General features: G+C 34.0%; 9 protein-coding genes across 12 annotated transcripts in view; 5 read left to right on the plus strand and 4 right to left on the minus strand.

The window, feature by feature from the left end:
- The first annotated feature begins 9269 nt into the window (after positions 1-9269).
- On the plus strand, positions 9270-20545 carry LOC133703363 (G-type lectin S-receptor-like serine/threonine-protein kinase At4g27290). Of its 2 annotated transcripts, XM_062127843.1 has the most exons (6): positions 9278-10706; positions 18614-18876; positions 18952-19162; positions 19257-19494; positions 19572-19722; positions 19922-20545. In XM_062127843.1, the coding sequence occupies exons 1-6, from the start codon at positions 9449-9451 to the stop codon at positions 20225-20227; spliced, it is 2427 nt and encodes an 808-aa protein (XP_061983827.1). In that variant the 5' UTR covers positions 9278-9448; the 3' UTR covers positions 20228-20545. The 2 variants fall into 2 exon arrangements, with proteins under 2 accessions (XP_061983828.1, XP_061983827.1); XM_062127844.1 differs by lacking the exons at positions 18614-18876; positions 18952-19162 and having other exon boundaries at positions 9270-10706.
- Positions 20546-55210: 34665 nt separating this feature from the next.
- On the plus strand, positions 55211-64685 carry LOC133703364 (G-type lectin S-receptor-like serine/threonine-protein kinase At4g27290). The gene is made up of 6 exons (XM_062127845.1): positions 55211-56676; positions 62781-63043; positions 63118-63328; positions 63423-63660; positions 63738-63888; positions 64088-64685. Exons 1-6 carry the CDS (start codon positions 55419-55421, stop codon positions 64391-64393), a joined length of 2427 nt encoding a protein of 808 aa, XP_061983829.1. The 5' UTR covers positions 55211-55418; the 3' UTR covers positions 64394-64685.
- A 5297-nt stretch (positions 64686-69982) lies between these two features.
- On the plus strand, positions 69983-73683 carry LOC133703365 (G-type lectin S-receptor-like serine/threonine-protein kinase At4g27290). The gene is made up of 6 exons (XM_062127846.1): positions 69983-71440; positions 71642-71901; positions 71975-72185; positions 72283-72520; positions 72599-72749; positions 72984-73683. Exons 1-6 carry the CDS (start codon positions 70186-70188, stop codon positions 73287-73289), a joined length of 2421 nt encoding a protein of 806 aa, XP_061983830.1. The 5' UTR covers positions 69983-70185; the 3' UTR covers positions 73290-73683.
- A 7073-nt stretch (positions 73684-80756) lies between these two features.
- On the minus strand, positions 80757-85208 carry LOC133703362 (G-type lectin S-receptor-like serine/threonine-protein kinase At4g27290). Its single transcript, XM_062127842.1, has 7 exons — positions 83871-85208; positions 82982-83110; positions 82450-82607; positions 82132-82342; positions 81566-81803; positions 81334-81484; positions 80757-81241 (listed from the first exon to the last, which is right to left on the minus strand). The coding sequence occupies exons 1-7, from the start codon at positions 85129-85131 to the stop codon at positions 80936-80938; spliced, it is 2454 nt and encodes an 817-aa protein (XP_061983826.1). The 5' UTR covers positions 85132-85208; the 3' UTR covers positions 80757-80935.
- Positions 85209-87361: 2153 nt separating this feature from the next.
- LOC133702781 (G-type lectin S-receptor-like serine/threonine-protein kinase At4g27290) lies at positions 87362-104959 on the plus strand. Its single transcript, XM_062127098.1, has 9 exons — positions 87362-87451; positions 87581-87757; positions 101250-102492; positions 102645-102797; positions 102915-103072; positions 103365-103575; positions 103915-104152; positions 104264-104414; positions 104533-104959. Exons 1-9 carry the CDS (start codon positions 87362-87364, stop codon positions 104824-104826), a joined length of 2715 nt encoding a protein of 904 aa, XP_061983082.1. The 3' UTR covers positions 104827-104959.
- Positions 104960-105102: 143 nt separating this feature from the next.
- On the minus strand, positions 105103-106168 carry LOC133703366 (stress-response A/B barrel domain-containing protein UP3). Its single transcript, XM_062127847.1, has one exon. The coding sequence runs from the start codon at positions 106140-106142 to the stop codon at positions 105315-105317; it is 828 nt and encodes a 275-aa protein (XP_061983831.1). The 5' UTR covers positions 106143-106168; the 3' UTR covers positions 105103-105314.
- A 5463-nt stretch (positions 106169-111631) lies between these two features.
- LOC133703360 (G-type lectin S-receptor-like serine/threonine-protein kinase At4g27290) lies at positions 111632-115962 on the minus strand. The gene is made up of 7 exons (XM_062127838.1): positions 114582-115962; positions 114032-114169; positions 113668-113825; positions 113257-113467; positions 112644-112881; positions 112428-112578; positions 111632-112145 (listed from the first exon to the last, which is right to left on the minus strand). Exons 1-7 carry the CDS (start codon positions 115858-115860, stop codon positions 111840-111842), a joined length of 2481 nt encoding a protein of 826 aa, XP_061983822.1. The 5' UTR covers positions 115861-115962; the 3' UTR covers positions 111632-111839.
- A 16047-nt stretch (positions 115963-132009) lies between these two features.
- Positions 132010-135752, minus strand: LOC133703798 (G-type lectin S-receptor-like serine/threonine-protein kinase At4g27290). Its single transcript, XM_062128480.1, has 7 exons — positions 134351-135752; positions 134054-134194; positions 133710-133861; positions 133369-133579; positions 132999-133236; positions 132771-132921; positions 132010-132695 (listed from the first exon to the last, which is right to left on the minus strand). The coding sequence occupies exons 1-7, from the start codon at positions 135627-135629 to the stop codon at positions 132384-132386; spliced, it is 2484 nt and encodes an 827-aa protein (XP_061984464.1). The 5' UTR covers positions 135630-135752; the 3' UTR covers positions 132010-132383.
- A 4220-nt stretch (positions 135753-139972) lies between these two features.
- LOC133703800 (zinc finger BED domain-containing protein DAYSLEEPER-like) overlaps positions 139973-144179 on the plus strand; it is a 7387-nt gene continuing 3180 nt past the window's right edge. For 2 of the 3 annotated variants that reach the window (XM_062128484.1, XM_062128483.1), the window contains exons 1-2: positions 139973-140389; positions 143516-144179. The exon at positions 143516-144179 is cut by the window's right edge and continues 1464 nt beyond it. In XM_062128484.1, coding sequence (XP_061984468.1) covers positions 140270-140389; positions 143516-144179 — 784 coding nt within the window. In that variant the 5' untranslated portion in view covers positions 139973-140269. The remainder of the gene's footprint in view (positions 140390-143515) is intronic. The other variant, XM_062128482.1, reaches the window with a different exon arrangement.

Here is a 144179-nt window from a genome sequence, read left to right on the forward strand (position 1 = left end):
CTACTGTCTTCATGTCTTCTTCTTCTATCTTGTTTTCCCCCAAGGTATTTATGCCCATGTTTGACAGTTCTTGACCAAGGCTTTCGGCTTCTTTATCCTGTTGCATTATGTATGCAGCTTTTGGGAATGACACGCTAAGAAGAGGGATTTCTAGCTTTTCTTCTTGAAGCTCTCTTCCTTTAATTCTAGCCATCCTTCTTACCCTTCTTCGACCAGCAGCCCATCGATAATCCTCTTGGTTAGGTTGATACCCTAACCCAAATCTTTGAGCAACACTTTTTATCCTTGCCTGATTAACCCCTCCTGGTATCCCGATAATAAGGTTATACTGAAATGGGATCCCGCGGTTCAAGAAGCATAGACTTGCCATCCTTGTCGCTTCTGAGATCCTTGGCCTTCTAAGCACTGTGTTCTCCGGCACCCATTCGGTGTTCACAATCTCAAAGGCATGTATATTGTTATCCTTGCAATCATCTGCTTCGATAAAAGGCACAGCCACATTCTTTATCATGGATACTGTTTCCTCGGCCTTGACAGTTACCAACATCCCGTTCATGATATACTTCAGGCATTGGTGCAATGACGAAGCTACTGCCCCCGCTGCGTGAATCCAAGGTCTTCCTAACAACATACTATAGGAAGGGTGGATATCCATAACCTGAAGTGTTACTAGGAACAATTGTGGTCCCACATACAACTCCACTTCTAAAGTCCCAATTATTGGCCTAGGTGAACCATCATACGCTCTGGCCATCATAGTACTCGGCTTTATATGGGATTCATCGATCGGCATTTCTTCCAGAATATGCTTTGGCAACACGTTAAGGGCCGAGCCATTATCAATGAGTGCTTTTCCTATGAGGTAGTCCTTGCACCTAACCGTAATGTATAAGGGCTTGTTATGTCCGGTACCTTCAGCATCAAGTTCATCAGCCGTGAAGTATAGGTAATTAGTTGCATGGATCCTCCCCACTAGATGCTCCATGGTTTTGTGTTCAATGTCTTGGGGTACATATGCCTCATTCAGTACCTTCTGCAAGGCGTTTCGATGCGGCTCCGAGCTGAGTATCAAGGACATCAGGGAGATCCTAGCTGGAGTTTTCTTTAGTTGATCTACTATGCAATATTCACTATGCTTGATCAACTTCAAGAATTCATTCGACTCCTCTTCCGTTACCGGCTTATTAACTTCTAATGCTTGGTCCAGATCTACCACTTCTTTACCCTTCGCCTTCCTCATCTCCTCGGGCGTAAAGCAACGACCACTCCTGGTTAAGCCACTTATCTCAGTCTGGAACAAAGGAAAAGGAGCTCGAACGTTGAAGGTATAACCATAATTATAAGGCATGGCGTTGTGATTCCCTTTTGTGTAGGATGGTTTTAACCAAGATTAGCCTTGGGGGCCCATTAGCCGTTTGCTGGATCCTGCATACTCCTGTCATCTCATCTTGACCTTCCATCATGCTCACCTCAACCCTGCTCTCCATGGGTTCAATTCTCAATTGCCCCATTTTTAACATTTTTGCAATTATTTCCCCAAACTCGATGCAATCTTCAATATGATGTCCATCTTTTCCATGGAACTCACAATAATCACCTCCCGCCGGATGGCTTCCCACATTCGCCTCTAGAAATCCTGATCGTACTAACATGTCGTACATCCTTTCCATAGACACCTTCAACATCTTGCATTGATTTCCAACTTCTATCATGCCTATTCCATTACTACTTGAGGCATGTTTAGGCAACGGGTTTGAATTAATGTTGGGCTTGTCTTCAAATGATACCCATCCTATCTTAATAAGCTCCAACAATCTTTTCTTGAAAGCGTAACAAGTTTCAATCCCATGCCCGGGATTACCCGCATGGTACTCACAAGTCAACTCGGGCTTGTACCAAATTGGGAATGGTGGTTGTAATGGTAGTGTAGGGATAGGAGCGATGTGCCCAATGCTCAATAGTTTGGCGTACAAGTCCTTCAAAGGCATGGGTAGTGGCGGTAGTTGTTCTGAAGGGTATCTTATATAGGGTCTTTGATTTTGGTGGTTTGACTGGTTATTTGTTCGATTAGGGGAAAAAGGTTGGTTAAAGTTCATGTGTGAGAATGGAGAGGTAGGTACTTGTGGATTGTGGGAATATATTTTCTTGCCCTTATACCCGCCTTCCAAATTGTTAACATCGCCTTCTCTCTTTCTTCCAATAAAACCCTTCTTTTCCACTAGCTCAGCTATACGTCCAACTTTAATCCCTTGCTCTATCCTTTCAGCTATGCGTACCGCATCGTAGAAATGCTGAGATGAGCTACCCATTAAATGCTCATAATAAGGTGCCTTGAAGGTATTGGCAAACAAGGTCACCATTTCTGTTTCTATCAGAGGGGGTTGGACATGCATTGCCTCATCCCTCCATCTTTGCGCATAGGCCCTTACCGACTCCTGGCTCTTTTTCTCCATTGCCATTAGACTTGTTCGATCAAGAGCGATTTCCATGTTAAACTTTTACTGTTTGAGGAAAGCCTCCACCAAGTCTCTCCAACTTCTGATCTTGACACTATCTAACCTCATGTACCAACTCAAAGCGGACCCTGAGAGGCTATCCTGAAAGAAATAGATTAGCAGCTTATCAACGCGGATCACTTCTGCCATTTTATTACAGTAGGAACGAAGGTGAGTGTTTGGGCATTCCAAACCAGTGTACTTAATGAACTCTGGTATCCTGAAATCTTTTGGTACCAGACATACTTCGGCTGCTCGCATAGGGTCAAACCAGTCATTACCCTCAACTGCCCTTAATCTTTCTTCCAAAGCAAACAACTTGTCCTGGTCCACCAGACTGGGAGACCTATTATCCGGGGTTCCTTCCGCTGTTAAGTCAACAGTGACTGGAGCATGAGTTGGTAGAATAGGAGTAATAGGCACAAACTGCTGCCCATTGGCCGAGTTTGCCCCCTGGTTTTGAGATGTTTGAGGAATGTGAACTGCTGGTGCTTCTTCAAGCTGTTGTGCTGATGTTCCCTCCCCATTCTTAGCTCTTAGAAGCTGCTCCAGTAAGCCAGTTAGCCGAGAAACTTCATTCTTTACGGACTCCAACTCAGTCTGATAATGTGACTCTAAGTGAGCTCTCTCTTCGTTTTCCATTCTTGCTCGAGACCGGGTGTTGTGGATTTTGGATGTGGGACCTATGTTTCACGATCTGGACGTGCATATGATAATTTATAAACAAATGCGTGATGAAAGTATGATGCATTTAGTCATGATTCCAGCTCAAAAAACCTGGTTTGATGAACTATTAATCTTGATGCAAAGGAAAGTAAGATACATATCCTAAGGACAGGTTCTATGTATTACGTGAGAGCAGGTAGGTTTTCTATCTGGTTTCGAAGGGTCTCATATCTGCCCAGTGACGTTCTTCGTAAAGACAGTATGGGGGCATTGCAAGGAATAGTTAAGGTAAGTATACCCACCATTACCGAGCAGGCACTCAGATATGAGTTGGGTGTTTCACGCATCTGAACCCTGACCAATAGTCATAGGGCAGATCGCTACTCCCCCACCTAACTTAAAGCTTGTGTGTGCTTCTCAAAATTAAAGTATGTGATGCATGTGATAGTTCTATACAAATGCATGAACAATATTGCGTAAAAATATTTAAAGCATATAAGCAGATAACAAAAAGGAAAGGCAAATTAACAATAAACACATGAAAACACAAATAAATCAGACAAAAACAAAGCTTAGTCTACAACGTCCCCAGCGGAGTCGCCATTCTGTCGCGGGTGCGCGGCGTCGCGACGAATATTCCACTTTTAAAACTAGGAAAAGTGTATGGTATCTATTTGGCAAATGTGGGGAGACAAAAAATATTGTCTTTTGTTGGTAGAAAATGGAATGGGAGTCGCCACCTAGTATTTTGGTTACTAGGAACCCTAACTGGTCTCAGAGATTGGGTACGGGGACTGGTTGCGTAAAGGGAAGGTATTAGCACCCCAAATACGCCCTACCTAAGGTAAGCTGCATTGTTTATTTGTCTGATAAAATTTAAGGTCTCGTTGTGTTTCCTAGTTGTTGGTCCGTCTATGGTTCAAGAAAAGTCCTCCTCAATAAGGAGATCCTTATCTTATCGGGTGAAGCCTAACCGTTCTAACGTCTATGCAAAAAAAACATATTTAAACAGGAATACGTTTTACGTATAAATTCGTAATCCCATATACTAAAAGAAGACAAAAAGATTTTTTTTAGAATTTTTGAAATATTGGCCTAGTTCTCATGGCTTAAATAAACCGGTTATAAAAGCCAAAATGCATGTTAATACATATATTGTTTTTTGAATCTTTCTTTGTTGTATGAAAATATGATGTTATAATATTTATATATATATATATATATATATATATATATTGGAGAGACTAGGCCGTATGCATGAAAACAAAATATTTTAAAATTATTTTATTTTTTATGTCTTGACGAAAATCGGGTATTTTAATACCGGATTTGTATCTTTACAGTATAAAAATACAACCAAATATTAATCCACTTTGATAAAAATATTCAGAAAAATCAACAATATTCTTAAAGATATTTAGAAAAATTTTGAAGGCAAAAGACATTTTTTATTTTGAAAATGTTTTGATGTTTTGATGAAAACCGGGTATTTTAATACCGGATTTATATCTTTACAGTATAAAAATACCAACCGATATTAATCAAAAAATAATAATAAAATTACGGAAAATCACATATTTTTTTGAAATAAGTTTTTCGGAATTTCCTTAAATTATATATATATATATATATATATATATCCATACATAAATAAAACAAAAAAACAAAAGAATATATATAATATATAATATTAAATGGGCTGGGCTGGTCCGGCCCAACCAATTGGGCTGGGCTAGACTCAGCCCCAGAGGTGTTGGGCCGATCTCAGCCCAAAATGGATTGGGCCGATTTCGGCCCAAGTACTATTATTCTCTTCTAGGCCAGACCCGACCCAGAAGACAGGACTGGGCCAGGATCCGCCTGGCCCAGACCAAAACAGGCGGGGGGGGGGAATTATTTCCCCCCGCCACCCCTGCATGCAGAACATTATACGTTCTGCATGCAGAGAAGAAGAAAATGAAATTAAATGCCGGAAAAAGGGGAGGCCGAAGGGTTACCTGGCGCGGAGGCGGTGGCTTGTTGCGTTTCTGGCGGGGCTGTGGCGGAGGCTGGTGGCGGCGTCTTGGCTCACGGACGGCGGCTCCCAGCGGCAGCAGCAGTGCTCTGTTTTACAGTGTTTCCGGTGACCCTCCGGTTTGGTTTCCCTCCAGTTTTCAACTTTTCCTTCCTCTTCCAATGTTTCGGTCTTTTTCTTTCTTCCCTTCACTCTCTTCTCTCGGTCTGTTTTCTTTTTTTTTTTGTTTTCTCGCCTCTCTCGGTCCTCTCTCTCGGTCTCCCCCCTCCTCTGGTGTTTTCGGGTCTATTTATAGAGCCAAGGAGCGGGGCTTTTTATGGTTGCACGTGGGGAGCAAAGGCTGCGGCGGTCGGTCGGCCATTTGGGTGCAGCTGGCGTGGTACGGCTTCCCTGTTTTCTGGTAGGCGCGCGGCGGGTGGTCGGCCAGTAACTTCGGCCGGTGGTCCACAGGTGTTGGGCTTCGGGTTGGTGGCCTTGTGGAGAGAGAGGTTGGTCTAAAGAAGAAAAAACCATTCTTCTTCCTTCTTCTGCATCGCGTCCATGGAGGAAGAAGAAAGGGGAACAGTGCCGTTCAAAACGGCACCGTTCTGTCCCTCTTTTTTTTTTTTTTTGTATGAAACGACGTCGTTTTGGATAAAACGCGCCGTTTCATTTAAATGTGGCGCCAAAAACGCGCCAAATTTCAAATCAGCCCTCAATCATCTTTTGTTCATTCAATTGCATCCCTGCCAAAATCGATCCCCGTCCCTATATTTGGCCGCGTTTTTCACTTTGGTCCTTGGCCTCTGAATTATGCAATTGAGCCCTCAATTGATCAATAAACTTCCAATTTCTTCAATTAGGCCCCTGAATCAATTAATTCCAGCCCCTATACTTACGCGCCTTCTTCAATTTGGTCCATGGTTTCGGATTTCTTCAATTAAGTCCCTAATTGGCCCTTAAACTTCAATATTTATGCAATTAAGCCCCTGATTTGACTTAATAAATTCCTAAAAAATATATTTTGGCCCCAGAACTTAAATTTCTTCTAATTAAAGCCCAAATTGACTTAAAAATCAATTTTTCTTGCAATCAAATCCCTTATAAAATCATTTAAAAATCCAATTAAATCCATAAACATCCAAATTTGGGCTTTTCTCCTCAAATTTCAAACTGTCCTTCTCAACAGGGCTCTCCTCCTTCAAGAATATACTGTCAAAAATCCAATCTTTGTATTTTTAACCTCATTGACCAATTTTCCGACCATTTTCTGAGCGCTTCTGCCTCCTGTTATTTTTCTTAACCTCCTTTGGCTGTATATATATTATATATATATATATATATATATATATATATATATATATATATATATTTTGTGGGGGACCCAAAAATGGGTTACAACAACCACAATCACTAACGCCTTCACAAACGGATAAAGTCCGTTGGCATTTTACCAAGAGTTGAGAAATATTTACTAAAAATACCACAATCACTGACACCTTCACAGACGGATAAAGTCTGTTGGCATTTTACCTAGAATTTTAAAATATTTACTGGATATGCCATTATCAGTGACGGAATATATCCGTCGGTATATTTCCAGCGGGAATATTTTTTTTTGGCGTGCATTTTTCATCTGCAAAACCATCAGTGAATTTTTTTCCAACAGACTTAGAGACAGAATGTGGGATGACCGATGAAAGACATGCCTGTAGACACTTGCCGTCAGTGATTTAGTCAGTAAAAAATTTACCGATGAAGTCTGAATCTCACACCGATGGATTCGGTCCGTCCGAAAAACTGTGAATTCTCGTAGTGAATATTATTTAAAATATAACACATTATGATTTTACATTCATAGTAGTATGACTTGTAGAGGATAGAACCATGAACCTACATTCATCTACAAATACATTATGATTTTACACTAATTTTTTTTTTTTTATTATTATTATTATTATTGCTACGTACTACTACCATTTATGATGTGGAGCCATTCCAATTAAATGAAAAGGAGAAGCAAGAATCCTACCTTTAGCGAAAATCAGACTGTAAGGTACAGAGATATACATATTTACAATGCATTATGCCCCACCACGCTTTTAGATGGGATGCATGTAGTTGTACGTCAGTGAGGAGATACTGACCACAAACCAGTAAGAAGGCATCACATAACACTTTTTTTTGTTTTACTACTTTCTATATTTTCATTTTCTCCATTTAAATTACATAACCAAATCTCAAACATTTACAACATCACCGAAGCATCAAAAATCAATGCAATTCAATCCATTTTCTACATTTTACAATTTGAGGATTTTCCTAAGTTCCCCAATAATGATTCGCTTTAAAGTCTTAATCAATGTTATCAAAAACGCGTTTTGACTTGTAAAATCGTATGATTTTACGAGTCAAAACATATAAAACATTTAAAATCGAGTTAAAACTAGCAAAATCAGTTAAACTCGTGTAAAATTAATCCAACTCGTTAAAATTATTAAAACCAGACTGATTTCACGATAAAAATTACAAAAACTATTGAGTCAGTACTCCTCTTTCCCCATGAGTCCCCACTCTCCCGGCTGACACTCTATCCACCATCATTTCCCTTTCCCCTTTTCCCTTTCCAGGGGTTTTAATTTGTTTTAATTTTGGAAAAAAAAAGTCTTTTGTATTTGTTTTTATGCTTATCGTTTTCATGCATGACAAATTTTCATTAAACAATAAAAAGCGACACAATTGCTTTCAAATGCGCAGCGGTTACCGGAGGACTCAGGGCAGCAGCAATTGGTTTTTCTTCATATACCTTTCATGTGACCTGGCTTTATAGATACGTAAAACAAAACAATAAAAGCTAGACGGTTTTAGACGACGCAATTGCTTTCAAGTGCGCGGCGGCTACAGGAGGACTAAGGGCGCGCGGCAGCAATTTTATCATGCTTAGAAGTAACTAAATTTTTAACCCGCGGGTGTGGTTAAATTTTTTTTAACAAAATAAGTTATTTAAATATTGTTAATTTTTTTAGTAGAAAAAAATTTAAATCATGTGGAGGTTAACTCGATATGACCTAATTAATTTTGTAAGTCCAAAAACAACTCGGATGACTCATAAAAACATAGTTTGATTTAAAAAAAATTAAGATGACATTTTTTTATATTACAATAACAATATATTAGAATGACTTGGGTCAACTCGGATTAACATGTCAAATCTATGACCCGGATTATAAGACCATAATAACCCTATAGAAAACAAATAAAACAAATTATAAAGCTTAATTCTAATCAGCAATGTTGAATGTTGAAATTGAAAAAAAAAATCAATTAAAAAAATACCTATAAAAGTGACCCAAGTTAACCTATTAAACTCACAACTCAGATAACCCCATAGAAAAAAAATTAAAATAAATTACGAAGTTCAATTCACAATTAATTCAATGTTGAAGGATGAAACTAAAAAAAATCAATTAAGAAAAAAACATAAACCCAAGTCAATTTGCTGAACTAATGACCTGAGTTATGAGACTGAAATAACCTCATAGAAAAAAATAAAAAAATTATTTGGTTTAACCCAGATTAACTTGTCAAATTCATGACTCTAAATACGACGCTGAGATAACTTCATAAAAAGCAAATGAAAAAAATTATGAAGTTCAATTTTCAATTAATCCTATCGGACTTGATGTTTAACGATGAAATTGTTTTATTAAAAAATGACACAAAAAATGAGCCAAATTAGTATAGGTTAACTCATTACTATTCACAGGTCATAAGGTCAAAATAACTTCATAAAAATCAAACCAAAATAAATTATTAAATCTAATTTTCAATCAAACATATTATTAAATAATAAAATTAAAAAAAAATTATTTTTTTAAAATAACTAAGTCAACTGGATTTATATGCCATGCCATAATTATTGCATACTTTCTCCTTGAATCTATGAATTTTATTGTTTAGTTTATTATAATTTTAATGCAGCTTTAATTAAATTACCTAAGATATTAAATTTAATTAAAATTTTATATTTATGATAAATCATATCTGGTTAAACTAAACGCTAGAACTTTCAACCATCATTTATGACAAAAATATGTGATGGACTTGAGTCTTTGTAATCACGACGGGAGAAAAGTGGGACCCTTGTGTCATTTGACTCATTTCCGTTTCAGAAAAGCTCTGGTGAGAAACTCCGCGGTATCTAAGCTTGTCTCTTACCAATCAACCTGTAAATTAATACCAAAACGTTAGTTATGCTGTAATCAGAAGTGATTAATGTGAAAAGCTCTCTTCAATGGGAAGATTTTTAGTGATCTTTGTATGCTGTTTCTTATTCTTCATCTTAACCAACTCCACCACACCAGCTATTATCAATCCAAGCCACTCCATAAGAGATGGTGAGACTCTACTTTCAGATGGCGGAAGCTTCGAATTAGGATTTTTCAGTCCTGCAAATTCGACAAACCGATACTTGGGTTTATGGTTTACGAAGTCTCCTCAGACGGTTTTTTGGGTAGCAAATAGAGAAATTCCACTTTCCAATAGTTCGGGAGTCCTGAATATCACCAGCGAAGGGATACTTATCATATACAGTAGCACCAAAGATATTGTCTGGTCGTCGAATTCGTCAAGAACTGCAGAGAATCCAGTCGCAGAGCTCTTGGAGACAGGAAATCTTGTTGTAAGAGAAGAAAATGATAACAGCACTGCCAACTTTCTGTGGCAGAGTTTTGACTATCCTTGTGACACCTTGCTGCCAGGAATGAAACTGGGAATCAACTTTGTAACTCGGCTTGAAAGCTTTCTGTCATCCTGGAAGAGCTCAGAAGATCCTGCTCGAGGTGAATTTTCTTTCCTTCTAGATCCTAACGGGTATCCGCAGCTACTTTTGCAGAAGGGGAATAAAACACAAGTTAGAATTGGGTCATGGAATGGCATACGTTTTGCTGCAGAAATAATTCCGAAACCTGATTCAATTTCAACAGATGATTTTGTGCTCAACGAGAAGGAGGGATATTTCGTTTTTGGGATCACAAGCTTAGGTTTTCCGAGGCTTACACTAACTCCATTGGGTATTCCACAGCGCTCAATATGGAATGATCGAACACATAAATGGCAGTTTGTTGAAATTGCCCAACCTGATATATGTGCGCGATATTCTATTTGCGGTCCAAATGCTTACTGCCAGTTCAATAATTCTCCTATATGCGCATGCCTGGATGGATTCATGCCCAAGTCTCCACGAGACTGGAAGTTGTCAAATTGGTCAGGTGGGTGTGTTCGAAGGACTCCTTGCAGTGACAAAGATCGCTTTCAAAATTATTCACGGATGAAATTGCCTGACACATCTTCTTCCTGGTATAATAAAAGCACTGGTCTCGAGGAATGTAAGGGAATATGTTTGAAGAACTGCTCCTGCACTGCATATGCAAATTTAGATGTCAGAGGAGGTGGAAGTGGCTGCCTGATTTGGTTTGGTGGCCTCCTTGATACAAGTAGGTCAAAAGGGGATGGACAAGACCTTTATGTCAGGATTGCGGTTTCAGAATTAGGTATGCCTCTTATTAATGCCAATGAATACTGATTTTTTAATAGTCTCCATTGTTTGTTCATAAGCCAGTGAAAACATTTCATAGGAAGCATTTAAAAAGGTATAGAATTGGTTTCCCTACAGTATTGTGAGCACCTTTAGGTTGATTTTTGGCATATGAATCTTTTCTATACATGCAGAAGCTAAAAGACATAAACAACATAGAACACAAAAATTTGATTGTCTGTTTGACCTCCTCATGAATGCCATGCAAGTAATCTACCATATTTATAGCTTATATACTTAGTTGTCTGATGCACGGAACAAGAATTAACTCCAATACTCGAGAAGGATCCTATCCGTAGATTATCTCAAAGGAAATCAGTTGGCGGTCTAGTTATGAGACCTATTATAAGTGAACTGTGTGATGCCAGCTAAACATTGTTGGCAAAGTCAACAATGTTGGGCACCAATTCGGTGCCATTTACAGCACCAATTGATGCCCTTTGTCCTTTGCTTGGATGCTTACCTATAAATAGGCAATGCATCCAAGTTTATTTTGCACATCACAAGAGAGAAAGAGAAGAGTGAGAGAGGGAAAGTAATCCCATAAAATTATGAGGTATTTGTGAGAGAGTAAGTGAGGTGTTTTCTCCTATTAATAGAGAGATTTCAGTTGTTCTCCTATTAGTAGAGAGAGGTTGTAATTCTCACATTACTTAGTAAAATCCTTCTATACTTGCCCGTAGACGTAGCCAAATTCTTGTGTATCTAATTTCTCATTTTATCCTATTCTTTGCCTTTTATCTTGTCGAGTTTACATGCCAGTATCCTAACAGTGGTATTAGAGCCTTCTGGTTGGTGTTGTTAATACACAAAAGTTATTCGTGTATTCGGTTACTATTCACGTCTACGGCACTATTCACCCATACGGTACTGTTCACATACGTTACTGTTGGCGTATATAGAAAGTCAGTGCGGTGATTAAATACAGTCTAGAAAATTCTGTATAAGGAGATTAGGTTTTAAGCGGGACCTTTGTGACCCCTCCAATCTTTCCTAGGAACTTACTTAGTGAAGTATTATTCACACGATACTATTTCTATATACGTTACAGATCTGTGAAACTGTGATAGCTGAATAGATTACGGTGAATAAAATGGTAGCAAAGTATGAGATTGAGAGGTTCAATGGGAGCAATTTCTCACTCTGGAAAATGAGAATCAAGGCAATCTTAAGGAAAGACAATTACTTAGCAGCAATTGGGGATCAGCCCGTGGAGATCACTGATAATGCAAAATGAAATGAGATGGATGGCACTGCTATTGCTAACATACATTTAGCATTAACCGATGAAGTATTATCAAGTGTGGCGGAGAAGAAAACAGCTAAGGAGATATGGGAGACTCTAACAAAGCTATATGAGTCCAAGTCTTTGCATAATAAATTTTTCTTAAAGCGGAGACTTTATACCCTTCGAATGGTAGAAACCACGGCGGAGACTGACCACATCAACACAATAAGAACTCTATTTTCACAACTCACTACGTTGGGTCAACAAATAGAGGAAAGTGAACGTGCAGAGCTTTTACTTCAAAGTCTTCCAGATTCGTATGATCAGCTCATTATCAACTTGACCAATAATATCCTCACAAACTATTTAGTCTTTGATGATGTTGCAGCCGCCATCTTGGAAGAAGAAAATAGGCGCAAAAATAAAGGAGACAGAAATAGTTCAAACCAAGCAGAGGCATTATTGGTGTCAAGAGGGAGATCAATGGAGCGTGGCTTCAGTGGGAGTCAAAGGCAAGGGAGGTCCAAATCAAGAAGTAAGAAGACTGTGAAATGCTACAACTATGGCAGAAAAGGGCACTTTAAAAAGGATTGTTGGTTTAAAAAGGGTATAAAGAATATTGCAGAGTCATCAAAACCTCAAGGATGTGTTGCAAGCACCTCAGAAGATGGAGAGGTTTTATATAGTGAAGCAGCAACAATCTCTACAAATAGAGAAGAGCTCACTGAGGTCTGGCTAATGGATTCAGGAGCAATATGGCATATGACTCCTAATCGAGATTGGTTCCATACATATGAACCCATCTCTGAAGGCTTAGTGTTCATGGGTGATAATCATGCTTTAGAGATTGCTGGCATTGGCACCATCAAATTGAAGATGTATGATGGCTTAATTCGTACTATTTCAGGAGTGCGACATGTGAAAGACTTGAAGAAGAATCTTTTGTCTGTAGGACAATTTGATAGGCTTGGCTGTAAGATCCGAACAGACAATGGAATAATGAAAATTATCTTAGGAGCTGTGGTGGTTTTAAAGGCAAGAAAGACCGTTGCAAACATGTTTATATTAATAGGAGAAACACATCATGGGGCAGAAGCATCAATTGCATCAGCCAGTCCTGCAGAAGAGAAGACGATGATGTGGCATAAAAAACTAAGCCACACATCAAAGAAAAGTTTAAAGGTTCTCTCTGATCAGAAGTTACTCCCTGGGCTTACAAAGGTTACTTTACCTTTTTGTGAGCACTGTGTTACAAGTAAACAACACAGGTTGAAGTTTGGCACATCAACAATTAAGAGCAAATGCATCTTAGACCTGATTCACTCTGATGTTTGGCAAGCACCGGTTGTATCCTTGGGAGGAGCAAGATACTTTGTATCATTCATAAATGACTTCTCCAGGAGATGTTGGGTGTATCCATTAGAAAGAAGGCAGATGTGCTTGCAGTCTTTAAAATTTTTAAAGCGAGGGTGGAACTTGAATCTGAAAAAAAGATCAAGTGTTTGAGGACTGACAATGGAGAAGAATATACCAGTGATGAATTTGATAAATTCTGTCAATATAAAGGTATCAAAAGGCAGTTCACAACGGCATACACTGCATAACAAAATGGAGTGGTAGAGCGGATGAACAGAACTCTATTAGAAAGAACAAGAGCAATGTTGAAGGCTGCAGATCTAGGAAAGTTATTCTGGGCAGAAGCAGTCAATACCGCCTGTTATGTGATAAATCGATCTCCATCAACTGCAATTGAGCTGAAGACACCGATGGAGATGTGGACTGGAAAACCAGCTGATTATTCTCGATTGCATATATTTAGAAGTCCTGTGTACGTGATGTATAATACACAAGAAGTTAGCAAGCTGGATTCAAAATCCAGAAAATATGTATTCTTGGGATATGCTGATGGAATGAAGAGGTATCGCTTGTGGGATCCCACTGCCCACAAGGTAGTCATCAGTAGAGATGTCATATTTGCAGAAGGTTAAATGCAAATGGAAGAACATAATAGCATTCTAAAGGAGACTACAACAGTCCAGATGGAAAATACTCAGAATCATACTTCTTCTGAAGATGCACCAGAGCATGAAGAACAAGAACAAATAGAGTCTGAAACTTCTGAAGTTCGACGGTCAACTCGTGAAAGAAGACCACCGGCTTGGCACTCAGAATATGTTACTGAGAGCAACATTGCATACTGTCTTCTAACAGAGGATGGAGAGCCATCAACTTTCCATTAAGCTATCAAAAGCATAGATGTATATATGTGGATGACAGCAATGCAAGAGGAGATTGAAGCTCTACATAAGAATAACACTTAGGATCTTGTTCCGCTACCACAAGGAAGAAAGGTCATTGGCAACAAATGGGTTTACAAGATAAAATGTGATGGTAATGATCAAGTGGAGTGGTATCGTGCAAGATTGGTGGTGAAAGGATATGCTCAGAAAGAAGGAATAGACTTCAATGAGATATTTTCTCCAGTAGTACGACTTACTATAATCAGAGTAGTCTTGGCAATGTGTGCTATATTTGATCTTCACTTAGAGTAGTTAGATGTGAAAACTGCATTTCTTCATGGAGAACTTGAAGAAGAAATTTATATGCTCCAACCAGAGGGTTTTGCTGAAACAGGCAAGGAGAACTTGGTTTGCAGGTTGAACAAATCTCTATACGATCTCAAACAAGCGTCGAGGTGTTGGTACAAGAGATTTGATTCCTTCATAATTAGCCTTGGGTACAACAGACTCAGTTCGGACCATTGTACGTATTACAAGAGGTTTGAAGAGAATGATGTTTTCATCATTCTGTTGTTGTACGTGGATGACATGTTGGTAATAAGCACCAACAAAGATTGAGTCCAAGAATTGAAGGCACAGTTGGCTAGGGAGTTTGATATGAAGGACTTGGGACTAGCAAACAAGATTCTAGGGATGCAAATTCACCAAGACAGAAGTAAGAGGAAGATTTGGCTTTCTCAGAAGAATTATTTGAATAAGATCTTAAGACGCTTCAACATGCAAGATTGTAAGCCAATTTCCATCCCACTTCCTGTTAACTTTAAATTATCCTCAAATATGTCTCCTATCAATGAAGCAGAGAGGATGGAGATGTCTCGAGTACCGTATGCATCAACAGTGGGAAGTTTAATGTTTGCCATGATATGTACAAGACCAGACATTGCACAAGTAGTAGGAGCAGCTAGTTGATATATGGCAAATCCTGGTAGAGAGCATTGGAATACTATTAAGAGGATCTTGAGATACATCAAGGGTACCTCAGATGCTGCATTATGTTATGAAGGATCAGAATTTATTGTTAGAGGTTATGTTGATTCAAATTTTACTGGTGACCTTGAGAAAAGAAAATCCACTACAGGCTATGTGTTCATAATTACAGGAGGAGCTGTGAGCTAGGTCTCTAAACTTCAGATTGTTGTAGCATTATCCACAACAGAAGCTGAGTACATGGCAGCTACACAAGCTTGTAAAGAAGCAATATGGATGAAGAAACTTACGGAGGAGCTCGGGCACAAACAAGAGAAGATTCCTTTGTATTGTGATAGTCAGAGTGCCTTGCATATTGCAAGGAATCCCGCGTTTCATTCAAGAACAAAACACATAGATGTTCAGTATCACTTTGTTCGCGAAGTTGTGGAAGATAGAAGTATAGATTTTCAGAAGGTTAACACAAAGGAAAACCCAGCAGATGCTTTGACCAAACCAGTCAACACTGACAAGTATATATGGTGCAGATCCTCTTATGGCTTAGTAGAAACGTAAGCAGCATGAAGATGACAAGTATAGAAAGGATAGAAGAATCACAAATGATCAAGTGTGAAGACTTGATTAAATCATCAAAGTCTTTAAGTGGGAGAATGTGATGTCAGCTAAACATTGTTGGCAAAGTCAATAATGTTGGGCACCAATTCGGTGCCACTTGTAGCACCAATTGGTGCCCTTTGTCCTTTGCTTGGATGCTTGCCAATAAATAGGCAATGCATCCAAGCTTATTTTGCACATCACAAGAGAGGAAGAGAAGAGTGAGAGAGGGAAAGTAATCCTACAAAATTATGAGGTATTTGTGAGAGAGTAAGTGAGGTGTTTTCTCCTATTAATAGAGAGATTTCAATTGTTCTCCTATTAGTAGAGAGAGGTTGTAATTCACACATTACTTAGTAAAATCCTTCTATACTTGCCCGTGGACGTAGCCAAATTGGGTGAACCACGTAAATTCTTGTGTGTCTAATTTCTCATTTTATCCTATTCTTTGTCTTTTATCTTGTCGGGTTTGCATGCCAATATCCTAACAAACTCCACCTGTTGCAATGCAATATCCCACTGTTTCAACGTATCTTCGACTAGGCTTCACAGAAGGTTGTCAAGATCATGATTAACCACCTTTGTTTAACCATCTGTTTGAGGATGATAAACCTACTAAAGTTCAACTTACTGCCCATGTTCCCCACAACCTTTAATAAAATTTACTCATGAACTTTACATTTGTATTCAAAGTGATGGACCTAGAAATGGCATGCAAACAAACCATCTCATTGAAGTTAAAGTTGGGCTACCCAAGATACATCCATGGTATTTCTCTACGACCATTTTTGACAATTTATCAATGACAACAAGAATAGAGTTCATGGCTCATTGAGTATGGGGTAAGTCTAGTACAAAATTCATGCTTATGTTTAGCCATGAAGCATCAAGAATTGGTAATATGGTGTACAATCCATCATTTGATAAGCTCTCTCCTTAGATCTCTCACAAACAACACATTTCTTGACAAAATTAAAAATCTGACTTGGCAATTTAGGCCAATAATAATCTACTAACACTAGAGTCAATGTCTTAACCCATTTGAAATGCCCCTTACAAAGTTATTAATTAATGATATGCTTATGTAAAGAACAAATTGGAATACATAGATGTAAACCATGAAAAGGATAATCATTCACAAGTATAAAGTTATTTTGTTTACCTCCCTTTGATAACTCATCATAAATCTTCCTAAATGAGAAATCACTTAAATACAACTCACATAAAATATTAAATCCTGACACATTTATGCATATAGTGCTAAGCAAGGTAACCCACCTACTGAGAGCATCAACCACGTACTTTATTTAGGTTGCTCAATTGATGTTTTAATGAAAAAGTAATCTCTCGCAGAAACGACACTCACTTTACATGTCAAGAGTTAAGCTTGTATATGTTGCCTATTTATGTACTTTAGAGCTTCATGATTTGTAATTAAAATAAACTCTTGTTGTATAAAGTAGTGCCTCCAATGTTTTAGAATATGAACAATAGCATAAAACTCCAAATCATATCTAGAGTAGTTTTTTTTTCGAGCTGGATAGTTTCTCATGAAAGAAGGCAATTGGGTGTCCATCCTAGCTAAGAACTCCCCTAATACCTACCCTAGAAGCATCACAATTTATTTCAAATAGTTTCTCAAAGTCTGGTAATGCCAACATTATAGCTTTAGTCATTTTCCGTTTTACCATCTAAAAATTAGTTTTAGCTTCATTTGTCCACCGAAAGGTATATCCCTTTAGGCACTCTTTATTGGGTGCAATAAGAGAATTGAAGTTCTTGATAAACCTTCTATAAAAATATGCAAGGTCGTGAAAACTCCAAACATCGTGAATGCTTCTCAATGTTGGTCACTTCACAATTATAAAAATCTTACATTGATCAGCCTGAACACCATCAACAGACACAATAAAGCAAAAAAAAAAAAGAAGCAATAATAAAAGTAAAGAATTTACATTTTTTTTTGTTGACACATAATTGTTCCTTGCATAAACTATTAAAAATATATAGGGCATAGGTGCTCCAAATAAAACTTCAGAGTAGGACTATAAATTAGAATGTCGTCGAAATAAACCATAACAAATCTACCCATAAGTGACCTCAATAAATTATACATGGACCTTATGAACGTGTTGAGAGCATTGTGCAAACCAAATGACCTAATCATGCACTCGTATAACACATTGTGAGTTTTGAAGGTTGTCTTCTATTCATGTCCTAGTTTGATTTTAATATGATGATATCAACACTTGAGGTCAATTTTGGAGCATACTTTAGAACTTGTCAATTAGTTTAACATATCATCTAAAAGCGGTATAGGTATGAGGAACATGTATTTTACTATGATCTAGATGATGGTGTGGTTGTCTACTCACAAACATCATGACTCATCATTCTAAAAATATCTAATTCAATGATTTAATCAAAAGCTATGGTTTTTTTAAGCTATTATTTTAGTTTGGAGCTTCCATAATTCCTCTTAGGCCTAAAAATAATCTGTTAGGTCATTTATATAATCTATCTAAGACAGAGACTCATTTAGTATGGTAGATCCACACCTAACTAATCAGAATCACTTGTTATCTCAAGCCCGACTAGATCACTTTTCATTCATCAAAACTAGAACTAGAAAGCGTCGTTTCTTCGGCTCCATCTTCCTATCTGAACATGCTCTAAAATTTCACTTCTCCTAATTTCCATTTCAAGAATAGCCCTCGTCACTGAAAAAAAAATACAAGATTTTATTCAACTTCTATTTAAGAAGTGATGTTGAACTAAAAGAATGCGTCACTAACAATTCCTATTTGCTTGCAGAAAATGTTGAGAAAAAAAGACCCGTTGATAAGAAGAAGCAAGCAGTAATAATTGCTAGCTCTGTCATATCGGTTCTAGGTTTGCTGATACTAGGAGTTGCCTCCTACACAAGGAAAACATATCTCAGAAATAATGACAACAGCGAAGAGAGGAAAGAAGACATGGAGTTACCTATATATGATTTGAACACGATAGCACGTGCCACTAATAATTTCTCTAGCATGAACAAGCTGGGAGAAGGCGGTTTTGGACCAGTATTCAAGGTGAATAGAACTCTGCTACTTGTGCAAACAATACGGTAATATTAAACTAAGTTCTGTTGATTATTTGTGATTTAGGGTACATTGGTAGATGGACAAGAAATAGCAGTGAAAAGGCTCTCCAAAAGTTCTGGGCAAGGAATGGACGAGTTCAAGAATGAAGTTGTGTTAATTGCAAAACTTCAGCACCGCAACCTTGTGAAGCTTCTCGGTTTTTGCATCCATAAAGATGAAAAAATGTTAATCTATGAATACATGCCAAACAAGAGCTTGGACTCCATTATTTTTGGTTTGAGCCTACACTGATCAATAGATAGCATGTTTTATTATCATTTATCATTTATCAATTAATGCTTCTATAACATGGTAGAGAAATTGAGCAGATTTAACCAGAAGGAAATTACTGAATTGGAGAAGGCGTATTCACATCATTGGAGGAATAGCTCGAGGGCTTGTTTATCTTCACCAAGACTCTAGACTGAGGATCATTCATAGAGACATTAAAGCCAGCAACATTTTACTGGATAATGAGCTAAACCCAAAAATTTCAGATTTTGGCCTTGCTCGAATGTTTGGTGGAGATCAAGTGGAGGCCAATACTAATAGGGTAGTTGGGACATAGTAAGTATTCTTGAACTGGCCACGTTGTATTGCATTTATATGCTTTCAGAACTGATCCAGCCGATATTATTTTGCAGTGGGTATATGTCTCCTGAGTACGCATTAGATGGACACTTCTCTGTGAAATCAGATGTCTTCAGTTTCGGTGTCCTAGTTCTGGAGATTGTGAGTGGAAAGAAAAACAGGGGATTTTGTCACCCAGACCAGAACGTTAACCTTCTTGGACATGTAAGCTTTTGTATAAACATGTTAATATATAATCGTGATGAAGAGTGCTGGTATCAAACTATCCAAAGAGCCACATCCAACAACATGCCATTGCATTTTCCTTCTGGATGCTTCTATAGTTAACTGAATAATTATAAATTCATTGCTGTCATGCAAATCAGAATGATCCATCCACTGATACACTGTGTTGTTTTGGAAGGCATGGATTCTTTGGACCAAAGGAACACCATTGGACCTGATTGATGAAGGTTTGAGTGATTCGCGCAATCTAGCTGAAGTTTTAAGATGCATTCATGTGGCTTTATTATGTGTGCAACAGCGACCAGAAGATAGACCAACCATGTCGACTGTGGTTGTAATGTTAGGCAGTGAGAATCCATTGCCTCAGCCTAAGCAGCCTGGTTTTTTTATGGGAAATAATCCACCTGAAAAGGACAGTTCATCAAACAAGCATGAAGCTCATTCACTCAATGAGGTTAGTCTGACATCATTAGAGGCACGGTAGCCTATCGTCGCTTGACAACGGAGTTGAAGCTAGAAAATTTCATGCTTTCGGATATGCAGTGACATCTGTTCCAGCTTTCTAGCAGTCACACCATTCCACGACAGAGTGATTGGAGCTAAATGATTTCAATATTTGTCCTTTATTTCTATAGTTGTTTCGTTTGACAAGTCTTCCTGTGTAGCAAAGAGGATTGCACACTTGTTTTTTCGTCTATTTTTTTCAGTTCTTGCTTGTCTAGGTAACTGCAATATCAAGTCATTATCTCATAGGATAACAGAAATCTTATTATTATTATTATTATTATTATTATTATTATTACTACTACTCAGCATTTTGGCCTGCCTGTTTATTTTAAGCTTTCCTGTTGACTTGAGTCTTTGCTTTCCTACTCTAAAATCGCACCTCAAAGAAGCATAGTCAAATAAGAAACAGCGGTGAAAGCCAGAAATTGCCCAGTTTTTTTAATTTCTTCTTTGAAGTAGTCTAAATCCCTCGAAATCAGTTTACTATTTATCAGAACGAAATTAGGGCATGGAATACTAGCTCAAAAGACTTCACCGTTGCTTTCGTTTCGTAAAGACTGGAAGAAGAGGATTTTTGTAATTTATGCTTCCAGAAATGTAGTGACATCTGTTCTTGTAATGGTAGCCTAAGCTAGAAATAAATTATTTATTACCTGCCTTTTGGTGTTTATAGTTTAATTACAATGTCGTTTTTAAGGTTTATTCAATCACTTATCATCAACATCATTTAAAATGATAAACAAACAAATATAAACATAACTCTGTCATGAACATACGCAATATTGTCTGATAGTTTTTTATTTAAATTTGAAAATAAATTATTTTATTTCAAATAGACACAACTCTTTGTTTTAATCAAACACGACTTTACTTTAAATTCAATTTCTCTTTCACCCATTTTCTCACCTTCATGTAAATGAAAATTATCAAATCAAAATAAACATTGATCTTTTTACTTTGAATCAAAATAAATTATAGAGAGAATACTAGTAGAAAGTCTCTGCATCACACAGAGTATCTTTTTACTTTGAATCTTACTTCGTGAAAATTATCGGATTCCTTCCAAGGTGAACCCAAACCAAATCTTTTTTCTTGAAAGATATTTGTTTTTTATGTTTGTTAGTTTGATCTTTATAATTCTCATTTTGTTTAATGATTTGGTCACATAATTACCTATGCATCTTCTTTATATTCTCAGCTTGAACTTTCACATCATAACTAAATTGATAGTCAATAGGAATTAGAGCTAAATCCAAAGGGCTAATTGGGTTTCTTCCATGAACCATTTTAAAAAGGTTAGCTCCTATGGTTTGGCTTGTTGAGTGACTGTAAGCAAATTCAGCTTGAGCAAAATAGAAACAGTAAAGGAGACAGAGAAAATAAAGGGATAGGAAATTGTTGGGAAAATAAAGGGAAAATAAAGGGATGAAAATAAAGAGATTGTAAGTGACTGACTAATAATTTTTGCTTTTCAAAAGTAATTAAAAAAAATTTTGAATTTTATTTTTATTTTTTTCTTAGCTTCAAATTATTTTTTTTATGATTTTAGATCGTTTTAATGTACTGATATCAAAAATTAATTTAAAAAAATATATAATTTTAATATATTTTTAAATAAAAAAATATTTTAAAAAACAATCACCACTACCCTATCAAACCCACTTTAAATGATTAGGGAAAGAAGTCCAAACTTGGCTTATTAACATCCTTTCTCTCCTTATTTAGATTTGAAAATAAAGTAATATATTTTAAATATACACAACTTTACTCTAAACACAATTGGAAAGTAATATATTTTAAATATACAGAACTTTACTCTAAACACAATTGGAAACAAATTGAGTCATTTCAATGATTGTGGCCTCATAATGGAAAATTATTTGTCTTCTCATTAGTACTTTTCTTGATTCCCTACTATTCTAAAACCCATACACGATGAGAAAAGATTAGTTAACAGCTAGCATTTGTTAATCAACGACACTTCTCTCATGTGAAACATTTACATTTAACCATCTGATTCAGAGTATAATGCACTTTTAGCCATCAAACTCTGATGTTATATAATCTCTAGCCATTATTGTAAAAAAAACTCAATACAATTTCTTTTCTAAATTAATTAGAAAAGTGAAAAGGAGGAAAGAGAGGTTAAAAGGGAAGCTGGTTTTAATACGAAGAAGAAATAAAAGTAACAAACACAAAAACAAAAATTAGAAAGATCAAAGAAAATAATGGGATATTTTTAGAACAATATCAAAGAAAATAATTGGAAAAATCAAATCAAGAAAAAAAACTAAATTAATTAATTAAAAAATCACAACATATTCCATTTTGGTTCAAATCCAGTTGTAAAAATCTAAAACTGGTTGAACCGAACCAAACCGGTTTAACCAGCAGAAAAAAAAGTATATAAATAAGATATTTTTCTCAACCCCTAAACCTAAATCAGTATTCCCTAAGAGACTAACAGGTGTTTAGAAGTGTAGTTGTAGTTGTTTTTTAAAGTGTTTTTTTATTTGGAAATGCATCAAAATAATATTTTTTTTATTTTTTAAAAATTATTTTTAATATCAGTGTATCAAAATGATATGAAAAAACTAAAAAAAATTATTAATTTGAAGTAAAGAAAAAAATTTAATTTTTTTAAAAATATTTTTAAAATACAAAAATAAACAATAATAAAGACAAAATTTACCCCCCCCCCCTCCATTCTTTATGTCTCCTGTCCCTCTCAGATTTGCCTCCTCCTCATCAATTTTCCACAAGTTGTCAAGCTTTATGCTTGAAAGTCCTCCCAATCAAAGGCATGCTCCTCTTTACTTTTTCTCTTAATTTTTGTATTCTCTTTCTTTCTATTTCTCACAAGACCTCAAGATGTATGGATACGGGGGGACTCTTTCTAAAGTAACAAGATTCACCGGAATGAAGGATAACTACTCCTCTATGCTCACTACGAGCTATACCAAGAGTCAAGCTACCTGCAATAATTATTACAGTGGATAAGAGAAGACCGGAGCTTGCCATTCGTGCACTATTTAGCTTAGTTAGCTTAGATATCCATTTTGAGATGAAATGCGGAAAAGTCCAGTGTTAGCAAAATAATTTTGGTTTGAACTGGTTTGAAAATAAAAAAAATATCTAATCAAACCAAATCAAAACTGATATTTAATTTTGAGAAGTGTAACTCAATTAATCAGGTTTTGAATTTGCTCATCAGAGGTCACGATTCAAATCCTATAAATCTCAGAGCCATTGTAAGTTTATATGGTTATTAATTTCAGGGTCCATGAGATTAATTGAGGTACATGTAAGTTAACCCGGACATCCATATGAATCTAAAAAATAAAAAACTGATCAATTTAAATTAGTTTTTAGTTCCATTAACTTTAAAATATTTTGATCCAAACAGACCAATAAAAAATGTTTAACCCTATCTTTTTTTTATCACTATCAAATGAAAAGTATGATCATCAAGAGTTTGTTGATATCAAATTTGGAAAGAAAAATCGTAGATTATGTACTCAAAAACTAAAAATTTACTTTTTCATAAATTATATAAAGTTAGATGGGAATTTTTATTATTTTTTTAATTACTATTTTTTAACCGATAAATATTAGAGGGAGAGAGAGAGAGCCGATCATGTCCCATTGCAGGTAAGCTGGAGCTGGGACAGGACATAAAGGCTTTCAAATTTCAAACTCCAAGTCGTTGGCTTTGGATTGCGGTGTGCGGCCAATCAAAGGTCCTAATCCTCCAGCTAAAATAACAAATCACAATAAATACAACTCCATCTACAATGAAGCGAAGATACAGTAGTTCATTACTTTATTTAGCTTCACACTGTCGAAATATCTTCCAAAACACTGTTTGGTTTCTTTACCCTTTTTTCTTTTTTTTTTGGACTTGTCTGATGTTTTAATTTCTACTGGGCTTTACCTACCCTTTATAAGCTAGCTATCTATGTTTAATATGACAACTTAGCCACTGTTTCGTTTTGGTTAAAATATAAAAAAAATTAAATTAATTTTTTTTTATAATTTCAATGGTTTTGATGTTTTGATATAAAAATAATTTTTAAAAAATAAAAAATATTATTTTAAATATATTTTTAAATAAAAAATATTTTAAAAAACAAATAATAATGCATTTCGAAACAGCTTATTACCTTGATTTTAGTTCAAACAATAACGTTAATAAACCATGCTATTTATTACAATTAGATTGTGTTTGATTCAAAGTTAAAAATTGAAAGTGTTAAGAGATGAATTGATTCGAGAGGATGATGTTCATGTATGTAGGATGATGTTCATGTATGTTTGGGAGTGTGATTACGATTATTTTTTAAAATGCTTTTCACTCAGAAAAGCATACTAATAATATTTTTTTATTTTAAAAAAATTATTTTTAAGATTAATATATCAAAATAATTTAAAAACATCAAAAATATACTAATTTAAAAAAAAATTATTTTTTTAAAAATACTTTTTAAACTCAATATCAGGTCTGTACTAATATTTTGATCAAAGCTTCGTGGATTGAGCCCACAGACTTTTCTTTTTTTTCTTTTTCTTTTTCTTTTATCATCCATCTGTTATAAAATCGTTAGCTTGTATGTCTACTTGACAAGTTACTATGAATACATCATCTTGAATACGTGCCATATATCTGTTACCAATTAAATCTATTCGGGTGTGTTTGTTTTGCACTTTTTTTTTGTGTTCGTGGTGAAAAAATGTATTTGGTAATTGTAAATCAAAAACATATTTGGAAAAAAATGATAATTTTTTATTTTATTTTTCTTCAAATTAATATTTTTTTAGTGTTTTTAGATTATTTTAATGCGTTGATATCAAAAATAATTTTTTAAAAAATAAAAATACATTATTTTACTGTATTTTCAAGTAAAAAAACACTTTGAAAAGTAACTGCAACTACCAAATATTTTAAACATATTTTTTGCTGCATATAAATCTCAACCATAATTGTTACCAAACACATATTTAAATCCAACTAACCACACATTTATTAAACTTACTTTTTTCAAACAACAACCATAGAAAGTTACCTCAAAAACAAACATACTAAAGCTCTCAGCACTCCCAATACAGTTGAGCGGCATGTGGCATGTGTTCTTAACATGCATCGAGTTTAGTGTTTTTTTTTTCTTTCTCTCTTTTCCATCTTTGAATTTTGTATCACTAGTTTTAAAAAAATCAAATCATCCCTTATAATTTATTTCTCTTTTATATTTAATCTTTATTTTCTTAAATATTATGTTTTTAATAAGTCATGAAATGGTAAATACTTTTTAATTTCATCATCTTTTAATTTTTAATTTTTTAAATTTAATTATTATTATTTTTTAATAAGCTATAAACTTACAATTGTTCTTCGATTTCATCTCATTTTATTTTTTTATCTTTTAAATTTGGACTTCATTCTTTTTATTATTATTTATTTTGTTTGAGATCATTTTTTAGGTTGTATTTTTTTTTTACAATTTCATCCTCTATGGTTTGTTTTCTTTCAGATTTGATACATGTTCTTTTTATTGCTATTTTTTATTCTTCGTAAAGTTTTTAAATTGATTATTTTTCATGATTTTATCCTTTAGAATTAAATTAGTTCGGAATTAAACTTCTTGATTGAACTTGGTTCAAGGATTTCAAGGGTTTTGAGTTTTAGATATTAGATTGGGTGTAAGAGGTTTGCCTGAGTTGGCTTAGTTTTTTTTCTCCTTTTTAAAAGCTAATGTCTTTTTATATTTTATTTTTTACCCAATATTTTTAGATTTCCTTTATTATAATTTATGGTTTGCCTTCTATGAGATTCTCATAACTAGATTCACTGGTTTCAAAAGTTAACATGAATTGACTTTTATTTTTTTGTCTTTTTTTAAAAATTAATTTATTTTAATTTCATCCTTCAACGTTTAATTTATTTGGAATTGATCTTCATGCCCTTTTTTTTTAATTGGGTTATCTTAATTCTATGCCCATTTATAATGAGGTTTGTAATTTAACCCATGCTAACTAAGAGTTTTTTTTTGTTGCTATGAGGTTAATCCTGGGTTCAAGATCAAAGTTACCGGTTTCAAATGTTAACTCGGATTGACTTTTTTTTTTACTTTTTTGAAATGAAATTATTTTAATTTCATCATTTAATATTTGATTTATTGAAAATTGTTCTTCATATTTTGTTTTACATTTTTTTTATTGGATTATCTCAACCATTTTGTTTTTTACAATTTTATTCTCTATTGATTTTTTTCCTATTAAATGTATTCCCCATTTTTTTTATTTCTATCTTTTTTCCTTTGACAAGTTTTTAAATTGATATTTTTTATTTCATCATTTTATCATTTAAAATTAAATTGGTTAGGAATTAAGTTTTTTAATTGAACTCAATTCAAGGATTTCATGATTTCTATAATCACAAGGTTTATGGGTTAACCTAAGTTGACACATATTTTTTTTCATTGTTTTTTTTAAATTAATTTTTTATTTTATTTTTTTCCTTTAACACTAAGTTGTTTGACAATTGTATTTCATGATATTATTCAATTTTCTTTCAAATACGTTCATCCTGTTATCATAACTAGGTAAGAGATTATTATTATTTTTTACCCAGGTAAGCTCGAATCTAGGTTTATTTTACCTTTTTAAAGTATATGTTTTTCCTTAATTTTCATCTTTCAATATTTATTTGCTAAAAATAAGCTTCACCTTTTTCTTTTTAATTTGTTTTTGAATTATCATGTTCTCATTTGATTTACTAGAAATTGATATTAATTTTTTTTTATTGATTTTTTTTCCTATGAGATTATCCCAGTTTTATTTTAATGGTTGTAAAGTTTGTAAGTTAACCCAGTTTAACTGATTTTTTTTAATTTTATTCTTTATTATTGAGTTGTTATGTAATTTGGGTTGGCTTAGGTTGAGTTATTTTTAACCTTTTTTGTTATTATTATTTTTGTTTATTTTTTGTTGTTTTATTTTTTAAATTACCAATTAAACTATTAATTCTAGTTTTAAATATTTTTTCTTTAACATTTTTTTTTATATTGATTTTTTTTTTGTGTGACTCGCGCGGAGGGCGTCTTACAATTATAGTCAGATGCTAATATTTTACAAGCCTTTTGTACTTGCAAGGAGGTCAAATCCAAGTGATTGGAATTTGCAAATTTAGATAGGTGGGTGTGCAAGAGAAATTTCTTTCTCTGAGATGTAAAAATGAGACATTAATTTTATACGATTAACCAAAAAACAATCTCAATTAATAAATAAAGTAATCTAAAAAATACTTTAATAGTCATATCAAATTAAAGGCCAAGGTCGGTTTGGAATAGTGCAATTACTTGAGTAATTATGTTAATGAAAAAATTATTTAAAATAGTTTAATTTATCCTTATAATTTAGTACTATGTATCTATATATTAAATTATTTTTATTATATCCTTAGATTTAAATTAGATCTTCAATCAGTTCATTTCTTAATTATAACGTGGTATATAAATTAATTGCATTATGCTCGTAAATGCAACATGACTCATAGATCAAAAACTTCCCCTCAGACACCTCTAAAGCACATCATTAGGATTAAGGAGCTAGTAGTTTGTGTTAAATACATTTGATTCTCATGTACTATAAATACTCAATTTAAAAAGACAAATATACTCGTCTTACAATTTTAAGGTACTAGGAGGTATTTTTGTGCACAAAACTATATATTTATTTATGTTGTTATATATATATATATATATAAAGATAGAGATGCACTAGTATCACTTGAACTATAACTCATTAGCCAACTATATTCAAGCTGAGATATAACTATACAACAATTGTATTAATTTTCAATTATAAAGATGACTGATTATTATGCAACTCTCTTTCGGGTAAAAAAATATAATCATCGAGAGTCGAGACAACATGTGCAAAAATGAAAATCAGCCCATTGGAAACATGGGTCTTGCCTAGAAACATGGGCCAAAGTGGTCCAGTGGGCTCTATGTCTAGGCCTGCTTACACAGCCATAGGAGCCGAGAAAACAAGTCATAGAAGTCAAAGCACTGAAATGCAGTTAATTAAGGTAAGAATAAATAAATAAATAGAAGGAAGGAAGGAAGATAAAGAGATGCCGTGGACCCAAAATAGGTGTTGTGCCATTTAGGAGTGGGAATTCTTGGGGAAGGAAAGAATTTGGATCCGTAATCTCTTTACATTTATAAAGTCAGAAGTCTATTGATAAAATAGCCTATCATCATTCACTACTTGGGTGTTTTTTTCAAAAGATGGAGGGTAACGAAAGTCAATGTTCTTTTGGAATACGCTCTGTGTGAACTAAGACATGTCCACCTGCTGTGAACATTCAGAAAAAAAGATATCAGGAGGTTGATTTTTCTCGTGGCTAAGGGAGGCAGATCCTTTCGATTATTGTATATCAGGATCGAGTCTAATTTTCTCAATATGTTTATAACGGGACAGGATACACAAGCCCAACCAGCCCAGGGAAAGAAGAGGAGAAGAAAAATGAAAGAGACAATTAGGAGTAGAAAACCAAGGGAGAGAAGGGAAGAAAAATATGTCTTCGAAGCGCCACTAGCGACTTTTGTTTACTGAAAGTGGTTGGATTCTTGACCTAGATTGCAGATTTTGTAAATTAATTTGGGTTAATTTAAATTATTTTAAAATGTTGCGTCTTACTATATAATATCTTAAATTTTTTAATCAAGCAAGTTTTGATTAGTCGTTTGACCTGCTTTTAAAAAGAATATATTTAATTATGTAATGGTCTTGATTTCATGAGTAAGTAGTTTTTGTGTTAAATTCTTTTTAGCATTTATTTATGTATATAATCCTCAAAATGTTTTATTCAATGTATACATTGGATTTTAAGGTTATAGTTAAAAATTTTTTTATCGTTTTTATGTTTTAAAATTTTTTAATCCAACAACTCGTAGCGTCACAAAAGCTACTAATATAGTATATACAAAGCTGACGCTTTGTTATTCTCATTGCGGATGTCTTTGGGGCGAAATTATTGAAACTGCTTGAAATAGGACTTTTCCGGCCGTGATAGATGGATCTTATGGTTAATGAAAAACGGTAGCCAATTTTTACCGAAGCTACATGGAGTCATTATCTTTGGAAACCGTCTTCACATTAGACCAGCAGTTTGTACTAATAACAATACATTTTTCTGCGTGATCAAACCAGAACATCTATGAAAACTCTATTGAATGGGAGCTTTTACAGTGCTGTTTGCATGCTCCTTATTCTCTATTTCAATCAACTCCGCCACATCAAACATCATCTACCCAAGCCAATCCATAAGAGATGGTGCAACTCTCCTTTCAACCGGGGGAAACTTTGAACTAGGATCTTTCAGCCCTGGAAGTTCAGAAAAACGTTACTTGGGAATATGGTATAAGAAGTGGAGTCGTACAGTTATATGGGTAGCAAACGTTACTTGGGAATATGGTATATAGATACTCATGGGTATCCCCAGCTACTTCTGAAGAGGGGAAACATTACTCTGTTTAGAGCGGGGCCATGGAATGGCATAAAATTCATAGCAAATCCTAGACCGATACCTTTTTCCAATGAATTTGTTTTCAACAGCAAAGAGGTTTATTTCCAGTTTGGAATCCAAACATCAGTACTTTCAAGGCTCACACTCAGTCCATTGGGCCAATAGGATGTTCTAGCACACTCAATGCATTCCTTTGAAACTTAACTTCAGATCTATTTTTCAAAACATCAAACATGAGTTGTTTGACCAATTAAAAGTTGAAGGATGAAAATCAAGTTTTGTTCTCGTGGTTGAAGAATTAATATGTGAACCTTTATTATGGATTCTTTAGCTTCTGCAATTTGGTATTTCTATTCTGTTCTGTAATTGTTTTGGTATTTCGTCTTCTCTTCAGTTTCTGTAATTTGGTATTTGCGTTCAGTTTCTGCAATTTTTTTTTGAAGTGATATTTTGTCTTCCGCTTCTGCAAAATCTGGTATTTCAATTTCCTTCAGCTTCTATAATTTGGTATTTTTATTCCGTCTCTGCAATTGTTTTGGTATTTCGTCTTCTCTTCAGTTTCTACAATTTGGTATTTGCACGCGTTCAGTTTCTACAATTTTTTTTAGTGATATTTTGTCTTCCGCTTCTGCAAAATCTAGTATTTCAACTTTCCTTCAGCTTTTGCAATTTGGTATTACTGTTTTGTCTCTGCAATTATTTTGGTATTTCCTCTTCTCTTTATTTTCTGCTATTTGGTATTTGCATTCAGTTCCTGCAAAAAACATTTGAGTGATATTTTGTCTCCCGCTTCTGCAAAATCTGGTATTTTGACTTTTCTTCAGCTTCTGCAATTTGATATTTCTATTCTGTCTCTGTAATTGTTTTGGTATTTCATCTTCTCTTCAGTTTTTGCAATTACGTATTTGCGTTCAGTTTCTGTAAATTTTTTTTGAAGTGATATTTTGTCTTCCGCTTCTGCAAAATCTGGTATTTCGACTTTCCTTCAGCTTCTATAATTTGGTATTTGTGTTTTTTCTCTACAATTGTTTTGGTATTTCATCTTCTCTTCAGTTTCTACAATTTGATATTTGCGTTCAGTTTCTTCAAAAAAAATTTGGAGTGATATTTTGTCTTCCGCTTCTGCAAAATATGATATTTCGACTTTCTTTCAGCTTCTGCCATGACATCTACTACCAAAGAGATTGTCTAATTACGTTAGTTACTTGCTGATATGAGAATTTTCTTTTCTCATCCTACTTTTATGTATTGTGACAATCAGAGTTCTATTCAGATTGCTTACAACTCCGCTTTTCATGAGCAAACTAAGCACATTAAGATCGATTGTCATCTTACTCGTCATCATCTCAAGCATGTCACCATTATTTTGCCTTTTGTTCCTTCTTCCTTGCCGATTTCTTTACCAAGGCACATTCCATCTCTTGTTTTTGTTTTCTAGTTGGCAAACTCTCGATGCTTGTAGCTGCCGCATCATGAGTTTGAGGGGAGATGTTAAATAATATTTATCTAGTCTTATTTACTAAGGGTAGCATAGTATTTTTAGTTTAACCTATATATAATTCTTTTGTATTTTGGTTAACTTAAGTATTCATAATAAACAGATTATTGAGAATTATAACATCCTTTTATGTTTGATCTGAATTACTTTAACACTTTCAAGGCTCACATTCAGTCTATTGGGCCTTCCACAGAGATTCACATGGAATGACCGAACAAATGATTGGGTGATTAATGACGTTGGCCAGTTTGATCAGTGTGAAAATTATGCCTTTTGGTGTCCAAATACTCGCTGTGAGATGAGTAGATCTCCTATATGTGTATGCTTGGATGGATTCATGCCCAAGTCTCTAGCAGATTGGAACTTCTCAGATTGGTCAGATGGGTGTATCCGGAGAACTCCGCTAGAATGCAGCGACAAAGTTGGCTTTTAGAAATATACAGGGATGAAATTTCCCGACACATCGTCTTCCTGGTACGACAAGAGCATCAGTCTCAAGGAATTTCCGGGGACGGTTGTATGGTAGCAAACAAAAAAGTTCCTCTTTCAAATAAATTAGGAGCCCTGAATATCACTAGTCAAGGGATACTTATCATATACAGTAGCACAAACGATATTGTGTTGGGAATTCCGACCGGTGATGTTCTGATAGTTGCTCATCGGAGGCTTAAGCACACTGACACAATATTTTACGTGGTTCGGCAAAACCGCCTACATCCACGGGAGAGGTTCATTTTATTAGAGATAGAGAAAGGATACAATAAATACATGTAGAAGAGGAGGATTACATCCACTCTACTCAACTCTCTTGCTGCATTTGCAGCTGCTGCAATGGCAGCAAGGTTGCTGCCATTGCAGCCCCTCACTTTCTCTCTTCTTCTCTACATTTCTTACAACTCTCTCAACTCTCTCTAAAATCATGCCTCTTTTATAGGCATTTCATGGCAACCTTCTTGCTTTGTTGTCAACATTGATGGCTGCCAACTCCTACTCTTCTTCAACAAAGGTGGCTGCCAACTCCTCTTCTTCTTCAACAAAGGTGGCTGCCAATAGTCAATGGTTGTTGCACATTAATGGCAACCAACCTAACAATCACCCCCTTTGCCATTCATGTGGGGCAACTGTCCTCTTGCTTCTTCAGCACAGGCTTGCATCTTGCAGCTCTTCCAAGCTTACCATTCTGCGAGCATCTGTGGCCGAGTTTACAGGTACTCGCCAAACCTTTCAATCATCAGAGTTACCAAAGCACACCTTTTCTCACACAAAAGGATCACTACAACCAGATAGTCTCCCACATCACATCTGAAGAGTGTTAACGCTTGTCTCTGGAACACAACATTCCCCTTCGAGCGTATCAACCATGCTCGGTCCGGAATGATTCATCAAGCCTTACACCAAGGCTTACAACACCCCCTCAAACGGAAATTTCTTTTTCCAAGTGCGACAGTCATTATCTGAGTATCTCAATATGATCACGAGCTCACCACTCTTCCAAGAGTCTACTCATCCAGGAGTTGCGCCTGCCCTCTGTTCCACCCTAGGAACCACGCCTTACTTCTCCGTGAGTCTCTCGCTCTTAGTCGTAAGAGTCCAGGTAGCTCTCCACCTTCACCTATGGGGGCAGCCCATTAAAGGTTGATCCATATCTGTCTTCATACTCTGAGTATTACAATGCCATTACCGAGCTCACCACCTTGACAAGAGTCAACTCGTTCCCGGAACCTGCGCATGCCCTTCTGCTTCTTCATAGCAGCCGCGTCTTAGTGCTCCACAAGTCACATACTTATTGTCCAAGGCAAATGTCTTCTAGCTCATTGATCTTTAGCATGGGGGCAATATCCATGAAAGTCAATCCTGCATTTATCTCCATACTCATTATAGCCACTTCATTGGCTATACACCTGTCCACTCATATCTAGCCATCACATTGCTCTGGGGTTGTTCTGAACTGGGCCTACATCGTGGCCCACACACCTTCTCCTTAGGTGTCTCCGCTCGTCGTCATGCGGCGGTCTAAACTGGGGCTTCTATCACGACCCTCACACACCTTCCATCTAAGGTGTCTTCACCTTTCATAGGTGGTCGTATCCTCCTTCAGCTAAGATGCTTCAAAGTGGCTCCAGAATTCTCTTCCACCATGTGCACTATGGGAGAGATAGCTGCCACTAATCACATAGAAAGAGAAACTTGCGGTATACTCCTCGCAATCCTCCACCTCGATTTCTATGTTTGGAGCTTCTATGCCTTTCTGCTTGACAGCTCCACCTACACCAACTCTCTCTGGTGTCTTCGCCTTTCGTCATAGGCGGTCGCCTTTTATCACAGGCGTTTGCACCCCCTTAATTAGGTGCCTCTGCAACAGCTCTCTTTCCATCCTTGCATGCATTGGAAAGGTCTTCGCCTGTTGTCTTCATCAAGAGCATAAGAGACTTCCTGTTGTACAAACTTTAACAGTCTCTGCTCTAAGCTTCATCTGGGAACTCTTCTTCTCCTTGCACCTGTTGTCTCATTGCAGTACCCCGTTGGATCCTACGGGTACTCCTGCACAATCTCCGTGTGCCCTCGTGCAATTTCTGTTCTCCAGATTTTCCCTTATTCCTTGCTTATGTTTGACAGCAGCTCATCCTGTCACAACACCTGTCGAAATCAAAATAGGGTGCCAATCTTTATCCCCTTGCTGTATTTCTCTTCCATTATCAGGGTCTTCATCAAGTCTCCCCTCGAGAAATCACAGTCACCGAATCTAACTTCTTTGGAGAAATCACCACTTCATCAGATCCTTGAACCTTCGGAACCCAACTGTTCCCTTGTGCCGTTATCCTGCTAGTCTTCAATCGTTTCATTACAAACTGCTATATATACGAAAATAGTACCGTATGGATAATCCTTCCACTAAGCAAGTTCCCAGGAAAGATTGGAGGGGTCACACTGGTCCCGCTTAAAACCTAATCTCCTAGACATAACTTCTCAGGCCATATCTATCCATCGTACTGTCTTTCTGTATATACAACCATTTGCTAGCTTTGTCCCGGCTTTCCTTTACAAGTGATCTGGAATATACTGGTTTAATACATGATTTCTCAACATCTGGCGAGACTACCAGTTTTTAGATTCGTCAAGATTGGTCTTCGTCAATTTCCACTCTTCACCTCAAATTATCCACATGATCGGGTGTCTAGAGTGTCCCAATTTTGCCTTCCCTCAAGGCAATTAAAATTCTCGCCATTTAACAGTTCAACACATGTAATTGGGTAAACATGTGCACATTTTTCTTGTTCATCTCCATCGACCACCATGATGACCTTCAGATGCCTCCTGATCGGGCAATCTCTTTGTTAATTCACCACCACCACTTTCGGTCTCAAATCTCAATGATCGGACCGTACCATTGCATCCGGAACGATCAAATTAGCTGGAAACAAGTCTGAAATCGTCCAAATCGCACTTCAGACGGCTAAGATTTGATCAAAACAATTCTGGCCTGATCAACGGATCAGATTCAATCTCAGATCCGGTTGCACATAGGATCAGCTACACTGAATCCTGTCCCTCAGCTCGCGGCTCGGCTCCAACTCGGCTCGGCTCAACTCGGCTCGGCTTGGCTCGGCTCGCGGCTAATGACGTGGTCGGTGGGTCCCATGTTGCTGACGTGTCTGCTGACTGGTCGATGATGTGTCTGTTGACCGTCGCTGAAGTGTCTGCTGACTTTCGCTGACGTGTCTGTTGACTGGCGCTGACGTGTCTGTTGACTGGCGCTGACGTGGCACGCTGACTGGGCAGTCTCTTCGCCGGCCCGTGCGGCCGTTTTCTGACGTCCGATTTTGACGCCGTTTTCACCAGTGGCTTCGTCTCGGCCTCCTCTACACAGTGGTATGGTCAAAACACCATTTTGAGAACTTTCATTTTTGAGCAAAAAATCAAACACCACTTAAACCATCAGCTCTGATACCAATTGTTGGGAATTCCGACCGGTGATGTTCTGATAGTTGCTCATCGGAGGCTTAAGCACACTGACACAATATTTTATGTGGTTCGGCAAAACCGCCTACATCCACGGGAGAGGTTCATTTTATTAGAGATAGAGAAAGGATACAATAAATACATGTAGAGGAGGAGGATTACATCCACTCTACTTATGGTCAAAACACAATTTTGACAACTTTTATTTTTGAGCAAAAATCAAACACCACTTTAAACCATGTGCTCTGATACCATTGCACAACTCTCTCTCTTGCTGCACTTGCAGCTGCTGCAATGGCAGCAAGGTTGCTGCCATTGCAGCCCCTCACTTTCTCTCTTCTTCTCTACATTTCTTACAACTCTCTCAACTCTCTCTAAAATCATGCCTCTTTTATAGGCATTTCATGGCAACCTTCTTGCTTTGTTGTCAACATTGATGGCTGTCAACTCCTACTCTTCTTCAACAAAGGTGGCTGCCAACTCCTCTTCTTCTTCAACAAAGGTGGCTGCCAATAGTCAATGGTTATTGCACATTAATGGCAACCAACCTAACATATTGTTTGGTCGTCAAACCCATCAAGAACTGCAGAGATCCATTTGCAGAGCTCCTGGAGTCAGGTAATCTGGTTGTAAGAGAAGGAAATGATAATAACCCCGATAATTTTTTGTGGCAGAGTTTTGATTATCCTTGTGACACATTACTTCCGGGAATGAAATTGGGATTCAACTTGGTAACTCGGCTGGACAGATTTCTGTCATCTTGGAAGAGTGACGAAGATCCTGCTCGAGGAGAATATACTTTTCTTGTAGATCCTAATAATGGGTATCCGCAACTACTTTTGAAGAAAGGGAACCCCCTACTCCAAATATTACGTGCGGTCAAAATTCCACTGATTTTGTGCTCAATAACAATGAGGTCTCTTTCGGCTATGCTATCCAAAGTTCAGGTTTCCAAGGTTTATACTTAGTCCATCAGGCCTTGCAAGCAGCTACAAATGGAATGATCGAACACATTCTTGGTTGCTTTATTCTTTGTTGGAGTCCAATTGGTGTGAAAGTTATGCCGGGTGTGGTGCATATGCTAGCTGTGATATAAATGCATATCCTCCGTGCGAATGATTGGATTAATTGGTACAATATACTATCAAATTTCAAATTTTATATTTTTGAATTTTCTTAATTAATTTTTAAACTATTTTCTAAGCAATCCGTTATCGTTTTTGTCACTACTATTATTCTTTTGGTTTTCTTATATATATATATATGTTTTTTGGTTTTTTTATCTTTTTTTTAAAAAGTAGTGCATTTGGGGAATAACCTGGATTATGACATTACCTATGATTTATGTGTTGGAAAGTCTTAGATGTCTTTTTATTGTATTTTCACATTTTCACCAGCATGGATGACAACACGACAACAATGAATTTATTTTCTTGTCCTTTAAAAAACAAAAAACTTTAGGCTAAAGGTTGCGGATAGATTGTCTTTATATTGTGGCATTTTTATATTTAAATTAATCAAGAGCAGGAAGAGTATTTGTTTTTTTAAATTGTATAGTAAATTATCATAAATACCATTAAAATCAATACATTATTAGGTGTTATTGAAGAGTAGATTAGATTTTTATTTATAAAGTATACAATAAAATAACCAATTTAACCTTATATATATAAATGCTTTGACAGGCTAAGAGGAGTGTTTTATTCTTATCTTTTTTATTTGCACAGTCAAAATACCTCCTTGCCCTTAAGATTTATTTTTTAAGCTTTGAATTTGAAGGTATTTTTGTTATTTTACTATTAATTTTTTTTATTATATTGAATAAAATAAGGGTTGGTTTTGTCTTTTAATAAATTAAAAAGGCTTAAAAAAAATTGTTAATGCATACTAACACGCGTTCGTTCCGCAATTCAGTAAGGAAAATAGGCAGAGGCGGGAGACCATATCATTAATTGATGATTGCAGACGACAACACATTTTGTTGGTTCTACAGCAGCTCTCTAGCTGCCCAGAAGTTAATAACCTACGGTGTAATTCATTAAATGCATCGCCACCGTAAGCTAAACAATAATTTGATTTTCTAGTGATAATAAATTGAAATTAAAAGATTTTTTTTTTTATGATTTTAAGTTTGAACCCTATAATTACTCATATGATGATTACTAAATGCTTATATGGTCGTTAATTTTAGAGCCCGTAAGATTATTCTAAATACATACAAGTTAATCCGGACATCCACATTAAATAAAAAAAAATTGCATGCGATGGGCTAAATGCAAACTTCAGCCGGAATTTAGAAGATACAGATCGACATGGATCCGATCTAGCCTTTTAGTTGTTATGTTTGACATAGGAATTTACGTAGCCTGAACTAATTCAGATTAGGAATAAAAAAAAAAAAACCATAAGTCATGAAAAGGGTCCAAGGAATCCTAATCATACTGTTTATTCTTAATAAAAGTAGTCTGCCATCATTTGTTTTGAAACAAAGAGGCTTATAATGGTTTAAATAGGTCCCTCACTAACCTATACTGAAAAGAGAAAAATAAGAAACCTAATCAGATAGAAAAATGAAGGCAAAATCCATAATTAATTAACTAGGAAAAATAATAAAATTAAAAAACAATAACTTAATTTAGGAACTTCACAGTGAATATATCCATCGTAGAACATATTCGATAAAACAGTAAAATCTCATTATAAAATTTAAACACAATTCAAAAGTTAAATAAAAAATTATACCTATTTTCATTAAAGTGATCATTTGGTGCTTATAAACCTTTTTTTTTCAACTTGAACTTATTTATATGGTTCATAAAAAGGTGTACTGGGCATTTCATGTTATCAAATTAAAATAAATATATGTTTGTTTGTTAGAAAGTAGTTGTTTTTTTAAATGTAATTTTTATAGAAAATAAATTTTTAAAAATTAGAATATTTTTTAATGTTTGATAGTGTTATAAAAATGACTTGGAAAACACATTTCAGTATTTGACTATGTCATAAAAAATGAGTTGGAAAATAGAAACTTTCTAGTATTTTGTTATGCCATGAAAAATAAGCTGAAAAAGAAATTATTAATTTTCTTTTCAAGTTTATTAAAAGAATGTAGATCAAATTTAATAGATGAAAAAGTTGAAGGAGGTTGAAAATGAAAAAAAAAATCTAATTTCATAAATTATTTTAAATAAAACAAATAACAATCAAAATAATGAAGATCAAATCTGATAAATAAAAAATGTTTAATTAAAAAAATAAAAGAAAAAAAATAACAATAAAAAGAATGAAGACCGAAGTGGATATAAAAATTAAATTAAATTCTAAGGGATAAAACCAAAAACAAATATAAAAATAAAAAGATTGAAGACTAAATTTTATATAATCAACAAATAATATGATATTTTTTTTTAATATAATAACTATTTATTGTCGTTGACAATGACTTCTTCTTCTTTTTCTTCTTCTTGTGGAAAGCTTTATGGGTTAGTTGTCAACTTTTCTAGGAGTCTTTTGTGCTCACTATTGGTACTTAAAAATGTATTCAAGTTTTCAAAGTAATAAGGTACAATTTATGATGCATTAACTAGAAAAAAAATTTTAGTTCATAATTTCTTAAAAACGAATTTTTATGACTTAAATAATACTTTTATCTTCTTTATGATAGATAATGGTAAATCCTTCTTTTCAAATTATAGTCTATTATTCATAGTTATCACAGTCAGTACAAGATTTCAACCTACTTATCAATCAACAATTGCTTTTAGGACTAAATATTACAAGTTATGTTTGCCTAAGGTATGCGCGACCATCAATCTTTTCAATATATATATTATTTTGTCAATACAGATAGGGAGATATTCAGGTTGGTAAGGCCTTACAAACATAACTTGTAATATTTAGTCATTGATAAAAAAAAAATAGAGATAATTGAAACGAGAGTGTCAAAGAAACATCTCAACTTAAAAACTTAACCTTTTAGGTGAGGTTTCAAGATATGATTTATATTATTCTCTAACATACCTCCTCAAGTGAAAGCCCTTTGAACTTGAAACTTGCATAGACCCATATTACCTTTTACTTAATTTTTATCAAATAAATGAGGATAATGAGATTCGAACTCGTGACCGCTTGGTCATTAAAGCTATGATACCATATCAAAAAACCATCTCAACCTTAAAACTTAAGTTTTTAGATGAGGTCCTAAGATATAATTTATATTATTCTCTATGTATAAATAGATATATATATCCTTAGCTTTAGTCTCCTATGTAGATATGTCATCCTTTATAGCTTTACCATCTCTATTCATTCCTTGTATAAATAATTTGTCTAACTCCAAGACAAGCATAATTGGACATGGCAATCCATGCCTAATGACCAAACATCCAGCGGATAATTCCCATTGTTCCAAATTTTCATACACATCTTATAGAAAATAATCGAGGTGGAAATATTTAAGCCTATTAGAACACATAGATCGAACCTGAAGACTTTTAAATCACACTAGGTGTGGATCCATGCAAAAAAAAAAAAAAAACCCATCTCATATAAAATTTTTAAATTCATTAATTGAATTACTAGATCTAAAATATTCTATCTGAAAAAATTATGAAATTTAATTTTCAATCAATCAAATATTAAAAGATAAAATTGAAGAAACATTTTTAATTTTACAAAAGGATTGAAAACAAATAATAACAAATAACAGAATGGGGATTAAAATTCAAATTCAAAATAAATTTTATATTTGATTGAAGAATGAAATTGAAAATAAAATAAATTTAACAAAAGAACAAAAAAATAATAAAAAGAATAGTGAACAAAATTAATATAAAAATAAAACCAAATTGTGGACATGGATATTGTGTGTGTATTACAATTCTAAAATGACATGTTAAAATGTTTCCAAATAGAAATATATTGTTACAATTAACAACTTTATTTCTTACCAAAAGCATCTTTGTTGTATTATGGATCGATATTGTATTATTTACCTTTTTAGGATACTCATTAGTCAAACTGTTGTGCTGGCCACTCTTGCTTGCAATGGATCAGACATGATGACTTCGGGTTTGTGTAAGCTTCATTTTCATGGTAGACTTTTCTCATTTTGTTCGTCTTTTCCCTTCGTTGTGACTTGTGCTACATGAATTTTTTATAATAATTAGCCTCTTGGTATTAATTGTTTATTTATTATTATCTTCATCCATTCTCAACATTGAGCACCTTCCTCTAGATTTTGTCGGACGACACATACCGTTGCGTTTTGCAATCGTTATTAAGTTATCATAGACTACAATGAAATTATGATTATTGTTCATCTTTTTGTTGCCTGCCTGTTTATTTTAACCTTCCGTTTTGTCTTTGCTCTGCATTCCACCTCTGCTCTGAACACTACATGAAAATGGTGTTTCAGTGCATTAGCTATTAACAAGAACAGCAAGCAGCATCACTCCCAATACGCAAAGATAGCTTTGATTCATGATAAGTTCACAGGTCATTGGAAAAAAGCCTAACAATCTCTAATGTCGTAGATAAATAGTTTTGGATGATGCCTCCATTTCAACCTCAACAATCAAGTGCATCTACATCTGGAAGTGAATTTTTAGGAATAACCCAGAATTGGGTTATGACAATAAGTTCACAGGTCATTTGAAAAAAACCTAACAATCTCTAATGTCATAGATAGATAGTTTGGATGATGCCTCCATTTCAACCTCAACAATCAAGTGCATCTACTGTTCTAATTGTGTATATATACTAAGCTGAAGCTTTGATATGCTCATTGTGGATGTCTTTGATGCGAAACTATTGAAACTTCTTGAAATTGGACTTTTCTGTCTTCAATAGATGGATCTTATGGTTACTGAAAAAAAGGTGGCCAATTTTTACCGAAGCTACCTGGAGTCAAATATTTTGAGTCTGTAAGGAAGAAAAACATTTCTCATGTCATTTCCTGGAAAAACTCTTCCCATTTGACCTGTAACTTGTTCTAATAATAAAACATCTTTCTGTGTGATCAAACGTGAACATATATGAAAACTCTCTTGAATGGGAACTTTTTCAGTGCTGTTTGCATGATCTTTCTTGTTCTTTATCTTAAAGCATAATCCACCCAAGCCAATCCATAAGAGATGGTGCAGCACTACTTTCAACCGGAGGAAGCTTTGAACTAGGATTTTTCAGCCGTGGAAGTTCAAAAAACCGTCACATGGGAATATGGTATAAAGAGTGTCCTCGTACAGTTATATGGGTAGCAAACAGAGAAGTTCCTCTATCCATTACTTTGGGGGCTCTGAATATTAGCAGCGAAGGGATACTTGTCCTATACTATAGCACATACGATATTGTTTGCGGTGGAAATTTATTTATTTAATTAATGTGAATTTAAATAAATTATGGTTGGATAATAAATTAATCTTAAAAAACTCTTGGTTTTACTACTTAAATAACCCTTTTTTTCTAGATTTAATTTTTTTTTTATTTATGATGGCTAATCAAATATTAATAATGGTGAGAATTAATTTTTATTAATTCTTTAATTTTTTAGCTTTCAAGATTCATTATAAAAAAGGGATGAAAGAAAAGTTTTCAACTTGAACTTTTAAATTTTTTACATACACTTCTTCACCTCACATTTTAATGTTTTCTTCTCACTTTAAGCCTTAGTTTTCCTCTTAAATCTAGACCTTAAGTTTATTTGATTGAGAGATATTTGAGTTTTATATTCTTTAGTTTACATACGTTGTTGAGAAGTGCATTTAAATTAAGATGATAGTATTGGAGTCTTGGAAGATATGTTGTAAACATTCTAGTTGTATAAGTGAGATGTAATAAAACTTTAAGAACAAATGATTAATCCTTGAGAACAACAAAAATTTTATTACTTTAAAGTGTTTTAACAAGTAACTATCCTTTTTTGTATTAATTTAAATATATATATTTCTTCCAGGATAGTCTCATTGAATCTGCCTCAAGTTGGTATATGAGATTGCATAGTACCAAAATTAATAAATGGAAAGATTTGGTAGATGCCTTCTTAAAGCAATATAAATTCAATTTGAAAATTGCTCCTAACAAAACTAGTCTAATGGCTATGAAGAAGGGAAACCAAGAGTTTGTGAAAGCATATGCACAAAGATAGTGAGATAAGGCAACACATTTCCATCCTTCGCTAACAGAAACTAAAATGATAATTTTGTTCACCAACACCTTTAAATCCTTATATTATAAGCAGATAATAAGAAGTTCAGCTTAACAATTATATGATATTATGAGAATTGCTAAAAGAATTGAACAAATTATCAAAATGAGAAAAATTAGAGGTCCTGTCATGGGTTCCAAAACAATGACGAAAGATGAATCAGAAGATGACTCTTAAGTGGGAAATCTTAGTTATGTGGTCCAACTAGATCTCATTGTAGCATTAACTGCTCAAGTGCCTTTGTCAAAGATTGATATACCTTTGTCACTCGAGTTTGTCTACCAACATCTATTAGACTTTGAACTTGTTGCCCCAACTCTATCAAATCTCATACAACCATTGTTTCTTAGTTGGTATAATCCAGATGCGTGATATGAATATCATGATGGACTCATGGGCCATTCAATTGAAAATTGCAGAATTTTCAAGTACTATATCTGAAAGGTGGTGAGCAAGGGACATATTGAGTTTGTGAAGAATGGTGGTACCTCCCATCTAATCACCCCCATCCCCATCTTTAGCAATGACCAGTAGCTTGTAAAATATTGTCAATGCATAGGAAATATGCAATTACCCAGAGAATCAGTATTGTATTTTGCTTCAATATGTTTTTCATGTATCATGACTCCATCATATATTTTCAATCAATTGTGCTTTTTTATTTTTCTTATGATTGTCTTGAAATAAAGATATGCTTCTTTAAAAGGGTATTTTGACAAAATATTTTGATCAAACTCCAATATGTGAAGTTAAGGCTAACCAATCTTGAAAAAATAAAAGAGTTTTGATTGCAAAAATGATTTGATGTTTGTTAAAATTGTATAAGATGGTCACACAAATTTTGAACTCACATACAAAATTGAACCATGCATCATGAAGCTAAGTTTTAATGTTATGCATATTGACATGTAGTGGATTCATTAGTTATCGACTCGCGAATCATGGTTCTTTGCAAGTTCAAATCATTATACTGAACAATGTCAAAATTTATCGGTTCTATCTAGCCTTCCATGAATGAAAAAAAGGTCATCTTTGTTTATTCCTTTCATAATTCTTAAAATATATATCCTTGCAGTGCCAATGACACTCTATGATGATGGAGCATTGAAGAGGGGGGTATATTTGAAACTAAGTAAAGATACATGTCATCTAACCCCAAAGCATTGTATAAATATTTTTAGATTTTTCATGAAAAATCCTCAATGACATCTAGTAAGAATTTGATGAATCTGAGTTGACAAAGAAATAATCTTTGAGCTATGATAGCAAGGAATCTTAGTTAAATTCTGCTATTAGAAAGCACCAAGAAATTTAACCCTATCATCAGGAAAATGCAGTTAACCCTATCAGTAGGAAAGATTGATGTCAACACTACAATTAGAAAACACTAGGAAAGTTCAGGAAGAGCTTAATCAACCCTTATCATCATAAAAGGAGATAAGGAGGAACCCTACCATCAGGAATCCTAGTTGTTAAACCCTGAGATCAGGAAGAAAAGTGAGAAAAACTCTACTATTAGAAAATTCTAAAAAAAAAAGAAAGATCAAACCTTGTCATCAGGAAGAGTCTTCATATTATAAAATATTAGGTTTACATATAAATTAATTTAAATACATATTATAAGATAATAAAATAAAAAATTCTACCTAATACAAAAACTATAGAGTCTCATCAACGAGATCATTACTGTAATGATAGATATTATGGACCTGCAATACATAGTAGTGTAGATAATAAATTTTAGCATGTAATTATACCTTACATATAGTTCACTTCATACGAATTACTTCATGTTGTTTTGTTTTTCTTTACTATAAACTTCATCATTTTGACCAACTCCACCTTACATAGTTAGGTCTTTTCAGCACCACGAACTTTCTTTTATTATAACCTTTCCACTTTTTTTTGTAATCCTTTTCAAACACATTTCAAAAGTATATAAAAATACTAACAAAAATATATTTTTAAATAAAATGATGAGGTGACAAGCACTTACATGACAATTTAATAGTATGTATTCAATCTAATGTTGGTCCAACCTCATATGTCCCTATTAAGTTTCTAGGAAAACATCCCAAATAGCACCTCAAATTATTCTAAGCCATTTTTATTGTATGTCAAGCACAGTATCAGCTATTCCCATTATTCTAATTTGCATTTAAGATACAATTTGACGTTCCTACTATCATTATGCATCCAACCTATTTTTTTTTTCTTTTTACCACTTATCAACTAAAGCACTACATATGCAACCCTTTTAATTTTCACACACCCAGTTAATTTCCTAACATCACAGCATTATTAATAACCCTAAACATTTACACAATCTACCAATTCTTATACTTTCACTTTTTCAAAATAACCCAAGATTCTAAATATTTGTCTTCACATGAATCATATCCATGGTAAACACCATTCATTTATCTTACCAATAACATTTAAGCATAATAATCACTACCAGAAATTTACCTAAAACCAATAGAATTACCGATGAAATAATTCTGTCAGTACATTGCGGTGATAAATACCGACGGATATTATTCCGTCTGTACTTTGGTCGGTATGTACCGACAGAATAATACGGTCTGTATATATTGACAGAATTACAGATGAAATATATAGAATTAAAAAAAAGGCAGTTCACTGATGTGGAAGTTTTTGCGAGCAATTTTACCAATGGAATCACCGAAGGATTCAAACCGAGATCTCTGTATAGTGATATAACCAATTCACCATCAGAATTGCCAACGGAACCACCGATAGGATGAGTCTGTCGATGATTCATTCAACAAAAGTTAATATATCACAACTCTGCCGATTATCTCCTCCCCTATTTCTCCTTCTTCTTTCCCATCCCAACTCTCCCCTCCTAAACTGCAAACAACCACCCCCCCTAAAAAAAAAATCCTCCTATTCTCAACATAAGTCATATTTCTTTAAGTTTTGTGGTCACAACATCCGTGTTCTGATTTATTATGGATTTTATTATTTTTTGTAAGTAAATCTATCTTTTTTTTTTAATTTTAACATTTAAATGTCAATTTTATTGTTTTTTAGTATATGTATTTTGTTAGTGTATCTACATGTTTTATTGTTATTTATCAAACAAACTTGTAGTATGAATGTATAATTTTGTACTTGTTATGGTTTGTTTTAGATTTTGTAAAATTATATTTGTTTGTAAATTATTGAAACTTTTTTTAATTACCGAATTACATGTGTTGTCATGAAATAATTAATAGCTTGTTTAACGGGTCTGTTTTAATTTTTATCAATGTTATTGCGGAGTTGTAATTTCTGTAAATTTATATGTATAAATTTGTATGGACGTTGATAATTGATAATGAATATTTATGAGAAATTTTAATTAGTTTGTTAGATAATCTCGAGGTAAACCAATATTTTTGCAAATTTATTTACCTTACATAGTTAATTAATACATGTTGTCATCACAATTTTATAGGGGTTCGATAGAAGTCATGGATGTATCGAGATTCACCCCAAGAATTGCGGAATTTGTATTATTGTAACGGGGTTTAGGGTCTTATTAATTTCGCAACATTTATTCCTAGAAATTTTACTGGAGGCGGTATTAGGTGTCTATGCAGGAAGTGTCTAAATAAAAAGTATCTATATCTAGATATTGTAATGATGCATCTTCTACACAAAGAGTTCATGGAGGATTACCAGTGTTGGTGTGCACTCGAAGAACTATTTGTTTGTAATAAGAGCATGGGAGAAAGGGTGGTTGGGTCAACTTTTAGTGCTAGTAACATGCTTGGAGTTGCAAATGACAACAATAATCCTTACAGGAATATGGTTATGGATGCAATGAGAAAGAATCAAGGTAATGTCAGTCAATATCCAATCGTAGAAGAAGAACCTAATGCAGATGCAACTAGATTTTTTTATCTGTTAAAAGATTCGGATGAACCATTATAGGATGGTTGCACGAACCATAGTAAATTATCAGTCATAGCATAGATGTCCACCATCATGTTAGATCACAGGTTGAGTGAGGCCAGGTATGACAAAATTATCGAATGGGCCAAAAGCATTTTACCTGAAGGGAACAAGATGAAAGAGAACTTCTATGTTGTAAAGTCCATTATGAAACCCCTCGGTTTAGGATACCAGAAAATTGACATGTGTCTTAACTTTTGCATGTTATACTACCTTGAAAATGCTGAGCTGACTGAGTGCATGACATGTGGGCATTCTTGTTACAAACCCATAACTAGCAGGGGAAAGACTTTCGTGGCATATAAAAAACTTAGATACTTCCCAATCACACCTGGACTACAAAGGTTATTTTTGTCACTCAGGACTGCTTAGCACATGACATGGCACCAATTAGATGATGTGGTTGATGGAGTGATAGTGCATCCTTCTGATAGCAAAGCATGGAAACAGTTTAACAGTGTGCATCCTCACTTTTCAACTAAATTAAGAAATGTGCATCTTGGGTTGTGTACAGACGGATCCAACCCATTCGGGTCATTTGCTGCTCCTTATTCTTATTGGCCGCTCATACTCACGATTTATAACTTGCCACCAGGGATGTGTATGCGGCCAGATTTCATGTTTTTATCCACTGTCATACCCGGTCTGAGCAACCCGGGTCAGAATATAGATGTTTGTCTTTGACCGTTGATTGATGAGTTCACGTAGTTGTGGTCCTCTAGAGCTTTGACTTATGATATATCGAGGAAATAAAATTTTGTTATGAAGGTGGATTTGATGTGGACTATCAATGATTTTCCAGCTTATGAAATGGTTTCTGGTTGGAGCACGCATGGAAAACTAACATGTCCATACTGCATGGAAAACAACAAGGCATTCACACTAACAAATAAAGGTAAAACTTATTTTTTTTACTGTCATCATCATTTCTTGCCACCAAATCACAAGTATAGAAAGAACATAAAGAATTTCTTTGTTGGCAGAGTTGAAAAGGATGTTAGTGAGTTGGTTGGACTATATCGAGTTGCTCCTTCGATTTACTTGGAAGAAAATTCAAATTGTCATGTTTTCGATTATAGTCTTGTTGATGTTTGATGCGAAGGAGTTGAATGTTGTTTTGAGCTCTAACGGATAAGCAAATGTCGATGAAGATGATGATGATGATGATGATGATGATGACTATTCAATTGACAATAAAGAAGAACAAAATTCTGACTAACTATTAGAATCATGGAAAGTGTAAAGCATTTTTTTATATAATATAATATATATTATGGATGATATTTTGTAACATGAAATATGTATTTTATAAGTGTTAATTGTTGTTATTATTTTGTGCAATGGACAGTTACTAATATAAGTGTTTATAGGAAGGTAAATAGGTAATACAAACATAATCTTTCATACACAGTGCACAATCACCGACATCTATACCAACTGATTACACGTGTGTCGACATTTCACAGAGAGTTGCATAAATATTTACTGGAAATGCCACTATCACAGACGTCCATATCAATGAAAACAGTCCATTGGCATTTCACAGAGAGTTGCAAAAATATTTATTGGAAATGCCACTATCACCAACATCTCTACCGACGGATACAATCCGTTAGCATTTCATAGAGAGTTGCAAACATATTTACCGAAAATGTTGTTATCACTGACGTCAATACCAACGGATAAAGGCGCAGTTCACTAACAAAATCACTGATAGATTGTGCGAATTCCAAAGGGCGGGTAATTAATGCTTCTCTGACCAAGTGCACTTGTCGACCGGCTACAAAAATTATGGAGGGTAATTATTGCCAACGGATTTTTAAAAATTCATCGATCGAATAATTAAAAATAATATTATTTAAATTGACCATCAGGAATTCTATCAGTAAAATTATGCTATAAATCCCAGCGACCACCCCTTCAGTTTATTTTTTCACCTGCTTCGTTTCAAAGCTTTCATTTTCATTTTTTTTTTTCTCTCATTTGCTTCAAAACTGTTGTTTGTTGCTTGTAATCTCTAGTTCTATCTTCAGCAAATTAAAAGGTATGTATTTCCATTTAATATGCTTAAAGATTTTATTTTTTATATATTTTATTTGTTTTAGTTATTGTTATTTTTGTTGTGCTTTTTGTTTTGGTGTGTTTTTATAATGTAGATAAAGTCTTGAAATAAACACATTATTAAGGTAAGCATTTTTCATTCCTAAAGTCTATAGTTTTGTTTTTAATTTGTTGGATATATTGTATTGTTTGTATTGCCATAATAATTGAATACTTTGTAGAATTTTAATTGTTATTGTTGAATTTAACTTGTAATTAGTAATTGAATATATAGGAATAAATTTAATTATTTTATCTCAATTTTACTCTATTATTGCATGATATGTGTTTAATTATTTCCATTAATTGTAATTGTTATTTGTATAGATGTTAGGTTATATAAAAGATTTTTGAATGGGATCAATTGGTTGTGGCTATTGTCAATATTTGTAGGTTTGAAAATTTTGGGTAGTCTCTAGTATAAGGGAGGTGCTATCAAATTGTTTTTTAATAATCGAATTTAATTATGTAATTATTCATATAAAATTATGTATATGCGTAGAACAAAATCAAGAGCTCATCACTCACATATGGTTGCAGCTAGTTCTTCTAGTAGTGAGGATGACATATCCATAGGTGCCGATCAAGAAGATGCACCTGTGCCGACTCGCAATGCTACCTCCTCTAGTGCGATTTCACAGTATAGAGGCAGTGTGCCTTCACAACAGGATCAATTCACCCGCAAGTACAAGGCAAATTGGAAAGACGACCTTTCAATGTAAGTTTGTTTTGGTTTTAGTTTTTTTTTATTATAACATAATTTATGAACAACTAATCAATATTTCATTAATTTAATTTATTTTCAGGTTCACAAACATTGAGGCCACCCGAGTAATATCATCGGCGTTTAAATCGTCGATGGAGATTCCATTAATTCAATGGAGTCAGGTTTCTAGACATCATGAATGGAAACCTTATATCGATGCATGGTTTGACAAATTTGAGGTTGGTGTTAATTTCTAATTTCCAGCTTATTTTTAATAGATTATTATTATAATTGTAAATAAATTTTTATTTTTATTTGAAATAAATTATTTATACACAACACAAATTCGACTGGGATAGTGCGCTTGATAATGTTGTGAGGAGGGTGTGGAAAAATCACGCGACAACTAATTAACATCGAAAACAATACAATATTTTTTAAAAAATAATTTTTTTAAAAAAATCTAATTTGTCACTATGGAAGTAGGTTGTGTGATTTTTGGTATGAAGCATAAAAAGAGACAAAAAAAAAACACGAGAAATAACGATCTTCAAGGCTAGAACAACATGGCGGTTTGGAGGGATTTCAAATAGCTATACATCCTGGGAGATATATGGCCGCAATATATTGAGCACATGATGTTTGAGCAGTTTACACGACGCTTACAGCCTGGTGCTGGCAATCAAAACTGGCAAATTCATCATTCAGTGACAACGCACACCGGCGGCTTCATTCTGTTTTTTGTTCATGCGAAACGGATGGTAAGATTAATTTAAATGAAATATATCATTAATTAATTTTTTGTTACTTAATTAATTTTTTTTTCTTACAGGCTACATCTCTTGGATGTGAGCTGAGCCTAATGGAGTTGTTTGTAGAGACGCACGTGTAGAGTGAAGACCGCTAAAAAGGGGTGCAACGGTTCGTTGACAATCGTGCTCAACACTTTATGGTATGTTCGTTCAACCATTTTATTTCATAATTTATTATTTTTATTGAATTGGATATGATGATTTCTTTTTTCATTTTTAGGAGACCTATAATAGCTAGTTGAGGGAGAGATATGGGACGATCCTTCGACCCATCTGGATTTTGATTCGGATTTGTGGATGGAGGTAGGATCGTCCGGTGGACCCGATAAAAATCAGGTGTATGAGCTCTCCAATACTACGACCGATAACTTGCGGGCGGCCTATAGTGTCTCAACCATTGAGAGCTTCAAATTAGTATCGAGCACCCAATCTGAGGGGATTGTGACCTTAAAACAACAAACGACTCATCTCACCAAAAAAATACAAGCAATTATCAGAATTATGAACACACGACTCATCTCACCAAAAAATATGAGCAACTCTTGGCGAATTATGAACAACTCCGTCAAATGGTCATGAATATTACATCAAAGAAGGATGATACATGTGCGCCCCCTTCTTGGCCGTATGATCCTGGGAACAACCAGCCTCCTCCTCCTTCTCCGTCACTGTTTTAGTTTAATATTTTTTTTGGAAACACATTCAATTTGTAATGAATATTATTTAACTTTTTTTATTTTTGATGTTTAATCAAATTTTATTTGTATAATTGTTTTTTTACTAATTTATATAATTTTATATTATTTATTCTAAATAATTTTAAAAAAATCTAAAAAACACCACTGATGGATTTACTGACGAAATGTCTCCATCGGTATTTTACCGAGAGTTGAGAAATATTTACTAAAAATACCACAATCACGAACGCCTTCACAAATGGATAAAGTTTGTTGGCATTTTATCGAGAGTTGAGAAATATTTACTAAAAATACCACAATCACCGACGGATAAAGTCCGTTGGCATTTTACCGAGAATTTTAAAATATTTACTAGATATGTCACTATCACTGATGAAATATATTTGTCGGTATATTTCCAGCGGGAATTTTTTTTGCTTGCATTTTTCGTCTGTAAAACCATCAATGATATTTTTTTTCCAACAAACTGAGCGACAGAATGTAGGATGACCGATGAAAGACATGCCTACATACATTTGCCGTCAGTGATTTAGTCAGTAAAAAATTTACCGACGAAGTCTGAATCTCACACCGATGGATTCGGTCCGTTCGAAAAATCGTGAATTCTCGTAGTGAATATTATTTAAAATACAACACATTATGATTTTACATTCATAATAGTATGACTTGTAGAGGATAGAACCATGAACCTCCATTCATCTACAAACACATTATGATTTTACACTAATTTTATTATTATTATTATTGCTACGTACTACTACTATTTATGATGTGGAGCCATTCCAATTAAATGAAAAAGGAAAGAATATTTATGATGTGGAGTCATTCCAATTAAATGAAAAGGGAAAGCAAGAATCCTACCTTTAGTGAAAATCAGACTGTAATCAGACTGTAAGGTACAGAGATATACATATTTACAATGCATTATGCCCCCACCACGCTTTTAGATGGGATGCATGTAGTTTTACGCCAGTAGAGGAGATACCGAACACAAACCAGTAAGAAGGCATCACATAACACTTTTTTTTGTTTTACTTCTTTCTATATTTTCATTTTCTCCATTTAAATTACATAACCAAAAATCAACCAAATCATTTCACATCGTAATATTTCAACAAATCTCAAACATTTACAACATCACCAAAACATCAAAAATCAATGCAATTCAATCCAATTTGTACCTTTTACAATTTGAGGATTTTCCTAAGTTCCCCAATAATGGTTGGCTTTAAAGTCTTAATTAATGTTATCAAAAACACATTTTGACTCATAAACTCGTACAATTTTATGTGTCAAAATATATAAAATGTGTAAAATCGGGTTAAAAATCAGTAAAATCAGTCAAACTCGTGTAAAATCGGTTCAATTCATTAAAATCATTAAAACTAGACCAATTTCATGATTTCAACTTAAAAATTACAAAAACTGCTAAGTGCTAAATGTTGAGTCAGCACTTCTCTTTCCCCATGAGTCCCTACTCCCCCACTTGACATTCCACCCGCCCTCTTTCCCCTTTCCCAAGGGGTTTTATTTTGTTTTAATTTTGGAAAAAAGTCTCTTGTATTTGTTTTTATTCATGACAAATTTTCATTAAACAAAGAGTTAGAATTACTTTTATTTTTTGCTTTACGTGATTTTCTTGGCACAGAAAGTATTTTAGGCTTAATGCTATGTTTGTTTCCTGGAATTCAGTTTCCAGGAAACCACTTTCCAAATTTTCCTATATTTGTTTAATATTAGAAAAGTTAGTCAACGGAAAACACTTTCCAGTTAAAGGAAAATTTGGCTTGGTTTTCAGGAAAGTGTTTTCCTGAAAAATTTGGGCGGAAAACACTTTCCGGATGTTGTGAAAAATTTAGAAATATCATATTATTTGTTGATTATATCAAATTTGGTCCTCAAACTTTTGATTGCTATATATATTTTGTTTTGAATATTTATTTTTCAATTTCATCTCTTAAAATTTAATTTTTCTTTTAACTTTGGTCCTCATTTTTATAATTGTTATTTGCTTTTTCCTTATCATTTTTTTATTGAAATTTTTTATCTATCAAATTTGGTCCTCATTATTTTGATTGTTATTTTTTTTTGAAATAATTTATGAAATATTAATTATTATTATTTTAATTTCTTCATCTTTTATTTTTTTTATTTTTTAGATTTGATCTCTATTATTTTGATTATTATTTATTTTATTTGAGATAATTTATGAAATTATATTTTTTTTTAATTTCATTCTCATTCAACTTTTTAATTTGTAAAATTTGTTTCTCATTATTTTAATAATCTTGAGAAAAATAAAACATTAATAAGTTATTTTCCATGACATAACCAAACACTGGAAAGTGTTTTCCAACTTATTTTTCATTACACTACTAAACATCAGAAAATAATTCACTTTCCTGGAATTCATTTTCCAAAAGAAAACTACTTTCCAGTAAACAAACAGGGTCTAAAAAAAATTCACCAGTAATAAATTATTTTCATGTACGTCTTGTCGTTGTGAGAGAGGCGTTTGAATTAAAGAAGTAGCTCTTATATTTGCATTGATATGTAGTTTTGATGGAATATTGAAGGAAAAACAAGATCTAAGAGGAAAAAAGAAAAAAACACATTTGAGATCTGAGCCAAATGCTTCACAGAGTCACTTGCATCCTGAGCCACATGCTTCACTTGCTCTCCAGATAATTTTTCATTATAAAGCTCCTATCTGATCGATGCCTAAATGGCATGACTTGGTTTGACAAGAACTAAATGTGGGGTTTTTTTAAAATAAAATAATAAATTAGCACCTTAATTAAAATATTTTTACATAATAATATTATTTAAAAATATTTTGATAAAATATTATATTTTCATCTTATTATGCTTAGTAAATACAACATATAAATATCATTTTTAAAGATAACTATAAAAATTTAATTGATATCGCCACAAACTTTGAATCGACATCAATAAAATTAAATGTCTGGTGCCGACGCAATGTATTTGAGCTTGTTAATGAGTTTTTTTATTTTATTCTTTTTCATTTTTATTTAGGTGAAACATAAATTTATTTTTAAAAAATATTATAAGATCTAATTGAGCTATTGACATGAATCACTGATTTAATAATCCGAGACATAACATGCAATTTAATTAAAATATTTTACTTTTGATTTTACAATTTTACAATTCAAGTTTATATTGTATGTTCCGTGTCGTGTCAAAAAAATTTTTTTTACAACCTTGGTCTTAATTTCCTATAATATAGTTTTTAATTTCTTCAATTAGTTTCTTAATCATGTAATTAAACCCACAATTAACTAATAATTAACATCATTTCGTAATTTCATTTACAAAATACATAAACCCTAAATTTTACAATTTAAGGATTTTCAATCTCCCATCAATAATCAAGAATAAAAATGGATTTAAATGAAAGAGAACCTCTTCCCACAACTAGTTCGTCCAATCAAGGAAGCCTTTAAATTCAATTCTAAAGATTTTCCCTTTTCTTCTAATTTGATCAACTTCTCTCTCTCTCTCTCTCTCTCTCTCTCTCTCTCTCACACACACACACACACACACACAATTCTCTGCCTGTTTTTAGTTTATTTCTAGGATTTCATGTAACTTACAGTCTTCCCATAATTAAATTAAGAGAAAATAGAGGAATTTTAAGACAAGAAGAACAAAATTTTCCCAATTCTTTCTCTTGATTCGCGAAAACACAATATCTTGAAAAGCCAAACTTGTGGTTTGGGTTTTTCTTCATATAGCTTTCATGTGACCTGGCTTCATAAAACAAAACAATAAATGCTAGACGATTTTAGACGAAGCAATTGCTTTCAAGGGCGTAGCGGTTACAGGAGGACTAAGGGCGCGCAGCAGCAATTTTATCAATGCTTAGAAGTAACTAAATTTTTAACCCGCGGGTGGGGTTAAATTTTTTTAATAAAATAAAATATTTAAATATTGCTATTTTTTTTTAGTGAAAAAAAATTTAAATCGTGTGGGGATTAATTCTATGTGATCCAGTTGACTTTGCGGGTTCAAAAATAATCCAGACGACTCGTAAAAACATAGTTTGATTCAAAAAAAATTAAAATGATTTTTTTTAATATTAAAATAACAATATATTAGAATGATTTGGGTCAATTCAAATTAACATGTCAAATCTGTGACCCGGATTATAAGACTATAATAACTCCATAGAAAACAAATAAAAAAATTATAAAGCCTAATTTTCAATTAAAAATGTTGAATGTTGAAATTTTAAAAAAATCAATTAAAAAAAATTTAAGTCAACTGGATTAATCTGTCATGCTCGTACTTATCGCATGCTTTCTCCTTGAATCTATGAATTTTATTGTTTAGTTTATTATTTGGTTATTATAAATTTAATGCAACTTTCATTAAATTACCTTAGATATTAAATTTAATTAAAATTTTATATTTATGATAAATCATATCTAGTTAAATTAACGCTAGAACTTTCAACCATCATGTATGACAAAAATATGTGATGGACTTGGAGTCTTTGGAATCACAACGGGAGAAAAGTGACATCCTTGTGTCATTTCCGTTTCAGAAAAGCTCTGGTGAGAAACTCCGCAGTATCTAAGCTTGTCTCTTACCAATCAACCTGTAAATTAATACCAAAACGTTAGTTATGCTGTAATCAGAAGTGATTAATGTGAAAAGCTCTCTCCAATGGGAAGATTTTTAGAGATCTTTGTATGCTGTTTCTTATTCTTCATCTTAACCAACTCCACCACACCAGCTACTATCAATCCAAGCCACTCCATAAGAGATGGTGAGACTCTACTTTCAGATGGCGGAAGCTTCGAATTAGGATTTTTCAGTCCTGCAAATTCGACAAACCGATACTTGGGTTTATGGTTTAAGAAGTCTCCTCAGGCGGTTTTTTGGGTAGCAAATAGAGAAATTCCACTTTCCAATAGGTTGGGAGTCCTGAATATCACCAGCGAAGGGATACTTATCATATACAGTAGCACCAAAGATATTGTCTGGTCGTCGAATTCGTCAAGAACTGCAGAGAATCCAGTCGCAGAGCTCTTGGAGACAGGAAATCTTGTTGTAAGAGAAGAAAATGATAACAGCAATGCCAACTTTCTGTGGCAGAGTTTTGACTATCCTTGTGACACCTTGCTGCCAGGAATGAAACTGGGAATCAACTTTGTAACTCGGCTTGAAAGCTCTCTGTCATCCTGGAAGAGCTCAGAAGATCCTGCTCGAGGTGAATTTTCTTTCCTTCTAGATCCTAACGGGTATCCGCAGCTACTTTTGACGAAGGGGAATAAAACACAGGTTAGAATTGGGTCATGGAATGGCTTACGTTTTGCTGCAGAAATAATTTCGAAACCTGATTCAATTTCAACGGATGAATTTGTGCTCAACGAGAAGGAGGGATATTTCGTTTTTGGGATCACAAGCTTAGGTTTTCCGAGGCTTACACTAGCTACATCGGGCATTCCACAACGCTCAATATGGAATGATCGAACACATCAATGGCAGTATGTTGAAATTGCCCAGCATGATATATGTGAAAACTATTCTATTTGCGGTCCAAATGCTTACTGCCAGTTCAATAATTCTCCTATATGCGCATGCCTGGATGGATTCATGCCCAAGTCTCCACGAGATTGGAAGTTGTCAAATTGGTCGGGTGGGTGTGTTCGAAGGACTGCTTGCAGTGACAAAGATCGCTTTCAAAATTATTCACGGATGAAATTGCCTGACACATCTTCTTCCTGGTATAATAAAAGCACTGGTCTCGAGGAATGTAAGGGAATATGTTTGAAGAACTGCTCCTGCACTGCATATGCAAATTTAGATATCAGAGGAGGTGGAAGTGGCTGCCTGGTTTGGTTTGGTAGCCTCGTTGATACAAGAAGGTCAAATGGGGATGGACAAGACCTTTATGTCAGAATTGCGGTTTCAGAATTAGGTATGCCTCGTATTAACGCGAATGAATACTGATTTTTTAATAGTCTCCATTGTTTGTTCTTAAGCCAGAGAAAACACTTAACTTTATAGGAAGCATTTAAAAAGGTATAGAATTGGTTTCCCTACAGTATTTTAAGCACCTTTAAGTTGATTTTATTTTGACATATGAATTAGAAGTGTTCATTTTTGGTTCGGTTCGGTTTTTATAAAAAAAAAGTAATCAAACCGAATTTTAAAAAAAAACCAAAACCAGTTCAAACCGACCGGTTTCGGTTCGTTTTTTAGAGCAAAAACCGGTTCAAACCGGTTTGGCTCGGTTTTTTCGGTTTGGATCGGTTTTGGCTCGGTTTTTTCCGGTTTGGCTTGGTTTTTTCGATTTGGCTCGGTTTTTTCAGTTCGGTTTGATTCGATTTTTTCAGTTCCAGGCTTAAAAAACCGAACCAAACCGATCGGTTTTCTCAAAATTTTAATCAGTTTTTTTTCACGGTTCGGTTTTTTCAGTTATTTTTTTTCCAGTTTTCTCGGTTTAATCGGTTTTTCGGTGTTTTTGAACACCCCTAATATGAATCTTTTTTATGCAAGTAGAAGTTAAAGACAATAAATAAACATAGAACACAAAAATTTGATGGGCGAAAGGGGCTGTAGATGTGAACCTTAAATTCTCAGCTTTATTCTCTCTAAAAGTAATACTAACAAAGTCTATGTCCTTATAAAGTTTATAAAACCTTAAATAAGTCAGAAACCCTACCTCAACTACGAAACAAAATAAAGATTTGAAAATACAAAGGAAATAACCATAAAATGTGAAACAATACATGAAATCCGAATAAAACAAGGAAAATAACATAATTGACCCAAATCGGAGCCTCAAGGCAAGGTTTTGGATATCTGAAGATGCATTGGTTTGCGTAGCATTGCAGGGGCTATTATAGAGAAAACGATCTCTGAAAACTCTTGTAAAAATTTGAGACCGATCCAATTGTTGAATTAAAAGTTATAGCTTTTTAAGCCATTATTCTAGTCTGGAGTGACCAAAACTTCTATTGGGCCTAAACCTGTTCCTCTGGTTCGTAAATACATCTTCTAGGCCATCCATATAATTTGTCTAGGGTAGATCCTTATCTAATTGTGGCATATCTACACCTGACTACTCATAATCATTTATTATCTCAAGCATGACTACATCATTCTTCCTATGTTAGAGAGAACTCATCCTCAAGTTTTATTCCTCTTCTAAATAAGATGTCAAGTGTTAGACATTGCAGACATCAAAAGTTTTTAGATGATTAGGAAGACAAATCCTCTAAGTATTATTATTTATCTTCTGCAACACCTCATATGGGCTTATCTTCATTTCCTTCAACTGCAACACCTCACATGAGCTTATCTTTCTTTGCTTCAACTTGTTATACTCACCCACTAGAAACTTGTCACATGTAAGGGCTTCCCATACCAAATCAATGACCTCAAACACCACTCTTCATTGATGAGTATCAGCCAAGGCATTATACTTGGCCTTGTTGTCATTGATTGTCTACTTGACCTCCTCATGTATGCCATGCAAGTAATCTACCATATTTGTAGCTTATACACTTAGTTGTCCGATGCAAGGAATACAAATTAGCTCCAATACTCCAAAAGGATCCTATCCATAGACTATCTCAAAATAAATTAGTTGGGTGATCCAATTCTGAGACCTATTATAAGTGAACCCCGCCTGTTGCAATGTCATATCCTACTGTTTCAACTTATCTCTGACCAAGCTTCGTAGTAAGTTGTTGAGATTATGTTTAACCACCTTTGTTTAACCATCTGTTTGAGGATGATAAACACTGTTAAAGTTCAACTGACTACCCATCCTTCCCCACAAGCTCTTTTAGAAATTACCCGTTAACTTTACATCCCTATTCAAAGTGATGGACCCACAAATGGCATGCAAATGAACCACCTCATTGAAGTAAAGTTAGGCTACCCGAGATAGATCTATGGTCTTTGATGGGTCATCTTCGAGAACTTGTCAACGATAATAAAAATAGAGTTTATGGCTCATTGAGTACGAGGTAAGCCTAATACAAAATTCATGCTCATGTCTAGCCATGGAGCATTAGGAATTGGAAATATCGTGTACAATCTACCATTTGATAAAGTCCTATTAGATCTCTCACAAACAACACACTTTTTAATAAAATTGAAAACCTAACTCGATAATTTAGGCTAACAATAATTTGCTGACACTAGAGCCAGTGTCTTATCCCATCCAAAATGCTCATCACAATATGATTCATGAATGATATGCTCATATAAAGAAAAAAAATGGAATACATAGATGTAAACCATGAAAAAGATAATCATTCATAAGTATGAAGCTTTCTCGTTTACCTCCTTCTAATAACTCAACATAAATCTGCCTAAATGAAGAATCACTTGAATAGAACTCACAGAAAGTATTAAATCCTGGCACATTTATACATATCATTCGTGAACTCTTGCCGAAATGACACCCAATTTGCATGCTAATTGTTGAGCATGGTAACCCTTATACTGAGAGCATCAACCACCTTATTTAAGTTGCTTGATTGGTGTTTTAATGAAAAGGTGAACTCTTGTCGAAATGACACTCAATTTGCATGCCGACGACTTAGCTTTTGTTGCCCATTTATGTACTTTAGAGCTTCATGATCTATAATTAAAATAAACTCCTTTTGTATGAGATAGTGCCTTTAATGCTTTAGAGTCTGAACAATAACATAAAGCTCCAAATCATATATGGAGTAGTTTCTCTTCGAGCTGGATAATTTCTCACTGAAGAAGGCGATTAGGTGCCCATCCTAGCTAAGAACTCCCCCAATACCAACCTCAGAAGCATCACAATTTACTTCAAACAGTTTCTCAAAGTTTGGTAATGTCAATACTGGAGCTTTAATCATTTTCTGTTTTACCACCTAAAAACTGGTTTTAGCTTCATATGTCCACTAAAAGACATGTCCCTTTACACACTTTGTAATATGTGCAATAAAGGAATTGAAGTTCTTGATGAACTTTCTATAAAAATATGCAAGGTCGTGAAAACTCCAAACATCATGAATGCTTTTTGGTGTTAGCCACTCCATAATTGTAAAAATGTTACTTTGATCAGCCTAAACACCGTAAACAGACACAATAAAGCCAAAAACAAAAGCAACAATATTAGTAAGGAATTTACACTTTTTATTATTGATATATAATTGTTCCCTCCATCAAGTATTAAAAATAGCTCGTAGGTGTTCCAAATGAGACTTCAAAGTGGGACTATAAATTAGAATATCGTCGAAATAAACCATAACAAATCTGCCCATGAGTGACCTCAAAATCTGATACATGAACCTTATGAAGGTGCCGGGAGCATTTGACAAAAAAAAAGGCATAATCATCCACTCATATAACCCATAACCCATAGTGAGTTTTAAAGGTTGTTTTCCATTCATCTTCTAGTCTGATTTTGATATGATAATACCACTCTTGAGGTCAATCATGGAGAATACTTTAGAACTTGTCAACTAGTCTAACATGTCATTTAGATGCATTATGGGTTATATGTATTTTACTATGACCCAGATGATGGTGTGGTTATTTACACACAAATGTTATGATTTATCCTTTATGAGGACTAAAAGGGCTAGCACAACACAATAACTCATACTTTCCTAGATATGCCCCTTCTCTACCACCTATTTCTACAACTCTTTAGCTTCTTTAGGGCAAAGTCTATAAGTTGGTTTGTTTGACAGGCTAGAACTCGACATCAAGTTAATATGGTGTTATATCTATCTTATGTGAGGTATGCCTTGGGGAAACTCATTCGGCATCAAATCTTAAAATTCTACTAATACACCTCGTACCCCATCAGGATTATCATCTACTTCTTCCTCTTCCCTGACTGTACTCCTAGGCATTAACACATAGTAGTTAGAGTTTAGGGTGACTTTTAATTGCTAGCTGGAATTTCTTTATTGCCTTTATGAATACCATATTCTTGCAGCTCCTGTTATCTACGATCAAACTATAGACTTTGTCTTTGATAGTGTATATAGATTGAAAAATATTGTTATGACTCAAATTCTCATCTGAATCACTCTTGAGTGTCAACAAACTCTTCCTGATCACAAGGGTTGTTCTATCATCTCTAAACAGGATATCCCTATCACTATCTGAATCATCTTCATTGTTAGCAAAATTCATAGGCTTCTCCTCTATTAGTAGATTCTTTCTTAGACAACTTTTTGGTTTGTTATACTTGCTAATCTGGTGTCTCAACTCACCACATCTGAAATAAAAAAGTTTAAAGACACCTTTACTTATTACTTGTTGATTTTATTGGTTTAACCTAATTTGATTGGTGGTCTGTCTTGGGTCACTACTGCATCCTCTATTATTTTGTTATACCCAGAAGTTTTTGTTATCATCCCTAGCAGCTTGTTGCTTCTCCACCATTAAATCCCTTTGATACTCCTTTGAAATCATCCATAAGATCTGAAGACATAATACATTTTTGATAGATTGACATGCGCCATTGAAGTATCTGGCCACCAGTTGCTCTTTTGTTTCTGTCAGATCATTCCTAGAAACTAGCTAGTAAAACTCATCAATGTACTCATTAACATATTTCCCTCTTTGTTTCAGTGTGTGGAGCCTCTAGTATAAAGTTTGGGAGTAGTTAAAAGGAAGAAAGTGCTCTCTTGATTCTAGCTTTCCCTTGTCTCTATAATTGATTCTAGCTTTCTCCTGTCTCTCTCTTGTCTTCTTTAATTGCTCCCACCAAGCAGATGCCCTGCCCTTTAATCTGATCGTAATCGACTTCACTCGCGTCTATTTAAATATATTTTTTTTAATTAAAAAATCATGTCAGCCTCATTCAACTAAACTATGAACTACTTTTCCTATAAAGTTCCTGAAAACTTAGGGATTTCGATATGAAAGTTGAAATCCCAAAATTTATTCTTTTTTTGCTCAAGAGGTTGTCTCCTTTGAATTCACCTCTGATTGTCAGTATTGGCCAAGGACCCAGGATCACTCTCCTAGTCCTGGTCACACTACCTCTAATCCCATAGGTCCCTTTCCTCTAACCTATGGGTCAATTATGTGATCTGCCTTTGCTTGTCTTCGATGACAAGCTATTAAATGTTCCTCAATCAAGGGAGGGCTCCTCATCCATTTCTTGGCCACACCCTACTCCACGACCTCTTTCCACCATGTTTTGTTAGCGGCACACAGCAAGCAAACAAATTCTTTTCCATGAGATTGTAACACACAACATGCAATAAACCTGAGATTGTTAGGCTTTGATACCAATTCAAGCAAGAGGAAGCTATAGATAGCAAACAAACACAGAAATTTGATTAGCAGAAGAGGTTGTAGATGTGTACCCTAAATTCCTAGCTTTATTCTCTCTAAAAATAATACTCATAAAGTTTATCTCCTGAAAAGGTTTACAAAACCTTAAATAGGTCATAAACCCTTTCTCAACTAGAAATTAAAATAAAAATACAATGAAAATAACCATAAAATCCGAAACAATGCATGAAATCCGAATAAAACAAGGAAAATAACAAAACAGGCCCAAATCAGGGCCTCGAGGTGAGATTTTTTATATTTGAAGATTTGACAGTCTGCATAGTGCGGTAAAGGCTACTCCTATAAAACTTTGAGCCCGATTCAATGGTCAAATAAAAAATTATGACCTTTTTAAGCCATCATTCTGGTTTGGAGCTTTCATAATTTCTTTTGGGCCTAAAAATAATTTGTTAGGTCATCTACATAATCTGTTTGTGGTAGATCCTCATCTAGTTATGGCAGATCCACACCTGACTAATTAGAATCACTTATTATATCAAGTTCTGACTACATCACTTTTCATTCATCAAAACTAGAAACTAGAAAGCGTCGTCTCTTCTGCTCCATCTTCCCATCTGAACATGCTCTAAAATTTCACTTCTAATTTCCATTTTCGAGAATAGTCCTCAGCACTGGAAAAAAAATTACAAGATTTTAAGATTTTATTCAACTTCTATTTAAGAAGTGATGTTGAACTAAAAGAATGCGTCACTAACAATTCCTATTTGCTTGCAGAAAACGTTGAGAAAAAAAGACCCGTTGATAAGAAGAAGCAAGCAGTAATAATTGCTAGCTCTGTCATATCGGTTCTAGGTTTGCTGATACTAGGAGTTGCCTCCTACACAAGGAAAACATATCTCAGAAATAATGACAACAGCGAAGAGAGGAAAGAAGACATGGAGTTACCTATATATGATTTGAACACGATAGCACGTGCCACTAATAATTTCTCTAGCATGAACAAGCTGGGAGAAGGCGGTTTTGGACCAGTATTCAAGGTGAATAGAACTCTGCTACTTGTGCAAAAAATACGTAATATTAAACTAAGTTCTGTTGATTATTTGTGATTTAGGGTACATTGGTAGATGGACAAGAAATAGCAGTGAAAAGGCTCTCCAAAAGTTCTGGGCAAGGAATGGACGAGTTCAAGAATGAAGTTGTGTTAATTGCAAAACTTCAGCACCGCAACCTTGTGAAGCTTCTCGGTTTTTGCATCCATAAAGATGAAAAAATGTTAATCTATGAATACATGCCAAACAAGAGCTTGGACTCCATTATTTTTGGTTTGAGCCTACACTGATCAATAGATAGCATGTTTTATTATCATTTATCATTTATCAATTAATGCTTCTATAACATGGTAGAGAAATTGAGCAGATTTAACCAGAAGGAAATTACTGAATTGGAGAAGGCGTATTCACATCATTGGAGGAATAGCTCGAGGGCTTGTTTATCTTCACCAAGACTCTAGACTGAGGATCATTCATAGAGACATTAAAGCCAGCAACATTTTACTGGATAATGAGCTAAACCCAAAAATTTCAGATTTTGGCCTTGCTCGAATGTTTGGTGGAGATCAAGTGGAGGCCAATACTAATAGGGTAGTTGGGACATAGTAAGTATTCTTGAACTGGCCACGTTGTATTGCATTTATATGCTTTCAGAACTGATCCAGCCGATATTATTTTGCAGTGGGTATATGTCTCCTGAGTACGCATTAGATGGACACTTCTCTGTGAAATCAGATGTCTTCAGTTTCGGTGTCCTAGTTCTGGAGATTGTGAGTGGAAAGAAAAACAGGGGATTTTGTCACCCAGACCAGAACGTTAACCTTCTTGGACATGTAAGCTTTTGTATAAACATGTTAATATATAATCGTGATGAAGAGTGCTGGTATCAAACTATCCAAAGAGGCACATCCAACAACATGCCATTGCATTTTCCTTCTGGATGCTTCTATAGTTAACTGAATAAAGATAGATTCATTGCTGTTATGCAAATCAAAATGATCCATCCACTAATACACTGTGTTGTTTTGGAAGGCATGGATTCTTTGGACCGAAGGAGCACCATTGGACCTGATTGATGAAGGTTTGAGTGATTCGCGCAATCTAGCTGAAGTTTTAAGATGCATTCATGTGGCTTTATTATGTGTGCAACAGCGACCAGAAGATAGACCAACCATGTCGACTGTGGTTGTAATGTTAGGCAGTGAGAATCCATTGCCTCAGCCTAAGCAGCCTGGTTTTTTTATGGGAAAGAATCCATCTGAAAAGGACAGTTCATCAAACAAGCATGAAGCTCATTCATCAAATGAGGTTAGTCTGTCATTATTAGAGGCACGGTAGCCTATCGTCGATTGACAACGGAGTTGAAGCTAGAAAATTTCATGCTTTCGGATATGCAGTGACATCTGTTCTTGCTTTCTAGCAGTCACACCATTCCACGACAGAGTGATTGGAGCTAAATGATTTCAATATTCGTCCTTCATTTCTATAGTTGTTTCGTTTGACAAGTCTCCCTGTGTAGCAAAGAGGATTGCAGACTTGTTTTTTCGTCTATTTTTTTCAGTTCCTGCTTTGTCTAGTTAACTGCAATATCAAGTCATTATCGTATAGGATAACAGAAACCTTATTATTATTATTGTTATTGTTGTTGTTATTATTTATTATTGTTATTATTACATAAAATTAAATTTTTAAAAAAATATTTTTAAAATGCAAAAACAAATTATAACTAAGACAAAATTAAGTAGCCGCCCCATCCCTCTATTCTTTATGTCTCCTGTCCCTCTCAGATTTGCCTCCTCCTCATCAATGCTCCACAACTGTGAAGCTTTATGTGACAGTCCTCCCAATCAATGGCATGCCCCTCTTTACTTTTTCTATTAATTTTTCTATTCTCTTTCTTTCTATTTCTCACATGACCTCAAGATGTGTGGATACGGGGGGACTCTTTCTAAAGTAACAAGATTCACTGGAATGAAGGATAACCACTCCTCTATGCTCACTACGAGCTATACCAAGAGTCAAGCTACCTGCAATAATTATTACAGTGGATAAGAGAAGACCGGAGCTTGCCATTCGTGCACTATTTAGCTTAGTTAGCTTAGATCCATTTTGAGATGAAATGCGGAAAAGTCCAGTGTTAGCAAAAAAAATAATTTTGGTTTGAACGGGTTTGAAAATAAAAAAATACCTAATCAAACCAAATCAAGATTGATATTTAATATTGAGGCGTGTAACTCAACTGATCGGGTCCTGAATTTGCTTCTTAGAGGTTATCAGTTGAAGTTCTATAAATCTCAGAGCCACTGGAGGCTAATATGATCATTAATTTCAGGGCCTGTGAGACTAATCATAGTACAAACAAACTAATCCAGACATCGTGTTAATCTAAAAAAATAAAAAAACTAATGGATTTGAATTAGTTTTTAGTTAGTTAAAAAGCTTTAAAATATTTTGATTCAAACAGACCCAATAAAAAATGTTTAACCCTACCGTTTTTGGATCACTATCAAATGAAAAGTATGATCATCAAGAGTTTGTTGATATCAAATTTGGAAAGAAAACTCGTAGATTTTGTACCCAAAAACGAAAAATTTACTTTTTCATAAATTATATAAAGTTAGATGGGAATTTTTATTTTTATTTTAATTGCTAATTTAACCGATATATATTGGGGAGGGGGGGGAGTGGATCATGTCCCACTTGAATAAGCGTTGCAGGTAAGCTGGAGCTGGGACAGGACATAAAGGCTTTCAAATTTCAAACTCCAAGTTGTTGGCTTTGGATTGCGGTGTGCGGCCAATCAAAGGTCCTAATCCTCCAGCTAAAATAACAAATCACAATAAATACAACTCCACCTACAATGAAGCGAAGATATCTTCCACTATCAAAATATCTGTTATCAAAATATCTTATATTTATCAATATATTAAAATAATATTTTTTTTTATTTTAAAAAATTATTTTTAACATAAACACATTAAAATAATTTAAAAATATTAAAAAAATATTAATTTAAAGTAAAGAAAAAAAATAAAAAATAATTAAAATTTTTAAAATAAATATTTTTAAAATACAAAAATAAAATTTATATTAAATCAATTTAGGATTGAAATTTCGACAAGACAAGAACTAGGACTCTATATTATTACATTAAAATGATGTAGTACCTAATCTATTTCATGACTTTCTAGCTATTTGGGTGGTGTCTCGGCTATTAAACACTGCTTTTCAAGGCTATATTTCAAAGCTCTTGGCGGCCCAATACAATACAGCGGTGTGTGGCGTGTGTTCTTAACACGCATCAAGTTTGGAGTTTTTTTTTTTTTCTTTTTTTTGAATTTTGTGTCGGTCTATTTAAAAAATAAAATCATCTTCTATAATTTAATTCTTATTTATATTTGATTTTTATTCTTGTAATTTTTTTAATAAATCATGAAATGACAAATAATTTTTAATTTCACTATCATTTAATTTTTAATCTTTTAAATTTAATATCTATTATTTTGATTATTAATTTTTTAATAAGCTATAAACTTACAATTATTCTTCAATTTCACCTCCTTTTATTTTTTTACCATTTAAATTTAAATTTTATTCTTTTAATTGCTATTTATTTTATTTTGGATTATTTTTTAAGTTGTATTTTTTTACAATTTCATCCTCCATGGTTTTTTTCTTTCAGATTTGATATCTATTCTTTTTATTGATATTTTTTATTCTTCTTCAAGTTTTTAAATTAATTATTTTTTACAATTTCATCCTTTAGAATTAAATTAGTTAGAAATTAAACTTCTTGATTGAACTCAGTTCAAGAATTTCACGGGTTATGAGTTTTAGATATTAGATCAGGTGTAAGAGGTTTACTTGGGTTAGCTTAGTTTTTTTCTTCTCCTTTTTAAAAGCTAATGTTTTTTCTTATTTTATTTTTTACCCAATTTTTTTAAATTTTCTTTATTATTTTTTATGATTTGTCTTTTATGGAATTATTTTCAGGTTCATGACTAGAGTCACCAGTTTCAAAGGTTAATGTAAGTTAACTGTTTTTGTCCTTTTTTAAAATTGATTTATTTTAATTTTATCCTTCAACATTTAATTTATTTGGAATTGATCTTCCTTTTTTTTCTTTTCTTTTTATTAAGTTATCCTAATTCTATGCCCATTATCATGGATTTTGTGGATTAACTCAGGTTAACTAAGATTTTTTTCATTGCTATGAGGTTAATCCCGGGTTCAAGACCAAAGTCACCGGTTTCAAATGTTAACTCGAATTGATTTTTTTTGGACTTTTTTTAAAATTAAATTATTTTAATTTCATCATTTAACATTTAATTTATTGGAAATTGTTCTTCTTACCTTTTTTTTCATTTCTTTTCTATTGGGTTATCTCAATCATTTGTTTTACAATTTTATCCTCTAAAGGTTTTCTTTCCTATTAAATTTGTTCCTCATTCTTTTTATTTCTATATTTTTTCATTTGACAAGTTTTTTAAATTGATATTTTTTATTTCTTGATTTTATTATTCAAAATTAAATTGATTAAGAATTAAGTTTTTTTATTGAACTCGATTCAAGGATTTCATGATTTTCATGATCATATTTTTTTCCATTGCTTTTTAAATTTTTTTTTTAGTTTTTTCCTTTAACATTAAGTTATTCGATAAATGAATTTCATAATATTATTCAATTTTCTTTCGAATATGTTTATCTTGTTATCATGACTAGGTTAGAGATTATGTTTTTTGACCCAAGTGAGCTTGGATATTGTTTTTTTTACCTTTTTAAAGTATATATATTTTTTAATTTTCATCCTTTCATATTTTATTTACTAGAGATTGAGTTTCATCTTTTTGTTTTTAATTTACTTTTGAGTTATCATGTTCTCATTTGATTTACTAGAAATTAGTATTCAAAATTTTTTCTTAGTTTTTTTTATGAGATTATCCCAATATTTTTTTGTTTTTTTATTGTTATTGTTATTTTTTAATTATATTTTTAAAATTATCAATTAAAGTTAATTAGTTTTAAATATTTTTTCTCTAATATTTTCTTTTTATATTGATTTTTTTTTGTCTGACTTGCGCGGAGGGCGTCTTCCAAGTCCTAGTCAGATGCTAGGTCAAATTCAAGTCACTGGAATTTGCAAATTTATAGAGGTGGGTGTGCAAGAGAGATTTCTTTCCCTGTGATTTCAAGTTCGAACTCTGTGGTTGTTAATATGATGACTATTAAAGGCTTACATGACCATTAACTTCAGGACCCGTGAGATTAGTCGAGATGTGCAAAAGTTAGCTGTTAATAATAATAAAAAGAAAAACTTTCCCCTCAGTACATCTCTAAAGCACATCATGAGGATTAAGGAGTAGTTTGTGTTAAATACATTTGATTCTCATGTACTATACAATTGAGAAAGACAAATATACTCGTCTTACAATTTTAAGGTACTAGGAGGTATTTTTGTGCACAAAACTATATATTTATTCATTTTGTTATATATATATATATATATATATATATATATATATATATATAAAGAGAGAGAGAATGCACTAGTATCACTTGAACTATAGCTCATTAGGCAACTATATTCAGGCTGAGATATAACCATACAACAATTGTATTAATTTTCAATTATAAAGATGACTGATTATTATGTAACTCTCTTTCGGGTAAAAAATATAATCATCGAGAGTCGAGAAAACATGTGCAAAAATGAAAACCAGCCCATTGGAAACATGGGTCTTGCCTAGAAAAGTGGGCCAAAGTGGTCCAGTAGGCTCTATGTCTAGGCCTGCATACACAGCCATAGGAGCCGAGAAGACAAGTCATAGAAGTCAAAGCACTGAAATGCAGTTAATTAAGGTAAGGATAAATAAATAAATAGAAGGAAGGAAGGAAGATATAGAGATGCCGTAAACCCAAAATAGGTGTTGTCAGTTGTGCCATTTAGGAGTGGGAATTCATGGCGTCCAAGGGCATCGAAGGGTTGAAAATAATAGTTGTGATATAATTTTTATTTGGGTCAATGATCACTTATTTTTCAAAGCACAATATTTTATATATTTAGCCTTTTTTAATTCTTTTGGGAAGGAAAGAATTTGGATCCGTAATCTGTTTACATTTATAAAGTCAGAAGTGTATTGATAAAATAGCCTATCATCATTCACTACTTGGGTGTTTTTTTCAAAAGTCAATGTTCTTTTGGAATACGCTCTGTGTGAACTACAGACTTTTCCCTCCATCTTTTCACAACAAAGGACATGTCCACCTGCTGTGGACATTGAGAAAAAAAGATATGAGGTTGATTTTTCTCGTGGCTAAGGTAGGCAGATCCTTTCGATTATTGTATATCAGGATCGAGTCTAATTTTCTCATTATATTTAGCGGGACAGGATAAACAAGCCCAACCAGCACTGGGAAAGAAGAGGAGAAGAAAAATGAAAGAGACAATGAGGAGTAGAAAACAAGGGACAGAAGGGAAGAAAAATATATCTTCGAAACGCCACTAACGACTTTTGTTTATTGAAAGTGGTTAGATTCTTCACTTAGATATAAATTAATATGAGTTGTCTTAAATCATTCTAAAACATTGCGTCTTAATATATAATATTTTGATTTTTATTAGTTAAATCGAGTTTCTTGTTTGACCTGCTTTTAAATAGAATATCTTTAATTATGCTCTTGGTTTCATGACTGAGTTGTTTTTATGTTATGTATACATTAGATTTATGTATGTATTAATCCTCAAAGGTGTTTTATTCAATGAATACATTAGATTTTGAGCTTATAGTTATTATTATTATTTTTTTTTATCATTTTTATGTTTTAAAAAATTTTAATCCAACAACTCGTAGCGTCACAGAAGCTACTAATATAGTATATACAAAGCTGACGCGTTGTTATTCTCATTGCGGATGTCTTTGGGGCGAAATTATTGAAACTTCTTGAAATAGGACTTTTCCGGCCGCGATAGATGGATCTTATGGTTATTGAAAAACGGTAGCCAATTTTTACCGAAGCTACATGGAGTCAATATCTTTGGAAACCGTCTTCACTTTAGACCAGCAGCTTGTACTAATAACAATACATTTTTCTGCGTGATCAAACCAGAACATCTATGAAAACTCTCTTGAATGGGAGCTTTTACAGTGCTGTTTGCATGCTCGTTCTTATTCTCTATGTTAATCAACTCCGCCACATCAAACATAATCTACCCAAGCCAATCCATAAGAGATGGTGCAACTCTCCTTTCAACCGGGGGAAAATTTGAGCTAGGATTTTTCAGCCCTGGAAATTCAACAAAACGTTACTTGGGAATATGGTATAAGAAGTCTCCTCGTACAGTTATATGGGTAGCAAACAGAGAAGTTCCACTTTCCAATACTTTGGGGGCTCTGAATATAAGCAGCAAAGGGATACTTGTCCTGTACAGTAGCACAAATGATATTGTTTGGTCATCGAATTCATCAAGAACTGCAGAGGATTCAGTTGCAGATCTCTTGGAGACAGGTAATCTTGTTGTGAGAGAAGGAAATGATAGTAATCCCGACAACTTTCTGTGGCAGAGTTTTGACCATCCAGGTGATACCATGATATTAGGAATGAAATTGGGGAGCAACTTCGTAACAAAGATTGACAAGTTTTTATCATCTTGGAAGAGTGCTGAAGATCCTGCTCGAGGTGAATATTCTTTCGTTATAGATACTCATGGGTATCCCCAGCTACTTCTGAAGAGGGGAAACAGTACTCTGTTTAGAGCGGGGCCATGGAATGGCGTAAAATTCATAGCAAATCCTAGCCCGATACCTATTTCCAATCAATTTGTTTTCAACAGCAAAGAGGTTTATTTCCAGTTTGGAATCCAAACACCAGTCCTTTCAAGGCTCACACTCAGTCCATTGGGCCTTCCACAGAGCTTCACATGGAATGACCGAACAAATGATTGGGTGATTACTGACGTTGGCCAGTTTGATCAGTGTGAAAATTATGCCTTTTGTGGTCCAAACACTCGCTGTGAGATGAGTAGATCTCCTATATGTGCATGCTTGGATGGATTCATTCCCAAGTCTCTAGCAGATTGGAACTTTTCAGATTGGTCAGATGGGTGTATCCGGAGAACTCCGCTAGAATGCAGCGACAAGGTTGGCTTTCTGAAATATACAGGGATGAAATTGCCGGACACATCATCTTCCTGGTACGACAAGAGCATCAGTCTCAAGGAATGTCAGGGATTATGTTTGAAGAACTGCTCGTGCACTGCTTATGCAAATTTAGATATCAGGCAAGGTGGAAGTGGATGCCTGATCTGGTTTGGTGACCTGACTGATACAAGAAGGTCAACTGGGGATGGACAAGAGCTTTTTGTTAGGATGAATGCTTCAGATTTGGGTACGTATTCCAAAATGCAACTATTTATTCATACAGTCTCATTTTACCTTTGTACTGAGGAAAAAATATTTCTGTTTCTCTTGAATTCATATAGAATGGAAAGTAGAAGGTCTTTGCTTTGCTGCTTTGTCCATATTTAACAATGAACTCTTGAACTGGGTTATACATCAGGTTCTTCTAACTATTCTTCTGTGCACTCAGGTGTACCTACGAAAAAGAGGACATTTAGTAAGAAGCTAGCAGGAATAGTCTCCAGCGCAATAGTAGCAGGCATTGGCATGCTAATGTTAGGATTCATCATTTCCATGCGGAAGTGGAATCTTAGAAAGAAAAACCACTGTGAAGAAAGGGAGGAAGATATGGAATTGCCAATATTTGACATGAGTACTATAGCACATGCCACCGATGCTTTTTCAAACAGCAACAAACTTGGAGAAGGTGGTTTTGGACCCGTATACAAGGTATGAAAAAAATCTGATACCTGACAATCTATTTTCTAACAAAAAAACTTGCTGAACTGTGTGAATCACTCAGGGAATACTCATAGGAGGGCAACAAATAGCAGTGAAAAGGCTTTCAAAGAGTTCGGGTCAAGGATTGGATGAGTTCAAAAATGAAGTTATGTTAATTGCTAAACTTCAGCACCGCAGTCTTGTAAAGCTTCTGGGTTGTTGCATTCATGAAGATGAAAGAATGTTAATTTACGAATACATGCCCAACAAGAGCTTGGACTCCTTTATTTTTGGTGCTAACCCATCTGAATTAATAAGATTGAAGTTCTATAAGTTCTATTAACTGTTACAAATCAATTAGTTAATTGGACTAATTGAGAAATTCATCAGACCAAACAGGAAGAAAACTACTTGATTGGAGTCAGCGTATCAACATTATAGGTGGAATTGCTCGAGGGCTTCTTTATCTGCATCAAGACTCTAGACTTAGAATCATCCACAGAGATATCAAAGCCAGCAACATTTTACTGGATGATGAGCTAAACCCAAAAATTTCTGACTTTGGCCTTGCTAGAATGTTCGGTGGAGATCAAACAGAGGCCAAAACTAGTAGGATAGTTGGAACATAGTAAGTACATAAACCCAATATTGTCTTGCTGATTTTCATTACTATTTTTTCAACCTAACCTGTTAGTATCATTTTCAGTGGCTACATGTCTCCCGAGTATGCATCGAATGGATACTTTTCAGTGAAATCTGACGCTTTTAGCTTCGGTGTTCTAGTCCTCGAGATCGTGAGCGGAAAGAAAAATAGGGGATTTCGTCACCTGGACCCCAACCTTAACCTTCTTGGACATGTAAGCTTTTAAATAATACTTTAATACATACAACCTTGATGAAGACGGTGGTGAATATTAAATCTTGATGTCCCTTTCAGGCATTTCAAATGAGATTAAACAAACAAATTTGCCTAGTTATTGAGACTTTCAGAAATATCATAGGAGTATTGATGTTATGGCAAAACTAGGATAGTAACAAAGTAATTAGAATGGCCAGTCTGCTGATATATGTTCTTGGTTTTTTTTCTTAAGGCGTGGATGCTTTGGATTAAAGGGACACCATTTGAGCTGATTGATGAATTTTTGATTGAGTCGTGCAATTTATCTGAAGTGCTAAGATGCATTCATGTGGCTTTATTATGTGTGCAACAACGCCCGGAAGAGAGGCCAAACATGTCAGCTGTGGTTCTAATATTAGGAAGTGAGATTCCATTGCCGCAGCCTAAACAACCTGGTTTTTTTATGGGGGAGAATCCACATGAACAGAGCACTTCCTCAAACAGGCATGTAACTTATTCAGGTGACGAGGTTAGTTTGATCTCATTAGATCCCCGGTAGCCTATCATTACATAACTGCAGAAGGAATAAGATTTCTGATCAAACAGTTGGTTTCTCGAAAATTTCACCATTCCGGCACAGAGTGCTAAAGCCAATATATAGAAGCAGAATCAGGGCTACCAATGCCAGCCAAGTAGCCAGCCAGCCACAGCTGATCATTTGCAGGATCTTACGCTGTGGATCGTAAATGGAAAGACATGTTGCAAATCGTTGCTTTTAGTTTCTGTTTCTTTTCCATTCTCATCCACTTCTCTAACTGACCTCTGAAATTCAATCTTGAATCAAATTTGTCTCTCTGCTTTGGATATGATGCTACTTATTGCCCACACCTTGTGAGGATCATGGTGCTATGAATATGTTTTTATTAATAATTAAAGTATTAATTTATTATGCATTCTAGTTCTATTATACATAAAAGTAATGAAAAGAAACTTTCAAAATGAATTTATTATAATTTAAATAGTTTTTTTTATTATATCAAAAACTAAAAATTTGTCTCAGCCGAACTCAGCTGACATGAAATATAAATTTATAAACCGGATGGACAAGGTGAAGCCAAGAAGAAGTTAAGTTTGAACGTGTCAAATGGGCATCATATTGAAAGTGGTAATAACTTTTAATTCAATTATTTGACAATGCTCAAGTTGTAGTAGAATGTTCTACAAGGCTTTGAAGTCAGAAATATATTGTTTTTTTTCCATTATTTTAGGAATTTTTTTTTCAATTAGACTTCAAAATCTCGTTTGGTTTAAGTATATTTAACTTTATCGGTTCTAGCCACTATTTTGCATATAATTTTTTAGAGCATAATATTATTATTGAACTCTGAACTTATGAAAATAGAGTTCTCTTTATAGATTGGGTTTATAACTTAGGGTTTGGGATACCCTGATGTACAATCTCTTGCTTCACACAGTGTCGTTGCAAATGAGGTTAGTTTGACATGGTTTGAGGTTGCTAGAGGCTAAATTATAAATTATAAATTATAAAATATAAAATATATTGAAACGACCAAGTAACCCAATGTAGCAATTCATAATGACACTAATTTTTTTTTCTTTCAATTTCTTATAGAACTAAATTAATAATCGATTTCTAAAAAATTATTAAGGAAAGAAAAATTCTAACATAAAAAAATATTAAAATATAAAATTAAAAAAAAATCTCATGATCAATCTCAAATTCATAATAAAAAAATACTTTTTAGTTCATCTATTTATCTTTTTTTTATTTTTCAATCCATATAGTTTTTTGAATCTTATTTTTAGTTCAATAATTTATTTTATTTATTTTTCAATTCTTAAATATTAGAGAATAGAGAAAAAATAGTTAAATTATTGCGGAAAAAAAAATTGTTAGTCGACCACGTTCTAAAAATAAAAAAAACTCTGATCTTGCTAGCTTGCACACATGACCTTTTCTGTTAATGGGCCAAGCGTGATAGGCCACCTAGACCTAGGTGCCTAGCCCTTTTTTATCTTTAAAAAATTGATGTATAGCATGATTTATTGACCAAAGAATTATTATAATCTTAAGAATAAGTTTCAATAAAAAAACAAAAAATATATATATTTAAATAATTTATGCATAATGAAGTTCGATCAACTTCGATATATTTTATATAATCATATTTGACTCGGTAATGGAAAATCGGAATTGTTATTTTGTTATCATAGAACAAATTCATTTCACAGTTAGAAGCAAAACCATCCTTGATTAACAACCTTCTAATCCAAAAAGAGTTCACAGATTTCTGTGGCCATCAATCCTCTAAACTCAACTTCAGCACTGGCTAACGCTACAACATTTTATTTTTACTCCTTCATGAGGATTGGATGGAACATATAATTAACAATGAGAATTTATGAGAGCTAGTAAATCTACACACCGAATATAATAAGGCTTATTAATTGCAAAGCTGCGAGCTGCAGAGAGAGGGTGGGATGGAAGACATGATTAATGATAAGGATTTATGAGGGCCAACAAAGCTACACACCAAATATAATGAGTCTTCATAATTACAAAGTTTTAACTATAGAGAGAGGATAAGCTGGATCAACAAGGCTGGTTAACTACAGATCTCCAAGCTGCAGAGAGAGGATGGTAGGTAACATATAATTAATAATGAGAATTTGTCAGGGTTAGCAAAGCTACATTCCACATATAATGACGCTTATTAACTATAAAGTTGTAGAGAGAGGATGAGATGAAACGACGAGGTTGGTTAGCTGTAAAGCTGTAAGCTGCTTGAAGATGATGGGATGGAACATACTATTAATAATAAGGATTTATGAAGGCCAGAAAAGCTACACACCGAAAATAATGAGGCTTATTAATTGCAAAGCAACAAGCTGTAGAGAGAGGACGAGATGGAACAGCGAGGCTGGTTAACTGCAATGCTGCAAGCTAGAGAAAGAGGATGTGACAGAACATATAAGTAATAATGACGTTTTACGAGGGCCAACAAACCTACAGACGTATGTGTAAAAGTGTAATGATGATTGTTTTTAAAATATTTTTTATTTAAAAATTATATTAATAATATTTTTTTATTTTTAAAAAATTATTTTTAGTTTAATATACCAAAATAATTTAAAAATATTAAAAATATATTAATTTAAAATAAAAAAAAATTCAATTTTTTTTAAAAATACTTTTCAAACACAATTACAAACTCCCTCTTCGCTGCAAAGTTGTAAGCTACAGAGAGAGGATTGGATGAAAAAACGAGTTTAGGACGTTAGAATTATGTTTTTGGACGGTTTAGAATCGTTAAATACAATGTTGATGTCGCTTTGCATGTTGATGAGTTTTGGCAGAATTTGATTGAGATTGCATGTAAGGAATTCTAGGTTTCCTCATCAAGCGGTTGACTAATTAAAATGAACAGGTTGACTAGTTGTTGAACATACATTGTGGTCGACTATTTGAGGTGTGGGCGGTCGACCAGTTAGAAAAATAGTAGCGGGGTAGTTCAGTCAGTCGACTTGTTAAGAAGGTGCAGTCGACTAGTTTGTGTTTGGTAGATCAATTGGTTTACTTGTTGCTACCGGTCGACCAATTAGTTGAAACTAGCCGATCAGTTGGTTGGTGTAGTGGATGAGCGGTTGGTCAATCCAGTCGACTAGTTAACGCTGAAGTGATGGTTAATCGAGTATGTTAGATTCGATCAATTTTGATGATGTTTGAAATTAATCGAGTGAATCAATTCGGGTTATTATTATAATTTGATCTCTAAGTTTAGAGTTTTAATCTTTGATGTTACGTTGCTTTGAGTTGTTTTTTAGTGTTTTTCATATCTATTATAGGTTTTGCTAACGTTCCTTTTACGAAGCCTCAATGATCTCTAGTTTTGCATTCGGTTATCTTTTATATCCATTTTCAGGTAAGTGAAATAATATATATATGTTCTCTAGCTGACAAGTAGAATGTCAATAATATGATATGTAATTTTGATATGCATATTTTTTTTGTATACTATTTAATATAATATCTTTGATATACTTGTTTTGATCAGTACTTGATACAAGTAACTATATTCACTCATCTTAAAATGTATATTAGCATATATTATAGTTATTACCTCTTATTGAGGGTTTGAACTCACCTTTTTATTTATATTTTTCAAGTCTTTAGTTCAGTAGGATCTTTGGACTATATTCTTCCTGCTTTTTAGGTTAGTATGCCTCGTTTGATTCTCGAGACCATTAGTTTATTTTTTATTTGTTATTTTTAGATACTCAATATAATGATTTTAATTATATATTGAATTTGTTTTGGATTATTTATGAAAGAGTTGGATTTTAATTTATTTATTAAATTTCTCATAATTGAATATTTGATTTTATATTAAGTTATTATATGATTTTTATGATATTAAATATGTAAGTTCTGAGAACTAGCACAAGTGGAGCATCCTGAGACGCTACGTATGTGTTGCTGCTTGCTGGTCATGAATTTCGGAACAGAGTCATGACAAATATAATGTGACTTATTAATTGTAAAGATACGAGTGAACCTAGGAAAAACCTTTTTTTTTTTTTTTCATTTATAGGTGGGTAACAATCAAACAGGCCCGTGCCTAGTTTCTACTCATCTAACAAAGGCTCAAATAAGAATTTCAATAAAATACAAATGGTTTATATATATATATATATATATATATATATATATATATATATATATATATATAATTGGAGCATTTTTTTTATTCACAAAGTCGTTAAATCTAACATCACTTTGAAAACATATGCAATTGATACTCTAATCATATGCTACAATTCTTTTTGTATCATTCTTGAAATAATAATCTTTCTTGACTAATTTGATTATAATAACATCATATAATGTGTCATCAATAAGGATATTAAATACTATCTCCTACAGTAATCAGTAATAATAATATTGTAGCCCTGCATATGCACATCACGTGCTCTTCTCAAGATCATGTTGGTGGGTAATTAGCTTAAAAAATTTAATTTTCTTTTAAGGTCGGGCTGCACACCATTGTCTAAGCTACCCCAAAGTACAGAGACTTGGAATTTGGCTTGGACGTATATTTTCCTACCGAAGCAACTTTTTGTCGAGCAGCAGTACAGTACCGACTATTGACGTAGTTGCTCTTCCAATAACAAAAGAACTAAAGAAGTGAAGACCTCCATTCACTAATATACCGGTCCGTGAAAAGTTGTGATGCAATAATGCATTACATGAAAAGAGAAAAATGAAAAATTCCGGCAGCATGCAACTTCCAGGAGGCCCGTGATTCTTTTTTCTATACTTGCTTAATCAACAAGGAAATCGAATTACAGAGGAGCATGAAACCATGAATGATCCAAGAAGGTTGCCTGAACTTACTCCAATTTTATATTCGAGTGATACAGACCTGCTTTTACTCCAGCTCTAGTCCGTCAGACATCGATATCTTATCTCTCCGAGTGTGTATTTTGGTTTAGGTTTATTTAAGATTTGAACAACCAATAATGGACTTGGCTTAGGATTGAATTCTTGGCCAAATAAAAAAAATAAACTTCTTTCATGCCATCAAATTAAGTACAATTTAAGTTGGTAAAGTCTACTGCCGGGTCTAGTCCTTTTCACCCTTGTAGGAGCATGGATTTCTTATCATTAATGTTCACACAACGTATAATTTGGATGGGATTACTTGATTCCTAAAATTTTACAATTCTAAACTGTAAAAAAAAAAAAACTTTTAAACCTAATATTATATCTCGTAACTATACAAAAAAACATGTTAGTTTCTAAAAGGTCCTTTTTTCATTAATTATCCTTTAAAAAAATTGCTTATAAGGCTATTTAAATACAAAAAATAACATCCTAATTAGTAAAATTTTAATTGAATTGAATATCCTAATCTAAATAGAAAAAAAAAATTAAAAAACATTTGTCCTTGAGTTAACCATTACAAATTGAACCCTTCCATCTCAAAAAATTATATACTTCAACTATAATAATGTAGCTAGTCTATTCAAGAAATAGTATAACTTTGACATGTGGACTTTAAAATTTAATATATGATGTGTGCAAGCTAAGAAAAAAAAACCATATCTAATGTTACACGTTTGTTATTATAAAATCTTCTTGATGTTCATTCATGCATTCTCTTACTTCAAACTTGTTCTCATCATTTATGACTCCTAGTATTTTGACATGTAAAGAAACTCCAAGATAATCTTTCACAATACCTCTATATAACTCGTCAAAGATTACCGTGTCCTTCATGTCATTGTTTACTAGATTTTCATCCTTACTTGATCATGTTAACTCCTTCCTTGATCATGTTATCATGTTAGCCTAACTTTGAAATTTCAAAACTAGACACTTTCTAATCTAATTCTTCTCTTTGAACTCTCTCAAATCCATCACCTTGTAAATTAACTTTAATAGTAATCTTTGGTGAGGAAGAATTTTATGGATTCACCAATATTTCTAATTTTTACATGTATTTTTCAATGTTCTAGATCATGATTTTAGTCCCATCATCTTTTTTCATGGAGAGTAATGCAGCTGGTGGTTTCTAATTATACTGTAAACTTTTCTTTCAGGATTGTTTAACCTAAAAGATCCTCATTTTTTTAGTTCTTCAAGACTTTAAGAATCATTATAAGATACTAATTTAGGAGCATCATTTATTAATTTCTCCTTTACTATTAAAGGATGAAATATCGACAAGCAATGTAATGTTTACAGTAGTAGTGTTGTTGTTATTGCCGTCACTATTGTGATGTTGAAACTTTGAACATCTAAGAGATGATATCTCCTATAGGTTTCTCCTCCTTGCTCTTAAAAAATGTTGAACACAAGTCAAATAATAATAACATGATTGTTTAAATTTTCAATATAAAATTTCCACATAATTATTTTGGATGAAATTAATAATTTTCTTAATATTTGCCAAAGACAACATTAAAGTATTATCAATATAAGCTCTATATTCTAGAACCTCAAACCATCATCTAGTATCATAAGTAAGTTTGTGTATGGAAAATCTTACTTTTTGATAACAAACAACTTTCAAATAAAATTAAGCTTCTAGCTTTAATAACTATCTAAAAAACTCTTTATTCAAAAAATTTCCATCAAAGAAAGGAATCTCTTTAAATTTAAAAATGCGTAAAGAAAAAAGTTGACTGCTAATTGAGTTTTCAATGCATTGTTTATTGTATATACCACCTTTCATAAATTTGATGGTTCATCCCAAGGTAAGTCTTTGAGCACATCCCATTTTCATCATAATTTGTGTTTATACCTTCCTCTCATAGTATCTGCAGATGGTTCAAGCGTTTTGTAATTTTTTTTAATGAATATTCAACTCGATCTAATATCTACAACTGGGTTCTTTATGTTGCCTTCTAAGCCTTCATAATGCCCTATACAGCCTCCACTCTTGTATTGTGGAATGGAAAGTTGTTGACAATACCTTTATTCATCAAACATGTCAAACTTGTTCTGTTACCAATTGACTCAACATATAGAGTGGATAGGGTTCCTCATTCCTTAAAGTTTTATAGTCTCAAATTATAGAGAAAGAATCTAAGATTTTCAAGCCTAGAGTTACAACCCTTTACCATTGAGAAAATTCTGAAAGCTTTGATAGTTTTTTTAAAGTTTTTTGTCATTAATTCTCCTCTGAAAAAATATCCTACAATGCTGTTTAAAAATAATAAAAAAAGTCTTAATTAGTAGATTTCTAATAAAATCAAAAGTTTTAATCTAAATATTAAAAAAATCTAAAAACAACAAGGAAAATAAAGAGAATTTCAAAACAATACTTTCTAATTTAATTTGGGCTTGAAAACAAAAAGAGCTAAGTCAACTCCTATGCAAATAGATCTTTAGGACAATCTGGTAATATTTTAGTTTTATTTAATAATTTGATAAAAAATTATGCTAAATTTTATTAATTTACGCATTGGATTCATTTAGAATTACTCAAAACCTGGAAAATTTAATAATTTTAAAAATTGTACAATATAAATAATTATGTCAAGAATAATAAAGAAAGTACCCCACGTCATTTTTTCCCCAATCTTTTTCCTCAGTGAAGAAGAAAGGACTGACAGAAAAATAAGAATATATACTCTTATTGATACAATTTATAAAAACGTTGTTAAAGAAATAATCTGTCATCGAGCAGTTAACAATGTGATAGTAATTTCGTTCGCGGAACATGTATCAACCTTGCTAGATGAAGACTCATGATCGAATAGTTTCCTTTCTGTGAAAAATCCAGGCTCTTTAGGGTCAGGCAATGCAATGTTACTACTTAACATTAGCACCACAGTTGACATAGTAGGCCTATCCTCAGGAGCTTGTTGCACACACAGTAGACCCACATGGATCACCCGCAAAACTTCGGATAAGTTGCAGGTGTCTTTTAAAGAATCGTTGATTAGCTCGAATGACCTTTCTTCCTTGTAAAGTTTCCATGCCTGAATTCCAAGACCAAATTCATTTGAGGAACCAGAAGAGGTTTAAGATGACAGAGGAAAAAAAAAGAAAGGGTATTCACATTGATACTTACATGACCAAGAAGGTTGTGCTTATGGTCTTGATGAATGAATCCTCTATTTCTCTTCCCATTTACTATCTCTAGCACCAAAACACCGAAACTAAATACATCGGATTTTATAGAAAAGATCCCGTCAGTTGCATATTCTGGAGACATGTAACCACTGCAAGAAATTGTTTAACAAAGTTATTAATGTTGCAAGCAGAGAAAACTTGAAACTATGCAGCCTGTTTGAAATGCTTACTATGTTCCAACTACTCGTTTTGTGTTTCCCTGAATTTCATTTCCACCAAAACTCCTGGCCATGCCAAAATCTGAGATTTTTGGGTTCATATCATAGTCCACAAGTATATTGCTGGCTTTTAGATCTCTATGAATGATTCTTAGCCGGGAATCTTGATGGAGGTAAAGAAGTCCTCGAGCTACCCCATTGATAATGTTGTACCTCATAGACCAGTCCAATAACTTGCTCTGCTTTTGATCTGAAAGTATTATTTTGATGGATGTTAATAATATTAGAGAATAATATAAATTATATTTTGAAATATATTTTAAAGGTTAAAGTTTTTGGATTGAGATGGTCTTGATGATCAAATGATTATAAGTATGAATATTATCACGATAAAATTAATTACAAAGTAAAGTGTAATAGAGTACAACAACAGAATATGTTTCAATAATATCAATATCTCACTATGTATAACTTAATATTTTGGTGGCACTATTGGCAGTGACTAAGATCATTGCAGTTTTCAATATGCTATTAGTAACAAGTCAACTAATTAGATTGAAGTCTTGAGATGGCCATACCAAAGATGAAGGCATCCAAGCTTTTGTTAGGCATATATTCATAGACCAACATTGTTTCTTCGGATTCAATGCAGCAACCAAGAAGCTTGACAAGATTTCGGTGTTGAAGTTTCGCAATGCATATAACTTCGTTCTTGAATTCATCAAGTCCTTGTGTCGAAGTCTTTGAAAGCCTTTTCACAGCTATCTCTTGTCCATCTTCTAGCTTGCCCTGAAAGATTATTTGAACTAGTCACTGTAACCCTGTATCAAAATTGACTAGCACCGTATACATTGGTGTAATGAACTATCAGCAAATCCTCTCATCCAAAGCTTTACCTTGTAGACAGGTCCGAATCCACCCTCTCCAAGCTTATTGGCCCCTGAGAAATTGCTCGTGGCAATAGCTATGGTTGCGAAGTCAAATACTGGAAGCTCTAAATCTTTACCGGTGCTATTAATTGAGTAGTCTCTTTCTTGCATCGAAACCATCCTTGCTGTAAAATGGGAAATGCATTGCATAAATCAAACAGGTCTACGTTTTTCTTTGAATTTCTTTTGCGTACTTTGAATTTCTTTTGCGTACTTCTCGCAGAAATAAACTAGCCATCATGTATGTCAGCAAGTTTATATATCTTAAAATTAAAATGCTAGTTCAGACTCTTCCCCAATCTTAATTAAACAATAGCAGCATAGAAATTCTTCCACCGTGGTGATCATCAGGTTTTGTAAACAACCAGAACAGATATGGAAGTCATCAAGTATACCAAAGAGTAATCTGCATTGCATTAATATCCAATGCAATAATTCCTTTCCCTGCTCATTGAATCAACAACCAGCAACGTCAATTAAAGGGTTTGATAGAAATTACCTACTGTCTTCATCTTCCTCCTCCTCATCAGAAACAGCAGGCAAACGCCTAGGATGGTAATTCCAGCAACCAACAAACAGATGGCTATAATCCACACTCGCGTCGTCCTCTTAGGACTTCTAGTTGGCTCTGCATAGCCAACATGACCGAGTTTTAAAATCAGTAAAGCTTAAATAATATAAATACAGGAAATGTGTTTTGTGCACTGGTATTGATTTCAGTTTCCAGTACTACTAAGTTTTCAACTAGAAATCATAAAAAATTAAACAACCATAATGTTATTCAATTTCCCACTACCTTAATTAAAAATTGTGATAACCAATTGGAAGTTCACCTGAGACAAAAAAGTCTTTACAATTTTCTTCGTCAAAGCAAATTAAAATACAGCTAGAAATGGTAGCATTTTTCTATATTGATCCACCCCGAAATGGACTCGTTGATATACTATACAAATAAGTCTTGTTCAATATGCATAGGTTTGATCAGTTTGGATTCTTCCCTGTGAAACTTTCCATGTTTACTAAATCTTAGATAATTTTTAAGCAGTTGAGGTGTGAATTATTGAGTTCTTGCTAATAAAATTTGATAAAGGTTTAGCTCAGGACGTCTGTATCTACTAACAAAATCCATGCTCAATAAAAAAAGAAAATGAAAGAAGAATTAGACTTCATGTGGGCTCTAACATTTAACAATCAATAACAAGAAAGAAGAAATAAAAAATAAACCCCGTGTGCATTCAATTATGTTCTTTGGCCTTCTCATATTGGAAATCAAAAGGTATCCATAGGTCTAAAGCATCTGCAGCACTAGTGGAATTTGTGTTAACATGTGACTGAAATGAAAGAAAATAATCTAACAGACCAAGAAAATAATATGAAAGAATTCATACCTAAATCAGAGGCAGATAATCTAATGTAAAAATCTTGTCCAGTTTCAGTGTACTCTCTGATATCAAGAAGATCCTCAAACCAAAGCAAGCATCCAGTTCCATCTGTTATATTCAAAGTCGAATAAGCTGTGCAAGAACAATTCATCAAGCAAACCCTTCGACATTCTTCAAGGTCCATTGTCATATTAAACGAGGATGTCCTTGTATCTGGCAATTTCACACTTGTTACCTTCTGAAAACCCTCTCCTGCCCTGCAAATTGATTCATTCTTCCTAACGCATCCTCCAGACCAATCCCCAGAATCCCAATCTTGACGAGACTTTGGCTGAAATCCGTCCAAGCATGCACAAGCAGGGGAATTGTCGATGTTACAAATTCCATATGCACCACATACTGCATACCTATCACAATTATCCATCTGGGCTGTCAAGTACAGATTCCATGTTCTTGTGCTGCTAGTCCAGGTGAAACGCTGCAAAATCCCATCATTCGTCAGCAACATACGCGTCACAACTGAACTGTCTGTCAGATCGTACCTGTAATAAATCTCCTTCTCATTGTAAACAAACTCGTATGTGTAAATTGGGTTCGGTTTCAAATTAGGCATCCCACTGAATTTAAGACCATTCCATGGTCCTGATCGGAAAACTATGTTCTCACCAACCCTGATAAATATCTGCGGATATCCACCAGGATCAAGCATAGTTGTAGAATCACCCAATGAAGGATCATTAGTGCTTTTCCATGACACCAAGTACCGATCAAGGCCAGTAATCAAGTTTCTGCCAAACTTGAGGCCTGGCAAAAACGTGTTACCAGGATAGTCAAAACTATCCCACAAGTAATCATCCTCGTTTGTATCATCTGCTTCTCTTATAACAAGATTTCCTGAATCCAAAAGCTGAGCTACTGGATTCTGCGGCACTCTTGATGTATTAGTAGACCATAAAACAACATTTGTTGAATTATGAAGGACAAGGATTCCCTTGCTGGTCACTTGCAAAACACCTGATGTGTCATTGAGTGGTGCTTCTCTGTTGGCAACCCAAACCAGAGTCTCACTAGAGAACTTGTACCATATTCCTACATAACGCAAACTTGTACTTCGAGGGCTAAAAAATCCTAGCTCAAAGTTGCTCCCAGCTGAAACTACGGTCTCTCCGTCTATGATTGACTGGTTTACAGCTATGGTATCTGCACCATCGGAGGGTGTGAAGATGAAGAAGATGAAACATAAAGAAACTAGTGTAAGACCTTTCATGGATGTTTAATTTGGTTGCCTAACTAATGAGCTGTTTTGTCTCTGGTTTAAAGATGGTCTCATTAGGTAAGAGTGACAAAATTAACTTCTCAAAACAAATTTATATTCTCTTTTATCTTTCTTGCCTATTATTTTGGTCACATTAGTCAGCTAGCTTAACATGTGAAATGAATTGATGAATTTTTAGTGTGAAAGGTGGGCCAGGGGTCTAGAACTCTTTGACTACATGTGATGGAGAACAAGAAATATTTATCTTGGGGCAATGGATAAACACTACTTCCGAGCTTGTTGTACCAATTTGAAGCCTTTCCAAGTCGTCACCTGATTTAAAACCCATGATTCAAAATATTGTCCATATTTGAAACTTAAGATAATGAGGTTAGAGCAACCTTATCGACTAGAGACAGCCTACAATTTGTCAAATCAATATATGTTTAGGCTTAGCATTTGGTTGAGCACAAGAATATTGGGTTATTACCTTATCTTTGGTTATTCTTTTAGAAAAAAAAATCCAGGTAAAAGTAAAAAAAAATATTGATCTATCAGTGCCTCTAAGTCTTTGTTTATTATATGCAAAGATTTTGAAAGTCTTTGTCAGCAGTAGATTTAACCCTTTTACTATAGATTTTACGTGTCCCACATAGGACCGCTAGGATCTTCAAGTCCAGGTTGTTTGCCTTTACTAGGAGAAAGTGCTCCTTGGCAAATAAAATAGTGGCTGACTTTGAATGTGGTAATTGAGTGGATTTTTTTAGATCTATGATGATATGAAAGGTATTTAATCTGGCGGTGGGAACGAGAAGATTTTTTCTTTATAACCATGCCATTCTTGCTTGTTACTTTTCTTTTACTTTTACTTTCTATGATTTTTTAAAATCTACTCTCGCAACAAGACCCTAAATCATCTTTACTCTAATCCAAGAGGAGAAAAACCTACTTCAAACATTTCTTTTATCAGAACTTGTTTCTCTATCTTTCTTTTAAAGAGAACAAATAGACTTTATAAACATTAGGTTTGTTTCCAAAAAGAGAGGTGCTCTTGTCCCTGATGAGGAGTTCAAGTTTCAACTCGAGCCTGAAAGAAACAGAAAGGGACAAGGTTCATTAAACTAGGTCCTAGGACAAGAGGGGGGGCTACATTGGTATCCTCCTCTGCTAAGGAGGTGTGAAAACCTTCTCGCAGGAGTCCTTCTCCTGCCCATGCTAGATATACTTAGGAAAGAAGGTCTTACAGGAGTTCTTCTCCTACTCTTGTGAGAGATACTCAAGATAAAGGGAGGTTGCTCCAAACTCCTATAGACGACATCCTTAGCAATGTAAGTGTTGGGGATGTAAAGTTTGTGGCTCGTCACTAACTTGAAGAGTATATGTCTTAGATGCCCGACCTTGCATTGCGTATCAACAAGTAGATCCTAGGCTCCACCTAGGGTTATTTTGAAATCACCGCCCTATTTGTATATACACAATGTGGTATTCCTCCCCTCTTTAAGGGTTTGTGAGGGAGGTGTTTGGTTACTACCAATTCGGTCCAGGCCAGCTGTATCCTAATGGATGGACAATTTTTTCCTTCTTTGAAAATTTTTATTGGATCATTGAGCTCGAACATATGGTCAATATTTTTATAAGCTACTATCAATTGGTTACTAGCATCCACGGTGGCAATGACATGCAGTGGTTCTTTAACTTTGCCAACAGAAATAATGGTGTCATGAAGAACATGTTGGCTAAAAAGATGATGCATGTTAAAAAGTTGAGAGGAATATGGTTGGTTATAAGATTCATTGGGATAGTTAATCCTAGAGAAGGATTGCAACTAATTTGGGGTTTTTCCCACGACTAGAGGATCCTCCATAAAGTAAACAACAAGCCTCATTTGAGCTTGGATGAGGAGCAGAATTGTGTTGTGCTGGCCTCGACTTTAACTGAATATGAAGTCAATAGGATGGCCAAACAATACTACCATACCATTTTTCAAAGTATGTTGCTTCCCTGCCTTGCTTCTAGCCTTTTTTCTATTGTCCTGATTCTAACCTTCTATTTTGTTTTTGTCTCTACATGACTAATAGCTAAAAGAGAAGGAGAAGCTTTAATAAGGCTTATTGAAGAGAGTTTACCATGGGTGTGTTTGTCTCCAGCAGTTAACGAAGGCAGAGGTGAAAAGGTGATGGGGGAATCCCTCATTATTTTTAGTGAGCTCCCCGCTCCTAAAGGTTCCATCTTTAATAGGACAATGGTGTGGGTCATAACCCTTGTAGAAGTCGGGGGTAGTGATCTTCCCCCAACCAGGAAAAAAGTAAACTTGACTCCCTCTATAGTGATTGTAAGTGTTGCCACCCGTTTTAAGAGGAGGAGAGTCTCAACCCTAGTGTAAACTTATGCTCCAGCCTCACTGATAGAGGCTCCTACAGTGGTATTTCCTCTGCCTTGGCTTCCTATTTTGTTATCTGAGGAAACAACAGCTGGGACTTTTATTGGGGTTGGCACTAAGGAGTTTAAGGATGTTTTTGTTGATTTGGCTTTTGGTCGTATGCCTTTCAATATTTCAATCATGACAAATGATAAGAGGCAGTTCATTGAATCTATTATTGGTGAGATGTCAGGTCTTAGGAAGGTTGGCCTCGAGGTGGTAAGAGTGCTAGAGAGGATCCTTATCATCTCGTCTTCACAATGTTTGATGAAAGCTTCCACCATCATTTGGCTTTAACTAGATAAATGGCTTTTAATGTAAGGAACTCTCCAATTTCTTTTTTGGTTTGTTTTTATGATTACCATTTTTTAACATTAACCATTGGCAAGCCTTGATGATGTGAACCCACTCTCGAATACACTAGATGGCCGAAAAGGGGCATGTAAGGGAGATTGTGGCCGCAAATAGGGCAAATCAAGTTGTATTTGAATGGCTGCAAAAAAGAAAAAATATTGTAGAGGCCAATCTATAGAGCTTTAAGGTGGCTTATTTCACGCTGAAGGACAAAACATAAGGCATTGCCTTTAAGCTGGGCTACAATGAAAAATCACTTCAGGCTGTCTATAACTAAGTGGTCCCTCTAAGATAAGAGCTTCTTGAAGCGAGGACCTCCCAAAATAGTCTACGGGCTAAACTTGTTGTTGCTAAGAAAGAAGCCCAACGTTCCCATGCTAAGTTGAAAGCTTTAAGAGACTCACCTAGAGATCTCTAAAAGTGTTTTAGAAGGTCGGTAGCTTTGACTAAGATGGTGGGAGACAAGATATTTCTTGTCATGTCCAACCTATATTTCTTCAATCTCTTGAGGGGAGTACAAGTGGATTTTAGTGCAACCTTCCATTATGTCCCGGTTCTTGACTTTGCAAAGGTGTTCCCAGTCAGGGTTGTTGTTGCCCAGTGTGGCGAGTACCTAGTTGAGGAACCTGGGTTATATTATGAAGCCCTTTTTTTGTGTGTATATCTTTTTTTTCCTCGGTCTTATGGGGATGAGTTCTCTTTTAATAGAAATTCTCTTTTATAGAGTTCAATTATTTCAATGTTAGTTTGCATGGATATAGAGCCCTTGTGTAGAGATTTTATATGGGTCCAATGTTCACACTTATTTGAATATTTTTGAGTCTAATGCCTATATTTAAATAATTTTTTAGTCTAATGCTCATACTTAGTTGAATATTTCTCATTTTTAAGCTTTAGATTGTCCAACCTTAATAGGGTTTAAAAAGGTTCTGCCTCTTTCCTGAAACTTAGAAGAGGTCTCTCTCGTAGGTGTTCTCTTATCAGTCCGGATGTATCAGTAGTAGATTGTGAAGAAACCTTGTTTGTCTTGTCTTTGGAGAGAGTAAATGTATCGGGTTAACAAAGTTCATTCTTACTGTTGTAGCGGCTTTTATCTCATTCTTTGAGAGATGTGTGATTACACTAAGGAGACAATGTCAATCCTTTCCAAAGTAATTTGTGTTGTAGCACTAGGGAGACATCGATTCCTTCCAAAGTAATTCTTGCAATCACATTAGAAAGAGTGAATTCATCCCATCACTAGAAGGTTAAAGGACTTATGTCGTGGAGAGACCATATCCATTCTCGTTGTTAAGGCAATGCTCATCTCATCCTTGAAGAAATTTGTGATTACACGAGGAAGACCATGTTAATCCTTTCCAAGGTAAATTATGTTATAACACTAAGAAGACATTAATTCCTTCCAAAGTAATTTGTGTGATTGCACTAAAAAGAGTGAATCCATTCCATCATTAAAAGTTTGAGGCGCTTGTGTCATGGGAAGACTGTATCCATCCCTGTTGTTGAGGCAGTGTTCATCCTATCCTTGAAGAGATGTGTGATTGCACTAGGAAGACCATGTTAATCCCTTCCAAAGTAAATCCTGATGCAGCACTAAGTAGATGTTGACTCCTTCCAAAGTAATTTGTGCAATCATACTATGGAGAATGAGTCCATCCTATCTTTGGAAAGTTGAGGGGCTTATGCCCTGGGGAACACTTGAAGAACAAAAAGCACCGTCACTTTAAACAATTTAATTCATATATAAGAAACTTACATTCTTAGTCAGTGACCATAGTACATTTCTATCCCCTTATTGAGGTGTAATCAATTTTATGACATTTCTACTAAGATCATAGTCTCAGTCCGAAAAGGGGAGATAATAAGGTTTCTCCAGTAAATGTCCTCTAGACGGTGGTCAAATAGACCCTTCAAATTTTATGGTTTGAACAAATAATTCACTTGTATTATTGAAAGCTTTCCAAAATCTCGAGGCTCCAACTGTATTTGTGGATTTGACATATTCATGAACAACATCTTCTCGCCTTATTAAGCCCACAAGCAAGTAGAAATAAATCCTACTTTAACTTGGAGTGATCAAATTACTATTAACATTTTCCAATATAATGAAGAATTGTTGATGCATGGATGAAACAGGTGTGCTAAAAATTATAGAAATGTCCATAAAACATCTTGTTGCGATAGTGCTTTGATAGTTTACCTTTGATGGTGATTAGGGATGTCCATAACTCGACTCTTAATAGAACTCACAATGTTTTTTTTTTATCAATTTTCCACATATGACACCACTAATATAGTCCTAAAAAATCCAAAAAGCTTGGGGGCAAAGCTTATGTCTTGGATAATCGGTTAACCTTTTAATTCTGGCAATTTGATCCATTTTTTCTAGCCACTATGATTGGTGTCTAATACCTGCAAAACATCCCCGTTGTTGAATTTGAGGACTCTTAGATGCTTTAATAAGCACCTTTTTGAGAGAAAAATACAAAGATAATTTAGGGAGAGATTGAAAATATATGTGTAGTGGAAAATCCAAATTCAACACCTCACGTTTGAAGGATTCCTAATGTATTTATAGCCCATTGCACTCTTTATAAGGAGGAGGGGCTAAAATATAAGCAACAAACCTCTAACTCGTCGGGATAAAATAACTATGACTTATCAGAGTAAAATATCTAACTTGTCACAGTAATTATGGAGCCTAAGATATTTTGAAGTTAAAAAGAGCATGGGCTCGGTGCTTGGCTGAGCTTGGAATGATAGGTCTAGCAGCTTATTAGACCCATAATGAAGAATTGTTGATGCATGGACGATGCAGGTGTGCCAACAATTATAGAAAAGTCCGTAAAACATCTCATTGTGATAAAGCTTTGATAGTCTACCTATGATGGTGATTAAATACATCCATAACCTGGCTCTTGATAGAACACACAATGGTTTTTTATCAATTTTCCACAGATGATGCAATTGATATAGTCCTAAAAAATCCAAGTAGCTTTGGGGCAAGTTTTATATCTTGAATAATCAATTAACCTTTTTGTTCTGACAATCTGATCCATTCTTCGTAGTTAAGGTGGATGATTTCTGATACTTATAAAAAGTCCCTATTGGTGAATTTAAGGACTTTCAGATGCTTCAGTAAGCAATTTTTTGATAGAAAAATGCAATGATATTTTAGGGAGACTAAAAATAAATATGCAGTGGAAAATATAAAATGACTTTAACTTGTCAAAGTAAAATATCTTTGACTTATCATAGTAATTATCGAGCCTAATATTCTTTGGAGATAAAAAGAGCATGGTTTAGTATTTGGCTGAGCTCAAAGTTGGTAGGTCTACCAGCTCGCTAGACCCATAATATCTAGGCTCAGTGCTTTAAGAGGACTATTGTACCTCTAAAGGTTTAAAATCTTTTAATTCCTTTTCTTTTAAGTTTTCAAATTTTTCATAATAGTCATGCATTTGCCTCTCTAAAAAAATATATTTACACCAAAAAAATTTTAATTTGTTTAATTTTCATGGTTGTCTTTAAAGTTTGCATGACGACGACTTCATTTAAGATTTTAATTGTCACCTAACATTTTTCTTTTCCACCTTTTCTATATAAATAAATAGTATGCTCTACTAACAAATGATGCAGCCATAAATAACACAAGAAAAGATAACAAACACAAGGAACACTTAATTTTGTTTCTTATACACTTAAAATTTGTATAAGAAACAATAATTAGAAATTTATATCTCTTTTATTTACTTCTAAAGTAATGAATCACAAACCTCAAACTTGCTTCTTTAACATGTGTTAAATCGATATAACCTTTGAACAAATCTATTTTCATGATGATAGTAAGCTTGTAATCAAAATGATTAAAATATCCCAAATCAACAAAAAACATTGTCGAGTGCCTTTAATGTCATCTTTGCAATCAATTCTAACTTATCAATTAGGATATTATTGATGACATCATCATAACCATTACTATCATTGTTAATTGTATTATTATCAGTATAATCATCATCAAAATAAACTTTATAAATTGGTGAAAAATATCAATGCATATCTATCTTATCATAAATGGATCATCAAAATCTTCATGATACTCATCCTAATTAAGAGATTGCCTCATCTACTCTTGCATTTGAAATGGTTTTTCAAAGCTAGCAATGAATTCATGATCACTTTCCACATGATCTTTTAGGGTTCTCATATTTATCAACTAACAAGTTAATTCTACAATCTATCTTTACATGTATTCTATCATCAATTCTTGAACGTCTATTTCTCAAGGAGGAACCTCATCACGCCCTCCTACATGAGAATGTTTTGTTTTGTCATCTCTTCTAACCATGGTTATTTAATAGCACACAACAACTAACCACCAAGAATTGGTGGGCACTAATACCAACTAATGCAAATGAAAATAACATAAGAAAGATAACAAGCATAAGCAACACAAAATTTTACTAAATAGGGTCATCGCATAATAATCCTATTTCAAAATTTTAGTAGTGATTATTTTATCTTCAATTGGTTATATATGTATTAATAAAAAAAAATTCAAAAACTAGGTTGAGTACAAGTTGAGTGAACTCTTCACCTAATGATAAGGAAACAAATTGAATAAAATTTTGAGTAGTCTCTCATATAGGGAAAGTGCTGCCAATTTTTTAAAAAACTAGGAATAGTAAATGGGATTTTAATCCTTTAATTTGTGTAGATTCCCAGGGGAAAGTAAATAGTGCATCGTACAAACATGATCACTACTAGTTCTTCTAGCAGTGCTTCTCACAAACATGAGTCGTTAGGTGTCGACTAAGAGCAAGCACCTGAGACACAAGCGGCCACGCTTTACACAGGCTTGATGAGTATGATGCATCCACATCGAGGGGGGTCCCTTGACAACAAGACCCATTTACCCAGAAGTACCAGGCTCGGTGGAAGAATGACCTTTCAATGCAAGTTTGTTTTCTCTTCACAACAACATGTTAATAATTTTTTAAAATTAATTTCAATTAACAAATGCAATTTTAGGTTTATAAACATTAAGGTTGCCAAAACCATAGCATCGGTGATGAAAATTCCATTGTTTCAATTGAATCATGTTTCCAAATATCCTGAATAGAAACCTATGATTGATATATGATTCGAAAGGTTTAAGGTTAGTATTAACTTAAATATTTTTTTATGTAAATTCAGTTAGTTTATTAACATTAATGAAATTTATCTTTACAAATTTTAATTGTAAGGAAAAATTTGAATGAGTGAGCTGACAACGCTATTGGAATGAGGGTTTGAGAGAATCACGTTGCAACTAGGTAAGATTGAAATCAAGATAAAAACTTTTAATCCTTTTATTCAATTTTACTTTTCATTTACTAATAGATAACTCATTTGTACCATATAGGTTGCATGATTTTTGGTACGAGATGCAAAAGAAAGCTAAAAAGTATATGAAAGAAAGAGAGCTTTCAGACTGGAAAGAGGTGGTAGCTTAGAAGGATTTCAGACCGCCGTATGTCTTAGAGGCTGTATGGGTGGAATTTATTACACACATGACTTCTGAACATTTTTTATGACGATCACACTTCAGTGCGGAGAACCGGAACCAGCATGCTCACAATTTAGTTACCACACACCGGCAGGTCCATTCCATCTGTATCGCATGCTAAGCGGATGGTACGATTCTTTTTCAATTACATCTATTTTTTTATTTGTTGCTTTTTTATAAATATATTTAACTAACAATAATTTTCTCTTGAAGGCTACGGTTCTTGGACGTAAGCCAAGCCCGATGAAGCTTTTTATGAAAATGCACGTGTGGATTTATGACAGCAAAAAAGGAATGCAACAACTCGTGGATAGTTAAGCTCAACACTTTGTGGTATGTTGGTTTTCAACCATTTTTTTTCTCAAGTTATTATTTTTTTGAATTTGCTGACTTTTTTTCGAGGATACATATAACACCCGGTTGAAGGAGAGATACGATCTAGATTTGTGGTTGGAGGCATGAATATCTGGCGGTCCTAATATAAATTGGGTGCGCGGTCTCTCTAACATTATGGTTAAGGACTTACGAACAACCTGCAGTGTTTCAACTCTTGGATGCTTACATCGGTTTTAAGCACTCAAACTCCAGAGTTCGAGGTAATTTTAAACCAATGAGTTCAAGCTCAAACAACCCATCTTACTGTTGATTAAGAACGACTCAATGCTGAAACGGTCGAACTCTGTTGATTGGTAATGGAGATGAGATCTTAGATGAGTGGTAGACGTGCTCCCTCTTATTCGCCCCACGGTCTCGACAAAGACCTGCCTCCTCCTCCCTCCTCCTCCTCAGCGCCTCTATTCTAGATTAATTGTATTTGAACTTATAAATGTTTAAATTTGTAATATATATTTTATTTTTATATTAATTTAATTTATTTTAATTATTTTCTATTTTTTAATAGATTTTTAAATATATATATATATATATATATAAATTATTACTGAAGGGGCTACCGACGAACATATTCCAGAGAATTAAAAAAGAATTATTGCAAATGCTATTGATTTTCTATTTTTGTTTAATAGATTTTCTTTTAAAAAAATTATATATTATTATTGATGGGTTACCAACGACATAAGTTCATTGATATATTTCAAAGAGTTGGAAAAGAATTATTGCAAATATCATCGCCACTTTTTATTCACCGATGGAATAATAGCCGGTCTTTTGATGGTTATATGTCAAATTCACCGAAGGAAATACCGCTGGACAAAAACAATCATCGATAGAATGACATATGATTTTTATGTTGGTGATATATTATATTCATCGATGGAAATACCGACGTAATGAAGCGGGTACATTTTTTTTTGGTGTGTTTTTTTCCGTTGGTTAATCCATTTGTAAAATTATTATCGACGGACTCATTGACAGACCACAAATCACTGACTAGAGTCTTTCTGACAAATTATTTTTGTCTGTGAGTCCGTCGGGAAAATCCGTGCCAACAAACTATAAGTATAAATATCGAGATAAAAATTTGTCGGGAAATCTAAAAGTTTTAGTAGTGAAAATCCATGTATAGTTTTTAGTTAGGATATGCCTTATATGCTTTCTAACTTGATGCAATGATAGTTGAGGTAAAACACAGACATGGTTTTGCGTTTTGCTTCAATACCTGAGCATGTATAGGATTGGTATTACTTAAGTAATTACCACTTCAACAAATTAAGATACGCGTTTTTTTCATCCCTTGTATTGGAGATTGTTTTGGATTAATGCAACATTAAGTCTTAATATTTTTTTGTCGTATTTTGTTTAGTGCTTTTCCTGTCTTTTCTTGCTTGTAGATTGCTAGTTCATTCATGTTTCTGATTAGGATACTTGACGAAGCCAAAATTTTTATTAATTAGCTAGGATCGATAGAAATATTAGGAAGGATTGAAAGAAAGCGCTTAAGAAAAATCTGAGAAAGAGAACAATTTCTCTATTGGTTCATCGAAATAACAAATTCTGATGAAAAATAAATTAATTAGACAATTTAATCTCTACTAGTTTTAGGTCCAAATCATTTTAAAAAAAAAATATTAATTTGATTTGATTTAATTTAATTTGATACGTATAATAAAAAAGCTCAAACCCATAATTTAAAAAACATCTATGTATCATAAATTTCTATATAGAGAGAGTATACCTAATAAAGATGTGACAAAAAAAAAAAAAACACGTCCTCGTCATTCAGCGACCAGTAACAAAATCCTTAAAAACCTACCAAATTCTTTTCTTTCATATTTAAAGTGACAGGCGTTGACAACAGGATTATCCTGATTAATGTAGATTGATGTAACAATATGGAAGGTAGAACGTCAACCTTAGAAAGATTTCAATCCTACCCTCCATTATTATCTATAATCTAAATGGTGTGGGATTTTCAATGTGTATCCTATCATATTTTACTTTAAATGGATTGTGCAAAAAAAAAAAATTTAAATTTAAATTTTTGATCCTCAAACTTTTTAGGCGATTTAGTTTTAATTAAAGAGTGATTAATTTTGAATTCTTATGAAAGAATGAGATTGAAAAAAGAGAAACCAAAATGTAAAATGCGACAAACATGGATAACGTGTCATAAGTTTTGAAAAAGATATACTTTGGTCCTCCAACATAAAAAATCACGCAAATTATGCAATTTTGGCCCCTCAAATTTTTTTCAATTCCATTTTGGTACAAAAACTTATTTTTGTTATTTTTTGGTTGCTGGTTAAGGGAGGAGAGAGAGAGATCGCCAGATTCCGGCAGTAGAGAGAGAACCACATTGTTGACATTGATTTAGGCTGCCAAAATAGACTATATTTATGTCAAATTGTTCAATTTAATGAGAAGAGTTCATGTTAGATATTTTTTTACCTAAAAAGTTCTTGAGAAAATAGATTTGAGCTAGAGTTGATTTTTTGTTACGGGTTGAGTTCGGTTTTTTAGGCTGTTTTTAATGTTTTTTAGGTCATGGATAGGTTTATGGTTTTAAGGTGTTTTATAGGTGTTTTAGGTCAAAAGAACATAAACTCTGATTTTCCAGCCACCACAATGATCAAAATTTAAAGAAAACAGACAACACGTTATCTTGTTTTTTTATATAAAAAAAATTAGGGCGGATGAGGCTGATGACATGTCGTCCACCTTAGGTGCAGTTAAGAAAAAAGGACCCGCGTGTGAGCCCTGGTGAAATGGGCCATTAGGGTTGGCCTAACCTTTTTTTTTCTAATTTTTTCTATTTCAATTGATGCTTCTTTTTTATTTTTTAAAAAATTTAATTATATTTACATTTACCCTTTCTCTTTTTTATTTTGTTTAAAGAGCCTCTTTTAAATTATGGTGATTTTTTGGTTATGCGTTTAATTTTCAAAGAGGTTTTTCTGATTCATCTATGTTTTTTTTTTTAATCTTTTGTATAGATGAATTATATTTTTTAAAATAAAAATTATTATTTTCATATGATATTTCTAATATGTGTAGTCTTGCATATTATTTTTTTTCTTTTTATTTTATTCAATCAATTTAATATGTTTGTCTATTTCTATTATTGTGTGATTAATTAAAAAAATGTTTTAATAAACAAAAATTAGCTAACATGAGAGGTTAAATGTTTTGTCTTAAGAGATTAAATATCTTGATCTACATTTGTTTCTCGGTTTTTCAAGTTTTATATTTAGGTATCGTTAATGATTTTTTATTTATTTATTAGTGCACATAGTTCTCAGGTTATTTGATTACATATGTGTATAACTTGTTGATTTGCACTTAAATTTTTTGAACTCAAAATATACATTAAAAAAATCTGCATATATAATTTTTTTTTAAAATAAAAATATATAACATGTGGTAGAGTGCGGGTCACATAATTATTTAAAATCAAATGCTGAAAATGAGAGGTATAAACAAGGCAATTAGCACCCAAAATATAATTCAATGCTGAAATAAAGCATGATAAAAAGTTTTTCGTATAATAACACGGTTTAAAGATATCACTATTTAAAAATGTAATATTTTAATAATATTGCGGTTCACACCATCACAACTATAATATTAATGAAATTTCAAGTTTTTAAACTGTGATATTATTAAAATGTTATAATAACGGCTGAATATTTGATAAAATAATTATACTATAACCAATATGGTCTATCAAGTAATTTCACTAATGTGTTCCATCGATGAATTATATAACGAGGCAACGTACGGTGATTTATTTTTTTTTTCCCTTTTTGCAACATCAACAACAAAATGTCGTTAAATTCTCCAATCAGCACTTAATAACTCCCATCCTCCCAAACAAAGAAAAAATCTTTGTTTTTGCAAAAACTTTTGTACATTCAATGTTTATTTTCAGTGGAAATTGTTGAAGAGTAGCATAAAAATTGTCGTTTACGTCTCACTTAATAAATTAATTTTTTAAATTAAGATAATTTTTTATATATAATAATAAGGATATCTTCAAATATCCATTAAAAACAAATTACAAAATTTCCTTAGAACCCAATCCTTACCGTTTAAAAAACATCTGAATGCATGATTATAGAAATTATAGACAACCTATCAGGACAACAATTTCTATGTTGTCGTTGTCCTCATTTTTCATTTGGCATTAGTGATACTTCTAGATATTTATGATGTGATTTTATATTAATTTTTTTTTTATGATACATAAACTCTGTGTAGCTAAAATACGGGTCTTCGTAGTAAAAGCTCGCCTGGAGTGCTCATTTGAGGAAGACAGGACCCAAATTCTGTGGGACACTGGAACTTGATGACTTGAAAGCTTGAAAGATCATTTGATTGGGACTAAGTTTCAATCTAGATTTTCGTTTTTTTCTTTCAATTTGGCAAATATTTCATCTCTTTTGTCCATGATCACCAGGTCTTCCACTTCCACTTCTGAGGCAATATCTTGTACCTACCCCAACTAAAATTTTCGTTTTATCTGCTAGAAAAATTAAATATTTCTATTATTATATAGCACAGGAAGCACCAACTATATCTCATAAATTTTAAATTAATGAACAGGGAGCCGTTTGAAGTTTTGGATCGAAAACGTTTCGACTGCGTCCCCTAAAATTAAATATGTACCATCCTGCTGTAGGTCAGCAAGTGTCATAAATCTACTGAGTTAGCATACCATGAATGCTTCTTATTGTGAAAATCAAATGATTTCAAAACTTGGAATAATGTACAATAAATTTATTAAATAAATCCCATCAATATTAATTATATGCTTTTAAGATTATTTAAGGAGGAGACCTATTTTTTATTAACATCAAAGTAATACCAAGATATCCCATCTTATTACAAATTAATTAAAAACATGGATTCTTTCTTTTTCTTGATATTAAAGATAAAATAAGAACAAGGTTTAGTCCGAGCCAGCTAAATGCTTGTAGGAATTACATAAATGGTTTGTTATTAATTGCTTTTAAAAATGAGCAATTGCAGTATGATGGTTCTTAATACAAACAATGGCAAGATATGTCTGAAAGTTATCTAATTAACTACTACACTAAATAAATTCGGTTCCCTCGCCTACTTCGCTGTTCATAATAACAGTAAAGGAGGTGATTTTTAAAAAATTAAAATTATCTTCAAATTTTTTTTCTATGCATTTTTTTTCCATTGAATGTTTTTTAATCTTTTTTTTATTAATTTTATTTTTCAATATATTATTAATTTTGAATTAATAATCATAATTTATTTCAGTTTGTTTTCTACAAACTTATCACAACTTCAAACAAATATTCTGATATTTGTTGATACTTAATTTTGCAAGGATATATTTATTTTTATTATATTATTAAATAAAAAATAGTTTAAAAAACAAAAATTTTAAACCTAGTAGAGTACATGATTCGGGTCATAAGTTTGTCTAGTTAAGTTGTGAAGCCTGGATCGTTCTAATAAGTTATTATCTCAATATTTAAAGTGGAGTACATGATTCGAGTTGCGGGTTTGACAAGTTAAGCTGTGAAGTCTAAGTCATCACCATAAATTATTTTCTCAACATATATATATATATATATATATATATATATCATTTTGAAATTATTTTTCAAAAACTCAAATCATGTTTTTATTAGGCGTCCAGGTTAGCTTTGAACCTACCAGGTCAATTGGGTCACATAGAAGTAACTTCCATGTTGGTTAATTTTAAAACCAGGCTAGATAAGGAGTCGAGTCAGAAGGTTTCAAAGTTGACTGATTACGTCGGGTTTAATAATAATGCCAAATAGTTTTATTTTTAAAAAAAAAATTCATCTTCCAAATTTTTTTTATCGAATCTTTTTTGGCTTATATTTTTCGATTTCATCTTTCAATATTTGATTGATTTTAATAATTTATTTCTGTTTGTTTTCTAAGAGTTTATCAATTTCGAAAAAATTTCTCAATATTTAGTTAATGCTCATTTTTGCGAGCATCTAAAAGAGTCCATGATCCAGGTTGTAAATTTGGCAGATTAAGCTATGAAATCTAGATTGATCTAATATGTCACTGTCTTAATATTAAAAAAATATCATTTTGATTTTTTTTAAAGTCAAACCATAATTTTTACTGGTTGTTTAGATTATTTTTGCACCCATCAAATCAATTAAATTATGTCGGGGTAATTCCCACACAATGTAATTTAAATTTATGCAATGTAAGGAATTGGGTTGGGCAATTCAAGATTAAACTGTTAGGTTGAATATAATAATAAAATCAAATAATTTTTTAAGGCCTAAATTTTTCTTTTACGTTCAATTTTTTATTTATTCAAACTCATAACATAGTGTGAGTGGGAAACTAGTTAGGCTCTATCACACCTTGACTTTAAAAACAAAAATAATATAAAAGGCCTAAGGCTCATTTTACAAATGGGCATGAAGCCCATGATTCAGGGAGACGTAAACAAGAACTTGTTTCTAGTTGAAAGGGGCCTTCAGGGGGTTCCAAATCCAAAGAACCTATAGCTGATTCTGCCCATTTCTGGTCAATTTATTTTTAGTCTTAGTTTCAGCCCATTTCGACTCCATCTGAATTTACCCTTCATTAATTGCACATCCCGCTGAGCAAAAAAAAAAAAAAAAAAGCATTTCACTACATTACCTTAAAAGGTTTTTAGTTTCAATAGAAAAGACAATAAGATTGATAAATGTTAAGACGGTTTTCAAATTCTTTTTGTTATTTATTAAACATATTCTATGCTTGACATATATATATATATATATATATATATATATATATATATATTAAATTGATGCAAATTCTCCAACATTATTAAGAGCGAAAGATACTAGCATGCTTGAGATTCCATGCTTGCATTGTTATGGTGAATAGTAAAGATGGATGTCTTGTGTTTTCTTGGTTTTTATAGTGAATAATTTATATTACTTCGCAGCCATCGTCAATACACTTTCAAAGTCAAATGTAGAAGGCCCCGCCCGCCCCACGGCAATCTCACCTTTTCTGTCAAGAAAATTACTCAAAATTCAAAAATTCCACGATAGTGGCGATGGCAATGGGGCCATTCAACGTGGCCACTAATAAATACGCATTCAATTTCAATTGGTTTGGTCCACCACGTGGATTTCTATTAGTCCAATCACAAGAGCTGAAAACGAGTTTAGATGACTCAGGAATGTTGGGTTTATCCAAGTCTCCCTCGCAATTGCACTTTCTTTCCATTTACGAGGATATTTGTACTTAATTGAATTCATGGAGAATGATAGTCTGACTTCTGTCAGCTGCAGCCCTTAAACTCCTACTATTTTTATACCATTTCCAATGGTTAGGACCAGTCTTTCAGCTAAAGTACGAATTACCAAAAAAAACATCAATGAATAACATTACCATTGCTTTTGTTTTACTTCTTTCTTCGTTACATCCCTAGCAGTAGACACCATCTCTGCAAATCACACTATCGGCGATGGAGAGACCATAGTTTCAAGTGGCGAGAGATTTGAACTCGGGTTTTTCAGCCCTGGTAATTCCACGCGGCGGTATTTGGGAATATGGTACAACAAGATATCTAAAGGGAAAGTGGTGTGGGTTGCCAATAGAGAAATCCCAATAACTGATAAGTCAGGAGTCTTAAAGTTTGATGAGAGGGGAGCTCTCATCCTTGCCATTCAGAATGGTAGTGTCATTTGGTCTTCCAATACATCAAGGCACGCGCAGAACCCGGTTGCTCAGCTTTTGGATTCAGGAAATCTTGTGGTCAGGAATGAAAATGATCGTCGCACAGAAAATTTCGTTTGGCAAAGTTTTGAACATCCTGGAAATACATTTCTACCTGGAATGAAGGTTGGAAGACTAGCTTCTGGATTGGATGTGATTATATCGTCATGGAAGAGCAATGATGATCCTTCTCAAGGCCCTTATACCTTTGAGATTGATGGGAAGGGTTTAGAGCTGGTTGTCAGACAGAATTCAGTTCTGAAGTCTCGATCAGGGCCGTGGAATGGTGTTGGCTTTAGTGGTTTGCCTCTTTTGAAACCAGACCCCTTTTTAAGCTATGCTTTTGTTTTTAATGACAAAGAGGCATACTTAACTTATGATATTAACAGCTCTATTGCTTTGACCTTGGTTTTTGATCAAGACGGTGTCCTGGAGCGGCTCGCCTGGATTGACCGACTTAATAATTGGATAGTGTACTCAAGTGCACCAGGAGATAACTGCGATAACTATGCACTATGTGGTGCTTATGGCAGGTGCACCATCGGAAACTCCCCAGCATGTGGATGTTTGAACAGATTCGTGCCAAAAAACCAAAGTGAATGGGTAAGGGCAGACTGGTCTAGCGGGTTCGTTCGGAGGACACCGCTGAACTGCCAGAATGGAGATGGATTTATAAAGTATTATAACATTAAATTGCCAGACTCAAAGATTCAGGCAATGAATAAAAGCATGACAACGGAGGAATGCAGGGTGAAATGCTTGAATAATTGTTCTTGCATGGCTTATACAAATTCAGATATAAGGGGAAATGGAAGCGGATGCATTCTCTGGTTTGGTGACCTGGTGGACATCAGACAATACACAGAAGATGGCCAAGATCTTTATATTAGAATGGCTTCTTCTGAAATAGGTAAATATAAGCACATTCTTACATGCTGAATATAATATAATATATTATATTTATTGCATTGCATAATACCAAAAATCCATGGCTAATGCTTTGAAACGTTAACAGATTGGAAATATTCTCTCACTGATACATTGCTATCTCCCTGCTTGTAGTAGCTCACACTCTAGAGGGCTCTCCCAAGAAGAAAAAAGTGGGCATCATTGTAAGCGTTGTGTTATCAGCATTGCTTCTCCTAGGCCTTGGTCTGTGCTTGTTCCTCCAGAAGAAGAAGAAGCATAATAGACATAATACTCTTGGTAGGACAAGTAAGTTACCTTGCAATAAAAACATTCTGTAGAGCAAAGTCATGGATGTTCATTAACTTTTTTCGATCCCTATATGAAATTTTTGTTGTCATTCCTTCTTTACTTGCTGTGTCACAGAGAAAAAGGAAAACAATACAGAAGAACAATGGTCTATGAAGAGCCAGGATGAAAGTCTAGATTTACCACATTTTGACCTTACTGCAATAGCTAATGCTACCAGCAATTTCTCATTCAACAATTTGCTAGGACAAGGTGGCTTTGGACCTGTCTACAAGGTAAAACACAATGCGATGATACTATGCTCAGCTTTTCTGACAGTAGGTGATGATACCTAACCACATGCCTTTTATTGTGTTAAGATAGAAAAACTACATTCTAAAATTCAGTGGCACAGGAAGAATGTGAACAAGAAAATAAAAACAAAGGGGTAGACAATTAATAAAAAAAAAAGGAAAAAGGAAAAACCAACGTAAAGGAAGACACCATGCTTCTATGATTATGATTGTTGGATATCCCCCTCAAGACTTGCCTGCTGACAAAAATCTGGCACTTGTCTTGTTTTTTCAGGGTGCGTTTAAAGGTGGACAAGACATAGCTGTGAAGAGGCTTTCGAAGGAATCCAGACAAGGGCTTGATGAATTCATGAATGAAGTAAAATGCATTGCAAAACTTCAACATCGAAACCTTGTAAAGCTTCTGGGATATTGCATAGAACATGAAGAGAAGATTTTGATCTATGAATACATGCCCAACAAAAGTCTAGACATCTACATATTTGGTTAGGATCTCTGAATCTTGATATTCATCAAATGTTTTTTCAAGATAATTTCATTTGAGTTGCTTCTTACATATGTGAGAGAAAGAAGGTATTACAACTTCTGTTTCATCTCTAATCCTACTGATCAAAGACTAGCTGCAAAACATTTATCAGTTCACACAGGTTCAAGGATTTACTACCTCTAACATATTTGAGTACTCCCATGAGAACTTGGTTTACAAGGATTTTCTTTTTTACTATCCTGTTACTAAATAATATTCACTGTTAGTTAAAATCGCACTTATAAGTAAAATCAGCAGCCATATGAATTAACCTGCAGATTTTTTATATAATGGGCAGATCAAATTCGAAGCAAGTTGCTGGATTGGCCTAAAAGGTTCCACATCATCAATGGGGTATCAAGGGGACTGCTTTATCTCCATCAAGACTCTAGACTACGAATTATTCATAGAGATCTTAAGCTGAGCAACATTTTACTAGATAATGATATGAATCCAAAAATCTCAGACTTTGGTATGGCTAGAAGTTTCGGAGAGAATGAAACAGAAGCGAATACAAGAAGAGTAGTTGGGACATAGTAAGAGTACTTCTTTATCCCCCTTTTCTGAGTTAGCAAAGAAAAATGTATTAGAAATGCCTAACATCTTGGTAGAAGAATCTCACTAACTTGTTTAATTATATCATGAAGTGGTTATATGTCGCCAGAGTATGCCATTGATGGTCTCTTCTCGATAAAATCCGATGTGTTTAGCTTTGGTGTTTTGGTGTTAGAGATTGTCAGTGGAAAAAGAAATTGGGGATTTACACATCCAGAACACGAACTCAACCTTCTTGGGCATGTAAGGAATATTTTTTTTTTCTTCTTGAATATTTTTTCTTCTTCTTGTTTTTTCAAAATAGCATTGGCACAATGGTTTAAGAATCATTTTCATAGAAAACAATGATTTCAAATTTCAGGTATGGAAGCTATACAAGGAAGGCAGACCTTTGGAGTTGATTGATGAATTAAAAGTAGAATCCTGCTATGTGCCAGAAGTGTTAAGGTCAATCCATGTGGGGCTATTATGTGTGCAACACTCTCCAGAACACAGGCCAAGCATGTCTACAGTGGTTCTTATGTTGGAGGGAAATGGGTTATTGCCTCAACCTAACGAGCCAGGTTTTTTCACAGAAAGAAGATTGATCGAAGAAAACAAGAAAGACCTGAGTTCCACCAATGAAGTAACAATCACAGTACTTAACGGCAGATAGAAGCGAGCCAGGCCATCTTTAATTTTTATTTTTATTTTTAATTCAGAGAGTCGATCATCCATTCGGCTTTTTTAGTTTTATTTGATAAAGGAAGCCCAAAATGGCCGAATAGATTTACGTTCTTTTCTTCTCATTAACGGAAAAGGGTTGGCATTTTGCTAGCATTGCCCGATTAATCAAGTTTTGCAGATGAATACTACAACGATTTAGCTTTATTACATCGGCAACGTCAATGAAATTAACAGTAAACTAGATGAATGAAGTAAGGTAACGCTGTTTCAGACAAAAGACAAGAAGCTAACTATAATAGAGGGCACGACAAGAGCCGGAACGAAGAGACGAACACTGACCTTGATGCTACACCACCAGCAGCAAAGCACAAACAAAAGAAAAATTCCAAATTCGTTGGCATTACATTATTAATTTTTATGGAACATCAATCCATCCAAGAACAACATAAGATCTCAAAGCCTAAAAGACAACATCAATCAAACTCTGGAAGAGGACACAACATAATCAAGAACCATAACACTTTCCAGATAATCTCTAACCTTAGCTTTCTCCAAATTCGCCAACTCTTTCTCCGAATCCACCGCCTCCAATTCACTCAATCCACGAAAAACAGCTAGTGACGCAATCGAATAACCCTTGGCTCTAGCAGGGGAGAAGTTCTCTCCGCAACTGATGTGATCAATTCCTCCAAATGTATCTTTAATCCCCTGAATTACTCCCAGTATCTCATCTTTCACTTCATCCCCTAATCCCTCTTTTAACTTCAAGAATGTTAATCTAATCGCGGACCCAGAAGGTGGGACCAATGAATCACCGCCGTTGAGATCACCGGTGACCCAATCGACAGCCATGATGTCATCGCAGATTGGTAGAACCGATTCTTTAACGACTTGAACGTGGGTCGGGTGAAGGGCATAAGCGGAGAGGTTTTCTTTAGAGGAGTAACGGCTGTGGAGCATGTGAGTGAAGGGAATAGGTGAGGACTTGGTGCGGTAGAGAGCACCGGCGGTTAAGTGGAGTACGGAGTCGAGTGATATCAGACGGTTGAGGGAATGAATCATGGTGTTGATTTGAGTGGGGTCGGTGTTTTCTTTGACTTTGAAGAGGACTATGTGTTCAATTGTTTGGGGCGGAGTGGATGACGACGACATTCTGATTTGGGATCGGGATGCTGAAGCAGAGTAAGGCTTCTTGGGCTTGAAGGACGAGAAGAAGGGGTTGAGCTGGTGTTTAGGGACGGGAAAGTGGAGGTAAAATGGTTTGGCAGAGAGGAGGCTTGCGGCTTTCAGACACAACATCGTCATGATTTGTGGGGACGTTTAATGTGGTTTGTTTGACTATTAATTTAAGGTAGTTTCTGGGCCGTTTATCATCCGCTGATAGGCTACGAGAACTTTTACTATCGTATCACCTTTTTTTTTTTAAGTATTTTTATATTAAGTATATTAAAATAATATTTTTTTATTTTTAAAATTTTATTTTAATATTAACCAGTAAAAAAAATTAAATTACTTTAAAATACAAAAATAAACGGTTTATATGTTATCAAAAAGAAAAAAATGAATTTTAATTTATAGTTAAGGTTGGAAGATTTTTTATTTTTTTGTTAGAAGTTTCATGGACTCATTGAAATTCCAATATCAAATCAACTAATAAGAATTATTAATTTTTCAATTCCTAAATATTTTAAAATTTAATTAAATAGAAGTTTTTAAAAATAATTTGATATAAATTCTACTTTCAATTTTAAGTGATGTCACTTACATTACTTATATTTAAAAGTACAAATATATTAATCATAAAAATTGTAGATTATCGTATCAAATTAAATATTATAAGTAAAGAGACAGTATAAATTACGGAGCTCATTATAAAATAAATAAATAAACAATTTTATGTTTTTTTATGAGTCAAGCGTATATCATGTTTGAATTTTATAGATTAATTGGTTTATCAAATATATTTTAATTGGCTAAAGCATCTTAAAATTTTAAGGTTTTAATTTTTTTGTGGCTTTCTAATTCAATTTTTTTAAGATTATTTTTTTGTTTTCAATATAAACGATTTATGTGGTATCATTTGAATCTTATAATTTGAGTAAAATATTTGATCTCATTAAATCATTTTAAGAGAGTTTCTCTTTTATCAAGCTTCAAAGTTTAGTGACTCACAAAACTTTTTTTTTTCCTCTTACTTTGAATAAACTGAAGGGAAATATTGAGGGGTGATTAAAATTTCAAGTGTTACATTGAAACAATTAAAAATGTCAACTACCTGCCACTCAACTTGCGCCTGCTGGTATTGACTACGCTTCCTCTCATACCTCTCTCTACTCGCATCCTTTTTTTTTTGGTGTTTTATTATTATTATTGTTATTATTATTATTATTATTGTTATTATGAATGTCCGGATCAGTTTATATGCACCTTAACTAATCTTATGGGTTCTGAAATTAATAACCATGTAAACTTTCAATAACCTTGAAGACAGTCAAACTTGTAACCATTGAAAAACAAACCTAAGACCTGATTAGTTGATGTAGCTTTCAAGATTGGTGTATTATTGTTTTTACAAGTCATAACACTAGCTCTCGGCATCTCGAATGATTATCCTACCAATTGTTTATTCTGTGCTTAACAACCCTCACACTCAAAATAAATTCAATAACCCTTTTCGCTTAATCTCAAAGCAATTAATTTTGGATGTTGGTGTCACAACCCGATTCACGGATCCATGACCAGAATACAGATAAGGTCTTTTTACCTAAAATTTCATATTTAAGTAAACCCAAACTTACATATGAAATTATTTTTTAAATAACTCAATTTAAGCTTCCAAGAACATTATTGCCTTAAACTATTTTTCTTTCTCTTTATTCTTTCTCCAAGAATAACTCAATTTATTCTTTCTCTTTATTTTTCAAAACATCACAGTAGGTTTCAATAAACCGGTAGCTTAAAGTATATGAAGGTGAAGGACTTAGAACCTCCATTTTCCTTTCTATTCTTCATGATATTTCTCTTTTTCTTCTTTAAATTTCTAAGATATACGAACCTGAACCTGAATTTTTTGCATATCTGTCCACTTGGTAATCTTGATGTTTCTAGAAAAACTTGATTAACATCTAGTCTAAGTCTTTTTTCGCCTGAGATTCTTTTTTCTACTTTGGCTTTCTGTGAACAGAACTTTAAGGACTGGTTTGATGAATTTAATGATTTACACGTTACAATTCCACAGAATTATCTATAAATCTGCACACAGGAAACTTGTAATGAGTTCTGTTACTAAGAACACATTGTAGAGTCAGAATGAGACTCCAGTATTGCAATCTTCTCTTTGTTCCCGAGAGAAATTTCTGATGAAACATTGTGACATCAGAAGATGCTTTGCCTAAGCCTAAACTCTTTATTACAAACTTCTTACAACATTTTATTTCAGGAAACAGGGGTTATAAGATAATAATTATATATAAAAATACGAAATATGTATCAAAACATTTGATTTAACTAATATACTCTTATTTTATTGACTTAATCCCTCAATATTCAAAGACCGAATCGTGATAAAAAGACTAAAATATAAAACCTCAAACAATAAGGATCTAATGTGCATGACTTGAAATTATAGGGCTAAATTGAAGTTTTCGTGCATGTGAATAGTTAAATTGAAAAATAGCTCTGTTTTTTATTGATATTAATTTTGGTCCTTATTTTTTCAAATTGTTCCAATAATAAACTAAAATTATATTTTGTAAAATAAAATTCTAGTTTAACTTTGAAATATTTTATGACATACTGAATGAATAAGTAAAAAACAAATTGAAATAAAACTCAACACATAAAATCATGTCAACATATGTAACGACTTGGCCCAACATGCTATGTATTGTCCATTTTGGGCCTCCCAGTCCATCAAATTCCAGGGCTTCTACCCAGGTTCCCCTCATGGTTTTGTTCTTGACAGCCACGCATGGCTCCAAAACACGTACAACATGTTAGTAACCAGCACTACTTATAAAGCCCTGGCTCTGGATGCTCGCTTCCAATATGGGATCTTACAATCCCCTACCTTAAGACGAGTCGTCCTCGGTTCTAATACCAAATGTAACGGCCTGGCCCAACATGCTATATATTGTCCGCTTTGGACCTCCCAGTCCATCCAATTCCAGGGCTTCCACCCAGGTTCCCCTCACGGTTTTGTTTTTTGCAGTCACACATGGCCCCAAAACGCGTACAACATGTTAGCAACCAGCACCACTTATAAAGCCCTGGCTCTGAATGCTCGCTTCCGATGTGGGATTTACAACATAACTTCAAATGATGAAATTGAAAAAAACAATTTCAATAACCATAGTGCAAATCTCGATGACTATAAAAAAATAACCATAGTGCAAAATAATAAAAATTTATAGGATCTAAAAGGAAAATGTTACCTAAAAGGGGTAGAACATTTACTGTAGCTTTTTTTTTCTTATCGTTACTCTATATCGATAGTCATTGTGAATTGGAATAATAAAATTATGATTTTGCCCTTAATAAAAAAAAACATAAATAGCCTTGGAAGTGGGAGGGTAAAGTGGTTTTTTTGTTGTTTTGTACATAGTAAAATTAGTAATATACCCTCAAAAACCAAAAATCATGGGTTGGCAAGCAGGGGTGTTTTCTATTTTTTTTTTCCATTTCAAATGCACAATAAAATTACCAAAATACCCTTGAATTAAAGTTATATTTGCCTAGGTCAAGGCGTTTTACGTCTTTTCTATTTGGTTTTGTTATTATTATTGTCAAGTCTCTATTTGGTTTTGTTATTATTATTGTCAAGTCTGATCAGGGGCAACTTAGTATTTAGACATGTATAAAATATAAATTAATTTTTAAAAGTCAATTGTTCATGACATTCACAAGGACACATGTGAATTATCTCATAATCTTTGTTCAGCGTGTACAATATCATTCGGAGGCCAAAACTAGACTTCCACGATGGCGTTTTATTTCTTATGGTGTAGCCTCCATTAATGGGTAGCATATTTAACAAAAAAAATGTTGCTTTTTTACTTCGATGGCCATTTCTTTTTTTCTTCCTTCTTTCCTCCCTCCTCCTTGATTTAAAAGCCTTCCCCTATACATTTTCAAAATAGCCCTTCATTTTTTTCTTTCAAATTTGGTCCCTATTTTTTATTTCTATTTTTCTTATTTTAAATATTCTTTAGAATTGAGATTCTTTTTCAATTTAACCCTTCTAAGATTTTTTTACCTTTAAGATTTAGTCCTTATTTTTTTACTGTTAAGCTTTTTTTAAGCATTCTTTTAATTCAACCCCTTTTTGAACCTGTTTGACATTGTGGTTGTGGGTGGGGTTGATAGTTAGCCACAAATATTAATGTTTGGTTAAGTTAAAAATGGAGTTTTGTTTGGTGGGACCCACTATAAATTGCGGTCGTGCCTCAGGTTTAACAAAAGCACAATTTACGTGCTTTGCAAACAGCAGTTGAGCCTCCATTGTTCACGTGAACAATGGAGAGGTGGAGAGTTAATTCACTCTTCATTGTTCTAGGCCGAACGAGTTCTGGCCCAAACCTAAATGCACTAGATTGGGTCCGACCCAGTAAAATAAAAAAAATTCAATAAAATTTCTCAAGTTTTGTGTTTTATTCGAAAAACTAGTGTTTAACATTATTCAATGACACTAAATAATTACATTAGAAGAAGATCCATTGATGATGTAGCATTTGCAGAATTTGATCGCAATCCCAATTTTACTCCTGATGATATTTTACCTGATATTGTTGCACGCTCAGGAAGCTATGGAAACTGTAGTCCTTGTCGGATGGATTTCGTATGTGATGGAATTGCAAATAGTTTTATGAAACAATAAAAAAAAAATTATATAAAGTATTGTTTATTTCATGATGTAATAACAGTAGTTAAATCAACAATATTTCAATTAAAAACCATCAATATTAATGTCTTTTTTAGTTATTTTATAACCTTAATTTGAAAAGCATTTTTAATCAAACACATTAAATTACTTTTTGTTCAATCTCAATTTCAACCACAGTTTTAACTAAACATATATTTTTCCAAACCAACCTCAACTAAAAATACATTTTATAAAATAATTTTTTTCAAATCATAACCATAAAAGCTACCATAATACCAAACACACTAGTAAAGTTATCCGATAGAATTGCCATGTAACCTAACTATTATATCAATACCAATTCAAAAATAATTATATTTTTTTATTAAAACTTTTCTTTTCATTTAATCTAAATTTTACGGATTTATTCACTAACACCAGAGTCAGGAATACCGTATTTTTTTTGCTACGCAATATTTACCAACATCAGAGTTAGAAGTATCCGTAGTTGAATATTCATTGACACCAAAGTCAGGAATATTACAAGCATACCATCGGTAGCATAGTATAACAAACCTTTAGCAATTTAAGACAAAATCAACAATGTAGTCTACCTTAAGTAGGATGCTTAAGAGATGATAATATCTTCTGTTTTGCGTAACCAGTCTCGTGCCATATAATCTTTGTTGACTAATAAGGGTTTTTAGTGACTATAATACTAGGTGGTGACTCCTTAAACTAGACCTTTTTTTATCAAAGATCGAACAAAATATCAGAAACCTGTTCTTTTCATGAAGATTAATTTTTAAAAGGTTGTGGCGACATCGAGTATGACAACAGCCAAGAGCCAAATTAGAGAAAACACCCTTAAACTCCTCGGTGCCCACCCCATTAGAAGTCCTAGCTGCCGCTTCATCAGTTGATAAGGTAGGAATTTGATGGAAAAAAACTATGACTTCATTTAACACAAGGTTGAAACAAATAATAGTAGTGCAAAAATAAATTCCCGTTCAGGGAAAAAAAGATTCTGGTTGCATTGGCTGAGCAATGTGCCTTCACCACATAACATTGGAACTACAGCTTCTAAGATCCAAAATCAAACCCATCAAGACGAAACAAAAGATATGAACACAAAATGGGATCTACCTTGCCTGTAATAATGTAATCGAGCATTTGTTAGCTGAATAATTTGCTGTGCCCTCGCTTGTTAAACTTGCTTCAGCTGGATCCCTTTCAATAAAAAAACCTGGATGTTTAGGCTGAGGTAATGTATTGTTATTACTCAACATCAAAACCACATATGACATGTCTGGCCTATCTTCTCGATTATCTTGAACACAGAGTAGAGCCACGTGAATTGAACGTAGCACTTGAGATAGATTGCATGCTTCAATTATTGATTGCCTAACCAGTTCCATAGGCCTCCCTTCTCGGAATAGTCTCCAAGCCTAATAAACAAAAACATGTTACCAATAGCAGATTTGGTATCTAGAAGTAAGAAATGTTTCCATTGACACAATGTTCTCTAGACTCTGAGATCCAAATAAAAAAAGAGATGTGTGTCCGACATGCTTAACCTTCTCAGAATCGTTTTCTTTTCAATACTTCTTCATTTCTTTTATCAATGTAAGGCGTACTATCAGTAGACATGACCAAGCTTATGGAAACCTGACACAGGTTTTAGAGTAAAGAGAAATGATGAGTCGAAGTAATATAGTTTTGACACTTACATGCCCTAGAAGGTTGAGATTGTGTTCTGGATGACTGAACCCCCTGTTCTTATATCCACTCACTATCTCTAGCACCAATACACCAAAGCTGAAGACATCCGATTTTAAGGAGTAGAGCCCTTCAGTTGCATACTCCGGGGAAATGTACCCACTGCATGTATTCAACGAATGTTAAGGTTGCATTTGCAGAAAATGAAGGAAAATCATATAACTTACTATGTTCCAACCACTTTATTGGTATTGGCTTCAATTTCATTTCCTCTAAAACTTCTAGCCATGCCAAAGTCTGAAATCTTTGGGTTCAATTCGTAATCCAGTAGAATATTGCTGGCTTTCAGGTCCCTATGAATTACTCTTAGTCGTGAATCTTGATGAAGATAAAGAAGTCCACGAGCTATTCCATTGATGATGTTGTACCGTGTTGGCCAATCTAGTAGCGTGTTCTCGGTTTCATCTGCACAATTATTTTCTCAGGTCAGTACATTATGGTCCATAAATGTGTATGAAAGAAAACAAAACAGCTTGTGATGATTAACACTTGAAAAATTTGAAGTTATAATCTCAAATAAATAAGGTGGCAGGTGTGACAAAGAAAGTGGAGGAGATACTTCCCACCAGTCCTTTGTCATAAAGGCTATAAAGGAAGCTCAACAAATGGTTGTTTTTGGTGCTGTTGGCAGCCTCCTTTTCCTCAGAACTACCAAACTTAATTTTAGGTCTTTTCTCAAAGCAGTACTCACAGAGACTTGTTTTCTGTATTAGTACAAAGTCGGTGATAAAGAAGTATGATTACTAGCATGGATTTGTACAGGTTTTGAGAGATTCTTACTGAAAATATAAAAGTCCAAACTTTTGTTTGGCAGGAACTCATAGATTAACATCTTTTCATCCCCCTCAAAGCAGCATCCTAGAAGCTGCACTAGATTCCGGTGCTGAAATTTCACAATATACTCAACCTCAGTCTTGTACTCGCCAATTCCTTGTCTCGAATTCTTAGAAAGCCTCTTCACAGCAATTTCTCGCCCATCTGTTAATGTTCCCTGCGAAAAATCACTCGCTATCCTAAGTAAATCATACTTTGTCTAGTGAAAGTTGGGAATCATGATGGGATGTTGCATATTACTAGCAAACCTCATCTGTTGGAACTCATTCCAAACGGAATGCCTTTTTCAGTCATGTGGTGATAGGAGTTTATATCATGAATTTGGAAACCATCAAGATATTGTTTACAGATTAGTACCTTGTAAACAGACCCAAAACCCCCTTCTCCGAGTTTATTGTCAACAGAAAAATTATCTGTTGCACAAGCTAAAGTATCCAAATCAAACACATGTAGTTTTAGATCTTCCTTTTTGTGCTTGTTGTTTGACCTTCTTTCCAAAGCACCAGTACTTTTTCCTGCAAGCAGAACTGGTGTGTAAATAAAAAAGAAGCAGGAGATCTCTATTTTTGTTATAATCAAATTTCTTGAAGACAAAGAATAACAATTTGCGAGCACCTTGGAATACTCGAAATCAAATTCTCAATAAGGTAAAGCTCCTTTATGTAAATCGAGGGATGGGGCGATAGAAGTGGTTAGATGTTCATGCTGTGCAGATATATACCTTTTTTCTGATGCTTCCTTCTCCAAACATACAAGACCAAAACCAGTCCAAGCAGAAAAATTCCTGTAGAAAAAGTGCTTATTATGATTATTTTCTTCACATTGGAGTTAGCATTGATCTCTGCACCGTCACCATTATCTGCACCATAAGAGAGAGAAACTGAAGTTAAAAAACTGTAACAGGAAATGCAAAATGGCCATTGTATGTTTTTGGTTAGTAATTACTAATTAGAATGCGTGGGAAATTTTCTTCAGCTGATGGAATCCTTCCACTTCAGTTATCAAATCAGTCTATGATGTTAGAAAGTGATAACAGATTCGTAAATTTTCATGTTTCATGTCATGTGATGTTCTGTAAAACCACAATAGGATGGCCTGAAAGAAGTGGAGGAGGCAGAAATTTTGCTTTTAATGCCATTTGATTTCTATGCTACCTATTGCTTGAGCAAATTTAGTATTAGAACCAATCATTTAGGCAGTTAGGCAAGTCAATCAATGACTCACTACAATTAAGAAATTTTGAATTTTCTAGTCTGAGGATAAGTTCATACCTAGTTCTATTGCAGCCATCCTGATATAAATATTTTGCTCGTTTTCAGAAAACCTTCTATTATCAATGAGGTCACCAAACCAGAGCAAGCATCCACTTCCTCCACCCCTGATGTCCATATTTGAATATGCTGTACAGCTGCAGTTCTTCAAGCACGTGTTCTTGCATTCCTCAAGATCCAAACTCTTGTCAAACCATGACGCTTTTGTCTCCGGCATCTTCACTCCAGAGAGCTTTCGAAACCCATCTCCAGAACAATTAAGTGGAGTCCTTCTAACACAGCCACTTGACCATACTGTCACGGCCCAGTCTGTTGGAACTTTTGGTACGAACCCATCCAAGCATTCACACACTGGAGAGCTATGAATATTGCATAAACCGTTTGCACCACATAGTGCATAGCGATCACAATTATCTGTGTTTGCTGTATCATAAAGCAACCAACTTTGCGTTCGCTCAATCCAAGCGAGGCTCGGGATATCGCCATTCTGATCTGTCATGAACCTCCAAAACATTGACTTATCAACAAGACTTTCTCTGTAGAATATCTCCTCCTCACTAATAACAAATTCAAATTTGAATACGGGATTTGGTTTCAAGTTAGGTATCCCACTGAACCGCAGGCCATCCCATGGCCCTGATCTGTACTTCATTTTTGAACCTTGCTTCAGAACCAACTCAGGATATCCGTAAGGAATAAGTATACAAGTAAAGTTACCTCTGGAAGGATCATCTGGTGACTTCCACGATGTCATGTACCACTCCATGCCTGTTATTCTATTCCTTCCAAGCTTCATGCCTGGCAATATTGTATCAGTTGGATGTTCAAAACTCTGCCACAAGGAATTTTCCAGGCTATCACCCTCCTCTTTCACAACAAGGTTTCCTGAATCCAGAAGCTGAGCAGCTGGATTAGAAGCAGATCTCGATGAGTTGGAAGACCAAATTATGGTCCCATTCTGATTGAGAATGGCAAGAATTCCCAAGTCAGTTAGCGTTAAAACACCTGATGAATCATTAAGGGGGGTCTCTCTATTGGCAACCCAAACTATAGTCACGACAGGTATCTTGCCATACCATATCCCCACGTATCGGTTCTTGGATTTTCCAGGGCTGAAAAATCCCAACACATAGGTTCCTTCAGCTGAAACTATGGTATCACCATCTCTAATAGAGTGAGTTGTGTTTATGGTGTCAGTAGCTGTTCCTGTTTCGACAATAAGCAATAAAGAGGAGCAAAAAAGAAGTACAAGAATGCAATGTTCCGTTGGTACTCCCATAGCTTTTTTTTCTCTCCCTGTAACTCACTTTTTGATATTGATGGCTGCCATAGACGGTGAAAATGTTCTTGCTAAAAACGGCAGGCGCGGTTAGGTGGGACGTCCCTTCGTAAACCGCTGACTATGCAACTGTGTTCTAAATTAAAATCAACATGGCAATTTACTCAACGAACCGAAATATTTCAATGAAAGTGTTTTGTCCAATCATTTCGTCCCTATACTCTTCAAACGTTTTTATTTAATTCCGTTAATGGCTTTTGATTTGATTGAATCCCTGTACATTATGCAATATCTATGATGTGCCCCTTCTTTAAAGTTGACTATTAGGGAGCAAGATTGCACCAATAGATTATTGACTTGTGTCCATATCTAATAAAAAAAACATGTATGTATGTATGTATATATATATATATATATATATATATATATAAAGGGTTTGATCACTTAGACCCCTATAGAATGATTACTTATAATTAACTTTCGGCCCCATCTCTTTCACATTTGGTTTTTTTACCTTTATATATATATATATATATATATATATATATATATATATATATAGAGAGAGAGAGAGAGAGAGAGAGGAGGTAGATGGATATTTATATATATCCCTTTACCTCCTCTCTTTAAGTGCTCTGGCTCAGTCTACATGTCAAAAAATCTATAGTAGATTAGAAATTCACGATATACTGTCTGCCAATTTAATTTTTTTTAATATAAAAAAAATATTAGATGACGACAGTATTTTTAAAAAAGTAAGGTTATTAACTTAATTATATCCAATAAAATTGTTTAATTTTATTATATGATTTAAATCGAAAACAACGATAACTAATGAGCATAAAAAACACCTATCAATAATTAACTAAAAAATAAGTCATTAATATCATACATATAAGGAGAAGAAAAAATAGATTTTTAGAGATTTGCTGCCACTCCACTATAGACATCTCACATGACCGTAAGAGTTTGTTGAGATGGTTCAAACTCCATAGCAAAATAATGCAAGATAACATCAAAAGAAGTTGCATGGTTCGCTAAAGCAATGCCCTAGAAAAGCAAATTGAACAAAACACAATGAAGTGAGTATTTGACTATATTCAATTAATTAATTCTATTTAATTCAAGAATAAAAATTATTTTGAGAAAACATATTTAATAAAAAATAAAAAATAAAAAATAAAAGGACCCTAGATGACCCAACCAAATAAAAAAAAACAAGGGATAAAACAAAAAATGTAGAAAGCATATATAAAAAAAACACAGAGCCTGATCTCCAATAAAATAAATATCAAATGATAAAATTAAAAAAATATTAGCTTAAAATAATGATAAAAAAAAAACCAAAGCAGCCCCTAGCGAGCGTCCTTAAACTAGCTTAGTTTCCCAAATTGCAACCTGTGAAATTTTAAAATGGACTTAACCAAGAAGCTCAAATCCAAATTAACTTAATGTCGAAAGATAAAATTGAGTATAAAAAAATATCAAACTAAAAGATTTGGCAAAGCAAAGAAAAAAAACAACAATAAAAAAATGAGGACAAAATCTTATAGGAAAAAATGATCGAGGGTGAAATCGCTAAAAAAATAAAATTATAAAAATTATCTCAAATGATATTAATAGCAATTAAAAGAATAGAGACTAAATCTGACAAATAAAAAAATCAAATGAGGATGAAAGTAGAACTAATTTTGATTTTCATAAGGTATTTCAAATAAAACAAATAATTGAAGGTAAAGATGATGAAGGTTTTGCGAGTTATTCGGTTTTTTAATGATGTAATTTAAAAAAATTATTGTTTGGGTTCAATTGCGTTATATTGAGTTAAGGTTTCTATGATGGAAGATAAGGTGCATTGATGGGGATTTTGGTAATTAATAAGTGTTTCTACAATGGTGAGTTGCTGATGATGGTCTAAGAAATTAGTTTGTTTGGTTAAGATTGTTATGCTAATTGTAGCTTGTAATGTTTCAAGTGAAGAAGTTTTGATCAAAAGAAAAGCTTTGTAATGGTTGATTGGTGATATAGGTTGTTATCATTGTGGTAGGGAAGTTGTTGAGGTTTTCTATAATGGTTAGTTATAACTTGGGTGTATAGGTGGGGGTATGACATAGATGAAATTTGGACATATTGGTGAATGCTTTTAAAATGGCTTGTTTATGGGATGTTTAGGCATAGTGGTGAGCATGTAGTTCATATTGGTGAAATAGGATTTCAATTTCATATAAGTTATGGTGTTGTTATTGACAAATTTAATTAAGGTTATGTTTCTCATTTTCTCAGCACAATAAACGCAAGTGGTTTTGGCTAAATGTGTTTTTCATTACATTTCTTATTGTTGTTCATATGTGAAGGACCAACATTTATTGTTTATATTTGGAATTGTCCTTTAAAAGGATGACCAAAGAGGGGGTTGTGACCCATCATCTCTAAGAGCAGCTAAGCATTGAGCTCAAACTCATGTTGTTTGGTGAGCTACCAAACTCATCATCTTTAGGTTCAGCCAAACACTGAGCCCAGACGTATATGAGTATGGCAAGCTATCAGACCCATCATCTTTGAGTTTAACCAAGTGTTAAGCCCATATATCTGTGGGTTTGACGAGTTGCCAGACCTATCATCTTTGGGCTTAGTTAAACGTGGAGCCCTGATATTGATGGGTCTGGCAAACTGTCAAACCTATCATTTCTGGGGTCAACCAAACGCTGAGCCTAGACGTATATGGGTGCGACAATCTTCCCAACTCACTAATGTTAAGCTTGTGCTCTTTTTAAACTTCAAAAGAATTTTAGAGATATATTTTATCCTATAGGTCAGAGATATTTTCATCCTAACAAGACATATATTTTGCTGATACTTGAGTCATTTCCCCTCAAAGAAAAAGGACCTTAATGGCTATAAATTGAACTAATGTAACTTTCACTAAACAGGTTGAGATTTTCTCCATTACAAATGACATATATATTCAAAGATATTTCCATCCTGACAACAGAGATATTTTATTGATACTTGAGTCCTTTCCCCTCAAAGAAAGAGAGGGATCTCATAAGCTATAAAATGAACCGATGTAACTTCCATTAAAGGGGTTCAATTTTTCTCAATTATGAATTTTTATATATAGGGTTGTCTTATAAACTATGACTGCTTTTTCTCTCAAACAATGCTAACTTAATTATCAAAAAGTCCCCAAACTCAAATGAAAGGATCTTTTGCAGGTGTCGAGCATAATCCACCAGCCATCTTGTCAAAGAAGAACATATTAAATTGCCAGAACTAGAAGATTAACCAAATATCCAAGATACCAATTTGGCCCACATGGTCATGGGATAAAATCAGACCTCATCAGTGACACTATTTGTGGGGAAATAACTATAAAGCCTTTAATTACTCTTTCAAGAGCCAAGGTATTATCATCCTCAGTTACCATAAAAGTCGAAGCTTCAAGATTTTGGAAAGCTTTCAATGAGTATTGAAGGAATGTTGGTTCAAACCATATAACTTCAGGAGTTATTGTTAGTCGAGGACTCCATCCAAGTTTCCGAACCTAACAGGGTAGATGATCCCTAAGTATGAGGGTTGCCTTCTCATTTTTCAGTCATATTTTTATAACAACCTAATGAATTATATTGATCTAGTTGGAGTTATTTAGGTGACCATCCAAAAAACATCTATTAAAGTAAAAGTCATTCCCTCCCTTCTTTAGGGCCTAAAATATAATCTTGATAAAAGTGTTATTCTAGTTGATTATACCTCGATGGGAGATAAAAATGTATTATGGTCAATGATTAAGAATGTAAGTTTCTAATATTAATTATATTGTTCAAAGCAACAATACTTCCTACTCTCTAGATTCTCTTCTGGGACACAAGCCCCTTAACCTTCTAATGATGGGATTAATTCACTCTTCCTAGTGTGATAACATATTAACTTTATAAGGAATGAGCATCTCCCTAATACTACAACTTAATGTACCTTGAAAGGGATTGACATGGTCTTTCTAATGTGATCACACCTCTCTTTAAGAACGAGATGAAAACTACATCTACAACAAGGACAAATATGTTCTCCTTGAAATACAAGCCCCTTAACCTTCCAATGATGTTATGGCATAATTTACCATGTAAGGGATTGACATGGTCTCCCTAGTATGATCACACCTCTCTCTAAAAATGGGATGGATATTGGATTGACATGGTTGCCTTAGTGCGATCACACCTCTCTTCAAAGATCATCTAGGTACTACCTCAGCTAAATTGCTTTGTTCTTTTAGCAATAATAGTTGTAAGCCCCTTCATAGGTTAAATTTGAAGCTTCTCAATGAAAATTCCTATCTGGAGGCTTCTTAACAACCTATAACAGATACATCTAAACTAATAAGAGGATGCTTGCAAATGACATTTCTTCTTGGTTCCATGAAAGAAAAATCCTCCTAAACCTTATTAAGGTTAGATGATTTGCCACCCTTCACCATAAATGTTTAACTAAGTATGGATGTTAGACCCATAAATGTTTAACTAAATATAAACATTGGCCCCTAAAATCTTCAATTAAGTATGCACGTTAGACCCAGAAATGTTCAACTAAGTATGGTTATTGAACATAGAAATGTTTAGCTAAATATAGGCGTTGGACCCAGAACTGTTTAACTAAGTAGAGGCATTAGACTCGAAAATGTTTATTTGATTGGGAACAAGTCTATGAAATGAGGGACTGACACTAGATGGTAAGTTGTACTGAAATCCACATGTATTCCCCTTAAAAGATTAAAGAAGTACAAGTTAAACATGGCGAGGAATATATTATCTCCCACCATCTCAGTCAAAGCCACCAACCCCCTAAAAAAATCTTGGAAATCCTTAAGAGAGTCCCTTAAAGCCTCCAACTTCACCCGGGAATGCTGGGCTTCAAGGAGCTTCCGTTTTAGGGGAACCACCTAGTCATAAGAGGCTTTGAGTGCTTGTTCCCTAAATCCTGACTCAAGGGTAAGGCTTTGTGCTTGGTCTTTAAGAGTGGAATGAGCCATCTTAATGCTATATAGTTTGGCCTCTACATTGGCTTTCCCCCGTTGTAACTACTTAAAGGTAACTTGATTTGCCTTATTCACATACGTGACCTCTCTCACATAACCTCTTTCAGTCACCCAACATATTTGAGAGTCAGCGTACATCATAAAAGTCTACCAAGGATAAATGGTAATCATCAAACCAAACTAGCAACAAAAAGAAATAGAAGAATTCCTTACATTAAAAGTTATCTCGCTAGTTAAAGCCAAATAGTGGTTGAAGTTTTCATTAGACATCTCGAAGATGTCTGACAGGATGGTAAGGACTTTCTCTAACACTCTATCCACCTCAAAATCAACCTCTATGAGGCCCCTTTTTCCTCCCACCATATCCTTCATGAGTTGCCTCTCCTTATCTGTCAGGAGTGGAAAATCAAAAGGATTACAACTAAGAACCAAATAAAAAAAAACATCTTTGAACTCCTTAGTGCCCAACCCGATAGAAGTCCTAGTTGTCGCTTTATCAACTGATAAGGTAGGAAGTTGAGGTAGAGGAAATACCATCGTAAAAACCTCTATTGATAGGACTGGAGCACAAGCAACCACTTGGGTAGAGACTCTTGTCCACTTAAAATGGGTGGCAACACCACAATCACCATAGAAGGGTCAGATTTACTATTTTCCTAGATGAGGGAAGATCTTGACCCCCAACTTCTATAAAGGTTATGACCTTTACCACTATCTCTATAGGGGCAGAGCCCTCAGGAGAAGGGAGATCCTCAACAATGAAATGAAAGTATCATATCACCTCTTCACCCTTGCCTCCACTAGCTTTATGAGACAAAGACCCTCAGACAAACCCTCTATCAGAAGGTTGTCCTAAAGCTTCTCCTTCTCCTTCAGCTATAAGTCATGTAAGGACAAAAAAGTGTTAGATTTTTGTTTATAATAAAGTAAAAAAAAAAGAAGAGGAAAAGCAGGGTAGCAACAGACCTTGCAAAATAGCCTGATAATATCATTTGTCCATTCTATTGACTTTATAATCAGTTAAAGTTGAATCCAATACGGCATAATCTTTCTCCTCATTTAAGCTTATATGAGGCTTGTTGTGTACTTCGTGAAGGGAACCTTCTAATAGTGGGAATAACCCCATATTGATTGTAGTCCTCTTGTAGGATTGACTGTCCCAATGTATCTTATAACCAACCATCTCCTTCTTCACTTCTTGATATGTGTTGGCTTCCTAGTTAATATGTATTTCATAGTGTCATTGTTTTTATTAGTGAAGGTAAGGAACCATCACATGCCATTGCCACCATCGGTGTCGGTGAGTAATTGATAGCAACTCCTCAATAATGATGCATAATTTTTCAAATAAGGATGAGATTGTCCACCTATTGGGATGCAGCTAGTTTAAACCAACCTAATTATAGCTAAACACTTCTCTCGTGAACCCTTGAAGAAGGAAGGAGTATCCAATTGAATACATGTATATAGGGGTGGTGATTTTAAAATAACCTTGGGTGGAGCCTAAGGTATACCTGCTAATACACTCAACATTGAGGGCATTTAAGCCATGTACTCACTAGGTTGATGATGAACCATAAATTTCACGTCCATAACATATACACTCCTGGGGACGTCATCCCTAAGATTCTAGGGCAACCTCTGTAAACCCCTGGTTATAATTTTTCTCGGTATTTAAAAGATGAGAAATTTAACCAATAGTAAAATGAGTTAAATTAAATTAAAAAAACCTAAATTAAGATAAAAATAGTGAAATTAATTAAATGAAAAGTGAATATAGTACTAAATCATTGAAAAGAAAAACATTTGTGAGGACAAAATGAATACGTAAGATCAAGAGAGGTTAATATTCAAATAACAGAAGGTTGAGAGTTTATGTATAAATGATAAAAAGGGGTGGGGATAAATGTGCAATTAACAAGATTTTAGAACTATAAATATCATTCTATTTTCTCTCTTGAAGGGACTGGCAAGAGTAAGAGAGAGTTTAGAGAGAGGCCGGAGAGAAGATATATTGATGGTAAATCAACCGACAGCTATAACTCCACCTTCCATCGTTGGATCAACACGATATTCGGATATGTTGTTCTCATCCATGTCGTGTATGTTGTCACCGTAGGGATTTTATATATCAGTCCCCATTTGAGAGATACCGAGGGAGAAAAATATCTGGGAAAATACACTTCTGGACAGTCTTCTTTGCTGTCTGTTTTCTCCTTCGGCCACCGTTGGATTAGGCTATAACTTGGATATGTTGTTCTTTCTGATTTTGTCTAGATTCTGAACAGTGGAGATCTAAAACAAACATTCGATATAGAAGTTGTGTATCTCGCACAGTAGGTCTGCAAGTTTGAGGTCAGTTTGGTTAAACCCATATTTCTGGAAATTTGACCATTTGATGAAGTTAATAATTGGATATGTTATACTCATAATAATGCATTATAACTTGAAAGTATAGATTGTTTGGAATATTATTCATTTGTTATTTATGGTTGATATAAACTGTGTCAAGGATTGTGTTTAGAAGAATATTGTTAAGAAAGTTTGTAAAATCAACAAGAATGTTTTATTTTGACATTAAGAGGGAAGATTGAAATAAATAAGATAAATTGGCTCTTATAAAGATATTTTTTTTTTTACAGTCTTAAACGATATGTGATATGGCCAGGGGTTGAGATGGTAGAGAAAAAGTTAAATTATGGATGTTGTGTGTAAATGGAAAGGTTGATGAATCTGGATAGATTGATCTTCCAACTTTTGGAGAGAATTCGAGTAGAAGGATGAAAGAATTAGGATCAAGTTTCTTCATAGTAATTGTAGTTTTGGATGTTAGCTAACTAAGAAGTTGGTCTTGCTCAATATGGAGCTGTAGAACCCCAGCTATGGGTCATCAACCGAGATTGGGTCTTGACAGACCCTGTAGGGTAGTGTTTGTTGATGAGCATTTTTTACTATCTCAAAGGCAGAATTGGGTTCTCCTTCCTTCAAAGAACTTGTAGCCTCGTGTATTAGCTTTCCAACGAGACTAATCTAGCTTGAAATAGAGTTCTATAAGTCTAGATATAATTAAAAATTTGATGAGTGTTCAGACAGTAACAGTTCAAATGTCTAGACAATAACAGTTCAAAGTTGGACAGTAACAGTTCAAATGTCTAGACAGTAACAGTTCAAAGTCAAACAGTAACAGTTGGAAAAGTCAAACAGTAACAGTTCAAAGTCAAATAGTAACAGTTCAAAGTCAGACAATAATAGTTGGAAATTGGACATTAACAGTAGACTTTCACGTGAATACTATATAAAAGAATTGAGTCATATGAACACTTGCACATTGAGATACTAACTCTGAAAATATACATGATATATGTATGTATGTTATTATGAGGAAATGAACATGCATAAGAAAGTAACATATGAGTAATTAATGAATATGGATTCTCTATAATATCGGCCTGAAGGAATGATAACTATGGTTGGATAAAGGATGACAACATTAATGGGTGTAATGAGAAAAACGTAAGATATAAAGAAAGAAATGATTGAAAGAAAGATTTATTAGCTATTGATATGATTATTATAAAACATATCCTTGAATGAGGAAAATTTATGAGATGAGTCTATGACTGCAAGAGGGACCATCGGTGTGGTGCAACAACAGCAACAGGGGAGCACGAGTAGAGCTTCTACTACAAGTAGGTGACTTTCACCTTCCTTTTAAATAATATTGAATAATGAAAATACTTTATCATGAATGTTACTGTATTGTGTTAATTCAGATACAAGACTGTCAAATGCTTAAATGTTGACAAATGGTTGATTAGCTTCGTCTAATGGCATCTGAAGAGATGACCTTGAACAATGAAATACCTTATCATGAACGTTGTTGTATTGTGTTAATTCAGATATCAGATTGTCAAATGCTTAAATGTTGACAAATGATTGATTAGCTTCGGCTAATGGCATCCGAAGGGATGACCGGGACAAATGATTAATTAGCTTCGGCTAATGGCATCTGAATGGATGACCGGGATAAAGAAATGATTAGCTTCGGCTAATGGCATCCGAAGGGATGACCGGGACAAACGATTGATTAGCTTTGGCTAATAGCATCTGGATGGATGACCGAAATAAATGAACGATTAGCTTCGGCTAATGGCATTCGAAGGGATGACCGGGACAAACAAATGATTAGTTTCAGCGAATGGCATTCGAAGGGATGACCGGGACAAACGATTGATTAGCTTCGGCTAATGGCATTCGAAGGGATGATTGGGACAAATGATTGATTAGCTTCGGCTAATAGCATCTGAATGGATGACCAAAATAAATGAATGATTAGCTTCGTCTAATGACATCTGAAGGAATGACCAGGACAAACGATTGATTAGCTTCGGCTAATAGCATCTGAATGGATGACCAAAATAAATGAATGATTAGCTTCGTCTAATGACATCTGAAGGAATGACCAGGACAAACGGTTGATTAGTTTTGACTGATGGAATTCGAAGGGGATGGCCGGGGTGAGTGAATAGTTAACCTCGATAAATGATGTCTTAAAAGAATGGTCGGATTTAAGATTATAGTTGGTTGCAAGAATTGGTGCATATATATGTACTGCAAGTTGTGTATACCAAGAACATGAAGGAACTACAAATGTCACGCTTCAAACATGAGATAATGTTAATGTGCTTCATTAAACTATCAGACCATTTTCTTATTGTTATTATTATTATTATTAATTAATTAATTGCATTCTTGTAAATGTTTTGTACTGCAAGAATTGGTGCATATATATGTACTATAGTAGGGACGTCATACCAACAAGGTGCCTAGGAAACCCGATACACGAGAACCTACTTTTGTAAGGAATCATGTAGTTGCATTCTAAATCATGATGTATTTTATATGAATCAATGTACTGAATGTATAACTATTATTAGATCCTTTTAGATTAAATTCGTGATGACTATTTGTAGGATAAAATACAACCTCATGAAATTACAGCTCTTGAGGAAAATCACACTTGGTCCACTGTTCCTTTACCCCCTGGCCAACGACCCATCGGTTGCAAGTGGGTTTTTAAGATCAAGTACAAAGCTAATGGCAGCATCGAGCGTTACAAAGCCAGGCTTGTTGCAAAGGGGTTTACACAACGCGAAGGCATCGATTACAAAGACACCTTCGCCCCAGTTGCCAAAATGACCACCGTATGTTGCCTCCTCGCAGTAGCTGCTGTTAGGCACTGGCCATTACATCAGATGGATGTCCAAAATGCTTTCTTACATGGCGAGCTCAGTGAAGAAGTATATATGCTTCAACCTCCTGGTTATCGTCGATAGGGGGAGAATACAGTTTGTCGACTCCATAAGTCACTTTATGGCCTTAAGCAAGCATCTCGTAGTTGGTTTCGCAGATTCTCATGTGCAATCCAAGAAATTGGATTCCAACAATTTCGTGCTGACTATTCACTTTTTACACAGGTCCGTGTGGATTCCATTACAATCATATTACTTTACGTCGATGATATGATTGTTACTGGGAATGATGAAAAGGCTATTAATAATCTCAAAGCGTTTCTCAACAGTTGCTTCAAAATTAAAGATCTTGCACCATTAAAATACTTTCTTGGGATCGAGGTAGCACAATCCAAGATAGGGATTACAGTATGTCAATGAAAATACATGTTAGACATATTAGAGGAAGTTGGGTTACTTGGAGCAAAGCCAGCTAAGGTACCCATGGAGCCTGACTTAGTATTAACAGATACAGGGAGTGCGGCACTTAAAGACCCTACTAGATACCGACATCTAGTTGGAAAATTGATCTACCTCACAATTAGCAGACCAGAAATCACGTACTCCGTGAACACACTCAGTCAATTCATGCAAGAACCAAAACTACATCATCTCAAGACTGCTCATCGACTCCTCCATTACTTGAAAGCAGCCCCAGGACAAAGGGTTATTATTTCCTTCAGATAGCACGCTCTACTTGATAGGGTATTGTGATGCAGACTGGGCAAGGTGTCCAATTATACGACGATCTGTAGCAGGATATTGCACCTTCCTTGGAAAATCACTTGTGTCTTGGAAAAGTAGAAAGCAGACAACAGTATCAAGATCATCAGCGAAGGCAGAATATCGCTCCATGGCTGCAGCTGCTTGTGAGCTTACCTGGTTGAGGTACTTATTGAAAGATTTGGGAGCATCACACCCTGGATCAGCAAAGTTGTTTTGTGATAATAATGCGGCTTTACACATTGCCGCAAATCCATTTTATCACGAACGGACAAAGCATATTGAACTAGATTATCATACAATTCGAGAAAGAATTCAAAGAGGAGAAGTCAAGACAACGTATGTTCAAACTGGAAAGCAAATTGCAAATTTATTCACAAAACCATTGAGATCGCCAGCGTTTCATACACATCTCAGCAAGTTGGATGTCATAGACATTCATACTCCAACTTGAGGGGGAGTGTTAAAAGGAAATGAATCTCATTAAGGAGAAAATTGTGGATCGGGATCAATGCACCAGATCAGCCTAGCATGATCTTAGGATCATTTTAATGTATAGTTGACATTCCTAGAATAGTTCGAATATGTCTCTATATAATGGCTAGCCATTCTGTACAAATAGACTTACTGCAATATACAATCCCTTTTTTCATTACTCTGTTATTTTCAATTATCATTCTGCTATTTTGTTTAATAGAGGAGCAAAAAAGAAGTATAGGTATGTAAGCCATAGGTAAACTCGTGATTTTTCTGTAGCTCACTTAGCATACTTTAGAACGGCTTGCTTTGATGTGAAGTATTCGGTATGTAAGAGGAGAACAACACAATCAGTCTGCAAGAGGAGCAGTGATAAATTTTAGAAGTAAGCGCCAGTAAACTTTATTTGCAAATAAGGACATGTGAGATTGATAATCAAGACTAGAGAAAGTTGAGTGGTAACGTGTAAAAATAAAATAAAAATAGATTTTTCAAAAATAAAAAACTCTTGCCACGTGGAAGTATCACATGCAGCCATCCTTTCTGGCCGTGTGGGCCTAGCACCCGTGGCCAGGCCAACCCTCTCTCTCCTTGTTTTTTCTTATTTTTTCTCTCTCTTATTCTTCTCTTATCTCTCTCCTTTTTTGAAATAAAATTGATTTACAGAGGAAACTCTTGAGAGGCATGCAATAACCTTTTGAAGACTCGGTGTTTTACAATCCCATGGATTAATCTATAGCGTCAATCCATGTGTCGTGGATTAGAGACCCAGCAATTCCACAATTACTAGGAATTCTCATCACTTTTCTCTCGCCGTCTTCAAAACTGACCTCCATCCATTGAATGATGAATAGCAGAGTTGAAATATTTACATTCTCAAATTTTTTAACACGACTGGTTTTGTGGTTGAATGCTACAGTCCAGTATTGGACTCGAATCCTGACCACAGCTTCATTGTTGTCAAGAAGTCACGGAACTCTTCTTTAAAGAGTAAAAAAAGTAGCAGCAATAGCCTTTTTCAACAGGGAGTTAACTACTATTAGAGTCTTGTTCTTTGTTATTGGCCAACCATGCAATGCGATCGTCATTCAAACTTTGATAGCCTTGCCGATGAATGCTAGGATTTGACAACATTAACTTTAACTAAATCTAATATATATATATATATATATATATATATATATATATATATATGACCTGCATGCATTGCACTCTATTATGGGTCAGATATTTTTACTTTCTGTAAAAATATTACACATGCAAATTTTTTTAATGTATTTCTATAGTTTAAGAAATCTAGGTTCAAATATGCATATATATAATCAAATAAATCAAAAACTATGTGTGCTAATAAATAAATAAAAAAAATCATCAATGATACTTAAATAAAATTTGAAAAATCGAGAGACAGATTTAAATCAAAAAATAATCTTGAAATATAAGACATTTATCTGGTTGTATTTGCTAAATTTTTTATTAAAATATTTTTTATTTAAGAAAAAAATAATAGAAATACAAATACAAATTAAATTAATTGAATAAAATAAAAAGAAAAACAATCATGTTAGGCTACACATATTATAAGTATTATCTGAAAATAATTTTTCTTATTATAAAAAAATAAACTTCGTCCATATAAAAGATAAAAACAAATTATAGATGAATCATAAAAACTCTTCAAATTTAAATGCATAACTTTAAAAAATAATTATCATTTAAAAGAAACTCTCCAAGCAAAATGAAAAATAGAAGGGGTACTAATTTAAATATAAAATAAAAAAATAGAAAAAAGTTTAGCAAAAAAAAAAAGAGAACAAAGGTTAGGCATTGATGGGCCTGGCAATCCAAGCCAGCCTGTTTGCCTGCCATGTTTTGTCAAGGCCGTGCACGGGCAGACCAATGTGAGTGGGGTCTTTTTTCTTTTTTTTTAAATTGAGGCTAACGAGTCGTCCACCCAACTTGTTTTGAAAAAAACAATTAAGATGGCGCGTCATTTGATTTGCCCTGATTTTGGCCATTGTAGTGCTCGGAAAATCGAGGCTTATGTTTTTGTTACCCAAAAATCTATTTTTCAACCTATTGTTTACCCAAAACACCTATCAAACAACGTAAGAACATTGATAAATCTATCCATGACCTCAAAAAACCGTCCTAAAAACTGAAATCAATCAGAATCCAAAGATCAACCCAAGCTCAGATCTGTTTTTTCATTAACTTTAAAGGTAAAAAAAAACCACCTAATATGAACTCCCTTCATCAAATGAAATAATATGACATAAATATCATCCTTTTTGGTGTCCTAAATTGATGTCAATGATACTTTTTTTTCCTATCGCAGGAATCTGACGATCTCTCTATCTCCTCTCTCAACTAGGAACTAAAAATAACAAAAATAAACTTTTATACTAAAATTGAACTGGAAGAACATTAAGGTACTGAAATTATATACTTTTTGTGATTTTTAAAGTTCAATGACCAAAGGGCGTGTTTTGAGAAATTTATGAAAGGCCATCCATGTTTTGCGCTTTTTTTATTTTGATCCCTCTTCTTTCAATCTCATCTTTTCATAAAAAATCTAAATCAATTGGTCTTCAATTAGGACTAAATCACCAAAAACGTTTAAGGATCAAATTGAAAAAATATAAAATTTTACATAGCCCATCTATAGTAATGTATAAGAGGAATATGAATTGTGAAGCCTTGCATAATGAAAAACTCACACCTTTAGAATAATACTTAATAAGTGGCATAGAATGACATCATCCATTTTACTATATTGTAAATATAGTTCAACATTTTAGCCTCTAGTTTTTATATTATAATACAATGAAAAGAAAAATCGAGGTAATATAATATGAACACATGTCTGATTCAAAGAGTTGTTTTCTATTTTCATATATTACTTTAATTTACAAATACAATTTGAAAAATTAATTTCACTGTTCACATTCTATATATATATATATATATATATATATATAAAGTATTATATTTCAATGATAATTCGATTAGACATTGTATAATGCTTGCCAATTTTACAAAATAGATACCTTCTAAATATTCTTAAAAGGTATCAATGATCTTATTTGATAACAAAGTAAATATTTAATGAGAATGAGATAACCATATAAAAAAAGAAAAAAAATTGAAGCTCAATTACAAGTTAGTTATAAATCAAATGTTAAAGGATGAATTGAAAAAAAATTAAAAACGAACAAAAAAACCTAACTCTAATCAGCATGCAAATTCATGGCTCGCTTGTAAGGACATGATAACCTGATACAAAATAAATTAAATAAAAAAGTAGAGGTCAACCCTCAATCAAACAAAATAATAAAAGGCAAAGTTGGAAAAAATAAATAAAAAAAGTAAAAAAAAAAGTCAACTCAACTAACCCATAACTCGAGATATAAGATTAGGATAACCACATAGAAAGGAGAATGACAAAACTCACTGAGTTGAAGACCTAATAACCTAATGTCAAATGATGAATTTGATAAAAAAAAAATCAATTTATAAAAGAACAAAAGAAAAGGACAAAAGTAAAACTAGGCTAATCTTCAGAATTTATTATCTAGGTTATGAGACCGAGTAATCCCATAAAAGATAAATCTAAAAAAAACCATAAAAAAAATTCTCAATCATCTAAAATTTTTAAACAAAACAAATAAGAATCAAAATAATAAGAATCAAATTTGGTATAAAAATTAAACAATATAAAACAGTAATTGATGAAATTAAAAAACAAAATAAATCAAGAAAAAGATTAAAAAAATAGCAATCAATAGAATAAAGACCAAATCTGTTATAAAAATTCAATGAAATAAAATAAAATATATGAAATTGAAAAATAAAATAAATCAAGAAAATAATATAAGAAATAGCGGTCAAAAGAATAAAGACCAGATATGATAAATGAAAAAAATTAAAGGATGAAATTGAAAAACAATTTCAATTTTATAAATCTTTTCAAATAAAATAAATAGGAATCAAAAGAATATGAACTAAATCTGAAGAAAAATAATTTGAGAGGCTACTTTGAAAAATTAAAAGGTTTGACATGAAAATCAAAAAGGAGAGAGAAAAGAAAAGAAAAGGTTACCGATGTAAAATTATTGGTCCATTGACTACATGAACCACCTAGTCACGTAGGGGATGTTGAAGAGATTCCAACATCACCCTGAAAGCTAGTGTTTATCTACTTGATGATGTCGTACGCGCTATCTGAAAGGGATAATAACCACCCATACGCTAACGCTAATAATGCACGTGTCAATCATTTTTTTAATAATATTTATAACAAAAAAAAATTATATTGAAAAGACAAAAAAGCACTTGACAGTAAGTTTAGTAATTTTTGTTTTTAAGAGTAATTTAGTTATTTAATTATTTTAAAAAATAAAAAGAGACCAAGAAGCTATTATATGCTGGGCTAATTATATATATATATTTTTAACTTTTTAAGAGTAATTGAATTTTTTGTACTAAAAAGTAAAAAGATTTATTTAACCTTGATTAATTTGAAAATGATGAATGAACCTCAAAAAAAAACAAAAACACCCAAAGATTTATTCAGTGCAAGTAGACTCGGTTCATTTGGGAATCTTTCGGAGAATAATGCAGGCAACAAAAGGAATGGCTACTATATATGCCCAACATGGTGCCTTCGCTTCTTCACATACCATGTGTTCCTTTTATTATTGGGAAAGACATACTACAATACAGAAGCCTTTTGTCGACTTCTACTATCATGCCTATACCTAGTAGTAGTATTTCTTACTTCATCTCCTTAAACTTCACAAAGTTTAATCTAGTGGAAGACATTCCTGAAAATGCGCAACTGAGTGCGCTTACCATAACAAGATTATCAAACTGTCATTCCCTGGAATAGATTTATGACGGCCCTATGAAAAACATAAGGAGGACTTGGAAGTCGCTATAGCTTCTAGAAATAACCGATCAAGAACTTCATGACCACACAAAACATCAGCACCAAAAGCAATTTATCTTGCCTCTATCATCGAAATCGAGCATTCATTAGCCGAATATGGTTTGCTCTGGCTTGAATTTGATGTATAAGCTGCTTCAATCAAATCCCTTTCAGTGTAAAAACCAGGTTGTTTAGGCCGAGGCAAGGCATCTTCATTACCCAACATCAAAACCACATATGACATGGGTGGCCTGTCTTCTGGATTCTCTTGCACGCACAATAAACCCACGTGAATCAAACGGAGCGCTTCAGATAAATTGCATGTTTCAACTATTGATTCCGAAATCAGTTCCAAAGGCCTGCCTTCTGTAAACAGCTTCCAAGCCTGATACAATGAAACCATGTTGTTAGAACGAGATCGGTATTTAAGATTATGAAATGATACAGTTTTTTCACTTACGTGCCCCAGAAGGTTGAGGTTGTGGTCAGGATGACAGAATCCTCGATTCCTGTTCCCACTCAATATCTCTAGCACCAGCACTCCAAAGCTGAAGACGTCGGATTTTGGCGAGTAGAGTCCATCAATGGCATATTCAGGGGATATATAGCCACTGGAAGTATCCATAAAATGTTAGGTCGATGTTGATATCAATTGTAGTGAACAAAATAAGCATCTGGAAACACTTACTATGTTCCAACCACTTTATTTGTATTGGCTTCGGTTTCATTTCCTCCAAGACTTCTAGCCAGGCCAAAGTCTGAGATTTTTGGGTTCATTTCGTCATCCAATAAAACATTGCTTGCTTTTAGATCTCTATGAATTACTCTTAGTCTTGAATCTTGGTGAAGATAAAGGAGTCCACGAGCAATCCCATTGATGATGTTGTAGCGCTTAGGCCAATCTAGTTTCAAGCTGTGTGTTTCATCTGCCCAATTTTTTGCCCAAGTCAGCCCTTTCTGGTTCTAATCAGATACATGAAGTAAATGAAAGAACAAGAATAAAGGTAATGATAATTAGCGTTTTGTAAATTTCTGCGTTTTGTTAGAGAGATCCTAACCGAAAATAAAGAAGTTTAAGCTTTTGTTAGGCAGGAACTCGTAGATCAACATATACTCATCGCCTTCAATGCAGCAACCTAGAAGCTTCACCAGATTCCGGTGCTGAAGTTTCACAATGTATTTGACTTCATTTTTGAACTCATCAAGTCCTTGTCTTGAATTCTTAGAGAGCCTCTTCACAGCTATTTCTTGTCCATCTTTCAAAGTCCCCTGTAAATAACCACTCAATAGCAAATAGATCATTGCCCAGTGAAATAACACTTTGTAATGGTCATTGTTTCAATTACATGGTTTCAGGAGTTTGTATCATGAAATTGCTTGAATGTTTAATGATTAGTACCTTATAAACTGCTCCGAAACCCCCTTCTCCAAGCTTGTTGTCAACTGAAAAGTTATTGGTAGCAAGAGTCAAGGTATCCAAATAGAACAACGGTAAATCAAGATCTTCTCCTGGATTGTTAATTGAACTTCTAACAATACCTGTGACTTTTCCTGCAAGCAGAACTGCTATGATTAAATAGGAAACAGTGAATCTTTATTTTCTTGTAACACAAATTTCTGAGACATCAAATTAAATGAGATCTTTAACAATTCGTGGCTGTACCTTACATTACTAAAGTCAAATTGGAATACACTAAACTGCCTATCCGACGTGCTGAAAATTTCATAATCTTAAGGACTTACCCTTTTTCTGCTGCTTCTTTTTCCAAATATACCAGAACAAGGCTAGGAAAAGGAATAGAATCCCTGTAGACAACGCAGTGCTTACTATGATCCTCTTCTTCACATTGGATTTAGCATTAATCTTCACAGCGCCACCATTATCTATACCAAGGCAGAGTGAAACTAAGTTAAAAGACAAAATAGGAAATGCCATTATTACGGGCAGCAAACTTTCACCAGCTTATGGTGACGATGAAAATGAAGTCTAAATTCTCATTCTCTTGCCTTTTATCTCCTATCTTTGTTAGATTTACATACCTAGTTCTGAAGCTGCCATCCTTACATAAATGTCTGGCTTATTGTCAACGAAAATTCTGATATCAATCAGGTCACCAAACCAGAGCAAACACCCACTTCCTCCATTCCTGATGTCCAAATTTGAAAATGCTGTACAACTGCAGTTCTTCAAGCATGTGTTCCTGCATTCCTCGAGGTTCATACTCTTGTTAAACCATGATGTTTTAGTCTCAGGCAACTTCACACCTGAGAGCTGTCGAAACCCATCTCCAGAACAATTTAGTGGAGTCCTTCTAAGGCAACCGCTTGACCAGTCCATCATCTCCCATTCGCTTTGAACATTCGGTACAAATCCATTCAAACAATTGCACACTGGTGAGTTGTCAATACTACAGATACCATTTGCACCACATAGGGCATAACGTTCACAATTATCAGTATTTACTGTAAGATAAATTATCCAGCTTTGTGTTCGAGAAATCCAGGCAAAGCGCTGGATATCACCATTTTGAGTTACCACGAGCCTTGTAAGCATTGAGCTATTAAGAACATGATATCGGTAGAATATCTCCTTCTCATTATAAACAAATTCAAATGTGTACATGGGATTTGGTTTCAACTGAGGCGTACCACTGAATCGCAGGCCGTTCCACGGTCCTGACCGATGCCTCACAATTGAATTCTCCATCACAAGTATCTCCGGATATCCATAAGGAACAAGGATTTCTGAGACGTTACCTCTCGAAGGATCATCCGTTGACTTCCATGATGTAATGTACCAGTCCATGCCCGTTATCCTATTCCGTCCTAGCTTCATTTCTGGCAACAATGTATCACTGAGATGTTCAAAACTCTGCCATAAGAGATTTTCAAGGTTATGATCACCCTTCTCTTTCACAATAAGGTTTCCTGAATCCAAAAGCTGTGCAACTGCATTCCTTGCTGGTGTTGACGTGTATGAAGACCAAATTACACTCCCTCTACGATTGAGAAGGACAAGAATTCCTTCGTCTGTAAGCCGTAAAACACCCGATGAATCGTTAAGTGGAGCCTCTCTGTTGGCAACCCAAACAGCAGTCAGGACAGATATTTTGCCATACCATATCCCCAAGAACCGGTTTTTGGAATTTCCTGGGCTGAAAAACCCTAACACATAGTTTCCACCAGATGAAGTTATGTTATCGCCATCTCTAATGGACTGAGTTGTGTTTATGGTGTCAATAGCTGTGGCTGTTTGTATAATCAGCAATAAAGAGGAGCAAAAGAGAAGTATGGGAATGTAATACATTGGTACTCTCATGATTTTTCTGCAGCTCCCTTTCTAATCTTAACGTGGCTGGCCTAGTTGAAAGAAGCTGCATTTTTAAGATCACAATTGGTTTGACTGGAGAGCAATGTCCTATTGATGAGGTAAACGCTAGTTGGATTTATTTGTTGACTACAATGACATGGAAATTTGATAGTGAAGAGAGAATTGTACGAATTAGTATCGTGACTTGCTGTTGTGCCGAGGACTTTTGGACTTTAAGCACTACAAATCTACCATGCTGCATCGTATCTGTCTAATTAAATCATTAAATTATAACCATATAATTGTAAGAATTGCTTTCATTGCTCGACTTCCTGTTTTCAGCACTGATAATATGTCATTCTCTATGACTAAAAACAGGACCAAAACAATCTTACTAAGCAACTCCTAAGATAGAATTTTTACAATGGTTGTTCAAGCTTGTTGTTTGAAATGACAGTTCCCTCAAGGATAGGTAACACATTTACGTTGTCCATTCCCATGACATTGCGGACTACTACAACCAATCTCATTCTACACATATTTCTGAACTTCTTTCTCCGGCCTGTTTTCTTCTAAATTTTGAGAGTAAGAAATTTCGGCTGGAGTATTTGTCAGCTAGGGAAGGTGTCCTTTCTCGGACTTAATTCTTTTAGACTTTTAGCAGTCTATACCAGAAGGAAAAAAAAGGAAACCATGGTATTCTCATATTTTTTTTCATTAACCATGCATGGTTCATTCTATCATATGCAATAAAAGTCATCGATTCTGCAGGGAGGCAATGTTCAACATAATTGAGTCCACTGTATCTAGAAGAAACTGACAGAAAGCTGAAGGAAACAGCGTTAATATTCTTCCGTTTACTCTGTCTGAGACTTTTACTAAGTTTAAAAAGACAGCCCCCCACCTTTGAAATCGACATCAAAACTTGCTAGTCTGGTTCTTGATATATATAATCTGTATATGCTCGATGTCCCTACAAAATTAATTTATTATGTATTAATCGAAGTCATTTTCTTAGCTTAGCATTGATTCAAGTTGCATATCAAATGGATCCACGATGGGCTTTAGTCTACTGCGTATGCGTATGGATATATACGAGTACTGTGACACTGACAGGACTAATGTCCATGCCTTTTCCTTGAGATAATTAAAGAGAACGACTTCGAAGCAGGGTTTGCGAAAGGAAGGTCTAACTGTTACTTCTTTTAGCCTTTCATAACAAGTGTAAGCAATTTAGCTTAAAAGAGAAATAAGTCTTAATTCCTTTTATTTAAATAGCCCGTTTGTTTTGTTTTTTGTATTTCAAAAATAACTTTTTAAAAAAGTTAAAAAAAAATTATTTTATTTAAAAAAAATATTATTTCAATATATTTTAAAACAAAACACTTTAAAAAATAATCTAGAATATTATCTAACCATCTAACAAGGTATACCAGAATGATCCTATGAATTAACCTCCTACCATATAATTAAATATCAACCTCACTGTATTGACTACTCTTCCTCTCGTTCCTCTCTCTACTTGCATCTAAGTGATTTTAAAAAGATTTAAATTTATAATTATTAAAAAATAAATTAAAAATATGATTAGTTGGTGTACCTTTTAGGATTGGTGTATTATTGCTTTTACAAGTCATAACAATGGCTCTCAGCATCTCAAATGATTAACCTATCAGTTGTATTCTGTGTTCAAGAACCCTTATACTCAAAATAAATTCAATAACCCTTTTTACTTTATCTCAAAGCAATTGATTTTGGATGTTAATGTCACGACCAAATTCATGGATTCATAACCAAAATACAGACGTGGTCTTTCTATCTAAAATTCTATATTTAAAAGAACCCAAACTTACATATGAAATTATTTTTTAAATAACTCAATTTAAGCCTCCAAGAGTATTGTTGTCTTTACCTATTCATTCTCTCTTTATTTTTTAAAACATCACAGTAGGTTTCAATAAACCTGTAGCTTAAAGAGTATATGAAGGTGAAGGACTTAGAACCTTCATTTTCCTTTCTATTCTTCATGATGTTTCTCTTTATCTTCTTTAAATTTCTAAGATATACAAACCTGAACCTGAATTTTTTGCATATCTGTCCACTTGGTAATCTTGATGTTTCTAGAAGAACTGGATTAACATCTAGTCTAAGTCTTTTTTGGCCTGAGATTCTTTTTTCTACTTTGGCTTTATGTGAACAGAACTTTAAGGGCTGGTTTGATGAATTTAATAATTTACACGTTACAATTCCACAGAGTTATCTATAAATCTACACACAGGAAACTTGTAATGAGTTCTGTTACTAAGAAGACATTGTAGAGTCAGAATGAGACTCCAGTATTGCAATTTTCTCTCTTTATTCCTGAGAGAAATTTCTGATGAAACATTGTGACGTCAGAAGATGCTTTGCCTAAGCCTAAACTCTTTATTACAAACTTCTTACAACATTTTATTTCAGGAAACAAGAGTTCTAAGATAATAATTATATATTCATAACTATTTATAAAAATACGAAATATGTATCAAAACATTTGATTTGACTAATATAGTCTTATTTTATTGACTTAATCCCTCAATATTCAAAGATCGAATCGTGATAAAAAACTGAAGTATAAAACCTCAAACAATAAGGACTTAATGTGCATGACTTGAAATTATAGGGCTAATTTGAAGTTTCTGTGCATGTGAATAATTAAATTGAAAAATAGCTCTTTTGGTCCTTATATTTTCAAATTGTTCCAATAATAAACTAAAATTATATTTTGTAAAATAAAATTCTAATTTAACTTTGAAAATAAATAAAAATCCAATTCTATAAACCATTTTCAATAAAAAAAAATAAAAAAGAATATGGAACAAATACAAAGGAAAAACAAACTCAATGGTTGGTTTGAAATTCTGAAATGCCATGCGCGAAAACTGAGGTTGATAAAGAAAGAAGAAAAAAAAGCTTACAAGCGCCAATCTAGATGTTAGAACGCCACATATACTGTATTGGAAGAGAGGGGTCACCAAGACGAATCCAACCACATCAAAGAAGCTCATTGTTAATCGCTTTAATTCTTCGCACACACTACCTAAAGGCAGCAAAGCACCTAACACGTGTTATGCACATGTTGGTTACTTTTTTAAAATATTTTATATTTATTAAAAAACTGAATTGCCTCTAAATCAATATAAATATAATAATAAAACCATTGTGAAAAGACAAAATAGTCCTTAGATAACAATTTATTAATTTTTTATTTTTAAGGGTATTAATGTCATTTTATTGTGCTAACCAAATTAAAAATGTGAAAATTACCCTGGACGACAGTTTTTAAGGGTAATTTAGTAAATTAACCATGAAAAAAATATAAAATAGTTGTTCTCAAATATTTGCTAATGACCAATAGAATTTATAAAAAAGATAGAATTACCCTCATTGACAAGTTAGTTATTCTTTTTTATAAAGAACAAAATGATAATTACAAAATAATCATTTTTGTTTTAAAAGAAGTTATATAGTAATTTATAATGCACTATGAGTATGTGTACAATGTTTTTCGCTGTGCATTTCACCCTTTTATTTTATTTTATTTTATTAATAATTTATAAGATAATATATCAACCATTTGCATCATAGCAACCATAACCCACAAGCCCACAAGGTCTCTCTGTGTTTGTTGTGCCTTTCATTTTCTTCTTGTATTTTGATCTCTCCCCTTAAAAGAAGTTGATCATCAAAACAAAGTGGATCCTTGATCATCAAAACAAAGTGGGTCCTTCCTGCTTGCTTTGCCTAGACCAAAAAAATACTTGAAGGATCAAGACCAAATCAGCAATGGCATTTTGTTGAGACTTGTCTTCAAGTCCAATTTCAACCCAAATCACAAGCAATGTAAGGTGACTTCAATTACTGTTTCATAGATTGAACCCATGATACAAGTTGAAAGGGAATATATCCAAGCCTCCATTGACGCACCTTTCTAGTTGAAAGGAGACTTGGAGCTCAATTATATTTTTGTCAAGATAATTTTTTTAATTCTAAAAAGGATTTTCATGTATTTCTTGTAGAATAAGTTGATGAATAATTTGTCAAGATGGGTTCGGAGGTCCATTGACTCTGTGAAGCTGGTTAGTTTAAGCTCTAGCCATTTCGGCCTATGATTATGGAGATAATGAATCTAAGATTATCATTGTTGATGATAAAAAATTGTGCAGTGCTATTACTGTTTTTCATTTTTTTTATAACATTACTAATAGTGAATGTGATAATTATTATTTTGGTTTCTATACTTTTAAAAAAATTTAGTTGAGTTTCTATAATTTATTTTTTTTGATATTTCAGCTTTTATTAAAGTACAAGTCGAGTATGAGAGTTATGGCGTAAAAAAATAACTAGAAGGAATGCTAATTTTACTAAAAATTATTTCCAAATTTTAGATTTATGGGCTCCAACAAGTTTTGTAACCAGGCTAGGCCTTGGCTCAGGACAACATCAAATGGGTCTTCAACAAGGGTTTAAGGATTAAATCGAAAAAGAAAAAGATCATCCTACTTTCTCTAGGGTTTATATCGAAGTACTGTCCCTCTCTGTCAGCACCGAAACAGTCACAGAGCCCACACAAAGGAAGAGGGGGGGAGAGAGAGAGGAGCAAGAAAGAAATTATGGATTCGTTTTCTTCACATTCAAGTATGGGATCTGCGTCACCCCAAATTTCAGCTGAAGACTTGAAGGACCAGTTAAAGAATCAACTTGCACAAGCTTATGCCCAGGAGTTCCTTGAGGTTTACTTTTTCTTTATGAATCTTTTTCTTTCTCTCTTTTTATGTGCTTCTGCTATTGATGATTATTTCTTGGCTTATTACGTAGTCTTTTTCTTGCTTTGCAATCTTTGGTGGTTTACTAGGGAAATTTGTTTGCCTTTGGGTGGTTTTGGTATAAAAGATGGCTAAAGATAGGTTTTTTTTGGTTATGGAAGATGAATTTTAGTTGATTTTTAGCTGAAAGGATGTATTTTTTTAACTGGGTTTCTTTTAATTTTGGTTCTTACGTGAGTGTAAAGGTTAAGTTTTCAATTTGAGGGAATGCATTTTAGGGGAGGAGGTTTTATCCCGTACTTGTGATGATAGTGAACTTTCCGATTAATGTGAATTGGTACTTGTCTCCTCTGTTAAGGGTTATTAGAGAAGGACTTGGGTGGAATGTTAATTCTGCTGTCATTGGGTAGTAAACTTTTGTGCTTTTGGGAACAATCTTGGATTATTCCGTGACTTGCTGTGAGAGTTTGACACTTCTAATCTTTATGGTTCACAATAAGTAATTACTTATGATGGCTTGTTATTGTTTGAAGAGTTGGAGATAATGCGTGTATATAAATATACCTGTTTTGTGTTTATATGATAGCTGTTGTGAATGTTAACCTGTTTTAAGAGAAAGGATCGCAAAAAGGATCAAGATGCAATTTTGATATGTTAACAATATTTCATGCACGGCTTAGGTTAGATATTGTCATTAGAGTGAAGTCTAGTTGCCTGCCCTGAGTTGCTTGCTCAATTTTGTGCGAAGAAATGTGGAATTAGAAAATATATTTTTGATTGTTAAAATATAATTTTAGGTGGCAGCTTTGTTGTGGATGTTGAGATTATTGCACATATATATACTAATGTGCTTTCAAATGAAATGATGAAGGTGAACTTACAGGTAGATGGGTTTCAGCCTAGCAGTAGAGTTTGTGTAACTTCAATTTTCTTGGAAGAAGTTTTATTCTGGTTAATTTAGTTATTTGTAATTAGAATTACAGTGGAGGTTGCATAAACACATGTGCCCTGATATTAATACCGAAGTTCCAGTTCATCATGTTATAATGTCATTAACAGGCTTTAGTTTCCTGGCAGCCAGAAGGAAACATGTAATCAAATTTGTATCTTAATAAAGAGCAGTAGGGGTGAGCAAAAAAAACGAGAAACCGATTAAATCGAGAAAACCGAGAAAAAAAATAACAAAAAAATCGAACCATAAAAAAAACCGATTAAACTGATTAAAATTTTTGAAAAACATTTCGGTTCGGTTTCAGAAACCTGAAACCAGAAAAACCCCAACCGAACCGAACCAGTTCAGTTAAGGGGATACTATATATATAAAAAAAACACATTCTTATTCTTAACCCTAGCGTTCAGACTCCAATCGTCCTTCTCCTTGCTCCTAAGCCGCTCCCTCAACCCTCACAATTCACACTTTCACTCATAGATCTATAACGAAATCAAGTTAATCCATCTTCATCCACGGCCAGCCACATCCCTCTCCCACATCGTCTTCATCTTCAAACTAGTCAGTCAGCCACATCCCTCCCTCACACCCGACCTTGAATCGTATGACGCACACCACATCGGAACACTGAACCTCCAGAGTCCAACTCCAGATTTAGTAAACCAGTCAGGTAGTCACCTCCCTCTCTCACACCCGACCTGAATCATGTCACAACTCACACTAAGTAAGATTTTTTTTTCTGTTAATCTCTGTTTTTTTTTTAAAAAACATATGCTCTGTGATTCTGTGTATTTGTTGGTGTATCCTTACAAAAAAATCAGAGTTTGAGCTTAGAGTGGTATTTTGGTTGATTTTTTTCTGCATTAAAAAATTTGTGATTTTGTGTATTCTGTGGATTCTGGGAATATAGATAAATTTAGCGTAGGGATGATTAATTTACCAATTTATTGTAATTATAATGTCCATGTTATTTTTGGATAAGGTTCTGTGTATGTATCAAGATTAAATATCTTCGCGGTCAAGAACAAATTATTAGATGAATTTAGTTTATCGTGAGTTTACTTGCATAAACTCCGTGCAACCTGCTATAAAATGATCCTGCAATGCAGGACCAAAATTATAAAAATTTCCCTTCCTACCATGACATCTATATTTAGAGTCTAATAATCTATTTCCATCAATTTCCAGCCCTCCTACTCCATGCTCCAGCAATAACAATGAATATGTTAATCCACGAATACATGAAAGCAATAACAATGAACAATGCATGAAATAATTTGATGATGAAATGGCAATTTATGAAAAGTGATTCTGATTTTTCTCTCAACAAAACTTTCCTCGCCATCCAATCAAGGGTTACTGCAAAACAGTTAAGGACTTGCAAATTACATCTATAATTTCAAAGTTGACTCAGAGAAACAAATTAAACCATATATTACAAATAAAGTTCTAGATGAAGAAAAATCTAGGGAATGAAACAGCTGTGGAAAACTAATAGCAAGGCCTTCCTTAATTTGACTCCAGAGTTTGTTAAAGGATAGTAGTTAATGAATAATTTCTCTAATTCTCACAAATTTCGCTGAATTTGGTTTAACATTGTTCTCAGCTCCAAAGAAAAAGAGAGGGGGGGGGGGGGGGGTTCGGTGGACTCTCTGTAATTTATCAATTCTGAAATCTGAATTTTTTTTTTAGTTGAATAATTTACCATTACATGCAAACCACCCTGTCCACATGTACTAAGGTCAATTTCGAACCATAACTTGAGACTGAGACCTCAACACAGAATCATTGGCAGTCAAAAAGGCTAAGAATCAAACTTGAGGGGTGAGAAAATAGAAGGTGGGTGGATTTTCCAGCGGCTGCATACAATAATTCATGGATTGAATTTTAGTACATTTAAGTTTCTATTAGTTTCTTTGAGATGGAAGCAAAATAGTTCATGTGTTAGTGACTGCAGTCCAATTTTTGGATGTAAATCATGTGTTAGCTTAAGTGTGTCCAGAATTTTAGTTTTGACTGTATAACATTATGCAGTTTCTTTGAATTTTAGTACATTTAAGTTTCTATTAGTTTCTTTGAATTTTAATACATTTAAGTCTATTATAAAATATGGTTGTTAACATGTTTTCATTATGTAATAACAGATGGAAAATCCTCAAATTCAAAATGCTTCATCCACAAGCACTGCACCAACATCAACCAATTCCCCAACTTCAAAAACTAATGTAGAATCAACCACTTCAGGATCCACCAAAGATACAAAAGGTAAACAACCTCAAGTCCTTGCATCAAGGAAAAGAAATGCTGATGATAAAAAAAAGTTACAAATTTGGGATCACTTTACAGAACTTGATTTTGATCCTAAAGCCCCTAGAGCTGAGTGTAATTATTGTGGAAAACATTATGCATGTCATACTATTGTTAATGACACAAGTAATATGTGGAGTCATTTAAAAGCGTGCAAAAAGTTTCCTTTTGTGGTTGATAAGAAACAAAAGATTTTGGTATTAGAACCCAAGATAGAGAAGGGTGAATTGGGAGAACAAAATGTGGGAACTCTTAAGGCAATAGGTTATAATTATGATGAATGGAGACAAGCACTAGCAAAGATGGTTATAATTGATGAGTTGCCTTTTAATTTTGTGGAGGGTTGGGGATTTAAATTGTTTGCTAAGACTATACAACCTAGATTTGACATTCCTTCTCGTTTCACTATTATGAGAGATTGTTTGAAACTTTATGTTGAAGAGAAGGATAGATTGAGGACAGCTCTTAGGGGTCAACGATTGTGCTTAACAACAGATACAT

This window comes from Populus nigra, chromosome 9 (assembly GCF_951802175.1).
Source record: "Populus nigra chromosome 9, ddPopNigr1.1, whole genome shotgun sequence".
Taxonomy (NCBI): domain Eukaryota; kingdom Viridiplantae; phylum Streptophyta; class Magnoliopsida; order Malpighiales; family Salicaceae; genus Populus; species Populus nigra.

What these genes read in the sequence shown, in the direction of transcription:
- LOC133703363 (XM_062127843.1), top strand. Translation starts at nt 9,449, where the DNA reads ATGGGAAGATTTTTAGTGATCTTTGTATGCTGTTTCTTATTCTTCATC. An exon ending in GTTTTGGACCAGTATTCAAG is followed by an intron (nt 18,877 to 18,951) that starts GTGAATAGAACT and finishes TTTGTGATTTAG; the next exon opens with GGTACATTGGTAGATGGACA. An exon ending in CTTGGACTCCATTATTTTTG is followed by an intron (nt 19,163 to 19,256) that starts GTTTGAGCCTAC and finishes GAAATTGAGCAG; the next exon opens with ATTTAACCAGAAGGAAATTA.
- LOC133703364 (XM_062127845.1), top strand. Translation starts at nt 55,419, where the DNA reads ATGGGAAGATTTTTAGAGATCTTTGTATGCTGTTTCTTATTCTTCATC. An exon ending in GTTTTGGACCAGTATTCAAG is followed by an intron (nt 63,044 to 63,117) that starts GTGAATAGAACT and finishes TTTGTGATTTAG; the next exon opens with GGTACATTGGTAGATGGACA. An exon ending in AATAGGGTAGTTGGGACATA is followed by an intron (nt 63,661 to 63,737) that starts GTAAGTATTCTT and finishes ATTATTTTGCAG; the next exon opens with TGGGTATATGTCTCCTGAGT.
- LOC133703365 (XM_062127846.1), top strand. Translation starts at nt 70,186, where the DNA reads ATGGGAGCTTTTACAGTGCTGTTTGCATGCTCGTTCTTATTCTCTATG. An exon ending in GTTTTGGACCCGTATACAAG is followed by an intron (nt 71,902 to 71,974) that starts GTATGAAAAAAA and finishes TGAATCACTCAG; the next exon opens with GGAATACTCATAGGAGGGCA. An exon ending in AGTAGGATAGTTGGAACATA is followed by an intron (nt 72,521 to 72,598) that starts GTAAGTACATAA and finishes TATCATTTTCAG; the next exon opens with TGGCTACATGTCTCCCGAGT.
- LOC133703362 (XM_062127842.1), bottom strand. Translation starts at nt 85,131, where the DNA reads ATGAAAGGTCTTACACTAGTTTCTTTATGTTTCATCTTCTTCATCTTC. An exon ending in CTTGGATGCCTTCATCTTTG is followed by an intron (nt 81,804 to 82,131) that starts GTATGGCCATCT and finishes TAATACTTTCAG; the next exon opens with ATCAAAAGCAGAGCAAGTTA. An exon ending in AGCACAACCTTCTTGGTCAT is followed by an intron (nt 81,242 to 81,333) that starts GTAAGTATCAAT and finishes CTTGGAATTCAG; the next exon opens with GCATGGAAACTTTACAAGGA.
- LOC133702781 (XM_062127098.1), top strand. Translation starts at nt 87,362, where the DNA reads ATGGTGTGGGTCATAACCCTTGTAGAAGTCGGGGGTAGTGATCTTCCC. An exon ending in TCTAGACATCTACATATTTG is followed by an intron (nt 103,576 to 103,914) that starts GTTAGGATCTCT and finishes TATAATGGGCAG; the next exon opens with ATCAAATTCGAAGCAAGTTG. An exon ending in AACTCAACCTTCTTGGGCAT is followed by an intron (nt 104,415 to 104,532) that starts GTAAGGAATATT and finishes TTCAAATTTCAG; the next exon opens with GTATGGAAGCTATACAAGGA.
- LOC133703366 (XM_062127847.1), bottom strand. Translation starts at nt 106,142, where the DNA reads ATGACGATGTTGTGTCTGAAAGCCGCAAGCCTCCTCTCTGCCAAACCA.
- LOC133703360 (XM_062127838.1), bottom strand. Translation starts at nt 115,860, where the DNA reads ATGGGAGTACCAACGGAACATTGCATTCTTGTACTTCTTTTTTGCTCC. An exon ending in AAGGAAGCATCAGAAAAAAG is followed by an intron (nt 113,826 to 114,031) that starts GTATATATCTGC and finishes TTCTGCTTGCAG; the next exon opens with GAAAAAGTACTGGTGCTTTG. An exon ending in TTTGGACTTTTATATTTTCA is followed by an intron (nt 112,882 to 113,256) that starts GTAAGAATCTCT and finishes ATAATTGTGCAG; the next exon opens with ATGAAACCGAGAACACGCTA.
- LOC133703798 (XM_062128480.1), bottom strand. Translation starts at nt 135,629, where the DNA reads ATGAGAGTACCAATGTATTACATTCCCATACTTCTCTTTTGCTCCTCT. An exon ending in AAAGAAGCAGCAGAAAAAGG is followed by an intron (nt 133,862 to 134,053) that starts GTAAGTCCTTAA and finishes TTCTGCTTGCAG; the next exon opens with GAAAAGTCACAGGTATTGTT. An exon ending in CTTAAACTTCTTTATTTTCG is followed by an intron (nt 133,237 to 133,368) that starts GTTAGGATCTCT and finishes AAAATTGGGCAG; the next exon opens with ATGAAACACACAGCTTGAAA.